Source organism: Notothenia rossii (assembly GCF_949606895.1).
Source record: "Notothenia rossii genome assembly, chromosome: 9".
Lineage (NCBI taxonomy): Eukaryota > Metazoa > Chordata > Actinopteri > Perciformes > Nototheniidae > Notothenia > Notothenia rossii.
This window is the reverse complement of record NC_136907.1, coordinates 43,764,711-43,886,898: the sequence shown is the minus strand read 5'-3', so window position 1 is coordinate 43,886,898 and position 122,188 is coordinate 43,764,711. Positions and strand designations below refer to the sequence as shown.

Below are 122,188 nucleotides of genomic sequence, written 5' to 3'. Positions count from 1 at the left end.
GTGGCTGTAACGTGGCAGCCACGTGCAATTGTTAGCTACATACGGTCATAATAACCCATGAGCGCCGGTATAACGCCTCATGGGGACAGCACTGCACAGACCTCCACTCATCCCCTGAGCGTGTACACGCCTCATGATGACAGCCGGAGTGAAACGCAGCGTGTGGAGGTTTCCTCGCAGCCCTTTCGCCTCACGGGCAGCGGCGGCGAGGGCAATGGCGTGGCTCGTCACCATGACGACCATTACAGCACATCACAGAGAAGCCAGAACGGGGGAATGAGCACTATTCCAGGCTGAGTGCCCCCAGCGGAAGTGCCCGCAGCGCCACGGCGCCAGGGCTCGCTACAGAAGCCTGCTGGTTTTAACCTATCGGTTAATTAACTGCAGAGCTCGCTAATTAAGCCGGCTGCCACTAATCTGTTGATTACCAGCAGGGTTCGCTGCAGAAGCCTGCCCGTTTTAACCTCGGTTAATAACCTGCAGAGCTCGCGGCATTCCTCTGTCCGAAATACGCCTCGTACACACGGCCTTAATAAACCCATGAGCGCCGTACAACGCCTCATGTGGGCAGCACTGCACACACCTCCATCCATCCCCTGAGCGTGTACGCGCCTCATGATGAGAGTCGGAGTGAAACGCAGCGTGTGGAGGCTTCCTCGCAGCCCTTTTGCCTCACAGTGGCGGCGAGGGCAATGGCATCACAGAGAAGCCAGAACGGGGGAATGAGCAGTATTCCAGGCTGAGTGCCCCCAGCGGTAGCGCCCGCAGCGCCACGGCACCAGGTCTCGCTGCAAGAAGCCTGCTGGTTTTAACCTATCGGTTAATAACCTGCAGAGCTCGCTAATTAAGCCGGCTGCCACTAATCTGTTGATTAAGTAGACAGCAGGGCTCGCTGCAGAAGCCTGCCGGTTTTAACCTCGGTTAATAACCTGCAGAGCTCGCGGCATTCCTCTGTCCGAGATACGCCTCCTACACACGGTCATAATAAACCCATGAGCGCTGTTATAACGCCTCGTGTGGACAGCACTGCACACACCTCCATTCATCCCCTGAGCGTGTACACGCCTCATGATGAGAGCCGGAGTGAAACGCAGCGTGTGGAGACACCCTGGCGTGGCTCGTTGCCACGACGACCACAGAACATCTCGAGCATGTGCGCCCGCTCTTAGAGTGTTTCTCAGAGTGGCAGCGCGTGTGTCTGATGGACAGATGGATGAGCAGGATGATCAGCAGAGGATACGTCCTGCAGTTCGCCTCTCCCCCACCCCCACAGTTCAATGGGATACAGGAAACACTCCTGTCCTCCCAGAAGCTATGTCTTGCGCTCTAATCCGAGCTGCTGGAACTCCTGTTGAAAGAGGATATTTCCAGGGTTCCTCAAAGGGAGGAAAATCAGGGGTTTTCACTCCCGTTATTTTTCTAATCCCGAAAAAGACTGGGGGAATGAGACATCCTGGATCTGTCAGTATTCCACATGCTGACGATCAAACAGGTGCTGGAATGTTTTCACCAGGACGACTGGTTCACTTCCACCTGAAGGATGCATACTTCCACGTACCCATCATCCCAAAACACAGGAAATTCCTGCGTTTTCCATTCAGGGAATATCAGACCAGACAATCGTCTGCCGTTCGGATATTTCCTGGCTCCTCGCATTTGTGTAGAGAAGGCTGGAGCCACTACACAGAGGAGGGATGAGAGTGTGGTTTTCCTCCGGACGACCTGCTATTTGCTGGCTCGCCCCAGGGAGGAAGTCGCTTTACAGACGGTACATCTCGTATCGCATCTGTCAAAGCCTGGGAGTGGAGTTAAACTCAGCCAGCATGAGAGCGCGACTCTCGCGGCAGCGAGGGGAAGAACTGACAGCTCTCCTCCGGCGTGTCACAACCCACACAGCCCTCTCCGTGACGCAGCTGCTCGGCGTTGGCGTCAGCTGGTCACGTGATGATCCCCCTGAGTCTCTTCCAACAGGGGGACACTCCAGAGGTGGTTCATTCGCTGCAGAAGCCTGCTGTTTTAACCTATTGGTTTATAAACTGCAGAACTCGCGGCATTCCTCTGTCCCAGATATGCCACACGGTCATAATAACCACGAGCACCGTTATAACGCCTCGTGTGGACAGCATGCACACACCTCTCATCCCCTGGGCATGTACTGAAGTATTATTTGAGTTATTTGAAGTATTAAAGTAACGTGTTATGGCAGGAAAGTTCAATCTGGTATATTCATTTTAATGTCACCTTATATAGAATGTGTGTTAAACTTGTGATTTCTGCATTGAGTGACTTCTGCCTAGCAGATACCAAGAAGAGGCCCCTAGGGTCTCTCTGTTAATTATCAATAGTCCTTGCAATTAACAGGGGAAGTCCCAGATACATTTTCAGATAATGTAGTTAAAGTCTTGTAGAATTAATGTTTATCTCCTACACATCCTGCAGGCCTTGAGACTTGGGTCACCCAGCAGTAACCAAGATAAACGTCCTTTTGAGCTTATCAATAAAATGTATTAATTCCTAGTAAGCTTACTTTGGGGTGAAGGGAAGTTCAGGGAAGCCATTAAGCCACAAGAACAATTAAACTTCTGTTAATCAACCAAAACTCATGACTTTCAGGGGACAGGACATTCGGACCTATAACAAGGGTCACTTCATAGAGAATATATGTGTGTGGTTGATTACTTTGTATTAATAATAACAGTATGTGTAAAGGAAGCTGGAAATATGCAATGTGAAACCTTTTATTTGAAATAAAGATTCTGCAGGGAATATTCTTAAAGAACAATAGCTCAAGTGTCTGGAAGAGCTGCAGGCTAAATGAGTGTGCGGTACTTTTTACTGCTTGAGATCAGAGCTGATGTTTTCCTCTTGTTATTATTGTTTGAGGTTAAGGTAACTCACATGTGTTATTTGTATAATCCAACTATAAAAAACGATATCTTAAAACTATCTATATAAAATGCCAAAAGTATGTGAAACTTGCAAGGAGGGGTTTGTTATCTCGAATGTAAGGTCGCCTCTGGCTCGCGCTGATTGGCTGTCTTTTCTAAGTGGAGGACCCCTCGGGGGGGGGGGGGGGTGGGGGGGCAGCCGCATAGATCCTCCTGGGGTTTTGGATATAAGCCTATGTTTTCTTTAGACCAGCCTCTTCTTTTCTTCAAACTGACCAGGTCCGTGAGATTGGAGGAGGAGCAGGAAGTACTTCCTTTGTGTTTGTATTTGTATTTGTATTTGTATTTGTATTGTTACTTTTTATCATTAAAACAAGATTATTGTTTAACTTGCATTCTGGTGTTTCTTAATCCCTTCCTTTTTACAAATTGACCCAGCTTATCAAACGACACGCGGAGACGAGGTTGGTTTTGAACATCCTCCAAATCTCCAACAAATGGTGACCCGACGTGTCTGAGTGGGGTGTTTTCGGGGAAGTGACCAGCAGCAGCAAGCGGACGGAATAGTCCAGGGCTAAACATCTCGGCCTCTTCTGACAACTAAAAACAGAGCTCTGTACAATAGGTTACCAGGTGAGCAGACACGATTTAATTCGAAACCTGTGATTTGACCATATTCCAAATTTGAGGGTTGTCAGACGAAGTTTACAGTGTTTTTATAGTAACAGTACAGATACATATTTTAGATAGGTAGGAAAGTTATATAACATAAAAGTGAATCAACGAGGTATGTAAGACGAAGGTGAAAGGCCCCGTACTTTTTTCAGAAAGGAGACGGCTGAAGACTCGTTGGGGGACGTCCAGTGACCGTTTTCAGACGGCATCCGGGGACGAATCAGAATAACAATTCTTAGGTTCATAGGAATCGAAGTTGAGTTATAAGTACATCCAAAGGAGAGAAATGCAACCTTCAAAAAGCAATTTTGAAGTGACCGGATCTCATTAATCCTTTGTTCTGTGGGGTTGAATCTATAAAGCCAAACGTCACGATAAAGAGTTCTGTGGGCCTGAGTTTCGGCTCCATGTCAGCGTCACATCGTTGAAAGACGGTGTTGAAGCGCGCTGAGAGGCTTGCTAAACTTGTTGAAATAAACATCGGACAATAAAAGCTGAATAGACTGTACGGGGAATTTTTTCTGTGAATATTTACTGGTAACAAGGACAGTAAGTCAGATCAATAGATATGAAGTCTGTGAATATTTACTGGTAACAAGGACAGTAAGTCAGATCAATATATATGAAGTCTGTGAATATTTACTGGTAACAAGGACAGTAAGTCAGATCAATATATATGAAGTCTGTGAATATTTACTGGTAACAGAAACAGTCTAAGTCAGATGAATAGATACGAAGTCATAATGAAGGGAGAATTTTAACGAGAGGAGCGTGAGTTAAGAGCTTACGAGAACAGTGGGTTCGAGCAGAAAAATTGAATAAAAGGATAGAAGAAGTGTTAATTGTTGAAAGAAGCCCCCCTTTTCCTCTAGAGGCTGAGAGCTACAGCGGGGGAGAGAGAAGGGGGTGTCAGTATTTGTCTGTGAGAGTTCCCCCCCCACTTTTTCCTCTCGAGAGCAGCAGCAGCAGCCTGGAGTGTGTCTGCTTGCTTTTTTCTCTAGTGATCTGAAGTTGGACTGAAATACATTGAAAATTAACAGATCAAGGTGTGATTTGAAGTGGTAGATATATTGAAATAAATAAGAAACAATGATTTGCTGCTATTTAAACATAGTCTTTGAGAACTGATTGATACCGTTGCATTGCGTTGTGAATTTCATGGTATTTGTCATTAACTAAGGATTGTACTTAATTATACTTCAAGGAAAATTATATTACATACATCAACCTTAGGGGAAAGTAAAAAGAGGTTTACTGAGTATATGAAGTACATTAAATGTAAGGCTTTATTCAAATTAGATATAATAGGTGGATTTTTCCATCTAGAATACGACATGGAAAGAGGAGAATTTGTTAGACATGAAATAACGAACTCATTGGAAGAAATATATATTGTAAGGTTATTTAGGAGTTGTTATCATATACAGTTACTCTCAGTTGATGGTTGTTTAAAGTAGATAGGAAACTGAAAACGTAAACGATCCACCACAATGGTGTTTTTTAATTGATGAAGAAGGAGTAGAAAGTAAAAAGAAGGTTTTTGTAAGTTTGTCAGAGGGAATCTGTTAATGTTCAAGCATGACAGAGGTGCTGCACGAGGCTAAAAGCCATCTCACACAGTTGGAGAACAAAAGAGGTTTTGATGAGAGAAGCTTGGGCCGGCAGCTGCAGGGCGCAGAGAGGAAGAGAGAGAGAAAAGTCAGATGGTTTGAAGAAGTATAGAGAGAGTACAGGTTATATAGAGTTACTACTATTCTGGAAAATGTCATATTGTTTTGTGAGTAACATGAAATAAGAATATATTTACTAGATATAAGAACAACAGGCTTATGGTTAGGTTAACAGAACATTGCTATTAACCAGTTTCAGCTGCAACTATCCTGTCTTTGTTCTAAAGAGAACGTACGTTGCATTTACAATTAATATTAAGAAATGTTCACAATTGATACCATTAAAGACCGTTTGGGATTAATAGGACGAGTTTGTCATAAACATTCGTGCTTAGATGGAATAAAAGTGTTGAGAGATGTTCTCAAAAATGGGAGTTTTCACAATGCTTTTAGTTTTTATTGAAACAATTAAGTAATAAGGACAGAAAAATGTTCCGTGATGATTTATTTTGGTTTCAGCTTTAGTAATAATGAAGATTACATTTTGTAATAATTCCTTTAAGTGTTCCAAAATATATTCATTAACTGTAGTCAGATTACTTGTTTTAAATATATAGCGCTGGATACAGTTAGTTTTGTATTCTGTTACAAATCTAACCATGCTTGTAACACAACTTAGATAAACAATTTGAAAAAGAATAGAATAAGCAAGAAGATTAAAGATGAATCTATAGTAGTTAAGAAAAGTTTTTTGTTTTGCCTATTAACTGAGAACTGAAGTAATGAAGAATAGGAAGACTGTTACCATTAATGGGTTTGGCATTCACATGTTTCAGCATTCCTGACCATATAGACACTCAGCTGTTTTATTTTGTAACCAGCTGGGGGAGAGATTTACATTGAGTTTTTCTCAGTAGCTGATTTGCTGTGATTACAGCAGCATTGGATAGTTGTGCGCCACCTTTGGGTTGTACTCTGAATCGGTGTGTTGGTGAAAAGTTGCTCATTGCAAACAGAAGAACTGTGCAAAGAACACATCTCAAAGGAGGTTTTGACAGTTTGCTTGTGCCTCGTTGTCAAGGCAACCGTGGTGTGAAGAGGTACTGCAGTTTGTGGGGATTTCTGCGGTACAGAGGACAACGTGTGTCTTCTGATTGTATCACATTGATCCAGAGGTCCCTTCCCCCTCAGGACATCCCAATGCCAGAGAGAGTTTCCTTGGAGCCCACTGACCAGGGCCGGTTCTAGCTTTTTGGGGGCCCTGCCACTGACTACAGCTGAAAAGGACAATGAATCATTGACTGTTCTCAATATGACAAGATCTTGAGACAGGCTGGTCTCAGTCTGTTCAGACTCTGAAGAAATCATGCAATGATTTTACAGCATAACTGTGCAAGAGTTAATCAGAAGGTGGTGTAGAACGATATGCTTAGTGTTTAGGAAGGGAGGCTGATTGTTTAATGATGGTCTGGAATGCTGAAAAGGTTAAAGTTTAATATCCTTGTTTGGCAAACAAGACATCTGATTATTATGTCACACATGATAGATCTTGACATAGTGACTAGCTATGGGTAAACGTGTGGACGTTATACCATTATTAACATGAACTAAAAATAAATAGGGAAATAGTATCTGGTTAAAGATGAATGGATTTCATATCCTAGAGAGGATTAGTTATATTGTGAATACTTCACAAGGTATTTACTAATGTATTTTGAAGAACACAGGTCCAGTTTTGTTTTGTTTCTAGATTAAATTGTCCATTACCAAAACTGTTCTGCTTAGGTCTAGCTTTAGACTTTGATAGTAAAAGAGTATTTAGGCTTATTTTTGTATATCTGACATTTTTTAAATATGTTGGCTATTCACTAGATAGAGAGATGGCATTACTCTCCATTTGTTGAGAACATTTCTGAAGATTAAATGTTTGTTCCATTCCTGATATTCCTATCTAGGATGTAATTTTCGAGTAACAGGGCTGATGCTGAAATTGGAAAATATGTTAGTGGTTTACATGAAAAAAAAAAAAAAAAAAAAGGTTTTGTTTGTTCAACCTCCAGTTAGATCTGAAACAGTAATAATGATTGATTTGGCCAAAACTTAGTTTAACATCCTGATGTAACATTATGAGGTATGTTCACTTCTAAGGGTAAACAAATTGATAAAATGTATTATTATTATTATTGATTAATTTGGAATATTAATTCGAAAGGCCGTTTTCTGCAGGTTCACTTAAGAATGCCTTCCATGAACATTTGTCAGGTATTGTGTTTCCTAGGGGCGGTATATTAATAAAGTGTATTGATAATTTGTTTGTTAAACATCTGAAGAAAATGGTGCTGCGAACACGAGAAAAACTTTGTTGCATTGGTTGACATCAACACAATGATGTCACTAGTACAACTCCAGCTAGTAGAATATTAAAGTCTCTGCAGAGCACGACACATGGCCAATGAAACTGAGACCAAATGACCTTTGACCCTGACTGACAGTGTGACTTGAGAAAAGCACTATCAATGACAGACTCTGGGGCTGACCGAACTTGACTTTACTACCTGACAGAGTGAGTGTGAATGTATTTCTGCATGTGATCAGTGCAACTGCTTGATTCTAAAACAATAACTAACCGAGCATGTCTTTGGACTAACATATTATTTTGGAGCTCCAAGGGAAACATAGGTTTCCTAAAAATTCTGCAAAAGGGGGTTAACCACATGTGACCCGTTTCTAATTCCCACAGGAGTTGGCGGTTTGCAAATGTAAAACTCAAACTAAAATCTAAAGATTCTGTTTCTTTTAGGACTGCCAGCTGGAAATGAATACTTATTTTCCCTGGAGTGTTTACTGTGAAAAATGATGGATGTACTTTTGTGAATGATGTTTGGTATTTTCTTATAACCACTGGTTACCTGAAGGTTTTCTTCCCATACAGCAGTTTGTTACACATGTGTACATGTGTAAAAAGGGGGAGTGTGGGATTTTTTCATTTAGGGACAAGAAGAAACCTGCCGCCCCAACTCAGATGTTCAATCTGACCATTGATTGACAGTTTTAGATTTAACCTGCTCCATATCTGGGGATAAGATACTGTACTGATGAATGTTGACATGTTCCTAATATTGATTGAGTTATAACAGGTAACACAGATGCAGAATCAGTGGCCAAGGGGCTACTGAGAGAGATGTCATTCCAGAATGAGAATACCAGAGAAGGTGACCTGTGATAATGAAAACAATTTTGTAATATTTCAACAGGTATTAAAGTAACTGAGGTTTGAAATGTAGAAAGAACATATTACAGCTAAGTTAAAACATAGTAATGTAATGAGATATAATTTAATTTAGACAACATCTTGTAACTAGCCTGGTAAAGAAGTAAAAGCCATAGACTGTTTAGATCATTATTGGGATGTACATTTAATTTAAATTCATAATAGAAAGACATTTGATGACAGTATGTTGGATTTCTGTATTCATTTTTCAGCTTGATAATATCTAAGCACTGACGGGTAGAAGCAGTATCACCAGGAAATTATTCACTTTGTCAGTATCATGATTTTAGTTGTTTTTAATCCTTAACATTAGTGTGTTCCATTACCAGAGACATTAGCAGTTCATATTATATTTAGATTTTAAATAGGATATCAAGGATTTCATTTAAAATAACACAGATGCTTGTCAGAAATTCAGAGCTATTGAGATATGTTATTTAGTTCACCTGAAGATGTTGGGGTTTATTTTGTTGACACAGGCCAAGTATTAGAATTCTGAAGCGGCCTACCAGTGGTGGGTCAAACCCCTGAGGGCCCAGAAGCCCTGAGCGTAGACTTGAGGGGTGGGTATCAGATTTCTCCACACAGGTTGCTGACGCCTAAAGGGGGACCCGAGGAGCAAGAGGCCGACACAGCGGAGTTCGTCTGGCTGAAGGTCAAGAGGCCTACGTGGCTCAACTCCAGGTTCTCCGGCCTCTACAGAGTGACCCAGAGGACATCTCATGCAGTCCGCCGAGGAGCAAAGGGGGACATCTGGGACTACTGGAGCCAGTGTGCGGCGAGGAAATCACCGGCTAGGACCATGGAGGACATCAGGACGGACCTGGCTATCGTCAACGAGGACATCCCTACAGCAGACGACTCGGAAGCTGTCATCAGCGGACTGGAGGAGAAGGACCTCGCGGACATCCTTACAGCAGACGACTCGGAAGCGGCTGTCAGCAGGCTGGGGCACTTCTCGAGGCAGCAGAGGAGTCTACTTCTCTCTGATCAGATTAATCAGTTCCACCTTTGATGGAAAGGCCGCATCTCCCCCTCCCTATCAGCTGCCCTTGTTGGCGTTTTCCGCTGAGAGGGGGGGGGGGGGGCCTGAGCATTCAACAACACACAAGGATGCTGCTTTCTGGCACTCAGGTTCGCACTCTGATAGTTCCTTCACTGACATTGAAAGTTGTGTTCTGTTCACAAAGGTATACTGTTGGGGAGCAGACACAGTGGCAAGGAAGGACAGTAGTTGTGTTTCAAATGTCGTATGTGTGTTGGTCTCGTTGGGGTGAGACCAAAAGGGGGATTGAAGTATTATTTGAGTTATTTGAAGTATTAAAGTAACGTGTTATGGCAGGAAAGTTCAATCTGGTATATTCATTTTAATGTCACCTTATATAGAATGTGTGTTAAACTTGTGATTTCTGCATTGAGTGACTTCTGCCTAGCAGATACCAAGAAGAGGCCCCTAGGGTCTCTCTGTTAATTATCAATAGTCCTTGCAATTAACAGGGGAAGTCCCAGATACATTTTCAGATAATGTAGTTAAAGTCTTGTAGAATTAATGTTTATCTCCTACACATCCTGCAGGCCTTGAGACTTGGGTCACCCAGCAGTGACCAAGATAAACGTCCTTTTGAGCTTATCAATAAAATGTATTCATTCCTAGTAAGCTTACTTTGGGGTGAAGGGAAGTTCAGGGAAGCCATTAAGCCACAAGAACAATTAAACTTCTGTTAATCAACCAAAACTCATGACTTTCAGGGGACAGGACATTCGGACCTATAACAAGGGTCACTTCATAGAGAATATATGTGTGTGGTTGATTACTTTGTATTAATAATAACAGTATGTGTAAAGGAAGCTGGAAATATGCAATGTGAAACCTTTTATTTGAAATAAAGATTCTGCAGGGAATATTCTTAAAGAACAATAGCTCAAGTGTCTGGAAGAGCTGCAGGCTAAATGAGTGTGCGGTACTTTTTACTGCTTGAGATCAGAGCTGATGTTTTCCTCTTGTTATTATTGTTTGAGGTTAAGGTAACTCACATGTGTTATTTGTATAATCCAACTATAAAAAACTATATCTTAAAACTATCTTTATAAAATGCCAAAAGTATGTGAAACTTGCAAGGAGGGGTTTGTTATCTCGAATGTAAGGGTCGCCTCTGGCTCGCGCTGATTGGCTGTCTTTTCTAAGTGGAGGACCCCTCGGGGGGGGGGGGGGGGGGGGGGGGGGCAGCCGCATAGCTCCTCCTGGGGTTTTGGATATAAGCCTATGTTTTCTTTAGACCAGCCTCTTCTTTTCTTCAAACTGACCAGGTCCGTGAGATTGGAGGAGGAGCAGGAAGTACTTCCTTTGTGTTTGTATTTGTATTTGTATTTGTATTTGTATTGTTACTTTTTATCATTAAAACAAGATTATTGTTTAACTTGCATTCTGGTGTTTCTTAATCCCTTCCTTTTTACGAATTTACCCAGCTTATCAAACGACACGCGGAGACGAGGTTGGTTTTGAACATCCTCCAAATCTCCAACAGTACGCGCCTCATGAGGAGAGACGGAGTGAAAGGCAGCGTGTGGAAACTCCCTCGCAGCCCTTTTGCCTCACGGGCAGCGGCGGCGATGGCGTGGCTTGTCACCATGAAGACCATTACGGCACTTCACAGAGAAGCCTCTCCCCCCAGCAGTTCCATGGGATACAAGAAACACTCCTGTCATCCCAGGAACAGTGTCTTGCGCGGTTTTTACCCCCGCTATTTTTCTAAATCTCCTCTGTCCGGTGCGCGCGCTGTCCTGCTATGTGGCGCGCACGGCGGCCTGGCGCCGTTCTCAGCGCCTTTTCGTGCACTATAGAGAGAGCTCGATCGGGCAACCTCTGTCTGCACAACGGCTGTCACACTGGCTGTGTGAGGCTGTGTCACAGGCATACAGTATGTCTCCTCTGGGGTGGAGCCCCCGGAGAACATCAAGGCGCACTCCACCAGAGGAATTTCCTCCTCCACGGCTTTGCACGGAGGAATGTCAGTGGAAGATATTTGCACGGCTGCATCTTGGTCTTCCCCCTGTTCATTTATTCATTTTTATTTGAGGGATGTCTCCCATTCCTCTCTGACACACCCTGTACTGGGTGTCCTGTCGGGGTGAGTGACGTCAGGGAGCCAGCTGTGCGCCTCTCTCCTGCCTTTTGGCACGCGGAGAGCGGCCCATTTCCCCTCTTATAGGAGGGATGTTCCTTTTTCCTCTAACACACTTTGTACGGAGTGCCTGGTCAGAGTGAGTGACGTCAGGGATCCAGCTGTGCGCTCTCCTGCCTGTCTGCACGCAGAGAGCTGCTGTTCCCCCACTACGATCGCAGGACGAGGTGGGACTTTCGTCTCTACTTTCTCACAGCGGCCGGTATGTATTGTTCCCAGCCTTCACCCCGTCGGGAAGATAGGCATGTTTTGCTCTGTTCCAGGTACGGTGATGAGCCATTACGCATGGCACATCAGGCAGGGGGGTTTTATTGAGCAGGTATGTCTGTGCTTCTAGTGCCGGGCGGACCCAGTGGGGCGCAGACTACATCATGCTTCGCCCTTAACCCAATAGCGATAGCCTTAGAGGGCGAAGCCATATACGAAATAGAACTGAGGTTACCTACTGTAACCCCAGCTTCTATGAGTAAATGGCGCAGCCCTCTAAGTGCGGGGCCCCACTGGCTCTACGAATAGCTGAAGAAAAGTTATGTTGTATGGGAGCAGATTGCCGGGCCACCTTCCTATTTATACCGGAAGGAGGCCCGAGGGTGGGGCCCACCTTGCGGGTGGGCGTGGACTACAAGTGTTTCAGTGCTGCGCGGGGGCGCAGGGGGATTACCCAATAGCGATAGCCTTAGAGGGCTGCGCCATTTACTCATAGAAGCTGGGGTTAAAGTAGGTAACCTCAGTTTTACATTGTATTTCACCATTTGTAATCATGGTGCAGTATTGTGTTTGTGCAGGTTGCACAAATACCAGCCTGTCAGGACATCGAGTCCACTATTTCCCTAACAGGAAAAGAAAGCTAGCTAGCTTTCGGTCCTTGGTTCGTTTTGTGCAGACAAAGAGACGGGACTTCAATGCTGCGTCTGTGATGAAAAACGCGGTCGTTTGTGGCGCTCATTTTCGACCGGAGGATTATGAGTCAAGTGATGTGATGGAGTGCAGTATGGGATATCGAAGCCAGGACCGTGTGAGGCTGATAGCTAGTGCGGTTCCGTCAATACACACAGCTCCGGCAATACACACAGCTCCGGCAGCAGCAGCAGCAGGCTGGAGTGAGAGCTCGGGAGCGTCGGTCAGAGATTCAGCAAAACGAAAAAGTGAACTGTGCACCGTAAGTATTGTTTTTCTAACGTTTGCTAACTTCCAAATTAGTAAGTATAATGATTTCAATAATGACAATCAACGTGTGTTTAGTATTTATTGTTGTAAGTTAATGTTGCTAGCTTGTTAAACCCACTTGCTTAGTCATAATGGAAAATGTTAGCTAGAATTGGCGTGGGGACTTTATTTGCATATCTAATGGCGCAGTTGCTATTTATTTTCATGTGTAATCATGTGTGTCATGTGTGTGTTTTCAAGACTTTGGGAGACAACAGTGCTGCAGATTCACCTACAGCCAGTGATGCTGGGCTTATAGACCGAGAGCAAGAGGTCGTCTCTCCACTGGTTCCTCAGCCAACATCTGTGCTTCACTGCGGCTCACAGTGTAACCTCAGACCTTTCCATCGTTCATCAGGTAAATGTAACACAGAAGTAGCGCGCCCATTTTACATCAAAACGCGGTCAAGACTCTGCATAGTTTTTGTACATGTTAAAAACATATTAGAAAAACATCTCAGTATGATGCAGGCTGTTACAACTCCAAGACTTGCTATGACCTCAATAATTAACATATAAATGAATTAAAACATCTCAGCCCGAATGTCAACAAAACCTGAACATAAGCTTTGTAAAGGTAGATTGTATGGCAGGGCTGTTGTTTATGGCAGGCACAATTATATAATATATATCTTTTTATCCTAGCTGTCCAGGTACAGCCCAGGATGGTCAGTGTGGGGTGTCAGACAGAATCTCCACTGCCCAGTCCTGAACACAGTGATGATGAGTCATCTTCTGTATGTTACGATATCTGAGAGGACCCAAACGCAGGACACGGCAGAGTGTTCAAAAAGGGTTTATTAGTGAACAAAAGGTGCGGGAAGGATAATCCGGCAGGAGTGGCGAGGAAGTGGAGGCTGGTGACGACAACACGGCGGTCAGAGAATGATCCTGGAGCACAGGAAGAAAACACGTTAGCGTCAGAACATCCAGAAATAAGGTAGCTGATAATGCTGAGTAGCCTGGAGGTTTACCACTGTGGTTTAACAACGATCTGGCGCCGACAGGTTGTGGAGCCTCTGCTGATATGCCGTTGTAGATGGCTGATGAGAATCAGGTGTGAGGGTGAACAGCTGATTGCAGCAGGTGAGCCGGGAGCCAGAGTGACATCCACCACGCCCACACAACAGGCAAAGGGAAAACATCCCCAAGGAGGCCATAGCCCTCCCAATCCACGAGATATTGGAATCCCCTTCCACGGCGACGAACGTCCAACAATCGCCTGACGGTGTAGGTTGGGTGACCATCGATGATGCGGGGGGGTGGGGGAAGAGTCACTGGAGGAGACAAGGGGCTGCTGGCAACAGGTTTTAGCAGAGAAACATGAAAAGTAGGGTGAAACTTCATGTGTGGTGGAAGCTTGAGCTTGACTGCAGATGGGTTAACAACAGAGTCGATGATGAAGGGGCCGACATAACGTGGCGTGAGTTTTTTAGACTCTGTCTTGAGTGGGAGGTCTTTGGAGGAAAGCCAAACACTCTGACCTGGTAAGTAGTTGGGGGCCGGGGTCCTGTGACGGTCTGCGATGAGGCGGTTGCGGGCAGCGGAACGGAGCAGGGCGGCTCGGGTGTCCTTCCACACCTTACGACAGCGTCGAAGGTGGGTCTGAATGGAAGGAACAGCAACTTCCTCTTCCTGTGCTGGAAACAGGGGTGGTTGAAAACCCATGGCACAATGAAAAGGTGAAATACCTGTGGCTGCATTTGACAGGGAGTTGTGGGCATATTCGATCCATGGCAGATGTGGGCACCATGAAGAGGGGTTCCTGAAAGCCACACAGCGGAGAGCCGCTCCCAGGTCCTGGTTGGCCCGTTCCGTTTGCCCGTTTGTTTGAGGATGATAACCCGACGACAGGCTCACCGATGCTCCCAGAGCCCGACAGAAGACTTTCCAAACGTGGGAAATGAACTGGGGACCCCGGTCAGAAACGATGTCGGTGGGGATTCCATGTAGTCGAACAACGTGGTTGACCAGAAGATCTGCAGTCTCTCGGGCTGTGGGAAGCTTGGGGAGAGCAACAAAGTGTACCATCTTGGAAAATCTGTCCACAATAGTTAGGATGATGGTATTACCTTGTGAGAGTGGAAGTCCAGTAACAAAATCCAAGGCCACATGCGACCAAGGGCGACTAGGTACTGGCAGCGGGCGAAGCAGACCAGAGGGAGGTTGGTGGGAGGACTTGGCGCGGGCACATACTGTACAGGCAGCAACAAAGACCCTGGTGTCTTGAGCCATGGAAGGCCACCAGAACCGCTGTCTGAGGATAAACAGTGTGCGATGGACACCAGGATGACACGAGAGACGGGAGGCGTGTGCCCACTGCAGGACCTTGGAGCGGACAGAGATAGGCACAAAGAGATTATTAGCTGGGCAGTTACCTGGGTTAGGCTGCGCCCGCTGAGCCTCCTTAACAAGTGACTCAATCTCCCAAGTAACAGCCGCTACCACGCAGGAGGCAGGCAGGATGGTGTCTGGACCGGCAGCTGGTTCTTCGGAAGCAAACTGGCGAGAGAGAGCGTCCGGCTTGAGGTTCCGTGACCCTGGGCGGTAGGTAAGGGTGAATGAGAAGCGACCGAAATACAGAGCCCATCGAGCCTGACGGGAGTTAAGGCGCTTGGCAGTTTGGATGTAAGCCAAGTTTTTGTGGTCTGTCCATACAATAAAAGGGAGCTCAGCTCCCTCCAGCCAGTGTCTCCACTCCTCTAGGGCAAGTTTGACAGCCAGCAGCTCTCTGTTACCCACGTCATAGTTTTTCTCAGCTGGAGTGAGGCGGCGGGAGAAAAATGCACAAGGGTGTAATTTTTGGTCTCTTTCCGAGCGCTGGGAAAGAACTGCGCCTACCCCGGTGTTGGAGGCATCAACCTCCACAACGAACTGGCGAGAGGAATCAGGGTGGATGAGCACAGGGGCAGTGGTGAAGAGTCTCTTTAGCTCCGAGAAGGCTGCATCGCACTCTGGGGTCCAGGAAAAGCCAGTTGTAGGGGAAGTGAGTCTGGTTAAAGGGCCCGCCACTCTGCTGTAGTCTCTGATGAAGCGCCGATAGAAATTGGCGAAACCAAGAAACTGTTTCACTGAGGTTGGTTTTGGCCACCCTGCCACTGCTTGGATCTTCTCAGGGTCGGCCCTAATCTTTCCTCCCTCAACGATGTAGCCCAGGAATGAGACTGTGTTGACATGGAATGCGCATTTCTCCGCCTTCACAAAGAGTCTGTTTTCCAGGAGTCTCTGCAGCACCTGCCTGACATGGATAATGTGTTCCTCCTGGTTACGAGAGAATATAAGGATGTCATCCAAGTAGACGAAAACTGATCGGTTGAGGATGTCACGGAGCACATCGTTAACCATCGACTGGAAAACTGCTGGGGCATTCATCAGTCCAAAAGGCATTACCAGATACTCGAAGTGACCGAGTGGTGTGTTAAAGGCCGTCTTCCACTCGTCCCCTTCTCGGATTCTGACGAGGTGGTAGGCATTGCGGAGATCCAGTTTGGAAAAAATTGTGGCTTCCTGGAGGGGTTCAAAGGCAGAGTTGATGAGGGGTAATGGATATCTGTTTTTTACAGTGATGGTATTAAGACCCCTGTAATCAATGCAGGGCCGCAGTGAGCGGTCCTTCTTGGACACGAAGAAAAAACCAGCTCCGACCGGGGAGGAGGATGGGCGGATGACACCGGCAGCCAGGGAGTCATGGATGTAACTCTCCATGGATTTCCTCTCAGGGCGAGACAGGTTGAACAGACGGGAGGAAGGCAGAGGGGCCCCGGGAAGAAGGTCAATGGGACAGTCGTAGGGTCGATGAGGGGGAAGAGAAAGAGCTCGCTGTTTACTGAACACTTCTCCCAGGTCATGATATTCAGTGGGGACAGATGACATGTCAGGCGGCTCGATCTTGGGTGGTGGACTGGCGGTCTCTGCAGGCGGTAGGGCAGACTGCAGGCATGAGGATAGACAAAAACAACTCCAACTAAGGATTTTGCCAGTTACCCAATTAATCTGGGGGTTGTGTGTTCTTAACCAGGGATGGCCCAACACTATGGGGGCATGAGGTGAGGAAATTAGGTGAAACTGAATAACCTCACGATGGTTTCCAGACAGAATGAGGTTTACTGGCAAGGTGCGGTGAGTGACTTGGGCCAGGAATTTACCATTAAGAGCATTAGCATTAAGAGGTGAATCTAACACTTCGGAGGGAATTCCTGCCTGAACTGCAATATTAATGTCCAAAAAATTCTGGACACGGCAGAGTGTTCAAAAAGGGTTTATTAGTGAACAAAAGGTGCGGGAAGGATAATCCGGCAGGAGTGGCGAGGAGGCTGGTGACGACAACACGGCGGTCAGAGAATGATCCTGGAGCACAGGAAGAAAACACGTTAGCGTCAGAACATCCAGAAATAAGGTAGCTGATAATGCTGAGTAGCCTGGAGGTTTACCACTGTGGTTTAACAACGATCTGGCGCCGACAGGTTGTGGAGCCTCTGCTGATATGCCGTTGTAGATGGCTGATGAGAATCAGGTGTGAGGGTGAACAGCTGATTGCAGCAGGTGAGCCGGGAGCCAGAGTGACAGCCACCACGCCCACACAACAGGCAAAGGGAAAACATCCCCAAGGAGGCGGCTGGAAATGGACAGCCACCACACTGCAACCATGGACCACCCTGGGGATATGCCATGGAGCCCAGAGGAGGAAATGATGAGCGAGTCGTCTGACGAGGAACCATCAAAAGAGCCACTGCAGCGAACTAATGTTGATCTCAAGTAAGGCTTCTTTTCATTTTAGATGATGTGTACTGTATTAAAAATTGTGTCGGTCAGAAATAACAAGTGTTTTTTTTTTTTTTCAGTGCTGCTGACAAGTTCATTGTGTGCCAAACCCAGCTGATGTCCTTGTTCACCATTTGCCCTTCCTGTTGTGGGGAAACCCAGGGTAATGTGGAGCAGCAAGAGGGAACGTATATAAAGATAAAACAAGTAAGAGGATATGTGTGAATTCCACTGATAAAATAAAGGTTGTATCATAACCCGTATGTAAATGTTTGTTTTATTTTATTTTTATGTTTTATCAATTCACTGTGTCTATACTTCATTAGTTTTATGGTATAATTGATTTTTGACTGACTAAGAGTTGTACTGGCAATGTTCTGCTTTTCACATCTCTTAGGTATGTGCAGCATGTGGGTATGAATGTTTTTGGCAGAACCAGCCAATGCTGTACAGAAACATGCCAGCCTGCAACCAGCCTGTTACTGAATGGGGCCATACACTTTTCAGGTTATATGGCTACCCAGACAATACGGATGTTGAAACTGTTAGGGCTTCAGTGCATCAGTGTCGGCACCTTCTTCCGCCATCAACGCCTGTACACAATCCCTACTATCGTGCAGGCCTGGCAAACTGAGCAGGCTGGGATCATCCGAGAACTGAAGGAGATGGGGGGTGGGCTAATCCTCTCTGGTGACTGCAGCTAGAACACTTCAGCTTGTATTATTGATATCAAAAAGAGGTCAAAACAATTTTTAAATTACATTCATTTAGCTTTATCCAAAGCAACTTACAATAACTGCATTGCATTGTTTTTTGGGCTTTAACGTCTGAATTAAACTGTTTTTGACACTCATAGGTCAGACTCTCCTGGCCATTGTGCCAAATATGGCGCCTACTCTTTGATCGAGGACAGAATAAACAAGGTTTTGGATCTTCAACTTGTCCAGGTAAGTTAACGTTATCAGTCACACAAATCAGATATGCTTTCGTCTGATGTGACACGGTTAGTGATATGACTGCATAATGTTGTTTTACGGAGCTCAGAGGTCCCAAGCAGCACCTGGTGTGAACTAGAGGGTCTGAAACGCAGCATTGAATTCCTTAAGGAGCAACACATGCAAGTTTCAGCCCTTATTATGGACCGAAATCGCCAGGAAAAGACACACAAGAACGAACAGACATATGTACACACAAAGATTCTTGGCGCACCATATTAACAGCAACTACTACTTACTTACTAGTTAGTAAGTAATTATTGTGTTGTGTTTCACTCTTTAGGTTGCCAAGTGGGTGCGGGAGGAGTTGTGTCCAGGAGGAACGACTCATTTCTTTGATATCTGGCATATTGGTAAAAGTATGTATCTTGATGTTGGTAGGTTTGATTAGGCTGAAATTTGTTTATAATTACATTTTCTTTTTTAACATTTTGTTTCTGTTGTGAAACAGGTCTAGGGAAAGCTTTGGATGCTGCTGCAAAGGAGAGGGAGTGTGAGGACCTGAAGCTGTGGAGGCCAGCCATCATCAATCACCTGTACTGGACTGCAGCTTCCACTCCTGATGGAGATCCAGATGTGATGGAAGCCAAGTGGCAAAGTATGGTGAATCATGTTCAGGACATCCATGAACACGGCACTCCTGCATTTCCCTGCTGTGCACATCCACCTCTGGAGGGAGAAGCAAGGAACAAGGAGTGGCTGGAACCAGGTAACGTACTCTGTACACTGTGTTGCTGAAACATCTTAGTCGTCCTAGTGCTTGTTGGTGCTTAGTTTATTTTGGTTCCAGAGCAATCCATCAATATATAACCCAAAGTGTGCTAACACATTAACAAGGCGTTATATAAATAACACCTGATAGTATCACACAATCGTGCTTTATCAGTGTAGGTAATACATGCATATGTAGACAATTCTAGTAACATCAGAACAAAATATGTGTTTGTACAGGAACAACTGCAGCCATTAAACTGGAGAGGGTGACTTTGAGAACAGCATTGGTGAAGGATGTCCGGAAGTTGTCTCCACAGCATCAGACCTATTCCCTGGAGGCATTTCACTCCCTCATCCTCCACTTTGCACCAAAGCACACTGGGTTCTCCTTCCTTGGGATGTACAGCAGGTAAATATGATGTGATGTTGAAATAATGTGTATGGCTTAGGGATGTTAATAATTAACCATTTAACCGTTAACGAACAATACGAAGTTTAACCGACTAATGCTATCAGTGAAACAGTTTATTCACATATGTACAAACAACTTGTGAACTGCATAATCTGCTTTTTCTACAGGCTTCTCTTGGCAGCCCTGCACTTTAACCACAATAGCAGCAGAGAGGTTGCTCGAACCAGTGATGGTGAGGTGCGTTATGCAGTCCGCTACCCAAGGTTCTGCAAAAGTGGCTGGGTAGTTCGCCCTATCAAGGAGAAGCCATCATACGGTTAGCTGTTTTACTCGGTCCCTAAATATTATTTATTGTTTGATGCATCTATAATATCACTGAATGTGATCACTTGTTTCCTTCCTTCAGCATATGCTGCAGCCCTGATGGAGTCTCTGAGAGAGGGCTACTCCAGGTCACCAGAGACTCTACGAGAGAGCAGTGCAGTCTTGTCCTCCACTGCCCCTGCCCCCCTTTCCACTTCCTGCCAGGAGATCGCCAAGGATGAGGCAGTTGGCCTTTATCTGGCACGGCATTCCCGGTTTAACACAGGAAATGAGTGTGAAACCAGCAGATTCTGTGGTTCACAGTTTTCAGGGTAAGATTATTCTAAATTGACATTTGTTTATTTGTTAGATAAAACCTGGTAAGAGATTTTGATGGTGCAAAAATCAATATCAATATATAATAACAATATTTTCTTTCTCTCTTCATTGGATATGTTGGGACAGGTCCCAAAGCTTGCCGCTGTATTTACTCCCTCCATCTGACAGGAGGGAGCCTCGTTGAGCTGCGATAATAATATTACATAAATACTTCCATATTCATAAATGAAATGATATGCAAATGAAATGTTCTTGGCTGTGGACTTGTACTCTACATAATTATGTTGAGGTCATGGTAATCTAATTCAATAAACAATAACTGCAATGAACAGATAGCATTTTCTGACTCGTAAAATGATTGGATATGGTGTAATTTGTTAAATGATTCTGTGTTGAAAAATGTATATCTTTAAAAACTGCTTTGGTGTATTAGGGCGGGCCATACTATTTTTTTGTTGTTGTAAATCGATCGAGAGGAGTGTTCAAATAATGTATTTTGGTGGTTATTAATGAAAAGACACTATCTATCAATCAATCAATGTTTATTTGTGTAAATTGAAAAAATACCACATTTACAGCATAGGTAGACAAAATGTTTGGAAATGCATGTGTATGCGAACACATAGTGCGAACACACTATGATTGTGATTAATTGTATTGATCGTCACCAAACTGAGGCCACTCAAAACCTTTGTAAATTCCTCCTCCTTCTTCTGGGAATTGTCTTCTGATGGCAGACACAACACATGAGGGTAAGGGCTTCCTAATGTGCCTGCCTAGAACTCCATAGGCCCAGCGGATGACCTGCCTGTAAGCTGTGTAGCGGTATTGCCTGGGGATAGGGACACAATATCTACAGGTAAACTTGATAGCCTTGTTAACATCATCAACAAGTGTTATATAGTATATAATCTACAGGTTCTGGGTTTTGAAACCTGCTAAACACTCGGGGTCAATAGCAACTGTATTATCTTTAAAAGTATTTATCTTTTTAATTGTAATCTAATCATACTCATGTCTGCTGGCCTGAAGCGGGCCATGCTCCTGCCTGAAGTTCATGTAAGCTATCTGTAGCACAAAGGGATTCAGACAGCATGCTTCAAAGCCTGGGTGCAGTGTCAGGCATGTTATGTCTGGTCTGGAGGTGAGGTTCTCCACCAGGGCCCAGAAGGGATCCACCTCCCTGCAGCACATGCTCTCCACAGCTGAGGTCATGGGCTGGCATTCCCCACACAAGCACCTACAAAACAAAACGTTTATCAGGAAACCGTATTACATCTCTCTCCCCCCCTTCGCTGCTCTCTCCCTCCCCTCCGGTACACAGCACCGTAAGACGTAGTGTGGATTTGCATTAGGTAACGCGAGATACGGCTGATACTTGCGCATTAGTTTCTGTTATGGATCATCATCAACAGTCCTGCCAGTAACGTTACTATATTATCAATGCTACTTTAGTTATAGGCTGATATATGATAGTGTAAACTGTGTTCGTTATTCTCCCGTCCAGGAGAGAAGCTTTAAAAGGAGACTAAATGGAGTCTCTGTGAAGGTTCAATTGGGTACTTTAATTAAAAAAGGCGCGGGTATCTCACAAGCATGATATTGTTCAGTCAGACAAACAGCTGTGATCCGCTCCTCGTTCGGGAAGAGAAGAGAGCGAGCCCCTGGTTTCCAGCTGCTCGATCTCCTCTGCTGGCTCATCCTTGTCAGCCGCTTGGCGCAGCTGGAGGCCGGTCCTCCAAGTTTTAATCACTCCCGTTATTGCGTTTAAACAGAGGATTCAGACCTTTTACATTCAACATGTAAATAAACACGCCTCTCCTCCTCATATTCTCTTTCATCACTTTTCATTTAACACATTTTACCGGCTATAAATCGTGTTTTCCGTAAAGCCTGAAGTCAAGCTACTGTTGGTATTTCGGAGATCTCTTCCGAAATAGCTTTTCAAAATAAACTCTAATCACAAGCGGAAACTAACCGGAAGTATTTTCACAATGAAAGCTTGACATCAGACATTGTGCGCGAAAACTTCTGTTTTTTCAGTATAAATCAGCATTTTAACTGATGGCATGTTTAAACTAAATTATGCCATAAAACATTGATTTTAATTTCTAACAATAGCTAACTTTACAATGTTGTGATGTGACGTTAGCTAGGGTGACCATATTTTGATTTCCAAAAAAGAGGACATGCTGCCCCCAGCCTCGAGATACTTAATGATACTCAACGTTTACTCAAAGATGCCTTATTGTTTTAAAGTATGCCTCCTCTGTATGGATATACAATTATTATTTATATTATTTTACTGTATATAACACAATAATATCTCTCTATAACCAAAGACACACCAAACCAAGGTTACTCAACAATCAACATGCTCCATTATGCCTAGAATTATCTCTGACAAATCTCAAATGCACAAGAATAACTTAAACATCATCCTGTAACAAAATAATAGCTCTCTTTTCAAGTCTTACTAGACAAAAAATAAATAACTAAATATATGAAATTGTAGAAAATAGAAAATCCAGCTTTAACAAATAATCTCTTTGTATCTTGTCAATGTAAACAATAAAACAGTAACCTCACAAAGATACTAATGTAATTATTTTAAAAGTGCACTATGCAGTTTTGGATTTCACATTTGCATAATTGCCATTAGTGAACATAACATAACATAACATTTGATTACCTAAATCAAACCAAACACATTTTGAGGCACCATGAACCAAATACAAGCCTACTTTAAATGTTTGTAAACACAATTCCAGGCCCTGTCATTGTAAACAACCACAGTGAAACGACAACTTTTCACATATTTCTAGCTTCAAACTGTTTTCTAGGGTCCCAATTTAAAATTAAAAGTTAAAAGTTTCTCTCCCACAGCTACATAGCTTTCTCTCTCTGCATAGCTGCATACTTCAATCTTCTTCATCCTGCTTTTCTTCTTCATCCTCCTTGTCTGCCCATCGATATTTTGCTGTGGAGCTGATCTTTCCAAGCAGTTTTCGGTTGCTCAACAAATAAGCATGAAAGTCTTTGCAAGACATGTCTTTCAAATTGTATTGCACAAATAGAATTCCCTTCAGTGACTCAACAGACAGCTGGTTCCTCTCCTTGGTCCACTGGCTCTGCATCAGTGAGAAAACCCTCTCAAGATTTGCATTGTGAGAGGGAAGTGCAAAGACAAACTGTGCAATCTTCAGTAGTTCTGAGTAACATGCAATGCTTTTGGCCTTCTCAAAATATTTGGTCCACTTCTGGTGCACCTGCATTCCACTGAACTCCTCATCACGGTTGCACCTTTCTGTGAATCTCTTCAGATTGGTGACCTGGTCAAAACACTTGACATCATCAATTACCACCCCCTTCTCTCCTAGGAACTTGATGCAGGCCTCCACATCATTCCACTCTGGTGGCTCACTCAGATCCATCCACGTGAATGTGGAGAACTCTTCCATGGGAGTCATCCACTTCTCCAGATACTCCAGACATGTACTGTACAGGCCTTGCACATCAGCACAGAACTGGTCATATTCCTTACCAAGTCCATCACTACGCTTTTGTGCCAGTAGTCCCTTAACTTTAAGGGACATGAAGTTGTTGCTCTTGCGTTCAAGAAGAATGGTGTGGATGCTGTTCATGATTTTCTTTACCTCCATAATGGAGTTCTTCTCCTTTTCCATGTCTTGAATGTGGGTGTGGAACGCAGACATGAGTGAGTGCATGTGTGAAAAAAAATAAAAAATGAGTCAGTGCATGTGCCAGAGGTAGATCTCACTGAATTCGTTTTCAAAAAACTTATTGATCACTATGGGTGGTTTTTGCAGAGACAGAAAGAATGCCTTTAAGGCTGGAAACATCTGTATCATCCTCTCAATGCCTGGGAACAATGACAGCCACCTTGTCTTGCTGTGAGAAAGCATCCTTCTGTATTCAATGTCAACAAAATCACAATACTCCTTCAGGCTCTCAGTGCACAGAGTGTAAATGTGGAAGTACTGGTAGATTTTGAACATGATATTCTCAAGGTCAATATCTATTGTGTCTGCCCCATGATGAACACAATTATTGGACAACCCACACCGATCAGAGTGTTCTTCTGCAGCAACCTCTTCAAATTTGCAAACACATTCTTTGCCCCTTCATCACGTCGGATTCCTCCAAAGTTTGTGTTGCAATTGTCGCCAGTAAATGCAATGCATTTTTCAGACAAATTGTTTTTTGCCAATATTTCAATGAGATCTTGTGCAATGGTTTCTGCTGTCTCATTTGGTGTGTCTTTAACCTCGATTAATTTTGTTTGCATGCCACCCCTCTTCCAGTCAAAGTACTGGATTATGATTGGGAATATTTTCACTGCTCCGTGGTTACTCCCGTCTGTAGAAACACCACAGTACTGGATTTCTTTGAGTGCTTCATGTGCGACATCTATCGAGTGGGGCGCTATAACACCATTGACAATGGCTTCGGTTTTAGTGCGTGCACTACTGAATTTTTGGGCAGTGTCAGAGTCTGGAAATGCTTTTTTTAGCAAGGCACTTGTGCAATCCATAGATCTGTAGCTGTTGTCATCTTTCACAGTTTGAAATGCAAACGCACCCTCCGCTGCATTTACAGCATCCTCTGTTTTGCCTGGTCTAACAAAGAAGTCTTTCAACTTTGCCGACAAACTCTCACCTTGCACAGCTTTCCTATGTTTGTCTTTGTCCATGTGCGCTTTAGGATCGCCTGCACCTTTATTGGACACACACACATATGTGCAAGCTTTGCACACGGTGCACTCCGCCTCCCATTTGTTCCGACCGGGTCGGTACATTTGGAATTTCTTCTGCAATTCATCTGTAAAAGTACATTTGCGCTTTGGCATTGTGAATGTGAGCTGCGGTCCGCTCTGTCCCCTTCCTCTGTTTGTGTGTCAGCGTAGTTGTAGAGCCGCCCACAAAGCTTCAGACTCAGGGATTACGTCACACACGCAACAGAGTACCGTAGTATTCTGTGCAATGCGCCAGTCAATTTAAGTACATGCAAACAGTCCGCGAAACCCGGACATTTTCATGAATTTATAAACCCCCCCCGGACGACCCGGACAGGGCGTGAAAAGAGGACATGTCCGGGCAAAAGAGGACGTTTGGTCACCCTACGTTAGCTAACATTCTGTAGCTAACGCCGGTCACTCACCAATATAGCTGCCCAGTTCTCCACTGGTTCTCCTCACACCACAGCTCAATTTCTCTCCGATGGCCGTTATTTCTTCTAATCCTTGGCTGCTCCTGGTCTCTTGGACGCCTAGCAGGCTCATAATTATAAGGTTGTGGTCCGTGAAGGATTATTTGAATTATTTGAAGGATTAAAGTAACGTGTTATGGCAGGAAAGTTAAATCTGGTATATTCATTTTAATGTCACCTTATATATATTCATGTGTGTTAAATTTGAAGGGACAAAGTATATTTTCCCTCCCCAATATATTGAGGTGAAGTCTTTGTGTTTAGAGAAGGATGGGAGCAGGGGACATCCTAATTTGGGGATAGCTCCAAGACTCTGGAATGTTTCCCTCGTAAAAGAAGGGGGTGCGTTACACATGCTTGGGGCAAATATGTGTGTTTTCATTGCAGTAAATATATGTGCTACATGATTACTGTTCAACTATACCTCTGTTATTATTCTTTCATGTGTGGGTACTAAATGGCTACAAACATTGTGGAGAAATTAGCTTAAACATGTTTTATTACTCTATATGAAATGGAAGCAGTTTTTTATGATAGGGACGAGAGAGCATTTTCAGCATGTCAATTATCAGGGAAATCTACTTGTTTTCAATAGACGTGTGTGGTTAATTACTTTGTATTAATAATAACAGTATGTGTAAAGGAAGCTGGAAATATACAATGTGAAACCTTTTATTTGAAGTAAAGATGTGAACGATAGCTCAAACAAATGGAAAGGCTGTAGGACAAATGAGTGTGTTCTCTATATTAGGCCTGTGTGAAGTTTGACTATTTGAAAAGCATCTCTAATACTGCTTAAGAGCATAGGTAATGTGTTCCTCGTTATTATTGATATGAAAGTGATTTACATGTATTACGTATATTTAGCCAACTATAACAACTATATCTTAAAACATACTTTTAACTTGTGTGTGGTAACCTGAAGGGGGGAAGATGGACTCAGGGACAAAGGGCCATAAAGGGGATGTGTGTGTGCTGGCTACAAGATGTGAAATAAGATAAGGAAACTTGTTGTTGAGAGCAAGTTCGTACCAGACACCAATTCATCAAACTGAAAGAGACTTTTTGTTTCCGGGTTTCTTCTGCTGTGTCGCACTGATTGGGTGCGACAGGCCATGTGTTGGTCTCTGCCAATAAGATGACCTCTGGGGGAAAGCACGCACACACCTCCTCCTGTGTTTTAGTATGAAAGCCTGTGTTTTCCTTTGGTTCGCGCTCTTGTTTTTGACCGGCCGTTCCTGAGACCTGTCTCACACGTGCTAGAACCTGAGCCCGGAGTACTCTGCAGAGTGCTTCGTGATTCCTTTGTATTTGTATTGTTACCTTGTATCATTAAAACAAGATTATTGTTTCACTTGCATTCTGGTGTTTCTTAATCCCTTCCTTTTTACGAATTTACCCAGCTTATCAAACGACACGCGGAGACGAGGTTGGTTTTAAACATCCTCCAAATCTCCAACAAGTGGTGACCCCGACGTGTCTGAGTGGGGTGTTTTCGGGGAAGAGACCACCAGCAGCAAGCGGACGGAATAGTCCAGGGCTAAACATCTCGGCTTCTTCTGACAACTAACAACAGAGCTCTGACAATAACAGGTAAACAGATGCCAGCTTAATTCGAAATCTGTGATTTGACCATATTCCAAATTTTAGGGTTGTCAGACGAAGTTTACAGTGTTTTTATAGTAACAATGCAAATGCGTGTTTTAGTTACAATAGCATATTAAGTGCCTGCAGGCCAGAAGGGTATTAAAGTCCCTGCCTTGAAGAGTGGAGGTATCAAGTCCCCACAGTTGAAATAGGATATTAAGTTCCTAACGGGCCAGAAGGGCATTAAAGTCCCTGGCTTGAGAAGTGGAGGTATCGAGTCCCCACAGTTGAAATAGGATATTAAGTTCCTAACGGGCCAGAAGGGCATTAAAGTCCCTGGCTTGAGAAGTGGAGGTATCGAGTCCCCACAGTTAGACTGCCTGGAGTAGTCAAATGGTTGTATTAAGTCTCCATATAAGACTGACTCAAAATAACGAATCCACAGCTCGACGGGGCTGGAGATGAGTTATTTTTTATAAGTGATCCAAAGGAGAGTAACGCAAACTTCAGAAAGTCATTCTGAAGTGACCGGGCCTCACTATATCCTTTGGTGTGTTGTGAATATTTACTGGTAACAAGGACAGTAAGTCAGATGAATAGATACGAAGTCATAATGAAGGGAGAATTTTAACGAGAGGAGCGTGAGTTAAGAGCTTACGAGGACAGTGGGTTCAAGCAGAATTTTTTTGAATAAAAGGATAGCAGAAGTGTTAATTGTTGAAAGAAGCCCCCTTTTCCAAAGGAGGCTGAGAGCTACAGCAGGGGAAAGAGAAGGGGGTGTCAGTATTTGTCTGTGAGAGTTCCCCCCACCCTTTTTCCTCTCGAGAGCAGCAGCAGCAGCCCGGAGTGTGTCTGCTTGCTTTTTTCTCTAGTGATCTGAAGTTGGAGTGAAATACATAGAAAATTAACAGATCAAGGTGTGATTTTAAGTGGTAGATATATTGAAATAAATAAGAAACAATGATTTGCTGCTATTTAAATATAGTCTTTGAGAACTGATTGATACCGTTGCATTGCGTTGTGAATTTCATGGTATTTGTCATTAACTAAGGATTGTACTTAATTATATTCCAAGGGGAAAATTATATTAAATACAGGAACAAAAGAGTAGAAAGTAAAGAGAAGGTTTTTGTAAGTTTGTCAGAGGGAATCTGTTAATGTTTAAGCATGACAGAGGTCCTGCACGAGGTTTTGCTCCAGCCATCTCACACGGTTACACAAAGGGGTGATTTATGAGAAACTTGTGGTCAGGAGAAATGAGATGTTTTGGAAAGTAGACAGAGAGAGAGAGAAAAGTAAGGTTGTTGCTAAAATATAGAGAGTAAAAGTTATATAAAGTTAACTACTATTCGGGAGAATGTCATATTGTTGAATGAGTTACCTAAAATAAGTGAAGATGGTGAAATAGTTTGATTAAGGATACAACCGGTAACTACTGATTAAATACACAGTGATGGTGTACATGAACATTGAGAGTAGATTAAGTTGTTTTGTTCTTCATGCTTTTCACCAGAAGTCATTTGAATTGTTATTATTTTTAAGTAGTGTTGTTTTGTGTTATATTTCTAGACTATAATGTACCCACATGCATGTGGTTTCTTTGTCCCAGTTCATTTTAAAGTCAGCCGCCTCATGGCTAAATCTATTTGACCCCATGAGGTCAAGAGTCATTCTGTTAGACCACCATCTTGTGAAAAACAAATCATTGTTCTTTTGTCACATTTTGAATTAGAAAAGAGTTCATTTTGCTAGATCAATTTATCTATAAATGTTGTAGTGGGAGTTTTGTGTTTGCTAACATTTTTAGGAACGACAACACCAGGAGATGAGTAAACTCAAGAATCCGTGGAGTGTAAATACATTGAGAAAAACACATTTTTATACTCTAACTTTTTGCACATCATAGACAAGGAATTCAGACAATATAAATAAATATTCACCAAAAGTAATAAGTAAAATGGAAAGTAGACATAGGCCTACACTTGAGTCAAATTATATTACTGTGATCTGATCAGTGTGCTCTGCAGGTTTACTATTGTTCTAAGTAACAGTGGGATTTAAAATATTGGAGAAAGTATGGAGATGTTCTTTCGTAGTGTGTGAAATATGTGATGCTTGAAACAGGTATTTCAATTTATGGAAGAAAATGGTTTCCTGAAAGAGTCAGGTTGGGTAGATATGTAACAATGGATGAAACGATTTATAGAGGGAGTTTTTGTAATATCATTAGTAGACATTAATGGTGTTGTTTAGATGGCATTTAGTAACTAAGACAGATAGTATGATTAGAAAGAGACAGATTGGAAAGGGTTGGATTGATTCAATCTCAGTGTGCTAGATTTCTTATGGATAATGCGTCCCGGGACCTGGACTCCCCCTCTGAGTTAGAAAGGCTACGACCCCGTCCCTCCAAGCAGACAAAAGATCTAACCCAAAAGGAGGCTCATCCTTCTCCATCAAACAGACAGAGAACCGGAGCTGAACCGTCTCCACCTGAGGCATCCAGAACCAAACCGCTTGCTGACATACAGAAATACTCTCATCAGTCCCTCAGACAGGGCATGAAGCTGAGCCACGAGATTTGGCACAGGAGCAGAGTGGGGGACATGAGAGCAGAATCCGCCCTCCATGAAGCAGCAGAGAGGCTGTAAAGGGGAGATGAAATGCAAAGCAGTGCAAGAACAGTGGCATGATGTGGGCTGCAGATGTGACTGGGCCAACGGCTGCCTAAAACAGTTACAGCGGATGGATTCAAGAGCTGATGGACTGAAGAGAAGACAGAATCAGAGGAGTTGGCATAGTCGATTTGAAGTGAGGAGGTCGGGGTCACGGCTTGAGACAACCAGGGGAGGAGAAAAGGAAAACGGGAATGAGTGAGTTTACACATAAACACACTTATTCACAAAACGCACATAGAAGACACCACATTTAAAGAACTTGAATTGACTTGATAAATAAGTAAAGATAAAAAGAGGTATTAACCATGAATTAATCGATTGGTAAATTCAAAATAGCAGTAAAGAGGAAACTATTAATGTAAAATGAGAAAATTATCCTAAAAACACACTGAGGGTTAAAGGGGGAGACATTAGGGAAATATGCACTACACTTTAAGCAGGGGGTGTTTTGGAGTAGCTCAGTGTAGAACCATATTCTTCAATCTTTCCATCATATTAATAAATCATTCTTCAAGAGATTTTTATTCATGTGTGAATAAAGTAGTGATCTCATTTGTTACAATATTGATTTCACCATTGTGGCATAGTTATTACCATAGGAGGGCTTTAGGATGGAAACTGTTTTTAATCCTTGGTAAAGTAAAGGGTGATGGTTGCATGTTCGGACACCCAAGGTTCCACACACTGCTAAAGAGTTTAACATTGTTTTTAAGTAGACCAGAATTGAAGATAAATGAGTATAATGAGCTATGAAATGCAGAGCTACACAGATCCTAGTAATGTTTTGACTTAAGATAATAGTTATGTACACAAGTTTCTGAATTAGATTTCTTAGACATTTTAATACTACTTAGTTGTAAATAAATTGCAGTAGTAGTAGTACTATTATGAAGTGAGTTTTGTACCAAGTTGCAGGAAATGTGGGAAGCAGCCGTCCCGATGACAAGTTAGAGATATCTGACTTAAGGTGGTAATCGTGAATTGATAAATGATGGCGCTCCATATATGACTGATTTTTGTAGACAAAGGATACTGGCCTGTGCTGAAATATCAAAGTCTCTGCAGAGCACGACACATGGCCAATGAAATTGAGACCAAATGACCTTTGACCCTGACTGACAGTGTGACTTGAGAACAGCACTATCAATGACTGACTCTGGGGCTGACCAAACTTGACTTTACTACCTGACAGTGTGGGTGTGAATGAATTTCTGCATGTGATCAGTGTAACTGCATGATTCTAAAACAATAACTAACCGAGCATGTCTTTGGACTAATACATTATTTTGGAGCTCCATGGGAAACACAGGTTTCCTATAATTCCACACATTTGGAAAAACGCACATGTGACCCGTTTCTAATTCCCAGAGGAGTTGGCGGTTTGCAAATGTAAAACTCAAACAAAAATCTAAAGATTCTGTTTCTTTTAGGACTGCCAGCTGGAAATGAACACTTATTTTCCCTGGAGTGTTTACTGTGAAAGATGATGGATATACTTTTGTGAATGATGTTTGGTATTTTCTTATAACCACTGGTTACCTGAAGGTTTTCTTCCCATACAGAAGTTTGTTACACATGTATACATGTGTAAAAAGGGGGAGTGTGGGATATTTTCATTTAGGGACTGGAAGAAACCTGCCGCCCCAACTCAGATGTTCAATCTGACCATTGATTGACAGTTTTAGATTTAACCTGCTCCATATCTGGGGATAAGATAATGTTTGATTAATGTTGACATGTTTCTAATATTGATTGAGTTATAACAGGTAACACAGATGCAGAATCAGTGGCCAAGGGGCTACTGAGAGAGGTAATTCCAGAATGAGAATGAGAAGGTGAACTGTGATAATGAAAACAATTTTGTAATATTTCAACAGGTATTAAAGTAACTGAGGTTTGAAATGTAGAAAGAACATATTAAAGCTAAGTTAAAACATAGTAATGTAATGAGATAGAATTTAATTTAGACAACATCTTGTAACTAGCCTGGTAAAGAAGTAAAAGCCATAGACTGTTTAGATCATTATGGGGATGTACATTTAATTTAAAGTCATAATAGAAAGACATTTGATGACAGTATGTTGAATTTCTGTATTCATTTTTCAGCTTGATAATATCCAAGCAGTGACAGGTAGAAGCAGTCTCGCCTGGAAATTATTCACTTTGTCAGTATCATGATTTTAGTTGTTTTTAATCCATAACATTAGTGTGTTCCATTACCAGAGACATTAGCAGTTCATATTATATTTAGATTTTAAATGGGATCTCAAGGATTTCATTTATAATAACACAGATGCTTGTCAGGAATTCAGAGCTATTGAGATATGTTATTTAGTTCACCTGAAGATGTTGGGGTTTATTTTGTTGACACAGGCCAAGTATTAGAATTCTGAAGCGGCCTACCAGTGGTGGGTCAAACACCTGAGGGGCCAGAAGCACTGAGCGTAGACTTGAGGGGTGGGTATCAGACTTCTCCACACAGGTTGCTGACGCCAAAAGGGGGACCCGAGGAGCAGGAGGCCGACACAGCGGAGTTCGTCTGGCTGAAGGTTGTCAGGCCTACGTGACTCAACCCCAGGTTCTCCGGCCTCTACAGAGTGACCCAGAGGACATCTCATGCCGTCCGCCGAGGAGCAAAGGGGGACATCTGGTACTACTGGAGCCAGTGTGCGGCGAGGAACACTCCGGCTAGGACCTTGGAGGACATCAGGATGGACCTGGCTATCGTCAACGCGGACATCCCTACAGCAGACGACTTGGAAGCAGGCATCAGCGGACTGGAGGAGAAGGACCTCGCGGACATCCCTACAGCAGACGACTTGGAAGCTGGCATCAGCGGGCTGGGGGACTTCTCGAGGCAGCAGAGGAGTCTACTTCTCTCTGATCAGATTAATCAGTTCCACCTTTGAAGGAAAGGCCGCATCTCCCCCTCCCTATCAGCTGCCCTTGTTGGCGTATTCCGCTGAGGGGGAGGGGGGGGGGCCCTGATGATTCAACAACACGCAAGGATGCTGCTTTCTGGCACTCAGGCTCTCACTCTGATAGTTTCTTCACTGTCATTGGAGGTTGTTTTCTGTTCTCAAGGGTTTAATGAAGGGGGACAGACACAGTATCAAAGAATGACAGTAGTTTGTTTCAAATGTCGTATGTGTGTTGGTCTCGTGAGGCGAGACCAAAAAGGGGGAATTGAAGGATTATTTGAATTATTTGAAGGATTAAAGTAACGTGTTATGGCAGGAAAGTTAAATCTGGTATATTCATTTTAATGTCACCTTATATATATTCATGTGTGTTAAATTTGAAGGGACAAAGTATATTTTCCCTCCCCAATATATTGAGGTGAAGTCTTTGTGTTTAGAGAAGGATGGGAGCAGGGGACATCCTAATTTGGGGATAGCTCCAAGACTCTGGAATGTTTCCCTCGTAAAAGAAGGGGGTGCGTTACACATGCTTGGGGCAAATATGTGTGCTTTCATTGCAGTAAATATATGTGCTACATGATTACTGTTCAACTATACCTCTGTTCTTATTCTTTCATGTGTGGGTACTAAATGGCTACAAACATTGTGGAGAAATTAGCTTAAACATGTTTTATTACTCTATATGAAATGGAAGCAGTTTTTTATGATAGGGACGAGAGAGCATTTTCAGCATGTCAATTATCAGGGAAATCTACTTGTTTTCAATAGACGTGTGTGGTTAATTACTTTGTATTAATAATAACAGTATGTGTAAAGGAAGCTGGAAATATACAATGTGAAACCTTTTATTTGAAGTAAAGATGTGAACGATAGCTCAAACAAATGGAAAGGCTGTAGGACAAATGAGTGTGTTTTCTATATTAGGCCTGTGTGAAGTTTGACTATTTGAAAAGCATCTCTAATACTGCTTAAGAGCATAGGTAATGTGTTCCTCGTTATTATTGATATGAAAGTGATTTACATGTATTACGTATATTTAGCCAACTATAACAACTATATCTTAAAACATACTTTTAACTTGTGTGTGGTAACCTGAAGGGGGGAAGATGGACTCAGGGACAAAGGGCCATAAAGGGGATGTGTGTGTGTTGGCTACAAGATGTGAAATAAGATAAGGAAACTTGTTGTTGAGAGCAAGTTCGTACCAGACACCAAAAGGTGTCTGGTCTTCGTCAAACTGAAAGAGACTTTTTGTTTCCGGGTTTCTTCTGCTGTGTCGCACTGATTGGGTGCGACAGGCCATGTGTTGGTCTCTGCCAATAAGATGACCTCTGGGGGAAAGCACGCACACACCTCCTCCTGTGTTTTAGTATGAAAGCCTGTGTTTTCCTTTGGTTCGCGCTCTTGTTTTTGACCGGCCGTTCCTGAGACCTGTCTCACACGTGGTAGAACCTGAGCCCGGAGTACTCTGCAGAGTGCTTCGTGATTCCTTTGTATGTGTATTGTTACCTTGTATCATTAAAACAAGATTATTGTTTCACTTGCATTCTGGTGTTTCTTAATCCCTTCCTTTTTACGAATTTACCCAGCTTATCAAACGACACGCGGAGACGAGGTTGGTTTTAAACATCCTCCAAATCTCCAACATCCGTCATATGCATTCGAATATTCATGTTCAACTTCTTCTGTGTCTTCTGTGTCGAAACTAGCATTGGGATCCATGTTTATTAATACGTTACACCGGCCGCTCTCCCCCTTGTGTCCCCCGTGTTACGTCACACGCGGGAGGTCACGTGTCAAGGCTTTTTTATGCGGAAGTGAACATTTCTTACAAAAACGACGCCAGATGTCACTGTAGTGTATATTTCTGTATATGTTTTTGAAAATCTAGTGTATTCATCATTTTCCTACACATTTATTCACAGGTGTCTTTAACCTGGAAGTTGCTCTTTAAATGCACTTTGTGATGTGCCTGGTTAAAAAAAGATAACCTGAATGTTTGACTTCTAAAGCAAACAAATGTAATGCTACAACTGGGATTTTTTTTTTATGCACTTTGAGATGCCTCAGATTCTGTTAAATTAATTCTAATTGGTTGTGTTTTTATGCACTTTTTGACGTACCTTTGTTGGATGAACAATGAATAAAAATTGCATGGTTTTCATCGCAGTAATATGTGTTGGTTTAAAATGTGTCATTACCCGCTTTTTACAGGCTGCTGAATGTCTGGCCCAGCTGAATTTTGTAGTTATAAAATCTGGCCCAACTGAATGTGTAATTGAATAGCCCTGGGTACGCACTAAGCACAAAAACGGGAGAGACGAGAAACTGCGACACCGTTGGCAGAAGGAAGAATGGAGAGAAATATGTGGAAATAATACCATAAATAAAATGGTTGAGATGCACAGGCTGCAGTGGAGACGCTGCGCACAGCTGATCGCCAGCTGGCCAGCTGGGACACAAACCACCAAATGCAAAAACATAATTCAGATCCAGTCGTCATGACTCCAATCCGGAGGGATATTTCAAGGATACTACATCATCGAGTGCCACCGAAGGACTGTTCCAATCTCCAGCATACTTGGAATTCCACCGAGGCCGCGTACTTGGTTTGGGGGTAATTTCGAGGCTGCACATGGGTAGACTTCGCATCCTTCAAATCCCCACAATGCTTTGCGCACGGACGAATTTCCCCAAATCTGTGGCGGAAAATGTAAGGCGGGGGCTCTCATATTACACCTGCACACTTGCTAGCCTGTTCCACTCTTCGTTTTCCGAATGCCAGGAAGGATTCTTGCCTAGCTTCTGAAGGAAGTGACTCGGAAGACATGTGCTACCAAGCAAGCATCCTGGCGATTGAGAAATGGCCAGTATTTCTGAGGAAAAGTCAGCTGAAGTGGTGGCATAGTTGCCACTGCTTTACGTGTCGACAGCATGTTTGAACCTATTTGCAGCAGTAAATGTGGCTGTTTGACCACTGACGTTGCCATAACAACTCCTGAATTTAAATGTGCAACCTCTTTTTGTGACAGAGTTTTGCATGAAATTATAATTCTAATGAATGATATTCCTATTGACAGCTAGTTTCTATGTGAACATTATGAGATGGACAGAGATAGCCAGAGAGAATAGCCAGAGAGAATAAATGAAAAAGAGTTATGAAATACGATATGACAAAACGAGAATACAGTTTAAAAGGGGAGTGATTTGTAAAATATCCAGAAATAAAAATATGTTTACTGTTCTGTTTCATATGGGTGTTGAGAGATGTATCCATAGATCTCTTAATTTTGCTCTCAAAGTGCACCAGATTGATGCTTTTAACTTCAATATTTAAAAAAAAAATCTTCCCGGGGGAGCATGCCCCCGGACCCCACTAGAGGAGGTGAGGACCCCTCTAGAGGATGTTAGGTCTGTGGTGTTTACATGCTTATTTATACAATATGTGTGCTTATGCTAACATCATCAGACAGAAGTTGGTTCCGTGTTGTATGTAGTGAGAACACGCTAGAGTGAGGGGGGCCCCCAAGCCAAAGCTCGCTTAGGGCCCCCAAAAGTCTAGGGCCAGCCCTGATGGGCAGCATAGACAGGTATTTTCTGTGTTAGAGTTTTACTCGCTACAGGGTGTACTTTGAGGGTTTTTGAGGGTTTTTGACTCTGACTCGTTTACTTGCAAAAAAAGCTACATAACACACAAGGGGACGTGTACCGGAAAAGCATGCATGGGACCTTTAAAGCTATACAGGCTGGGCGTGGGCAATGAATGAGCACTAGGCGGCGGTAATGCATCTAATGTTGCTGTTGGTTCCCGGATGCCATTAAAAAAACGAAGAAGAAGAACGCCCATTTTGCTCGCATGCATCGAATTGAGCTGAATTATCATCAGACATAAAAGGACAACGAGCTGCAATGGACGGGTAAATGCCTTTTTTATTGCAATGAATGCTTCTAGTTACATTTCTTACAGCTGTGCTTGGATATGAACTTAATTGACTGCCCCCCGTGCTTCATTTAAGGGATGCTACCTGTTAGCTCAGCTGCGAACCTTGATACTGTAAACCACGAAGAACATGACGTTAGCTACAAGCCCCACCAAGAAATGCGGTCGACTAATGTTGTTTTGCTTGCAGAGAACAGTAAACTTATGGTAGGACACGGTTAAATGGCATTTAACGTATCATATGGTTCTCCTGACGGCAAAGTCATAGGAAGCAAGGTAGTTGCCAAAAAGCTGTTACTGTAGTTTAGCATCACCTTCTCTCGTGCGCCAGTTACCGTTAGCCTGAGATGAATGTAAAATAGTTAACAGTTCCTGTTAGGTTGAATGTTTGTGTGATAAAGCAGTTATTATTTAAGTTGGTGTAACAGTAAAGCAAAACAGCAGCTATGTGATAGTGATGCCATCTCTGACATGGTACGCGCACCTGTCAGTTAATTAAAGTCCTTTGTCTGGAGCTTACGTCACAAAAAGTTATTTACCATTAAGCAGAAGGTGATCTCCGTTACAAAATAATGAAACGACACATGGCAATTACATGTATCAGCTAGAGGCAAAAACAACTGATTTATTATAACTCTTACACATGTGTGGCGTAATTTTAAATACGGAATTATAATACATTGTGATCAGAGGTGGAAGAAGTACTCGGTACCAGATTTTAGGAATACTCTGCTACAAGTCCTGCATTCAAAATGTAAGTTAAGTAAAAGTAGAAAAGTATTAGCATCAAAATATAGTTAAAGTGGCTAAAGTAAAAGCAGTCATTTTGCAGATTGGTCCATTTCAGAATAATATATGTGATATGTTTTATAATGATTGATCATAAAGTGTTCTCAAAGCTGGTAAAGGTGGAGCTAGTTTGAATGACTTTGTATACTGCAGGGTAGCTTGAATGTGAACTCTAAATTACTCTAAAGTAACTAAAGGTATTCAATACATGTAGTGGATTAAAAGTACACCATTTACCTCTGAATGTTAGTGGAGTAGAAGTGCAACATAGCAAAAATATTCAAGTACAAGTCCCTCGAAATTGTACTTGTAGTGTCAGTACAGTACTTGAGTAAATGTACTTCTGATACTTTACTGATTGAGGTCTTCAGATTTTATTCTGAGTGATTTAAATAGCTAAGCCTTCATTATGATGTTTTGTTCATTCCTTTTACTGAGTGATGTCAAATGTTGAGCATGTATATCTAAACCTCTATTATGCATAACTTTGATCCAAATTGCTTTTCTTTAGTAACTAGGCCTAACATGGTTTGCTTTTCTTTATCTTTTGTCATTTCCCTGCATTCCCTCCATTTACAGTGATGTTGCAGTTGGTGTGAAGGCAAGCAGAATTTAATTTTACCATCTTTGACTTTGCACTCTTGCATTTTCTACATTGTTTTGTTCACATATGAAAAAAAAGATTGGCAATTGTTGCATTTTATTATAGGCTGGGGAAAATAAATTGTATACTATACAGATGTATAGTGTTGGCTGTGATTTTACAAAATACCATACTAAAAAGATTAATGTTAAACTGTGGAATGGTAGTATAACAGATGGTGTGACTTAACTAGGGATGGGTTTCTGAAATGTATCGATTCCCCGTTTTGATTCCAAAATTGTAAAAGAAAGAGGTCAAACGTTTAGATAGCAAAAATATCTTCATTCTTTTAAGCTTTAACTGACATTTTTACAAATAAAAAAATATACATGCAATACAAATATATTGCACAATAGCTGTGCACATTTTTAACTGAGCAATGCCTGTGTCAAGCTATTAACTTGCCACAGGCATTACACTGTGCCTTGTCTTTTTCTTTTTTAGTGTAGTGGAGCCACACTTTAGAGCGTTTACCGCGACCCATCTTTGGTGTTATGAAGTGACTAAGCTTTTCTACGGGAGGGCGGGGGGAGCCTCGCTGCGGGGAAACTGTGGACCTCTGTTGCCTGTCAGCAACTTACATGATGCCGTTTAAAAAAATGAAGGGCGGTGCCGGCCGTCACCGAGCCGGCCGTCAACGGCCCGCTGACGACCGGCCGATTTGTGATTCTCCAGAACACACAGATGGCCAGTCCGCCACTGGTTACCCTGTATTCCCCCGCGGCGCAGACGGACCCGGTGGAATACAGGGTCTATCGTGTTTAGGAACCGTTAAGGAGAACCGAAATTGTGTATTTTGTACGGTTACCCGGCATTTTCTTATCGGTTCTCATCTGGAACCGTGTTTCGGTTCCCAACCCTAGACTTAACTAAGATTAAAATAAAGTTTTTAGTAATTTTGTGCTTTTTTTGCTGCTGCATGTTACAATGTTTACGTTACAATGTGTACATTGCAGTTCAGACAAGCCAGGATGAATACAGTATGTTGTTTAATGTATGTTAGGTAGTTATTTTGTCACTAAGAATAAACATTTACTTTTTTTCCCTTTTTTTCCCCTTGTTTATCCAGAGAGGCTCAGAGGAGCTCAACATCTACAGCAGCAGCCCTACCTCTATGACTGGTAAATGTAATCCTTACACATCACAGCTGGAGTCAAGAGATTTAGAACATGGAGAAGTGGTTGAGAAGTGTTCCATTGGTGGTATATGTTTGTCAGTACTATCAGGATTCAAAAATGAGAAAGGCTGTCTAGGATTTTGATTATTGAATGACTATCCTGCACAGATGATCAGAAAACATTAGAATCATGAATAAAGGGAGCTGAACAAGCAGGGTACTGTATGTTATATATAAACCTTGCATACTGGATATGGATATGTTAAATAATTGTAAGGTTCTGTATTTGTAACCAAACAAATTAGATTGAAAGGGAATCTAGATTTTGCGGCTAGAAAATATAATCTTCTGATTCAACTACCACATTTTTTTTAAATACAAATTGAGGAGCTGGAACAAGGGAATATTTGTCATTTCTGCTGCTGAACTTGATTTTTTCCATTAAGTTGACTATTAAAAGAATTGAAAAATATTCTTCTGTCAATGAAATAATGAAAGGCCAATTTCCCAGCAGACATTTTGACTTGTAATGGAGGACAAGCAAAAGTGCCCAAAATTGTTATTAGGCTATATTCTTTTCAAGTGTTCCAGCAAACCATAAGTGAGCCATCATGTATAATGCCAGGAATAAGGCAGCCAAACAGAACTCAGTCATCATTTATTCTACTATATACACTTACTGACTTGTGGAGCCATATTCTGATTTAATGTCTTAAAATATTATTTGTGCAGCAAACGGCAGTGACACTAAGAAACAGCGTCTGGACGAATCCCCTCCCTCCAGAGTTCTCCACATCAGGAAACTTCCCAATGAAGTATCAGAGACTGAAGTCATTGCTCTGGGGCTGCCCTTTGGAAAGGTCACCAACATACTGATGCTGAAGGGGAAAAACCAGGTAAACTCTGACACAACGGCATCCCACTTTTACCTTCAACTGAATAAAATGTTCCCTCTCTAAAGAAAAGAAGACAGTAAAACATTGTCCTGGATATTATTTGTTATTCACATAAAGATAAATATGGCTCTGTTTTTCAGGCTTTTCTGGAGCTGGGTACAGAAGAAGCAGCCATTACGATGGTGAACTACTACACAGCTGTCACGCCACAGGTGTGTGGTCCATTCCTGTTGCACAATATAATTTATGCTGTAATCTCTTGATCTGCTAAATGAATTGCTTATTAAATGGTTCCTATTCTATTTAGGTCCGAAACACTCCTGTCTTCATCCAGTACTCTAACCATAAGGAACTGAAAACAGACTCCGCTCTGAACCAGGTACAGAGATATATATTTATACACTTGACTTCAGCTTCACCAGTCTGAGGGCCTTTCCCCCATCCTAAATCCATTGTTTTCTCTCCACCCAGAGGGCTCAGGCAGTGCTGCAGGCGGTGTCAGCCGTTCAGGATGGAAGCTCTCCATCCTCTGACCCTGGAGTTTTAGACCTAGCTCCACCCCCCAGCCCTGTCCTACGAATAATCATCGACAACATGTTTTATCCTGTCACACTGGATGTTCTACAACAGGTAACACCTGAACATGTTGTCTAGACCAGTGGTTCCCAACCGATGTGTGCCGCGAGCACTGTCCAGGTGTGCCATAGGATCTTTTTACGTTCCACATTTTTTTCTCACTTATTAAGCTTCACTTCATATAAACTTTATTTTATTACATGTACAATGGAGCTGATATGCTAATAAAACATATATTGTTCAGATTTAGAAATATTAAATGCCAACTGCTTAAATTCTCATGGCTTACATCAGCCGTCATTGTTTTACGGCGTGCAGAGCAGCTATTTTTCCCAAAGTTTTGGAAAAGTCATGGAAATGCAACAAAAGTTGCGTCAAATATAATTTACATTTTATTGAATCGCCAAAATAATCTGCGGTCGCGAGCTGTTATGTGCCATCATGACGTGCTTGATGTTATTTTTTAATATATGAAGCGCGAGCTGTGTGCTTGAGTCTGCCTCTCGGGCCGGCTGAACTCTGCTGCTCCGGGATGAGGGTCAGCTACATTATCTACGGTGCGTTCGTTAACTGTGCGGAGTCACTGTGGCACAGACTGCACCGCTGGTGAACAGCTGTTAGAACGGGCCGTTCAGGTGTTCAGAGCAGAGCGGCAGAGCGTGATGTGAACTGAAACGTTTTTCTGTCGCGATATTATTTAAGGAATCGTTGAGCTAGCTAGCTAGCATACATTGTCACTATCTGATAACGTTAGCTTTAGTCTTCGTTTTCTAATAGTTTTTTTCATAGGCTATAAACAGAGGTGGTATAAGTATAGATATTGTACTAGAGTAAAAGTAGAAGTACTCAGATCTTGTGCTTGAGTAAAAGTAGAAGTACTCAGATCTTGTACTTGAGTAGAAGTACTCAGATCTTGTACTTGAGTAAAAGTAGAAGTACTCAGATCTTGTACTTGAGTAAAAGTAGAAGTACTCAGATCTTGTACTTGAGTAAAAGTAATAGTACCAGAGTGTAGGAATACTCTGTTTCAGTAAAAGTCCTGCATTCAAAATGTTCCTTAAGTAAAAGTAGAAAAGTATTCTCATCAAAATATAGTTAAAGTAGCAACAGTAAAAGTAGTCATTGTGCAGATTGGTCCATTTCAGAATAATATATATGATATGTTTTATAATGATTGATCATGAAAGTGTTCTCAAAGCTGGTAAAGGTGCAGCTAGTTTGAATGACTTTGTATACTGCAGGGTAGCTTGTGGATTTGCTCCAGGTGGAACTAAAGTCTGATTTAACACTTGATTATATTTCACATCATTCATCCACATCTGTGAAGTAACTAAAGGGATTAAATACATGTAGTGGAGTAAAAGTACACCTTTTACTTCTGAATTGTAGAGGAGTAGAAGTACAAAGTAGCAAAACATTGAAATACTTAAATAAAGTACAAGTATCTCAAAATTGTACCCACGTATAGTACTTGAGTTTATGAACTTAGTTACTTTACACCAGTGGCTATAAAGATAGAAAGACTGAACAGAGGCATGAAAATACATTTTCAAAATGCTCAAAAGTCCTGCCAAAATTATAAACTGACTGCTCCACAATTAAAATAAATGCTTTTATATATTTCTATTAGATGTGACTCTTTAGCATTTCTGTTATTATTGGCACTGCTGCTTTAGTTGTTCTGACTGCTAAAATCCTCTGTTATTCCTCATTTTAAAGCCGATATTCCGTAGGGTCGGGGGGGGGGCTCGGATCCTTGTCACCTTTTTCATACCTGAGTTTGCATCCCTGACTACAGTTCCTTTAGCGTGTAAAAGCTAGTAAGCCTACTATTTGATTTGTTTTAGATAGGCACAACATGTTTCATATGCAGACCTTATTTTCATGTTAAAATAAACTGTTTTCAGTGGTAATTTCTTTTGGTCATGGAAAATTGGTAAAGGTCATTGAGAAGTGATGGAAAACTCATTGAAAATCATTGGTGAAAAAGTGAATGAACCCTGAATATTACAAGAGAGTGAGAGTGCTGGAGGAGAGGTTTGAGTCATATTTCCCTTCTATGAATGAAGACTTCGATTGGCTGCGGGATCCGTTTAATCCTCTCATTAATTTCAGCCACTAGTTTAAACAGCAGAGCTCAGGATGAACTCGCAGCGCTATGGACCGCTCCCTGAAACTGAAGCACGGTGAACTACTTCTGGATATCTTTTGGCTGCTTGTGCGACACAAGTATTCATACCTCTCAGAGAGTGCTATCAACATGCTTTTACCGTTACCAACCTCCTACTTGTGCGAGCTGGCGTTTTCCTCACTCATATATGTCAAAAACAAGACACGCCCCCGGCTATAATTGGAGCAGGACCTCCGCGTTGCGCTGTCCACTATGCCCCCACGCATAAAGAGACTCTGCTCCCAAAAGCAGGCACATGTGTCGCACTAACATGTGACTATCATAGTTTTATTTTAGCTGTTTAAACTGATTAGTCTGTTTATAATTATTATTATTAAAGGGCCTGTAGCTGCAATAACTCCCTATGAGTTAGCTGCTGAGAGGCTAAAAAGTGCTCTTTGTTGTGACGCGTTCCATGTAAGAGTCCGTATTCATTTGTAGTCCATGGTGTTTTAATAAAACGAAAACAAACAATATACAACTCCTGACTGTCAACAGAAAGTATCGGAGCAAATTCAACCTCTTCCTACATCATATCTTCCCAACTGGCATCCAACAGGTTACTAAATACCAATAAACCACACTCACGTGACCATTGTCGGAAATGATAAACAATAAGAATTAAACGCGATGCAAACAGAAATACAAGATAATAATACAAATAATAAGTTAGGCAAAAACAAGCATTTTGGCTCCTACAGGGCCCATGTCATGCTTTTCCAGTTATTACCCGTACCCTTGTGTGTTATGAAGGTTTTTATGCATGTAAACGGTCTGAAGTCAAAACCCCTCAAAGTACACCCTGTAGCGAGTAAAACTCTAACACAGAAAAGACCTGCTGATCACTGATACGTCATTGTCCAATGTTTCTTCCGGGTACGGCTTAACGTCATGCGGTACCCGGAACCAAATGGACCAATCCGTGGAGCCGTTACGTTACGTTCGCGGAGCCGTTACGTTAAGCCCCAGCTGATTGGTCCAAATTGACCAATCCACAGACTTCCTCACACACACACAGTGCAGGCAGCTCTGCTGATTTCTCCTTTCTGGCTGCAGGCTGATCACAGACAGTTGGGATCTCGTTTATCAACCTTTTTCTTAATCAATATCAAGCCACACTTATTGTTTTTACTTCGGCTGTGAGTTTGTGTGCTCAGGATGAGTTTGGCTGTGTTTCACTGTATCGCTAAACAAGGAAACCACACCTCCACGGAGCTCAGCGCAATTCACAACGACCCGACCAATCAGAGCACACTGTGCTCACAGGCAGGGACGTGCACAGATATTTGGAGGGGCTATTGCTCTAAACTAGAAAAAGCCCCCCCCCACGAAAACGTAAGAACTTTTTATAAAAAATGAAAACCAGGGACATTTTTGGTTTTGCGGTCCATATCTCATTAACATATCTAATGTTAGCAACTATTAAAGACAAAATGCGGACAATTCTGTTTTAATGTAGTTTGACCATTGTAACTGCTGTGCCTTAAATAAACTCACTAATTGATTAAAGGTGGGGTAGGTAAGTTTCAGAAACCGTCTCGAGATACACTTTTTGTTATATTCCATGGAATGCTCTTAACATCCCGATAGCAATGAATATCTTAAGTGCTTTGACAAAAAATCCATAAAAAAATGTCATCGGTGGAACCCATAATACTGTAAAAACTACAACCAATCCGTTTAGCCGACCCGGCTAAACGGATTGGATGGCCGCCCTGTCTGTCAGCGTTCCATGTCGTGCACGCACAAATTTATCTCGTTCCCTCATTGGGTGTGCATTGCAGCAGTACTTCAATGACTCGCCAGCAACAGGCGGCCACTTTCACCATGGCAGAGTTAGGTTCAACATTGTCTACTGGTTGCAAAAGAAAAAATTTAACGGAGCAAATTAAGAACAAAAAGAAAGTGGAAACTAGGAGAAGTCAAACCAGAGTCAATATCGGAGTTGCTTTGGCTGTGTAGTATTGCTAACCTAGATGTGTTTAGCTTTGCCTGATATGTAACGTTACTGCAGCCTGCTCTCGCGGAGGAGGTGCTCTGTAAGGAAGTCTGAAGGAAGGGTCGGATTATCTTTGGCTGTGTACTTTCAAATTTTAGTGCACTCGAGCCGGTTTCTGAAACTTACCTACCCCACCTTTAAACCAGTTCAATACACATTATTCTTATTCTTATCATTCTTTATGAGGTCAGTAACGGTAAGGTATCTAATTACTTATTTATTTAGTATTCCATAACTTAATAACAGAGATGGTCAAACTAAAGTAGAGACATGGCAGAAATCCTACAATGAAGTGGGGCAGTGAAGAAAGGGCTATCAAGAAAAGAGGGTGAGGGAGTTTACGGAGCAGATGAGAAGAAACAAGCACAATAACAAGTATATTTAGGTGTTTTTTTTGTAAATAACCAACGGTGTCAAGAGGAAGTAAAGTCCCCTGATTTGTCCCCTATACTCTGCCATGAGAAAACTCAAAATCAATTTTAAAGAGCAACTTCCAGGTTAAAAACACCTGTGAATAAATGTGTAGGAAAATGATGAATACACTAGATTTTCAAAAAAATATACAGAAATATACACTACAGTGACATCTGGCATCGTTTTTGTAAGAAATGTTCACTTCCGCATAAAAAAGCCTCGGCACGTGACCTCCCGCGTGTGACGTAACATGGAGGAAACAAGGGGGAGAGCGGCCGGTGTAACGTATTAATAAACATGGATCCCAATGCTAGTTTCGACACAGAAGACACAGAAGAAGTTGAACATGAATATTCGAATGCATATGACGGACCACAACCTTATAATTGTGAGCCTGCTAGGCGTCCAAGAGACCAGGAGCAGCCAAGGATTAGAAACTGGGCAGCTATCTTGGTGAGTGACCGGCGTTATCTACAGAATGTTAGCTAACGTCACATCACAACATTGTGAAGTTAGCTATCATATATCAGGTTATAACTAACGTAGCATTGATAATATAGTAACGTTACTGGCAGGACTGTTGATATTGATCCATAACGGAAACTAATGCAACTCCACACTACGGTTCTGTGTACCGGAGGAGAGATGCAAGATACGGCTGATACTTGACGATCTGGCGGAGAAAGGTTGTGGAGCATCCGTTGATATGCCGTTGTAAATGGCTTGATGGAAAGCAGGTGTGTAGTTGGGGAGGGTGCACAGCTGATTGCAGCAGGTGAGTGGAGGTTGAGCCAGGAGTGACAGCCACCACGCACACACAAACAACACAGACAGGGGGAAACAAACAAACACAAAGGAGATGGCTGGAGCAGTACAGCCACCACAGCGTTACCTAATGGAACTCCACACTACGTCTTACGGTGCCATGTACCGGAGGGGAGAGAGAGAGAGCAGCGAAGGGGGGGAGAGAGAAGTAATACGGTTTCCTGATAAAGCTGTGGAGAGTATGTGCTGCAGGGAGGTGGATGCACAACGCACCCAGGAACGAACGCTAGCTCCGGCCCTTTTTACTGTGGACTCGATGTCCTGACAGGCTGGTATTTGTGCAACCTGCACAAACACAATACTGCACCATGATTACAAATGGTGAAATACAATGTAAAACTACCGAAAAATACCAGCTCACTAAAACACAACCGCTCAACTCAACGCAACTACTAACTATACCCGCAGTCAGAGAGCGGAGATGTGTCCCCTTTGTGGTGTAATATGACGCGTCTCACGTATGACCTTAAAAAAAAGCCGTTTTTAAGAGCAGAGCTCAAAATTGCTCCTTCCCCTCTGAATTTCTGCCCTTATGTCTCGTAAAACATATCAAATCCTACATTCACTTTTTTAATTGTAATTTTCAAGCAAGTTTAAGCATAAATGTAGAAAAAAACAACAACCTGCAAGATGCTCTTTAAGCATATTTAAAAACGGGGACATTTCCGTGGACAGATTGACCCAGGGATTTGCCACCAAAGCCAGGCAGGCATTTGGTATGATCACCATAGCCATATGAGGCTGGACCGGACTTGGAGGGCTTTCCTTTGCTTTTCAGCTGTCAGATTGTAAACAAAGTCACGTGACTGGGGGCTGATGAAAGCGCTGACAAGGTGTGCGAGACTCTACAATACTAATTGTGGACTTATCAAGTTTATTCGGCCACAACCGAAAAAAAAGACATTCGCTCTCTCCAGAGGGGCAAGTCAGCCAAAACGTTCAAAAGGGCCGTTGCCCGGGCAACATTAGCCCGTACCTGTGCACGTCCCTGCTCACAGGGAGGGTGGGGGCTGGAGCTATTGGAGCTCCAACGAGCCGTTAAAGGTATAGAGTGAAATTCAGTGAATACACATACTATACAGAGATGCTGTATGAGAAACCAATGTGAGTTTGGAAAATTGCACAATATAAATCTATTCTAGTATACCTCAACAATGGAATTATGATCAGTGGAAATGGCCATGACATGGTCCCTTTAAGTTATTATTAATTTTATGTTATCATAGGCCTACCTCTTTTGAAATCCAAATGTAAAAATAATAACTCAGGAGTCGTTTTTAGTTTGGTTCTTGTTGATGATGAATATGATGGATTATATGTTTTTTAGGGTGACTTCTATTATTTGTTCTATTAGATTAAATACACATTTGAAAACCAATTTATGGTGTATTTATTGTTTGTAGTTTAAGCTCTGAAGTGGTTTTTAAATCTACGAGAAGTTGGTGTGCCTTGGGGTCGAGAAATATTTTCAGGTGAGCCTTGGTAAAAAAAAGGTTGGGAACCACTGCTCTAGACCCCCCATTGGTACACACACCCCCATGTCTTTTTAATTATGACTAATGTTTTGAATTTATTTTTGTCCTTTCAAAAGCACATGCTGACATGTTATTTTCATAATGTGATAGGTGTGTGTGTGTGCATAACTTCAAACTAATATTTTGACCTGGTGAACTGTTATTTATATCCTAGCTTTGTGATGGTTTTTTTCACCATGAATTCTTTGAATTTTGCAGATCTTCAGTAAGTTTGGGACGGTAATGAAGATTATAACCTTCACCAAGAACAACCAGTTTCAGGCTCTTCTGCAGTTCAGCGACCCCGTCAATGCACAACAAGCTAAACTGGTAGGACCACACGCACATGAACATGCTGCTGCAATACAAACCAGTACCTCTTACAGTGTTTCCCCTAGGATGGAGTCATAGCAGCGGTGCTACGGCACGTGGGCCCAGCATAATGTGAGCGCGGAGAGTGTGGAATTTTTTTGTGTGTGCGCGTGCGAAGTGCGCCCCGCCAATTTGTTTCTCTGTGTCAGAACAAGAAAGGCTCTTTAGGCCTAGTACCAGGTCCCTTGGTGAGATTTTAGGCAACATTTTATGTGTAAAGAATAAATGAAAAATCTCTACAAAAGACAAATACACTGCAAAACAGAAACTTTTTGACATAGGTAATAGACGTCAAAATGGCTTCAAATGTATTCAGTATTGTATGAACATGTTTGAATTGGGGGGTGGACGTCACATCCTCTAGGGGGGTCCGGGGGTATGCTCCCCCGGGAAGAATTTTTTTTGAACATTTTACAGTGAAATGCTTCAATCTGGTGCACTTTGAGCCCAGAATTACTAGAAACCTGATCTAGGGGGTACAACTATAAAAACGCCCATATGAAAAAGATCAGTTTACATTTTAATAATCAAATAAGTATGTGAACATAACCAATAACCTACCATAGCCAATAACAAATAAATGTAGCTTATTTTAATTTTGTTGTTCATTCATATCTTATTTTACCTAGTTAACCTAGCGCCCACCGTACAGGGCAAATTAAACGTGTAACCGGGGTGAAAAGGGTGTTACATTTACTTAATTATGAATGTTGTTACATCAAGGCCGAACATTTGGATGAGCGCCAACGTTCAAAAATGTTTTTTCCCTCCCAGAGCTACCAGCGCAGCGCCCCCCAGATCTGGCGTCCTAGGCGACCGCCTGTGTCGGCTATGCCAGTAACACAAATACTACAAATCCACATAACAAACAATCAAAAATGAAAAATGGTCGCCACTTATTATTATTTTAAGAAAAAAAAAAAAAGTAAAACATTTTTTTCTTTTTGGGTACCTGGCTGGCGCCCCCTAGCAGCGGCGCTCATATTTCAGCAGCGGCGCTGCGCCGCCACTATTTGTATATAGGGGAAACACTGTCTTATCTTATTTCTATTTTAGTCAAGTTTCTAACTGCAATAACAGGATTTAGATTCAATTTAGGCAGTTAACATATTGCGTTTCAGCCATTTTCACATGTTTGGCTTTAGATGTAGACAGACAAGGATATTAATAACTCTAATGGCACATTTCCACTACACGGCATCGCTCGGTATGACTAGGCCTCGTTAGGACTGGCTCACTTTATGGCGCATTTCCATTACAGTTTAGGAACTGGGGTAGTATCTATGGCAGGGGTCGGCAACCGCTGGCACGCGTGCGCTGGCACGCGGCACCGTAACCAGTGGCACACTAGGAATAAGTGGAATAAGTGTGCAATAATATTTGAATTGTATTTTTGGATCCTTAAAGAGACAGCCATGCACGCAATGCAGCCCCGCTCTCTTTAACTCCAGGTGACTTTCTGCCGCTTTCCTCCGTGGTGCAGTGCTGATCGTTTCACCACGGAGGAAAGCACTTCACAAATTGCAGTAGGCCTACCCATAAGGAGCTGTACACATGCTGCGGTTTTTGCGTGGCTGTGTCTTTAGTTGAAAGCCCAGTGGCGATCTGCTCATCGAAATAATATGCTACAAAGGGGCGGACTGGCCATCTGTGTGTTGAACTTTCCTGTCGGCTCCCAGACCGTAGTCGAGGAGGGCAGAAGCAACAAGCTTCAGGTTCAATAACCCACTTTAGCTTAAATGACTGGAGAGAGGCGAGCTCTTCTTGGGAGGCCGTTGCATTTATTTAGCTGTTCTTCCGTTTCATAAAATACATCACAGACCTCTGTTTTTCTGCTGGCTCGTTTCACTTCTAGAAACATACACACGTTCCCTCACTGTTGCTCTGCCATCCACACATGCACAAGCCACACCTCTCTCTCTCTCTCTTAAAGGGACAGCGATCTCATCTCACTCTGCATGACCCTAATATCATAACATGTGTGCTCTGGAGAATCACAGAAAGGACGATTGTCCTTATTATTATGCCGTTTAAACCAATTATTTAAATGTGTTAAATGTGTAAGTTTCGTTGACAGGTCCACACACATCTTCCCCGCAGCGAGGCTCCCTCCGGCTGATAGTAACTGTGAATTAGGACCCCGCTAGCCAGTACTAGGCCAAGTGGAAACGCGACCAAAAACGTGACCCGCACGGCTCGGCACGCTTAAAGCATGCTCCGCGCTGCAGTGGAAACGCGCCATAGATGTCCAGTTTAGTATGTAAACATTCAAAAGGAATTCAAGATTGTTTGTTCATGTAAAGGACAAACAATAACTACTCCTCTTTCAGCTAATATTTATCAATGAAATGTTGTTGAAATAATTGTTTAATTCTTTATCTCGTTTCCCACATCCAGTCTTTGGATGGACAGAACATCTATAACTCATGCTGTACTCTGCGGATAGACTTCAGTAAACTGGTGAATCTCAACGTGAAATACAACAATGATAAGAGTCGTGACTACACCAGACCTGACCTTCCTACTGGAGACGGAGAGTCAGCCAACAAGGATCACTCTTTATTGGGTAAATACACTTCTGTCGCTGTCTAACTACACTACATCCATTCATGTATCCCAATGGAGTATTTATAATACTGAACCTCTACACAAATGGCCCCCTCTGTTCTCAAATACAATGAATTCAGTATGGAGTAATACAGGAATGAGTCCTGAACCCGGAAATTAGTTAAACCCGAATAAAACATGCTGCTAGATAAAGAATGCAATCTTTTTGGAAAACAACCCAAACGACATTTCACTTGAATTTATACTGTCTTTGTATTTTTGACGTATAAGTGTGCTATCATGAAAGTCACCCATACTCATCAGCTCGCTCTCTGAGGACAAACATGCTCAACCTACTGTCTGTCCCACGTACTCTCCTTAAGACCTGTGGTGATCGAGCGTTCCAGGCTGTGGCTCCTAAACTATGGAACGCTCTGCCCGCTCACCTACGGTCCGCTGGCTCTGTTGACTCTTTTAAATGTCATTTAGAGACATTCCTGTTTGGGCAAGCGGTTGGGTCACTTGTGTGCTTTTATTCTATTCAATTGTGTTTTTCACAATTGATTGTGTTTTGAGCACTTAATTCGTATGATGTTTTAATGCTTTGTCAAGCACTTTGTGACTATGTCTGTGAAAAGGGCTTTATTATAAATGTTATTTACTTAAAAAATATTGTTTCTAGTCTGTTGGGAGCAAGATAATTAGTTATATTCATTTCAGCTACAAAACGAGTTCCTTCAACATGTTCCCACGGTATCATACTGTCACGGTTTCAATCATTTGCAGACTTAGACTGTTGTTGGTCTTTTGGTATTTGTACTCTTACACTATATCAGTGTTTTGTGGAATAAATCTAGTTGTTCTTGTCTCTTAGGTACCCCATCTGGAGCGCTAGCTTCCTACTCGAGTGGAGGAGGATACTCAAACTCTCTCTCCCTCTCGCAGGGCGGAGGTACCTATCTTTTCATCATTCCTAATAATATTTATTCTGTTATCCATCACTCTCTCTCTGCTCTTTCCTTCATGCTGCTGCCCTGTCTCATGTCACCTCCTATTATTGTTCTCTAAAAGTGCAAGCACTGGAAAATAATTCAAATTCAGGTTGATAGTACAGCTATATTAATAGATGAGGGAAATATATTTATGATTAGCTGGAATCAGTTATAATGTGGTAAACATCGTTTTCTATATTACATATTTTGATGCAGGTCAACTGGAATTGATAAGCCTAAATTAATTGTGACTCAAAATGTGGCTTAGATTTTTGTAAACTGAGGTTCCTTAGCTAATTACTTCTTAACCAGCTGCATATGTGTAGTGCAGAAGGCCTTACTTAGCTATAATTGCTTTGACTTTTGTGTGTATTTTCACAAAAAGTACATTTTGTTAAGGTTTATTTAAGTCATTATCATGAAACATTGTTGTGGCGCAATCCTTTGCATATGCAGTGAAACAGTAAGAACGCATCATCAAATGTGCTAGCCTTGAATATATTGAAATATCCAAATTGAATATATATCTATGGACATAGCGGAATGCAGGGTGTTTTATATATTAGTTTGTGTGACTGGGCCCTAGGTTGTTTGATAACAGTGCAGTGCAAGTGCACTTTAATTCAGTTTTAGAACTTTAAAAAGTTGCAAATTAATTATAATGTATTTTGTGATTTAAAATCTTGCCATCCTGTTGATTGAGGAAGCAAGCACATCTCCATCCTTCATTATAATATATTTTTCTTTTTGTGCTTCAGATTTCTTTGCATTATTTTGATGTCGTAAAACTTTGAGATAATTGTGAAAGCGTCTAAGATTTGTTTTGGGTTTGTTTTTTGTTGCAGCAAGTGTTTTAGTGGTTTGTACTTCCTGCTGCTGTGTGACATGTTGATTGTCTCGTGCTGTGCCATCAGGAGCCATCAGTCCTCTGAGCGCCGCAGCGGCAGCGGCGGCGGCGGCTGGTCGTGTTGCTCTGTCTGGGTCCGGAGTGTCAGGAGTCCTGTTGGCATCAAACCTGAATGAAGAGGTACACATGCCATAAGTTAACTCAATGACTATCTGCAATCTCCTCTTTAAATCACTCATTTCCACAATTGAACCCACACCACTGGATCATTTTCAGCTTAATTGAAGTATGATTTACAGTGTTGGTCTGTGATTGTGTTTGTCCACCCTGAAATAGTACATTATGTCTCTATCTGATCTCCAAAGTTCTGTTTTTGAAGCTCTGTTTCTCTTAGCTAAATTCCCACCTTACATACTTATATCTTAGATTTCAGTTTCTTCTGTCAGTTTCCATTTTCTTCTCTAATTCTAAATGTGTACCTACTCCATCTGGTCCTCTCCAGTATCTGTTATCTGATCTGTGTTCCATCTCTCCGTCAGAGTGCTCTGGGTTCTCTCTCTGTTCCTCTGTCAGACTCCATAATGGAGTCACGTTTCCCTTTCTAAGGGGATTTTGTATCTTGGCTGTTCTCTGGTGACGAATCGGCAGCATACACTTGGGGGGGTTGATTTTGGTGTGGCCATTGTTCACGTTGTGAGTGTTGAGTCCTGGGGATGTTTTTTTCAGTCACTTGTTCATTCTTTCTCAACTGTGTCATCAAATGGACAGATCTCTGGTCAGAACTGAGTCAGTTGTATGCAGTACACTTCCCCTGTCTCCAGCGTAGCATTAGAAACACCAACACAAAATACAAATTTGACTGTATAAACCCAGTTTGCTTGAGAACTGGACCAAGTGAGACATTTTCTATATTATACTCCTGGAAAACATGATGTAAAAAATTATGACACCAGTACCCATGAAGTTATAACGATACCAATAGATTCAGTGAGTGTAAACCTTTTTCAATACCACCACCATTGAATATTTACTAGAGAAATATATATTAAAGTGTAAAAAAAAATTGAAATGTATTAAATAACTTTACAAAACTGTTAGGTGAAGTATTAATTACCAACTCCGTGAAATGCACACTTGACTTGGCTACATATTGCATTCAAACAATAACGTCGCCATTGAAATGCAGGTATCATTTGACTGCAGAAGCTTCAAAACAACTTGCTACTGTGTGGTTTTGGTCATTCCCGAAACTGAGACTTTTATTAGTCATTAACGCTGGTAACACAGCATACTGAGCAGCCCACTATCCCGCTGAATCAAAAGAAATATGACTGGTCCAAATTTGAATTTTGCCGATTATATTTGAAGATTTACTTCCTTAAAGACCTATGAATATATATTTTTGCAATGAAGTTACCAAATGTAAGTGGGAATGTTTGTTCCCCTTCAGTGACCTCATGTGATCTGGTTGTCCCTCTGCTCCATGGTCCCGCCCCCCTTTGGTCTGATAACTCCTGCCAATCACAGTTCATCCCTCATTCATCATGCTTTATTCATTTTTCTGTTCTCAAATGTATTATTTTCCACCCATCCTTTCTTGACCTCACTGCATCCAGGTGTGTGTGTGTGTGTGTGTGTGTGTGTGTGTGTGTGTGTGTGTGTGTGTGTGTGTGTGTGTGTGTGTGTGTGTGTGTGTGTGTGTGTGTGTGTGTGTGTGTGTGTGTGTGTGTGTGTGTGTGTGTGTGTGTCAGAGAGTGTGTGTGTGTGTGTCAGAGAGTGTGTGTGTGTGTGTGTGTGTGTCAGAGAGTGTGTGTGTGTGTGTGTGACAGAGAGTGTGTGTGTGACAGAGAGTGTGTGTTCAGACTCCGTTGATGTTCCACTGATGCTCTGTTTACTGACCTCTGCTTTGGTTTTTGTCCTCCTTTCTCCCTTCCCGCTCCTTTCTTCCCTCCTCTGCTCCCCCCTCACACATTTATGTTCTCCCCTTTTGCCCAAACATCCTTTATTGTCATAAACTTCCCCTTGAAATCTTTCCCTCATTTTTTTTGAACTCCTTTTCCTATCTTCCGTCCTCATGGTTTTTAATCCGGTCCAACCCAACTTTGGTTTTGCCATTTTGGACCCCTCCAAAACCTTCCATCTTTGCTCATCACCATGGAAACCACCACCTCCCCCCTCGTCCAACACTGGGCGTCTGATCTCTACCTTCGTCTCTCCTCTTCCTCTGCTCCTCCTCTTCCTGTTCTCTGCTCTGCGGTCTCTCTCTCTAAAGATGGTCACGCCTCAAAGTATCTTTACCCTCTTCGGTATGTTCAACCTCTTCTATTCTATCTGTATATCTCTCTCTGTTAATCCAATTTTGTTCAATGAGGTCATGGTCATGTTTATTCCTCTGTATCTTTCTGTATCTTCAAGCCTCCCTCTATCATGTGTGTTACACAGGATACTGTGTGTTTGGTCCGCTTATTTCTTTACTGATGAGATCAGAGACACAAAAATCCTTCCTGTGCTGTGGAAACTCTGTTCCATGACGTGGTGTGAAGCGTCCCTCTACTTTCACACAGAGGTTATTGTGAGGTTCGAAATAGTAGAATAATAATACTCAAACTATTAGCATATAACATGGCTGCAGCTTGCAGAAACAATAATTACCACATCAAAATATTTAATTGTACAAACTATATAAGGACAACTGTACTCGGCCAAAGATGGAAGTGCTAAAATCAATACTACAGATTGTAGTCATTTATTCATTCCAGAATCTGTATGTTGAATGGTTTTGGAGCGTTACTAAGACTCATTCCTCTACAGTCCTTCTGCTTTTCTTCTCCAGATTTGGACTAATAAAGAGTATTCATAGTTCACCTTTTCATTTTAATGTGTACAACTATGACATTGGGTTTACTCTAACTCTTAAACTAGGCCCATCATAACGCTCACAGTAGACGTGTTTGTTCTGACACTTATTAGTTACTGTGTAAGCTACTTGAGGATACGCCTATATCTTTTAAAGCCTTAAATTATTAAGGCCTAAAAACTACAAATGGTATTAGGTCTTCTTTTTGTCTTTAATTGTACATATTATTCTCTACAACATATTCTATCAGCAGTTATTGCATGTCTTTTCAAAGGTTTTCTAAAAATATTTTTTTCTCCTACCCTGCAGTTATGGTTACATTGTGAAGCACTGTAATCTCGGCGGAGTCACTCTGCTCTACAGAAGGCTCTAACGGTACGTCCACACAGCAGCTTTAAAAAAATCTTCCAACGCTTCTCTGCCCATTGACTTTGAATGGGAGTGACGTCACTTTGCCTCGCTTTTTGCCGAACTGCATTGTGGGGAAGCGAAGCGAAGATTTACAGGATTTTTGAAGCTGAGCTGGAAGCGTCAGCCAATCAAATCCCGTTTATGCAAATCTGACAGTACAAGCGCTAGCCATAGTAGCCAATCAAACCGCGTGCAAGCTGGGAGAGCCAGACCGCAGTTAATTTCCTCATATTCCAAACGAGAAATTACAGTAGCAAATCACCCTGTTCTTTACGACCAGAACTATTTACCGGGATACAAACACCGGAGGAACCAGGCATGGAGGGAGGTGGCAGAGACAGTGGGGGAAACTGGTAGGTTTTCGCCTGTTTGGGGAGTTTATATATATATATATATATATATATAAAATCCCCGGGTTTTTTTGCTTTGTATGCCGGGGGCGGGAGATTCATGTGATTGGTTGTTGGACGCGTTGCTCGCGAAAAATCCCCAAGCTCTCAGACACGCCCAGCTCCAAGATTTTCAAGATTTTTTCAAAGCTGCTGTGTGGACGTACTCTAACTGAGTTTCTAGTGGATGTCAAATGGGAGGATTCCATCTTTTCCTTTCATTTGTCGTTCTAGCACTAACTTTATTCCCTTCATCCTTCACACCTCTTCTTTTTTATCTTCGTTGGCTCCATCTCTCCTGCTCTGTCTGTTCTGTCCTCTTTCTGGTCCTCTACTCCACCCTGCTCTCTCTCTCTCTCTGTCTCTCTGTCTCTCTCTCTCTGTGTCTCTCTCTACCTTCAGGAGTGTATGGGGATGTCCAGAGGGTGAAGATCCTCTACAACAAGAAGGACAGTGCTCTGATCCAGCTGTCTGACGGCAACCAGGCTCAGCTGGGTGAGTGTTTACAGCAGCAGCAGCAGCATCATATTTCTGTAAGCCCACCGGACAGTTTGCATCGGGATTTAGAGAATTCTCTTTTAGACACTCGTTAGCAACCGCCGATTTAATCAGAGGCTTCAGACATTCACCAGTGAGGTGTTAACTGACGTATTTTATGTCATGGAACAACATTTCAAATCTCAGTTGCAGGTAAAGGTTAGGCTACACCAATACTAGATATATAGCAGGGTAATGTATTATTTAACCATAGAACAATTGTATGGATTTCATATAATGGACATACAGGCCTGATGTACTGTGTCAGCATATTTGGAAATGCTTTTATGCTTTATCACTAATCCGTATTTCCTTTTTGTCCTCATGTGTAGCGATGAGCCATTTGAATGGTCAAAAGGTGTTTGGTAAAGTTATGAGAGTGACACTGTCCAAACATCAGACTGTGGCTCTGCCCAGAGAGGGGCTGGACGACCAACTGCTAACCAAAGGTAAGGAGTATCTGCATCTTGAATAAAAGCTACTCCAGGTTTATTTCCTCTTGACCAATCTGTCATTATGTCTATATTGTGTTTGTGTTGGACAGATTTTTCTGGCTCACCTCTCCATCGCTTTAAGAAGCCAGGCTCCAAAAACTTCCAGAACATCTTTCCTCCCTCTGCAACACTTCACCTCTCCAATGTCCGGTAGTACAACTACTTCATCTATTAGTCGTAACACTCTTTTTCTTACGCCATGCCAATAGTTGAATCAGTGTATCCCTCCGTGCTGCTGTGCTCTAACACTGCGTTACTCTGCTCGTCCAGGGATGGAGTTGGAGAGGATGATCTCCGCCTTCTGTTCTCTAACAGTGGAGGAACTGTCAAAGCCTTCAAGTTCTTCCAGTAAGAATCATTTCAACACCTGAACTCTTCTTAATTATTTTTATATTCTTATATATCTATGAAATATTTCAATATTCAGTCATTTGATAGTAATATAAAAACAAACTAGACTCATATCTTCTGTACTATGCATTAACAATCAGTAGGTTCTCAGCTAACCTTCCAGGAATAATCCCTACCCTGCAGAGAGATGAAATATGTGGCATCTTTCCCGGTTACTCACCATGATTTCATTTCAAACCTTTATTTATCCAGATTGGTCCCATTGAGATCATAGATCTCTTTTTCAAGGGAGACCTGCAGCAATAGGTTCCACATGAAACATAAAACAATAGAGGATATCATGCAACATATTTCCAAGCTAGTTTTACATACTTATCAACATTTACAAATACCCTTAGTTTCAAAGAGCATTTCACTTAGACTTGCTTTAAAAACATGCAGAGGAATGAGATTGCTCATCAATTTTAGCTGTAGACTGTTCCAAGCAAGTGGCGCTGCACACATAAAAGCTGTCTTACCTAAGACAGTCCTTGCTCTTGGCACATCTAACAATACTACATCATGCAATCTCAGACAATAGCTGCTTGCAACTCTCTGTGTTGTCAGAGAGCAGATATAATACGGGAGTTTACCCAACAAAACTTTATAAATAAACTAATGCTGTCAAAATTATCGCGTTAACGGCGATAATTCATTTTTTGAATGAATTGCGTTAAAGTATTTAACGCATTTAACGCATGCGCAGAATGGCCTGCCCCATACATCCCACTAGTGGCAGCGCCAGGGTATGGCTGGGGTAGGCTACAGCCCCACCTTAGCCCCACCATGAAAAATGATGTTAAAGTAAGCAAAATAAAGTCCGCCAATTCGCGCGGAGTAAATTGCACAGACAGCAGTTAGTAAGATTGATTTCAGCAGCCACTTGTCTGGAAATACCGAAGACTAGAAACGGTTTTGAAAACTTTTGTCACGTAGTGATCGTCTTCTTAATAGAACATCTTTGATAATGTCTTCTGGCCAATCAGAATTAAGATAACAGCGTGGTTTTGTTGCAGGAAGTCCCGACGGAGAATACTTTTGCTGTAGTACATCTCTATATTAGGGTTGTCAAACGATTAAAATTTTTAATCAGATTAATCACAGCTTAAACATTTATTAATCATGATTAATCACGGTAAGCGACTGCTTTACCGCACCGTTGTGACGAAAAGGGAGCTGAGCCAGAAGGCAAAGCTCTCTGTCTACCGCGCCATTTTCGTTCCTACCCTCACCTATGGTCATGAAGGATGGGTCATGACCGAAAGAACGAGATCGCGGGTACAAGCGGCCGAGATGGGTTTTCTCCGCAGGGTGGCTGGTGTCTCCCTTAGGGATAAAGTGAGAAGTTCAGTCATCCGGGAGGGACTCGGAGTTGAACCGCTCCTCCTTCGCGTAGAAAGGAGCCATTTGAGGTGGTTCGGGCACCTAGTTAGGATGCCACCTGGGCGCCTCCCTAGGGAGGTGTTCCAGGCACGTCCAGCTGGGAAGAGACCAAGGGGTAGACCTAGAACCAGGTGGAGGGATTATATCTCTTCGCTGGCCTGGGAGCGCCTTGGGATCCCCCAGTCAGAGCTGGTTGATGTGGCCAGGGAAAAGAAAGTTTGGGGCTCTCTGCTGGAACTGCTACCTCCGCGACCCGACCACGGATAAGCGGGAGAAGATGGATGGATGGATGGATGATTAATCACCATTCAAACTATGTCCAAAATATCCCATTTCTTTATGTATATTGTTGTGGGAATGGAAAGATAAATGAAAGAAGGCGGATATATCCATTTAACATACAGTATGTATGTATGTATGTATGTTTATTATAACATTTTTCTGTGTGTCAAAATGACCTATCAATCATCAAACCGTGGGGTCTTATTTCATTACAATCAACACGGGGGGGGGGCTAGTGGAGTACTTCGTGACCACAGAGCGTGAACGTTGTGATTAGCTGTTTTAGCGCAGTTCTCCAGTGAAGGGGGGGGGTCTCCCTCCGCAGCCGGTTGGCGTAGTTTTGACACAATTCCGTTGTACAGACCGATGTTAACAGCTTTGTGACACAAGTGACGGTACGCATTTCAGATTGTTGCCGTGCATGTGTACCTGCGTACCAGTTATGTGCACCCCTGTACTACAGCAAAAGTATTCTCCGTCAGGACTTCCTGCAACAACACCACGCCGTTATCTTGATTCTGATTGACCAGAAGACATTATCAAAGATGTTCTATTGAGAAGACGATCACTACGTGACAAAAGTTCTCAAAACCGTTTCTGGTCTTCGGTATTTCCAGACAAGTGGCTACTGAAATCAATCTTACTAACTGCTGTCTGCGCAATTTACTCCGCGAGTTGGCGGACTTTATTTTGCTTACTTCAACATCATTTTTCATGGTGGGGCTAAGCCATTTCTTGGTATGGGTGTAGCCTACCCCAGCCATACCCTGGCGCTGCCACTGGTGGGATGTATGGGGCGGGTCATTCTGCTCATGCGTTAAATATTTTAACGCAATTAATTCAAAAAATTCATTACCGCTGTTAACGCGATCATTTTTACAGCATTACTCTATATATATATCGATACAACATTACTTGTTGATAGAAATCAACACGTAATGAAATAAGACCCCACGATTTGATGATTGATAGGTGTGTGGGCTGTCTTTCATTTTGACACACAGAACATTTTTATAATAAACACATACTGTATGTTAAATGGATATATCCGCCTAATTTCATTTATCTTTCCATTCCCACAACAATATACATAAAGAAATGGCATATTTTGGACATAGTTCGAATGGTGATTAGTCATGATTAATTAATTTTTAAGCTGTGATTAAAATTTGTAATCGTTTGACAGCCCTAAAATAAACCAATGACTGAGCCTCTTTACAGTAAGTGATGGCAAACCTGCATTGGCATACAGGGTACAGTGATGAGTAAGTACTTTACAATTTGTGACGAATCTCAGTGCACTGTGATAGGTGGCATCTAACTTGTTCAGGCAATAGGCAGATGCATTCATATAAATCACCATAGTCCAGCACAGGTAAAAAGGTCACAGTGACTAGCCTTTTCCTGGCCTCAAGCGAGAAACAGGACTTGTTTCTGAAAAAGAAACCTAGCCTAACCCTCAGTTTTTTAAGCAGGTTATTGACATGAAGTTTAAAAGTGAGACAATCATCAAGCCAGATACCTAGGTATTTATAACAGTTAACCACCTCAAGTATTATTCCTTGCATAGTAACAATATCCAAAACAGGCTCTGGTGTCTTTTTAGCTTTTGAAAAGAGCATTACCTTGGTTTTATCAACATTTAAAAGAAGCTTTAGTTCAGAAAGCTGAGTCTGAATAATGTTAAAAACAGTCTGCAATTTAACAACAGCCTCCTTAAATGATGGACCTGCACAATACATCACGGTATCATCCGCATAAAATGTAAAGTAGCTTCATCGACATTTTCACCTAAACTGTTGATGTATATAGAGAATAAAAGTGGACCTAAAACAGAACCTTGGGGAACACCAATATTGATAATGATATTGAGCGGTTTGTCTGTGCTGCCTCCTCAGGGACCGTAAGATGGCCCTGATCCAGATGACCTCGGTGGAGGAAGCCATCCAGACTCTGATGGAGCTTCACAACTATGACATGGGAGGAAATCACCATCTGAAAGTTTCCTTTTCCAAGTCTACCATCTAACCCTGACAGGAGGAAGCCCACACCATTTTTGGACATTTTCTGTTAACCTTTGCTACACTTTCCCCACACATTTGATTAAGTAGTACAATGTTTTATCACTTAAATGTGCTTTCATTTCCAAAGCATCAAATTAAACAATATATTTTCTTGATCAGTTGAACCATCAGTGTTGACCTAAAGGTAGTTTTCAAAGTAAACGCCTTTCTGGTGCAGACAACAGCTGATCATCCTGTTTAGATGATCTCCTGTTGCCGTAGTGATGTCTCAGGAGCACCCTTCTGATCACAGCCTCCTGTGAAACTGAGAATCTGCTCATTGGTCCCAAAACCTTTAAAGAATTGTCCACAGAGGAATGTTGAACGCTTCTTTTCAGCCTGTTGTTTCCCTTTATTCAGCAGAGAGTTTTGGTTTTAGATTAGATTTTTTTTACAATGGCAAACAGCTGTTTATTTGCATTTCCCTACCCAGTGATCACCTGTCGGTTTTGTAGTAGTGTTGTTGTTCTCCTATATTTAGAGGTCTGTTATTTCACATGTGTTGCTACTTGAACCACTTATTGTTCCCCAGTCGAATGCACATTTCAAACCCTTTTTTGTAGTAACTCCAAAACACCTGTCATGATGGACTCCATCATCACCATGGTGACGACTCTTTCCTTATGGAGGGTATCAGCTGCTGCCTCGCTACACAGTTGTCTTTAAAACAGTTTCTCAGTGGGCCAGTTCACTCCTCTAAATGACTTTGAGGAACTCAAATAGTAAGTAAAAACATTTACAAAATAAAAGTAAAGAGATGGACAGGATTTTCATTAAAGCTTAGCGTGCATTTCATGCTGTTCTGCTCTCATCTGCAATGTAAATATGACCAGTTTTACATTACCAACACACTTTTATACTTTGTAGGCATGTTGGGTACCTACACAAAAACACCTTGCAGCTTTAAAATGTTGCTACAGCACACATAATTGCTTTAAATGAAGTTTCAACACCACATGTTCCTTGTTGTTCAGTGACGTACAATTTGAAAATATAAAAATACAATTTTCCCTAATATTCCAGTAGCTGAACAACCACGTTGATGCTGTTCATGGATTATTTAATCGGAAGCTTTGACAAACCCTTTCTAGGAGGATGTCTAAAGGCATTCTGGGACATTTGAATCATTCTTTGATTCTCATGATGCTTGTTGAGGACAATTGAATATGATTACATTAACACATGCTTACACATAATGATATTGATGATCTTAAAGTAGAGTTTTTATTAAAGAATAGAGCCACCTGAAAAAGTGATCCTCTTTATTGAACCAGTGTGTGAGTGGGTACACGCACACACGGTTTCAACATGTGATTCTGGTCTTGGTCTCTGATTGTGGGAGGAGGCCTGTTGGGACCAAAGTGTGTGCGTTTAGTCTGTTGTGTCTTCAAACAGATGTACTGCTAATGTCTGTTGATCAGGTTTTAAACATGTAGAAACAGATGTATTGTTGATTATTACTCGTCCTCCAGTCCTCTGTCTCATTTGAAGCAGAGATGCACAGACACTGGTTCCTGTTCCATCTGAGGAAATGTTTTTTCACTCATCTCTGGTGCTTCAGCTACAACATGTTTTCTTCAGGAGATGTTACAAATGCTCTGCTTGAGTCCATTTTCTTATGAGGTAAAAATTCAGATTAGCCCAAATTAAACATCTTTTCTACCAACAAACCCAAACGATAGTGTGTGTTTGTGACTAGCTTCAGGCCTCTCCTCTGTATCTCAGCTATCAATAAACGTCTCTCCCTCTGTCTAGTTCTGTCTCTCTGCTCTCGCTTCTTTCTCTCCACTTTCACATCTTTAAGGCTCTTCTGTCGGCATTTCTACGCACTCTTGAAAGCATCCACAAGGACGTTAGCCACTCAAAAGGAAGCAGAGTTTTCCAAATGATTTATACATGTGGATATTTTATTTGTTTACATATTGATGGTACTGGGGAAGGATCAGCTAAGACAGGGGTCTGCAACCTTTTTGGCCCAAAGGGCCATTTTGCTCATTTTTCCCCAAACATTTTTTGTCTGGAGCCGCAAAACATATTTCATAGCTTGATAGCTTATAAAGTTGCATTTATTGTTATTGTACGGGTGTCCGACGGCATTTGCTCTCTTCTTGAAAAAGCATGCTGAAGAAGACACCACTCTTTTTTAGCAGAATGGTACAGTCCAATTATACAGGTCCTTCTATTGAGACAGGTGTTATTCAGCAGCTGCAGGACACTGACAGGGAAGATGTTAGCACTTTACAATTAACACAGTACGTAAAAACAAGAACATCTAACAATATAAAACAGGTAGAAAAAGTGCCTTGGTGAAAAAATATCCTTCAATGATCCTGGTTTCTTGTGTGGCTTATAGTAATAGCTATATCAAATTACACATCAGTCGCTAGTCAGCTCCTTTACAGCAAATACTCGGTTCCATTAACCAGAGCTTTGTGATGCAGCTTCGTTCTGAAGATGAGATGAGGGAAAATGAGCACTCTCATTTGTCTGTTCTCTGCCTTTGATTTCTTTATCAAACACTCACTAATGAGGGTCTTAAAAAGGGAAGACAAAAGAGAGAGTACATATAGACTAATGGAGTCATCCGGGTTAATTACCCATCCTCGGTTTAATCAGCTGTGATTTGGTCAGGCTGGAGCATCAGTGCTGCAGATTGCTTTATAAAATGTGAAGGCGTTATCAGCTGGACACACACAAACTGGACCGAGCAGCTTGGGTCTAAAGGCAGAGCGTGTGATCAGATTCAGACTGCAGAGACATCATTACTTCATAAGGAACCTGTAGCCTCATTCTGTTTATCCACAAAAAGACTCAACACAAAGTTAGATTTGTACTTTGCTCACACCCCAACAGACCTTTTTATTTACTTTTGGCCTGTCATTGTAAAAAGCAAGCTTTATTGATCGCATGAGAATTGACTGCATCCTATCAGTGAGCTGTTTCCAGCTGCTGGTGTTGTGTTTTACTGTCCTGTTACTTACTGAGACACAGAGCCATTGTCAGGGCCGATTCTAGGGTCTGTGGGGGCCCAAGGCAAAAATTCACTGGGGGCCCCTCGAACCAGCTTTCATCACCATTGTGTTATAAATAATCTGACACCAACAAAAAAATTGCTAAATGTAAACAGTTTTTTATTTAACAACTTCACATTTTGTTATTTTCAAAGTTAGTTATTAGTTAGTAATATGAATATAAAAGACATACAAAAACGACTAAATCACACATATAAAGAACAATTAAAACCAGAATAGTTTTCCTTTGTAAATCTACGTGAAGTTTTTTCAGTATTCTGCGGAAAGACTAGATCTGTTTCTTGTATTGGTCCTCTTGTTAATAGTGCACACTTTTCACTATCATTTAGGACATTTGGCCATTGTGCAGGGTCGTCTGATGTGATCAAACCTTTTGTAGTCGTGGTAGTGCTGCTGGAGGTAGGGGTTGACGTGTCATCTTCATGATGAGAAGATGTTGCTGTCCCACTGGAGGCAGATGTTGACACCCCACTGGAGGCAGATGTTGACACCCCACTGGAGGCAGATGTTGACGCCCCACTCAAGGTAGATATTGACGCCCCACTGGAGGTAGATGTTGACTGAACTGCTACGACCAAAAAAGAAACGGGGAATATCATGTTACAAGGAATATTTGGAGTGCGATGCACAGTATAATCAATTAAAAGTGGAATAGCCTACTTAACTTACCATCATCAGAATTTGGATGGGACACCTTATCCTTTCCCGTTGCTGCTGCTGGTGCCAGAAACTTAAGAAAGGATCCTGAGGATAGATAATAAAGTGAAACTTATAACAGTAACATGTTAACAATTCAAAATGCTTTCACTTTATATAATTCAAATTCCTCATATTCAACCTTCGAATGTTGTTCTTGGGGATAGCTTCCACTATTCTTCATTGTTTACTATTTCCATTTCATTTGAAAGGGACAATGTGAACATGGTTCACATACAGAGGCCTGCACTATGGCTACTAAGGTTGAAATATACAGTTTTCAATATCATCATAAAACCACTAGGAGTAGACTACAGAGAAGGAAAATACAATAAAATACACTCAACACATAGCACACTAACTTAACAATAAGTTATTTAGGGTACAGTTGTCCAAATGTCTTGCATCGACATTTCCTAATTTAACATTCATAGCTTGACAGTTAGCTCAGCCGGACACAGCTTCATCAGTTAACTAGCCTACAGATAAAGTTAGCTGATTTCCCCCTCCAAATTACTCCATTACTGGTGTCCCATTAAACAACGGGTGAAACGTTAATGTAGAAATGGCAGAGACCATGTTTATTTCAGTATCAATGCCAAAAAGATTAATGAAGACGTGTTAATACTTTAATTACTAGCTTTTACGTTCTTTCAGCCGGCTAGCTAAGCTAAGCTAACGCGTCAACGGCAACTGTAATTTATAGCTTCTACGTTCATTCAACCAGCTAGCTAAACTAAACTAAGCTAATCTAATAGGTCAACGGCGTTGTACCGACCCGGCTGCGCACACATGACTTGGTAATGTCACGGCCAGCAGAGCAGATACTGTTCTGCTAGGTTAACTCATGTCATGTTAAACGTCAAAGTAAACAAAATAAATAATTTGATTGTAGTGGAAGTTACGTAATTCAAGTTTATCTATCCCACAGTTAAGGTTAGACTAGCAACATTTAGTTATTTAGTATGTCATCTTTATCTACTCAACTTACTTACACACTGTCTTGTTTTTTTCTCTCATCTTCATCTTTTTTCTTCTTCCTTTTGTCGCTTCCAGAAAGTTAATTTCTCCATTTTTCAGTGCCTTTCCTTGTGATCAGGATTATTTTTTAAACAATAATGTTTTGCACGCGATTTGCGACACTGACCGGAGTTAGTCTGGATAAGGTGGGGCCCCATTAGGGAGGTCTCCTACTGTCATTGCAAACGTTGCGCATTGCCCCACTCACTCAAATTCAGTTCATCTATATATCAATAAACATTAGAAAGTGATGCTCCTGACTACCATACAAGTTTAAGAAGATAATATTGGTTTTAAAGAATTCAAAGCTATAAATAAACTGCAACTCGCTCTTTAATCAAGGCACTGTTAGCCTAACATGTAAATTAGTTGTTCACACTAATCCTAATATTATCACTTAATACTAGCAAATTCTATTTTATTTTTTAAAACATATTGATGTAAATACATACACATATAGATTTGTTGTATAAATATTGCAAATCAAAACCTTTATTCACTAATAATTACCAAAAATCGTAGTTCTATCTCCTGTTATCAATAGCCGCATTCACACCGCAGGACTTTCCCTGGTACTTTGGTTCTTTAGTTCCGTTAGTACCAATGATGTTGCGTTCACACCGCCGGGACCATTTTCAGTCCCTGCTAGAGAGGTGGTACGAACCTGGTGATAAAAGAGTGCCAATTTCTATTCTATTTCTATTGGCTGGGCGAATTGCAAACCACGCCCCGTTAGACTTTTTTTTGTTAGGCAGCCATTTTTTTCCTCGCTACAAAACCACATCCATACCTGAGCGAGTAGTTTTTTTGTACTTTAAAGTAGTTATGACCACACGTACTACAACACCGGAGCGAACTCCATCATGTCTGAGGTCGGAAAGTAAACAAACGCCTCATGTACAGCAGGTGGGCTTTATACCCCCTCCCCCGTGTAGTTCTTCTTCTCTCATTTTTTTTTGTACTCGCCGTGAAGTGGTTTTGCGCATAGACATATAAAAAGTAGACGCCGCATTGGCTGCTGGGGCGCAAGAAATACGGCCGCCATCTTGGACCAGTCATCCTGCCCATATTGTACAGACATTCTACCCATAGACAGCAGAGGTTTCAAGATGCCAGAGCACTGTGCGGCGTATTGCTGTGCAAATCGGCGGACGATTGCGAACAAAGGTCGGGGGATTACTTTTCACAAGTAAGATTCAACATTATTATTGGTTGTATTTTGTAAATAGAATATTATTGTACTGTATTGATGTCCGCCAGCAAAATCGTAGCCAGCAAACCTTATGTTTATGGCCAAGTGAGACTTTATAAATCATATGCTGCTGTAACAAGTGAATTTCCCCGTTGTAGGATGAATAAAGTAAAATCTAATCTAATCTATCTAGGAAGAAGAAGGAAGAAAATAAGCTTGACCTCCTTCTTAAACATTTTTTGTGTTGACTCTCTCAAATCTCCCGTTTTTATTTTGAAGGTTTCCCAAAGACCAAGATATGAGGAAGAAGTGGGAAGTTGCTTTGAGGAGGGAAGGGTTCACTGCAAGCGAGTCATCCGTGATTTGCAGTGAGCATTTTAAGCAGGACGAGTTTGACAGGACAGGACCGATTGTCCGACTCAGAGATGGTGTTATTCCCTCCATCTTCAGCTTCCCGGTTCACCTCCAAAGAGTAGGTGTATCATCATAAGGCTATTAGCATTCATAAATGTAAATATTCTATTATCAATAACAGGGCAGGGCGAAATACCTATACCTGTGTGTGTGCGTGTGTATATATATTAGGGCCGGGACTTTAACGCGTTAATTAAGATTAATTAATTACACAAAAATTAACGCATTTTAATCGCACTTATTTTTGCACCGCGGAACGTTTCTCACTGGATGAGTTTCAGGGGTACCGATTATACTGGAGCACCAACTAACGCTCATGACTTCAAACAACAACAAACCACAGTGAACAATAGTCAAACATGAACGAACAAGCTGATGAGACTGCTTTGGTTGGCCCCGTGGATGGGACATTTTGTTTTAAAAAACGGACGGATGGAAGCATCGATAAAAGCACGGTTGTTTGCAAATTATGCAAAAAGGAATTTGCGTATCACCGCAGCACATCAAGCCTCAAGTATCACCTCAATGCAAAACCTATAGCAGCTAGTGTGGAAGCTAGCGTGGACGTTAGCCCGACTCGGAGTACAAGGACCCACACCCAATTCGCGTTGATCAAACAGTGGCCTATGCAACAGAGAGATTTTATTTTTCATCAGGATATTGGAAGAATAGGAGGGATTGAGGTCAATCACTGGCACTTTTTTTATTTTATTTTAAATGGTACAGTACACTTTATGTTGAACTATTTATTATGTTGTTGGTGCAACTGGCACTTTATGTTGAACTGTTTATTGTTTTGGTCAAGGTTATTGAGAGAGTTGGACTGAAATTGATTAGATTTTTTAAATCAACTGTTGGTAAATCAACAAAGTCTGTTATGGCCTCTGAAGCAACAGAGAGATGTTTTCTAATAGTCAGGGTTTCCAATGTTCTGAATGTACTTGAAAGTATTGTGTTATACTTAAAAAACAAAGTGTTATAGTTTACAGAAGGTCTACCTACCTATAGGCTACCTGAATCTCTGAAATGTACTATATTCCTAAATATGCTATTGCTACACTTTATGGCAAAAATTGCACTTTTCTGTTTGTCTTGGTTAAGTACATCCTTGAAAAAAATAAACAATGTTTTTTTGCTTAAGCTTATGTATTCAGTCATTATTCAATGGTATACTAAAATCCATGTGAAAAAAATTGCTTCTCACTGTTCTCAGGTCAAATATTTATATGTGATAAAAAATGCAATTAATTGCGATTAATTAATTACAAAGCCTGTAATTAATTAGATTATTTTTTTTAATCGAGTCCCGGCCCTAATATATATATATATTCTTTTCAAGTATTATGCTTCTTCATTTTAGCCGGAAAAGGGCAGGACTACATCTACTTCCAGAAAAGCTGAAGAGAGCCTGTCTGTGGCCCCTCAGGACGACCCAGAAGCTTCAACCTCACACTCACAACCTTAGCCTAATGATGTGAGTATTTCTATTTTCAACATCATATCATAATGGTCCTAGACAAAGTAAAATCTCTCTTGTTCGCTGCCACTCATATTAAACACACTCACAAATAAACCCATACACACACAATTGAAGACATGTTGAACATGCATTCCTGGCACACACACACACACACACACACGCATAATGCAGGCAGTGGCTTTGACAGGTGATGACTATAAGAAAGAATGTGGGCCATACTCTAGTTGTGTCAAAGTGATGTGTGTGAAGTGAAACATCACTCAAACCATGTTCCTCCCTCTTTCTACTAGGATCATAGCTATGTCTTGCCTGCTTCTCCTACTGCTCTTAAGGCCAGACTCAATGAAGCTTTAGCAATAGTGGAGAGTCTCGAGCGAGAGAGGAAGAATGACATGGCTAGAGAAAAGAGGGCAAAGACCACAGTGAGGAGTCTTTTGGGGAATTTGAGGGAAATCATTTGATGAGAGCTACCACCTCCTAGCACTGAAAAACAACGGTGGCCTAGTGATTCCATCACAAGGCACAGTGAAGGTGCTGAGAGCTGCAGAGAGGGTGATTCGCCAAGCTTCAACAAGGCAAGCCCCAAAGGTGTCGACAGTCACCTACATCGTCCGGGAGGAGATTGGAACGGAGGATGTTTTTCAGCTTGGGGAACACATTGAGGAGACGCAGTTTGGCATCGACAACCATTATTCCGACTTTTTGTCATTGGTTGTGTCTGTGTTTCTGAAAATAAGCCTACACCACATTGCCAAACTCACCTCTCTTGACCTGCAGAAAGGGAGCATGAGAAAGAAGCTCTGCAAAACAGTCCTCTTTCAGGGCTTTTAGCTCATTTAAACTTTCATGAGCAACTTTGTGTAAATATGGTTTGGGGCGGGGTGGTGTCATGTTCTTGTGCTTAACTTGAACATTTACATTTTTTTATATAGATATTCATTTTTTCTGATATATAACTTCTGTCTATGTATAATGTATTATTGTTTCTTCATTTTTCAACTTATTAAAATAGCTGAGTAGTAGGCCTACACAATCTGCTTCTGCTTCTCTGTGTGTGTGTGTGTGTGTGTGTGTGTGTGTGTGTGTGTGTGTGTGTGTGTGTGTGTGTGTGTGTGTGTGTGTGTGTGTGTGTGTGTGTGTGTGTGTGTGTGTGTGTGTGTGTGTGTGTGTGTGTGTGTGTGTGTGTGTGTGTGTGTGTGTGTGTGTGTGTGTGTGTGTGTGTGTGTGTGTGTGTGTAAAGAAAAGTTGTGGCTCATTGGACATTTATGAGAGAAAATCTCTAATGTCCGAGTGCAAGTGAATGCAGCACAAGACGTGAGCCTTGTAACCCCTCCCTGGGCCCTGGCGCGAGCCCTGTGAATACACTATTGCAGTAGTCGAGTCTACTAAAGATAAAAGCATGGACAAGCTTTTCTAAGTCCTGTTGTGACATTATTTTTTTAATCCTCGATATGTTCTTCAGGCTGTACTCAGCATTGAATCAAAATGCACCATAGCTTTAAATCTTAATAAGTTTGTGAGGCGTTTTGCTGAACACGATGGTAATCGCCTCATTCAGCTGTAATAGGCATGCCAACTTGATGCTCTGCTCACGGATGACTCGATGAGCATAATAAACTGTTAAGATGATGACCTTACGTGTGTGAATATATTTTTTTCTTTGTGGGGGTCTGCTCCCAAAAAACTGTCAAAGAGAAAGTCAAATAAGACGGTGTGTAAAACTACACTGCCCAGCCAAACAAAAGTAACCACTTTGATTTAACTATACCAGTAGGTAAGGGCTTTCCACTGGATAATAACTGCAGCGATGTATATGTTTTAGCTGAATACACGTTTTTTAACCCTAACTGATGCAGTTAGTCACTTCTTTAATGTTTGTTCTCTCTGATGTAAAGTCAAGGTTATAACTGTTTGCAATGAAGTTGTGGGGCGCTGAACTGTTCCTTTGAATCTTTTGATATATGATATAATTACTTGTCTTTCAAATTTGAAGGAAGGTGAGCAAGCATCTTGAGGAACATTCATCATTAACTCCTCCAAAAAAATTGTTGATTTAATAATCATAACAGTGATTGACAGCTGATAGGATGTGCCACAATAGTGTCACCAAATGTTATTTAGTTAAAATATTAATATTGTGGCTTTCCAAGTTAACATTAATTGATATGACTGCGATTAAATCAGCATATACTTCTGCCAGGGGATGCCACCCCTGAAATTCTCCTGCCACCCTCTTGCCACCTCATGAATATTTTTCTAGATCCGCCCCTGCGTCAGCGTAATCTTGCCTCAGGGAAAGTACTGCGGTGTGAATGCGATAGCCCCCTGGCGGATTCAGTGCCGTGGTACTTTAGTGCCGGCACTAAAGTACGGCAAGTCCTGCAGTGTGAAAGCGGCTAATGCATTCACATTGCCTGCCATGAACTTCTGGGGAACGACCCTGATCTACATGAACCACGTGACGATAACCGTTTTTGGACTTCCGTTTTCGTAACTCTTCTATCTATATGGCGCTGGTGCAAGGTATAGTCAGTGACGTCACGTCCTGGACGCACTGCAGACAACATTGCCCTCTGCAGGACACAATGACAAAGAGTGCACATAATGGTACAACATTTAACAGGACTAAAAGACGTGGTGGAGGCACGAAACATACTACCAATAGAAATACATTGCTTTTAAAATAGTCGTTCTGTGTGAGATGAAAAAAATCAATCAATAGATTTAGGCCCATTCCCAAACCGCCCCCCATGGGTCGGCAACAGGCGGCCCGCGGGCTATTGTTGGCCCGCCAGCAATAATATTTGGCCCTTAATTTTGAGAATAAAAAAGAAAAAAATATTTTGAGATTTTTTTTTTTTTTTTTTTTTTTTACAACATTGGACCAACAGTTGCACATATAGGCTATAATGTACGAATAGAGAATCTACCTACACCTGAAGAATGCTTATTGTACTTTATCCATGTTGAGAGTGAATGACACACAGCACGCACAATCAGGCTGCGGGGTGCACTGGCGCTATTAGTGGATCAATAGGTGGACATCGCGTGGTGCTGAATAGCCAACATTCGGTGTGTGGTTTGAAAAAAATAACACCAGCTCATTAAATCATTCAAACGTAATTTTTACTTATATGTGAACAGTAACAAAGTTCAGGCAAAACATTGACAACACAATTGGAGAAGCCGCTTGATCATGGAGGGTGAGGAGTGGTGGTGCATATGTAGCAGGTATATAAATATACAGGAATGCATTCCACCAATAATCCCTCACGTTTTATTTTATTGTTCCAATATTATTTATTGTCACTTTTATTTTGGTATGTTTACTACAAAAGACCGTTTTGGGAGCTAATGCTTTTATTTTGAAGTCTTCACTTTCGGCAGTGACGTCATCTACCTGCGTTGCACCCTCTCTCACTCAGTTGTTTGTATGGCAGACTGAGGTGAGGAGAGTTTGTCATGTGCTCTTTGTAGATTTCTGTTCTAAATGATGTTTACAGTGTTTATATAATCTTAAACTGTGAAACAAGGTTATAATATCATTCCATGGTGCTAATGTGTTGCTGTGTAGTTGTTTTGCAGAAGTTTGAGTGTTTTAGCAAACTTTTAGTTAAGTGTACTGTTTAGCAGCACTTGTGAGGACTCACACACAGCACCTGCAGCATGTTTAATGGCGTCTTTTCCCCACCACAGACTGGTGTGTTGCAGACGTCCATGTTTATTAATGCTGCTGCATTATTGTGTTTACTTCATGCAGGTATGTTTGTTGCTCCCATGTTTTGGTCTATTGTGTTTTGTACTATGTGTTTATTTTATTGTTTTATTTACATGTCTAAAAATACTAATTAGCCGGTGGTGTATACATTTCCAGTGTAACTGTAATTGTACAGTGTATTGTGATCTATCGTGACAGATTTGATATCTGAATGTTTTATAAGGACTAGTCTCTCAGTTGTTTGTATGGCAGACTGAGACTGGTGTGTTGCAGACGTCCATGTTTATTAATGCTGCTGCATTATTGTGTTTACTTCATGCAGAGGAATAAATACGCCACAGTTTCGGTTAAAGACAACAACCGAATCTCCTTGTCCATCAAACACGCACAACACAACGCAGAGTCGTAGCAAGGGTCTGCTGAGAAGTAGGCCCAGACCGGCTACACATATGCTCCTGAAACGACAGAGTAAACACGCTAAATTAGGGATAATAATTACAAAGAGCCATTCATTCAAAAATATAAAAAAATATAATTAGGCTATTAAATACAATTACGACAGGCTTGGTACTCACTTAATGTGAAAACTGACAACTCCCATCGGTCGCTATACAGGACTGTCTCAGAAAATTAGAATATTGTGATAAAGTTCTTTATTTTCTGTAATGCAATTAAAAAAACAAAAATGTCATACATTCTGGATTTGTTACAAATCAACTGAAATATTGCAAGCCTTTTATTATTTTAATATTGCTGATTATGGCATACAGCTTAAGAAAACTCAAATATCCTATCTCTAAATATTAGAATATCATGAAAAAGTATACTAGTAGGGTGTTCAACGAATCACTTGAATCGTCTAATTAACTCGAAACACCTGCAAGGGTTTCCTGAGCCTTGAAAAACACTCAGCTTGGTTCAGTAAACTAAATCACAAGTATGGGGAAGACTGCTGATCTGACTGCTGTCCAGAGGACCGTCATTGACACCCTCCATCAGGAGGGTAAGACACAAAAAGAAATTTCTCAAAGAGCAAGCTGTTCACAGAGTGCAGTTTCAAAGCACATCCACAAAAAGTCTGTTGGAAGGGGGAAATGTGGCAGGAAACGCTGCACAACCAAGAGAGATGACCGCAGCCTTAACAGCATTGTGAAGAAGAGTCGCTTCCAGAATTTGGGGGAGCTTCAAAGACAGTGGACTGAAGCTGGAGTCCAGGTATCAAAAGTCACTGTTCACAGACGTGTCCGGGAAATGGGCTACAATAGCCGTATTCCCATGGTCAAGCCACTTCTGAACTCAAGACAACGGAAGAGGCGTTTGACTTGGGCTAAGGAAAAGAAGCACTGGACAGTTGCACAGTGGTCCAAAGTCCTCTTTTCAGACGAAAGCAAGTTTTGTATTTCATTTGGAAGTCAAGGCGCCAGAGTCTGGAGAAAGGCTGGAGAGGAGCAAAATCCAAGTTGCTTGAAATCCAGTGTGAAGTTCCCACAGTCAGCGATGGTTTGGGGAGCCATGTCAGCTGCTGGTGTTGGTCCACTGTGTTTCATCAAGCCCAGAGTAAATGCAGCTGTGTACCAAGAGATTTTAGAGCACTACATGCTTCCGTCTGCTGAAAAGCTCTATGGAGATGAGGAATTCATTTTCCAGCATGATCTGGCACCTGCCCACAGTGCCAAAACCACCAGTAACTGGTGTACTGACCATGGCATTACTGTCCTCGATTGGCCTGCAAATTCCCCTGACCTGAACCCCATAGAGAATATGTGGGGTATTGTGAAGAAGAAGCTGAAAGACACCAGACCCAACAATGCTAATGAGCTAAAGGCCGCTATTGAAGCATCCTGGGCATCCATAACACCTCAGCAATGCCACAGGCTGATTGCCTCCATGCCACGCCGCATTGATGCAGTAATCCGTGCAAAAGGATTCCCAACCAAGTACTGAGTGCATTAATGGACATTTTCAAATGTTTGATTCTGTTTTGCTGTTATAAATCTTTTTTTTTTACTTGGTCTGAGGAACTATTCTAATTTTTTGAGATAGGATTTTTGAGTTTTCTTAAGCTGTATGCCATAATCAGCAATATTAAAATAATAAAAGGCTTGCAATATTTCAGTTGATTTGTAATGAATCCAGAATGTATGACATTTTTGTTTTTTTAATTGCATTACAGAAAATAAAGAACTTTATCACAATATTCTAATTTTCTGAGACAGTCCTGTATTTTGGATATCTGGTGATATGGGGCGGGTCTAGCCAGAGGCTCTGGATTGGGTGCCTATATCATCAGTGAACCAATCAGCGGATCTGACTGCGCATCAGAGTGTTGATGGGGAGAGTCATCAGCGATATCAGAGTTGTTTCTGAACCGGGGAACAGGGGCGCGGCGCCCTCTTACCAAAATAAATTCCTTGAATTAGGCGTTGATTATGTTCTGGCCCGCCATCTTGTGGCTCAGAAATATTAAGTGCTGTTCCAAACCAACGAGTGTGGAGTGGTGTGGAGGGGGAGTGGGCTATCAAGCCCTCAAACAGTGAGTCTGCAGCGGTGCTGACTTGAGACCGGCCTCTACCTGACCGGAGTCCCGCTGTGTGTGTCCGTCAGGAAACACGCTGTTAACCTCTTAAGCCCTGAGCCTGTTTTTCAGGTTTCAGGCTCCAAAATGCCACTAACACAGCAAAGACTATATCTTCACTTCTAAAAGGGGTAAATTAATAATCTTTTCTCTCAAAGCAAGGTTACATCTGTGAGTTGGATATAGAAGTGTCAGAATCAATATAGATTTTTTTATTTTAAAGTAAATTCAGATGGAACATAGTAAAAACATGTACATTATAATGTCCGCCTAAAAAAAAAACATTACTTATAGTGAAAACCACCCTTGAATGATGGGTTAGTAGACTAAAAGCTTTAGGAATCCAAACTATAACATATAACAAGTCCCCTGTATCAAGATTGATGCAAAACAAGTGAAATATGACCTTTTTAGAGAGGTTTAGAAAAATAAAGTCCAGGCGGAGTCACCTCTGGGTAATTTGGGAACCATCGGTTCCATTTGACCTTTTTCACTGTAAAAATAATTGTATTACTTTGAATTATCACTATAGGTATTCATTCTATCCAAATACAACTGTTGTGAAAAATAAAAATAAACATACTCTGTTATCCTCTTAGGCCCCACAATGCTAACAGTGAGCCTCTGGATTAGCCCAGAGCGAAAAATACTAACCTATTACTGCACCGAAAATCTGATGTTCTGATAATCTATAAGCAATAAAACTGCAATTCCGTTATCTGCTGTCCGCTCTGTGCTCCTTGCACTCTGGGTCCTGCAATTCCTGCTTACTTACGGTAGTAAACAATAAATGAAGTCGGCTGCGTAATGTTCTTACGCTGGCTGGCATTCTTCATACTTTACGCAGGACCATATCTCTGGAGCCCACTGGTCGATTTGGGTGATTTACACCTTTTTCTTAACCAAAATATCCAATAGAATCGAGGGGCAGTTCCCAAATCCACGTAAACATTACCATTGCGGACGTAATAGAGAAGCAAACAAAGCACATCTGAAAGTACAAGCCTGGACGGCAAAACTTTATACCCAGTATATTGCTATAAATATGATGATGGATTATCAGTAAACATTTCTACGTGACAAAAAGACATTGGATTAACCTTGAGCGGCGTTTTTATTCCGGTGAACACAACTTTTGATCACAAACCAAAAAAGGTAAGACGTAATTATTGTAATATTTTTGAAACCGGATGTTGTTTAGTTTCTCTTTTCTGGCTGATAGCTCCACAATTCGGGGTCCTACAGTGATGACATTACATGTGTGGAATCTGTGGAGTCTCAGCTTTAATCAAATATCTTGTTTGTGTAGTGACGATAAGTAATAAGCGCATTGCTACCGTGAGTGCTATGCAAAAGTCCGTTAGCATTAGTTAGCATTTTTTCGTATAGTTCATATTGTTAGTTAGCTGAGTTTCTTATTGTTAAAAGGGTATGGAACATTAATAGTTTCATAAATGTTAAGAAGCCCTGAGACACATAGTCTCGTAAAAAACGGTGGGGGGGGGGTCCACTGGGGGGACCCTCGGGGTTAAGAGGTTAACAAGTAGTTCCAGCAAACATCCACTGATAAACTGCGATGTTAACAACCTCATGATAACCTCATATGTTTTTAACTTAGGATCATACCTGTGTTTATTCTAGAAAAAGGTAAATGTGTGCATTTTATTATAAAGTTGTGTATATTTACAGACCGTTGCAAAAACTAAGAAACTTATAAACATCAGGTTTAAAACTAAAAGAGCTTTACAAACACAATGAAAGATGTTTGGAGTTTTATTTGAGTTATTGATTTAAACCTTTTGTCAAAGAGATGCTGATTTGAAACCGTTGTTACATACAGTTACGGCATTTCCTGTTTCTGCCGGAGAGAGGGGAGTTTGTCCCAAAGCTTGCTGCTGTATTTACTCCCTCCATCTGACAGGAGGGAGCCTCGTTGAGCTGCGAGTGTGGCTACAGACGGAGTTCACTCCGTCACGGAGGGGTACGGTCGAGGGAGTGGTTTGGGATTGGGCCTAAATGTCGTAACTAACATGAAATGCCGTGAGACTGGGTTGGTATATCACGCAGTCTGTCTTCTGGTTGCCTCTTTTGAATGACGAATACACACTACCGCCGCCTGCTGGTAAGGAGAGTTATTGCGACTCACGCATGCGCAGTGCGTACGTGCTACTTGGCCGTCGGCTGAAGTCTTTGCGGTGTGTTCCAGTGCAACGGTTTGGCTAAGACGCAGGAGATGTGAGGCGACACAACAGTTGGGTCTGTCGGGACGTGTTTTTTGGTATCAGTTTGGTGTGTAGCGGCCTTTACAGCAGCTCTATCAGCAGCTCCCCTGCTTCTGTCCGGAGGTCATCACCAACTACAATCCTAAAGCAGAACATCTGAGCAAGGAGTGTCAAACATCGGGCCCACAGGATGACTTTGTAAAAATGACAGAGAAGACATTAACTGCAATTTTCCAACTTTTATGTATTTTGTATGTGTACATTATATACATTTAAAAGGCAGGGGGTTATCTCAACCTTCTTCCTTAGTAGTTCCCTCTTTAGTTTTTATGCTGGTGGGTTAGGATTACTACACATCATGTGGAAATGAATTTAAAATCCTTTCTAGATCTTGACCAATTGTTTTGATCATAAAGTGAAACACTATATTGGTCAGTTCCAGATACTGGGGAATAAATGTTTTGTAGATAGTGTGTTCTGTGAGGTGTAAATCAGTAATCAAACTGAGGTATTAAATTGTTGAAATTGCTCTTATTTTTCTTGTGAGGTTGTTCCTAATCTTTTGTAAATATATAGTTAATTAAATGTGAACATTTTCAGAATGTAATTTTTGCACTAAAACAAAGGGAAGGTGAAGTTGTTGTTGTTTATATGTTATTATGATATTATTTTTACTGGTCGGGCCCACTTGAGATCAGATGTGGCTGTATGTGACCCTGTTACTAAAATCAGTTTAACCCCCCTGATCTGAACATATTACAAACACTCCGTGGTTGGTTAGATAAAAGCACACACACACATCAAACACACAGACTGTAAGCAATGCTTTTTCATCAGTCATTGTACATGTCTGTAATAATGTATGATACAAGTGGTCACTCACATTTGGAGATACATTCTAATGCCACATGTAAACTGATGAGCTCAAGGCCCGATCCATCAAGACAATCCTCCCCCAAGGCTGTAGGTAGAGGGGGAATAAGTACTCTTGGAGGAAGATCTTGTACTTGAGTAAAATTAGAAGTACCAGAGTGTAGGAATACTCTGTTACAAGTAAAAGTCCTGCATTCAAAATGTAAGTTAAGTAAAAGTAGAACGAGTATTATCATCAAAATATAGTTAAAGTACCAAAAGTAAAAGTAGTCATTGTGCAGATTGGTCCATTTCAGAATAATATATATAGCCGCTTTCACACCAAGTACTTTGCCTTACTTAGTTCCCAGCACTTAGTTCCCAGCGCTTATGGCGCATTTCCACTGCAGCGCCTCGCACGGCTTAGTACGTTATAGTTAGGCCTTGGTCGGCCAGGCTCACTTTATGCTGCGTTTCCATTACAGTTTAGTAGCTGGGGCAGTAACTATAGTAACGCAGTGTAGGCGGAGCCGTGACGTCATCTTCAATGCGAACCACAGAAAACCAACATCAGCCGTTAGCTGTTAGCACTCAAGCTCACAGCTCCTCATTCTGTTCAGAAACTAGACAAAAGTTAAACAAGTACAAACCACAGACTGTCTGTGTCATGGTGAATACAGTCGCTGGTTTATTTATGTCTGTATAGGCCGCTGTTGTGAGTGTGGACGGTCGGAGCATATACTGCGTTAGCTTAGCCCAGTGTTTTTCAAAGTGGGGGCCTGACCCCCCGGGGGGCCACCAGGGGTTGCCAGGGGGGAATCTTTTTTTTTTTTTTTAATTACATTTTTTTTTTTTTAGATGTTATTAATAACTGTATATCTATCAATCTATGTGTCCTCCTTTGATGCCAATCTTTTAATATTTTTTAATTATTAGGGCCCGAGCACGGAGCGCGAGGACCCAACGGCGTCCTAGCACGAAGTGCGAGGAACCTATTGTTATTGGTGGTATTATTATTATTATTTTTAGTCACCATCTTTCCTGTTTTTGAGGCCTTTAGGATGCTGACAAAGTTGTATAAATTTGCGTCAAAGGGTTTCAAATTATTCAACCTGCTCGCTAGCGCCACCTATGAAAATCCCATTTCGGAATACATTTACATAGTCGCACCGTAACTCAGAATGACCTGAAATGTTGAAAACATATCCGGGTGGACCTGCTCTACAAATAATCCTCTTGGAACCCTAAGCTCCGCCTACAGTTTTTTCCTTCTAAATTAGCATAATGTTCAAAACACTTAAATATTCACTTAAATTTCAATTTTCAGTTTTTCAACACCAAACTTCATATCCAGCATCGGTGGAGGGTCAGACACATTACCCTAGAAAATGAGTATGTTAGGACGATAAATATTGCCGCCGTCAATCAAAACGTACTCGCAAAAAGGCGGGGCTTAGAAATAAATGCTCATAACTCATCAACAATGTATCCAAACAACACAGATTTTGGTAAATAGGTTCAGACTGTCTTGGGGAATAGGCACACCAAAGCATTTTCATTTTGGACTATAGGGGATGTCAAAAACACCACCAATTTATAACTCAAGAGCGGATGGACTAATTATTATTTTTTCTTTTTTAAACATACTCTCAGAGTGACTACGAACTCAGATTTAAAGTGTCGCAAAAAAATCTGAATGTGGGCGTGGCCTATACTTTTTTTAAAATTGCGATAGCATAAAATGAGCTTCGGACGCAACACATGGGACACACGTCAGAGCCCACGACCTTTTCGAGAATGTAAAAAAAACGTAATTTTTCAAAAAAGCTGCTCACTAGCCCCCCCTATTGTGTGGTAGTCACATATAGTTTCTTAGAACTTCAAGATTTTTGGCACAGACATTCCTCATGGAATTGTGGACATATTTGTAAATCAATTCCATTAGCCCCGCCCCCCAAAAAGTCGGCCATTTTGAAATATGTGCGTTTTTCAGCCATTTTAAGCACATTCTTGCAAACTGCTCCTAGGGGAATAATCGAAAATATTCCAGTCCAGGACAAGTTCAGCCCCTATCCAATATGATGCCAAATTGAGAAGAACATTTTTGATAGCTCAATCGTGGAGGTCGTAAGCTAACAGCGAATACACCATTTTTGACGATTTACATGTCGCAAATGATTCCAAATTACTCAAATGTAGTTGTTCCAATATTCACGAAACGCTAGATCTGGATTACTATTATGATTGCACACATATTTCAAATTGCCTTCCATTAGCCCCGCCCCCCAGAAAGTCGGCCATTTTGAAAAATGTGCGTTTTTCATGCATTTTAAGCACATTCTTGCGAACTCCTCCAAGGGGAATGATCGGAAAAATTCCAATGCAGGACAAGTTCAGCCCCTATCCAATATGATACTTAATTTTGGAGCACATTTTTGAAAAATCACTCGTGGAGGTCGTAAGCTAACAGCGAATACACAATTTTTGACGATTTACATGGCGCAAATTGCTCCAAACTGTTTGCATATAGTTTTTCCGATATTCACGAAACGCTGTATACACATTGCTATTATGGTTGCACACATATTTCAAATTGCTTTTCATTAGCCCCGCCCCCCTGAAAGCTGGCCATTTTTTTAAATGTGCGTTTTTCATGCATTTTAAGCACATTTGTGCTAATTCGTCATAGGGAAATGATCGGAAAAATTCCAATCTAGGGAAACTTAAGCGGATATCCAATGTGATGCAACATTGCGAAGGAATAGTTGATCGCTTGAACATGGAGCTCGTAAGCTAATGGAGAATGTACCATTTTTTACCATTTATGTCACAGACTACCTTAAGCTACTGAGACCGCCTGTCTGCCTGCACCATCAACTCTCTCTCACACAAACACACACACACACACACACACACCCCCCCCTACACATTGTACAACAAACACAAACAGCTCCTAAAGCATAAATAAATATCAGGCTACAGCCCTTGTATATTTTATTATGTGAAGCACTATATGGTTTCATGAAAAATATCTACAGTTTATTTGTAGATATCTCCTAAAGCCTACAAATAAAGTGTGAAATGTAGGCCTGTTACATATATTATTGAGCGATATATATATACACACTGTTCTGCTTTCTGCACTGACCTCAGCAGCTGTTCTCACTGTAAACATTGCCTCACAATGAAAGCATAACCTAACATCCAGGGGAGATGTGATTAGTGAGTAAACAAACAAACGGTAAAGGGCAGAAAGTCTGATGCACATTTGATCATATGAATAACTTATAATCACAACGGGAACAGTTTGCAGAGCTGTGCTTCGTTGACATCCAGCCATGCGTCACGCCTCTTTTAAACATCACTGTTGGCTGAAATCGTCTCTGGAGAATACTTCAGTGTACCCTCGGTTGTAGCTCCTCCAGAGACACTCCTCTCTCCTCTAAATCAGTGTATCCTCGGTCACGGCTCCTCCAGACAGCCTCCTCGATAATCGATCCTCAACGAGCCTTCAGAGAAATTAGTTTTCCTTCCAGACCGCGCGCCGACATCCGTTTCCGGGTTGCTGCCGGAGGACCTGGGAGTCTGGGACGTGAAATTAGAGAAATTACAAACGGCTCATTTCCGAGGACTCGTGCGCGTCTGCTTGACGCCGGGACGACCGGCCGCCCTCCCCGACAGGCGCACGGACGCGAGGGCCCGCTCATCACTGTGCGCGCAAGTGCGACCGCAGTTTTAATTAATATTATTTTTTTTGTTTTTAAATCACACGACCGCTTTTTTACTTACACAAAAAAGTATCAAATACAAACACATATTTTCTCAGGTCAAAAAACTATGTTGCTCGGTGCTTCTTTCTCCTTCTCACACCCCCATCACCAGCAGCTGCCGTTGGCTATAACGTCTCGTAATCACGTACAGCTGTGGTCGTCTATGCCGTCAATTTCACACGGCTGGTTCAAATAAATGATATGATAGCACTAATAACAAAGGATTATAATATTCAAATATACATTTTAACATATGGCTCCTACATTTCCGGCCCCTAATTGGCTAGGCGGGGAGCATACCAATTACTAAAAATAAACTTAAATAGGACCATATAATCTAAACATAATTAAGCAACTTTACAAACTTATATTCCTTCCCGGAGGTCCGTTTTTGTTTCCTTGGGGGAGGGGCCCATCACACTGCTTCGAGAAGCAGACCGAGCTTCGTGATCGGTCTCACTAAGACACTGGTCTTGGTCTTGACGCTGCGTACAGCGCCTTTGGCGTCTGACATAGTCTTAAGGACTCTTCCCATCACCCACGAATTACGAGGGGCTGAGTCATCCACAATTAAGATGATGTCTCCTGGCTGGAAGTTTCTCCTTGGTGTGGTCCACTTCTGGCGCTCTTGTAGGAGAGGTAGGTATTCCCGTGTCCATCTTGACCAGAACAGGTCAGCCAGATATTGTGATTGTTTCCATCTGCGTCGTAAATACTCATCCTCTTTCCTGAACACCCCTGGGGGCACGCTTGATTTAGACTTGAGTAACAACAAGTGGTTTGGTGTGAGTGCCTCAAGGTCATTGGGGTCATCAGAAGTCTTTGTGATGGGGCGATCATTGATAATGGACTCCACCTCACATAGCACGGTCTGAAGGCCCTCATCATCCATGGCTTGCTGTTTGAGCACTGAATTAAGGATTTTCCTAACAGTGCGTATTTGTCTTTCCCACACTCCTCCGTAGTGGGAAGCACCTGGGGGATTGAAGATCCACTTGACTCCTTTTTGTAACATTGCATTGTGTATTTTGGACCGATTCAGCTCTTCAATGGCTTCACGTAGCTCTCTTTCTGCTCCAACAAAATTGGTGCCGTTATCAGATTGTACCATCACCACCTGTCCTCTTCTGCTGATAAAGCGGCGCAGAGCATTGATGCAAGAATCGGTATCAAGGGAGTAAGCCACCTCGATATGCACTGCTCTGATTGCCAGACAAGTGAAGATCACGCCATACCGTTTCACCAGGCTGCGTCCCCTCTTAATTTCAAAGGGTCCGAAGTAGTCTACTCCAACATTGGTAAAGGGGGGTTCATCTGGCAATACACGATCTTTGGGCAGGTCGGCCATTTTCTGCTGTCCAGCCTTGGAATGTAGTCTCCTGCACACTGTACAATCAGTTATGATCCTTCTTACTGCTCCGTTAGCCTTTGGAATCCAGTACTTCTGCCTTAACTTTGAGAGTGTATGATTCCTTGCTCCATGTCCAACTTCTCTGTGGATGTGTTGCAAAAGGAGAGTAGCGACACGTTGGTTTTTAGAGAGGATGAGGGGGCGCTTAGCCTCCTCTGGCATAGCAGAGTTGTTTAGCCGTCCACCTACTCTAAGTATGCCGTCTTCCAGAACAGGATCCAATCTGCTGAGTGGACTACTTGTCTTGACATGTGTTTGTCCTTTCTCCAAAGCTTTGATCTCCTCCAGATATGCCTGCCTTTGGCTGAAGCGAACAAGCGCTTTTTCTGCTAACTCCAGATGTTCCACGGTGAGCAGATCCTTGTTTAGTGTGGCTCTGTATTTCTTCATCTGCTGATTAAGAAAGGTTTCTTGATTTGAAGGGCTGTCTTCTGACTTAATACAGGCGGCTTGGAACTCTTTCCTTTTTCCACTGAGTTGCAGCAGCAGATCTTTAATCCGGAGAAATCATCCCACTGCTCTCTTCAGCTTACACCATTTTGAATAATGATCAATGAGCTTGCTCACTGTGGCAACTCCTTCGTCTATTATTGTAAGACAGACTGCAGGTGCCTTCTTTACCTCATCGTCATCTTCCAGAACATGGCTTGACAGGTCTGGTCTTTCTGGCTACTCACTTTCATTTCTCCACAGGAAACGTGGGCCTTGTATCCAGTTCTCACTTTGTATAAAACTCTCAACTTTCAGACCTCTTGAAGCTTGATCCGCAGGGTTCACAGAGGTGTTCACATATCTCCATTGGCTTGGTGTAGTAGCCTCACGAATGATTGAGATCCTGTTTGCGACAAAAGTTTTAAAGCGAGACGTTTCGTTCTCAATATATTTCAGTACAGTAGTACTGTCTGTCCAGAAGATAGATTGCTTAACCTGAAGCTCTCTTCTTAGCATCTTGTCGACTCCGACGGCGACGACTGCTGCTGTCAACTCCATTCTCGGAATGATGATGTGTTTCAGTGGAGCTACTCTGGACTTTCCGATCAGCAAGGAAACCTTTCTTTCTGCACAATATAGGTAGCTGTTCCATATGCATCCATGCTGGCATCGGAAAAATGGTGGAGCTGTGCCATCTTCATGGGTTCAACCTCTGCCGGTTTGACACATCTCTGCACATAAAACTTTGACAGCTGCTCAAGGTCGGCCAACCACTTCATCCATTTCTGGGCCTGCCCACTGTCTATCTTCTCATCCCAACCACTCTTTTCCCTGCAAAGGTCTCTCAGAAGGAGCTTCGCTGGCATTACCAATGGGGCCAGGAACCCGAGGGGGTCGTAGATGGAGCTAACGATGGACAGGATTCCTCGTCTTGTAGCTGGTTTGTCCTGTGGTTGCACTTGGAACCTGAAGGTGTCTGATTCAGTGCACCACTGAGTACCAAGGGCTCTTTCCATATGAAGATGCTTATGGTTCAGGTCAAGATCTTTGACTTCCGTTGTTCTGTCTTCTTTAGGGATGGACGACAGGACGGCCCTACTGTTGCTGACCCACTTTGTCAGCCTGAAGACTCCACTGGCGCACAGATGTCTGAGGTCCCTGGCCAAAGCAACAGCATGATCTTATGAATCCACAGACTTTAAACAGTCATCCACATAAAAGTTTCTGAGAACCGTTTCCACCACCTCGGGTGTTGTTTTGCCTCCTCCATCTTGTGCTGTTCTTCTTAGTGCATATGATGCACAGCTGGGAGACAATGTAGCTCCGAACAGGTGCACTGTCATTCGGTAGTCTTCCATCGGTTTATTCAGATCACCATCCTGCCACGATAGGAAACACAGAAGATCAGCATCTTGGTCAGGGACTTTGACCTGGTAGAACATCGCCTCAATGTCGGCCATCAAAGCAATAGGCTCTTCTCTGAACCTCAGAAGGACACCAACAAGGGAGTTTGTGAGGTTAGGGAATGTTCCGGTATTTGGACAACATTAACATGGGATCACTCCGGTCAATGTACGTACTTCGTCTCACTGGAATATTAATGGCCAGATTGAATACAACATCGACCCAAATTCTCCGGTCAATGACAGGAGAGTTTTGAAAGTGACAAAACACTGTTCCACACATTTAAAAACACTTAATCAATGTTTACCCAGGATCCATGCACCTTTCCTGGCTTGTAAAATGTGGTGATGCGCCCTGGAGGTAGCGGGTAGGCTCTGTGCGTGGTGCTGAACCCCAGCCTGTCTATGTGGAATACAAAAACAAACAAAGACAACACCTTTAAGGTCACCAGGGTCGTGAGGTTCTGGTTCTGGCGGTGTGCATGGAGGGGTTTGACCTGGCTCCCCGACACAATGCACATAGTCTGGAGCAGCGGAGCAGCGGCTGGGCCGTGTTCCCCCTTCTGTCCATTTGCCTATCAGTTTGTTAACGAAGTGGACAGAGGCTGTTTTTCGCCCCTAAAAGTGACTTTTAATGGTGGGTTTTGCATTTAAATGATGGGTCTTATCATTGTGGAGGGTCCCCAAGACAATGCAACTAGTCTGGAGCTCGCTGGGGTCCCGCAAATGCTTTAATCACGATTTTGTCCATTTGCCTATCAGTTTGTTAACGAAGTGGACAGAGGCTGTTTTTTGCCCTTAAAAGTGACTTTTAATGGTGTTTTTTGTATTTAAATGATTGGTCTTATCATTGCGGAGGGTCCCCGACACAATGCAACTAGTCTGGAGCTCGCTGGGGTCCCGCAAAATGCTTTAATCACGATTTTGTCCATTTCCCCATCAGTTTGTTAACGAAGTGGACAGAGGCTGTTTTTTGCCCTTAAAAGTGACTTTTAATGGTGTTTTTTGTATTTAAATGATGGGTCTTATCCTTGTGGAGGGTCCCCAAGACAATGCAACTAGTCTGGAGCTCGCTGGGGTCCCGCAAATGCTTTAATCACACTTTTGTCCATTTGCCCATCAGTTTGTTAACGAAGTGGACAGAGGCTGTTTTTTGCCCCTAAAAGTGACTTTTAATGGTGTTTTTTGTATTTAAATGATGGGTCTTATCGTTCTCCAGGGTCCCCGACACAATGAAACTAGTCTGGAGCTCGCTGGTGTCCCGCAAATGCTTTAATCAGGCGTTTTAACACTTTTCCCCACGAAAACGATTTTTAATCATTTTTTGGGGGCTATATAAATCAAATTCCGGTTAATGCCGAGCACAATCGTACCTTTTACTATTTTAATGTATTTGCATGATATATCTTTGGGCTATAAAAGCGACATGTTTGGATGACTTTGTCAGTTTATGGAGCTTATCCCACAAATCCCGGATGATCCGGGCCAAATTTGGGAGCTCATAGGCAGCCTGCCATAGGCCCCCACCCGTGGAATGAAAAAAAAATGAAAGAAAACGGTCAATTATATGTTAAAATAATCAAAAAATGAACTTTTAAAATTACATGGGAGAGGGGATCTGAAAATTGGAGAAGGGGAAAAGTGTTCGGCGCTTCGGGACGAAGCGCCGAACACTTTTCCCCTCCCCCGTTGCAAGGTACAACGGAGAGGGGAATCCAGACTTCCCCTCCTCCGTTGTAAAAAAACGTTCATGTTTTACAAGCTACCTTCTGCACGAAATCGGAAACCCGGTTTTTGAGAGGACTCAGAAAAAAAACGGCTGTGTAACTTCATGGAGGAATTCATCCGCTGTATGTGCACTTTGGCTCGGATACATTTTGTTGCCTGGAGACCCCCCAGCATGGTTCTTACCAAACTTAAAGTTTTTGAACTGGGCTCTGGAGGAAGGTGAGGGGAGTTGACAGGGGACTTTATCCGCCTTATGGGGCACTATTCTCGGATACATTTCAACACTTTTAGCCCTTTTTGATGGTTCTCCAAAAAATAACTCTGACTTTTTCAGAGTGTGGAGGAAGGTAAGGGGAGTTGACAGGGGACTCAATCCGCCTTATGGGGCACTATTCTCGGATACATTTCAACACTTTTAGCCCTTTTTGATGGTTCTCCAAAAAATAACTCTGACTTTTTCAGAGTGTGGAGGAAGGTGAGGGGAGTTGACAGGGGACTTTACCCGCCTTATGGGGCACTATTCTCGGATACATTTTTTCATTTTCACCCATTTTTGATGGTTCTCCAAAAAATAACTCTGACTTTTTCAGAGTGTGGAGGAAGGTGAGGGGAGTTGACAGGGGACTTTACCCGCCTTATGGGGCACTATTCTCGGATACATTTTTTCATTTTCACCCATTTTTGATGGTTCTCCAAAAAATAACTCTGACTTTTTCAGAGTGTGGAGGAAGGTGAGGGGAGTTGACAGGGGACTTTACCCGCCTTATGGGGCACTATTCTCGGATACATTTTTTCATTTTCACCCATTTTTGATGGTTCTCCAAAAAGACAAGTTAGTCTTTTTTCTTCCCCCTTCCTCTTCTGATTTCTCACTGATCGAATGGCAAACGCGACCCGCCATCGGAGGGCCTCCGCCGGCCCGGCCTCGTGCCGGTGCTCTGGCGGTCGGTTCCTCCGAACTGCGGGTTCGACTCTGATGGCCGGGAGGGACGAGGGAAACGTCGGGGGGGTCTGCTGGAGGCTCCTGCTGGAGTCTTGCGTTCACTGGGACCTGGCTCGAAAAACTCGAAACCCTGACTCCAGTGCGGTGTTGCGGCCATGCGCCTCCGGGTACCAGACTCCCCTGCCTCCTCCGTGTTGCGTGGGCTGCGTGGGGGTAACCCTGCGTGTCCGTTACCCTGCGTGTCTCTTACCTCCCAGGCCGACCGATATGAAGCGTTTCCAAGACGAACCGTCTGACTCAGGGGTCCCACCACAGGTTCCGTAGCGGGGTGGAAGTTCCACCTCCCCTCTTTGCCGCGGAATGCAAAACAAACACCTGTTTCTCTCATCCTCCACTGTGGCATAGCGGCCTTAGTCGGCTGCGGCATTCAGCAATTGGCCTTGCTCCGGGCACAGGACCCTACTTCATCAAACTACCTATTTGATCCTGCGTAACAACCACATATATGCTTGTCTGCAAAGACATTGATCGAATGGCAAACGTGACCCGCCATCGGAAGGCCTCCGCCGGCCCGGCTTCGTGCCGGTGCTCTGGCGGTCGGTTCTTCCAAACTGCGGGTTTGACTCTGCTCCTGGGAGCACATATGCTTGTCTGCAAAGAGGGACATGCCTGGTCCCGCCCAGGTGTTCTTCTACGGCTAGTGTCCAGCCAGCTGCGGTATCATCAAATTTGACCCGCCATCGGAGGGCCTCCTCCCCGGGTCCAGCTTCCGGTGCTTGGCGGTCGGTTCCTCCAAACTGCGGGTTTGACTCTGCTCCTGGGAGCACATATGCTTGTCTGCAAAGAGGGACATGCCTGGTCCCGCCCAGGTGTTCTTCTACGGCTAGTGTCCAGCCAGCTGCGGTATCATCAAATTTGACCCGCCATCGGAGGGCCTCCTCCCCGGGTCCAGCTTCCGGTGCTTGGAGGTCGGTTCCTCCAAACTGTGGGATTGACTCTGCTCCTGGGAGCGCATATGCTTGTCTGCAAAGAGGGACATGCCTGGTCCCGCCCAGGTGTTCTTCTACGGCTAGTGTCCAGCCAGCTGCGGTATCATCAAATTTGACCCGCCATCGGAGGGCCTCCTCCCCGGGTCCAGCTTCCGGTGCTTGGCGGTCGGTTCCTCCAAACTGTGGGATTGACTCTGCTCCTGGGAGCACATATGCTTGTCTGCAAAGAGGGACATGCCTGGTCCCGCCCAGGTGTTCTTCTACGGCTAGTGTCCAGCCAGCTGCGGTATCATCAAATTTGACCCGCCATCGGAGGGCCTCCTCCCCCGGGTCCAGCTTCCGGTGCTTGGCGGTCGGTTCCTCCAAACTGTGGGATTGACTCTGCTCCTGGGAGCGCATATGCTTGTCTGCAAAGAGGGACATGCCTGGTCCCGCCCAGGTGTTCTTCTACGGCTAGTGTCCAGCCAGCTGCGGTATCATCAACTTTGACCCGCCATCGGAGGGCCTCCTCCCCCGGGTCCAGCTTCCGGTGCTTGGCGGTCGGTTCATCCAAACTACGGGTAATCCTGGAGCGGACATAAACAAATAATGATATTTTACAGGACATGATGGATATGTGTTTTTTCCAGGCTTTTTGGAAATAAACCAAATGTGATTTTGCAGTGCATGATATAGCTCATTTTACCCATGTGATGTTGTGCAGTACATTACTGAGCTCATTTAACGATATGGTCTACCAGGTGAAGTGGGATGCTGCCATTTCCCAACTGGTCTCCGGAGGAATATAAGGAGAGTTGACAGGGGACTCTGCCCAGTGCTCATGAACCAAATGAGGGGTGTGTTAGAGGGGAAAGGCTCTGGCTGTTTCTGCAGCCTCTGCATCTACCTTCTCTCCCCACCCCGATACCAGCGCGTGCCTGCTGTAAAAGGCAGGTGCACGGGCTCTCACTTCCACTAACTCTGAGCCTGGCTCCCGAGCAGCACGTTCTCCCCGGCAGTCCGCCAGCAGATGAAAAACACCCACCTCTCCGCCTCTTCCGAGGGACGAGGGAACCGCGCGGGGGGGTCTGCTGGAGGTTCCTGCCGGGTGCTCCATACTGTGTTTCACCGGGACCTGGCTCGAAAAACTCGGAACTCTGACTCCAGTGCGGTGTGGCGGTCTCGCCCTGGCCGTCCACCGTGCGCCTCCGGGTACCTGACTCCCCTGCCTCCTCCGGGGGCAGGTGCGAGGGGTTCAATGCCTCCTCCCCCCGCTGCGGCGAAAGCCGGAGCGGGACGGAGCGCCCGGAGGTACTGTTACCCCCACGTTTTGTACCCAAAACTGTCTTGTGAGTTCGTGGCAGAACCATGAAACAAAAAACAATCAATGTATCGGACCCATCGCCAGTCGCGTTGGTGCGGAGGTGGGACCATTTTAACCAGGTGGTAACCCAAGTCCTCCCCTTGGTCCGTGTTCCCTGCATTGAAGCATCGGACCCATGGTTGCAATCAGCAGTTGGCTAACGCATATAAACGGAGAAACAGAAAACCATTTAAATAGAATTCATTGTGTGTGTTTTTGGAAGGATGTTGACCGAATGCCCGGTGTGCAGCCTCCGCTATCTGGCTTTGAATAAGCACCTTAAGCACAAACATGCAATGCGGAACCTGGATGAAAGAGGCATCATTCTTAAAATGGCCAGTGGTAGAATAAATGTTCGGACCAAACCCTGTCCCATCACAGGGTGTTCGTATGCTGGGAGGAAACTACACCGTCATGTAACTCGTGACCACCCTGAGTTCTCCCGAGATGAGGCACATCAGGTCATGGCAAGGCTGAAGCATAGTGTGGCCCTGCAGTTGCTCCATGACCTCCGAGAGACTAATCCCATCATTGGAATGGCTACATCATTGGATATAGACAATGAGGAGGAATACCCGGTGCACCCTCCACCCTTCTCCCCACATACCGAGTGTGACGAAGAGGACTGCATGCAGGTGAGGCTGGACAATGTGGCATTGAGGGCTCAGAAGGATGCCCTCATTGATGAGGTGAAGACCCTGCGCTCCAGGCTAAAACAGGGTCTAAAACCCAGGAAGCAGAATGCCACTGCTGCTCTGCTTGAGGAAGACGAAGAATGTATACGATTTAAGGGCGTAGCAATCCCAAGTACCCCCGACATGAACTCAGTAGCCTCCGGCAGCAATACCCCTCTCAAGACCCCGGTGAAGACTGTCATGCGGTCCATAGAAGCCTCTGCGAGTGAGACCCCCCTCAAGTCTGTGATGCGGTCCCCAGAAGCCTCCGGAAGCAAGACCCCGGTGAAGACTGTCATGCGGTCCGACAAAGCCTCCGGTAGTGAGACCCCGGTGAAGACTGTCATGCGGTCCCCAGAAGCCTCCGGAAGCAAGACCCCGGTGAAGACTGTCATGCGGTCCGACAAAGCCTCCGGTAGAGAGACCCCTCTCAAGTCTGTGATGCGGTCCCCAGAAGCCTCCGGAAGCAAGACCCCAGTGAAGACTGTCATGTGGTCCCCAGAAGCCTCCGGTAGTGAGACCCCAGTGAAGACTGTCATGCGGTCCATAGAAGCCTCTGCGAGTGAGATCCCTCTCAAGTCTGTGATGCGGTCCCCAGAAGCCTCCGGAAGCAAGACCCCGATGCAGACTGTCATGCGGTCCGTAGAAGCCTCCTGTAGTGAGACCCCTGTATGCCAGAAGACCCGTGCGTCTGTCTCCAATAAGCTGAAAGCTAATCTGGCTAAGGACTGGCCCTCTTCCCAAAATCAATGGTGCACTGGGAAGGGACTGCGGAATACCATGCGTGAAATCACGTTGCCTAAAAGCATGGAGACGTACATTCAGACATACAGAGGTCATTGTGAGGGTCTTGCACCGACAGTAAAACGGAAAGAGAATTGTATGTCCAATGTCAGCCGGATAAAGAACTTCATAGTATTCATGGCCCATGGTTTTGACCGGCTGTCAGACTGGCTGTTTCTAAAAGACACAAAGAGGGTCCGTGGCTGGAGCAAGTATATTTCAGAGTCGGGCCGGACAGTCACAACATCGCTGTTGTTCCTGAAGACTGTGAACCATTTCCTGAGGTACTTGTCTGCATCAAAGCTCCGGGGGTGCAGGCTCACCCAGTCTGATATGACCAACATCATCAGAGAGGTGAAAGCCAACATTAACGATTTGAAAAAGTCTGTCACTCTCCACCAGTTTAAGTTGAAGAGGGACAAGCTGGATCGTCTGCCGAGCCAGGCGGAGCTTCTCGCCGCCATGGCGGCCGCTGAGAAGCGCATCCCTGATCTCCTTGACCTGATGGCTAGCAATCCGACCTCAATCACCCAGTACCTGCTATATGGCTATCTAACCCTCCATTGGAGCCTCCTGTATGGCCACCGTCCGGGTGTGTATGCAAACATGACCAACACGGAGGTCTTTGAGGCGGACAGAAGGGGCACTGCTGAGGGCTACATCATCCACGTGCAGGATCACAAGACTGCCAAGACATTTGGTGAAGCACAGCTGGTGCTTACAATAAAGGAGTTTAGCTGGGTCATGCGGTGGATGGGGATAAAAGAGGGCTTGTCGGGTCCTCAGAATGAATTCTTCCTTTTCACATCGGGGAAGCAGGCTTCCAAGAACCTGAACGCTCACTTGAAGAGGGCTTGGGCTGATGCTGGGCTAGAAACAGCCGTCACCTTCACCATCTTGCGCACTGCCCTGGCTGACAATATCAAGAATCACCAAGATCCAGAAAGCAGGTCGATTCTGGCTAGGTTTATGTGCCACGACGTAAGCACTGCAGACCGGTTCTACGCGAATACGCCTGGAATAAAGGAGGCATTGAAGATCCGCTCCATGTTCAGGGCGGCGGCAGCAGCTGCAGCAGCATCATCATCAGAAGGAGGTCTACCACCGTCAGCTACCTCCGAAGAGGATTCAGGGGCGGAGAGCAGCGATACCTCTTCTTCAGGACCGATTGGTACTCCTGATGAGGGGAAAGGGGCCGTGGACTCAACCTTTTTTCCCCGGTGCACTGTACAAGTTAGACGGCTAATATGGCCCCCAGGCCCCTGTTAATCATGTTGTTATTATGTTTATTTTGTATACTGTTTTTGTAAAAGTGGTGTGATAATTAAATAAAAAATAAAAAAAAAACATTAGTATAACCTTGAAGGTTCCCAGGGGCAAATACAGTGCCTGTCATTTTGCAGGATATAATTTAACATGTAACCTCTCCTGGAAATGGACATACTCTGTGCATTTCCAGGAGAGGTTCCATGTTAAATTATATCCTGCAATATCCTCCAAAGAAGGGGTGGTAGTGTCATGAATAAGGCCGAATATGTATGCCGATGTGCGGACGGTAAAGCACCGCAAAATCCACCCCTTTAGGGTAACCAGGGGCATGAAGTTCTGTAGGGTGTGAACATCTGGGTTTAGTCCGAGTGAGGAGTGCTCGAGCGTGGGAGGATGTGTAATGCAGAGGAGGGTAACAAAAGGTGTGTGCAGGAGCAGGGAGAAAAGAGAAAATAAAAAGACTCAAAGTGTTCCACCTTCCAGCAGCAGCAGCAGCGGGCCCGCTCTGTCCGTGGTGCTGAACACCTGCCTGTCTATGTGGAGTACAAAAACAAACAAAGACAAACACCTTTAAGGTCACCAGGGGCGTGAGGTTCTGGTTCTGGCGGTGTGCATGGAGGGGTTTAGTCCGAGTGAGGAGTGCTCGAGCGTGGGAGGATGTGTAAGGCAGAGGAGGGGAACAAAAAAAAACGAATACAAATAAGTTAAAGTGTGAACCTCCAGCAGGGCAGGTGCTGCTGCTGCTGCTGCTGCTGCTGCTGCTGTTGCTGCTGCTGCTGCTGCTGCTGCTGCTGCTGCTGCTGCTGTGAAGGAGGACGAATATTGATGCTTGTGTTCGGACGGTAAAGCACCGCAAAATCCACCCCCCCTTAAAGGTGACCAGGGGCATGAGATTCTGCAGGGTGTGAACATCTGGGTTTAGTCCGTGGGGGAGTGCTTAAGTCCGGGGGCCCGGGGTCTCACGGTGCACGAGGTTATGGAAGTGCAGCAGGGCAGGTGCTGCTGCTGCTGCTGCTGCTGCTGCTGCTGTGAAGGAGGACGAATATTGATGCTTGTGTTCGGACGGTAAAGCACCGCAAAATCCACCCCCCCTTAAAGGTGACCAGAGGCATGAGATTCTGCAGGGTGTGAACATCTGGGTTTAGTCCGTGGGGGAGTGCTTAAGTCCGGGGGCCCGGGGTCTCACGGTGCACAAGGTTATGGAAGTGCCACTGTTGCCGGAGGTCCTTAGTCCGTCCTTTGGGGCTCTGTCAGGGGCTACAGAGAGGTGGTTTTCCCGGTCCCTCTCCTGGAGGTATGAAATAACCTGAGCTCCATGTGAGGGAGCCGTGCTGGAGCTGCTTAGTCCGTCCTTTGGTGGTCTGTGAGGGGCTAATGAGAGGTGTTTTCCCCGGTCTATTTGATGGAAGTCTGACACGAGCAGAGTGTGCATGCTTTGAAACTAATCCACCCACACTTAGCATGCTATTTTAGGGTATAAATCGTACCTTGTCACCATGCACTGTGCTCCCTGGGACGACGCGCCCTCCTGTGGGGACACATGAGAACTGCACTCAAATCACTTTGTGCTTTTTAAACAGTTTAACATATTTTTTTCCACATTTAAAAAACGCTTTCTGCCCTGGAAATCATTTCTAATCATTATTACCGTTATGGAGGGGCTGCAGGAACACTTTCCCTGCCTTGCAAACATTTATTCCTGGTTCAAATAATCAATTTGTTCCGCCTGCTTTGCGTCAGCACCTCTGCGGCTGTCGGATTAACACAGATGAATGCACTTTTAACACTCACGCAGCCAGAATTCCTGCTCTTTTCCTGGGTTACAAAGTGAGGTGACGCAGCCTGTCCTCTGAGTCTCCCCGCCTCTCATAGACTTATTTCTGGGTAAAAAAAGCCATGTGCTCCGCCCCCTGGATCTCTGCATGTGTGTGTGTGTGTGCCTGTGAGTCTGTGGCTACTGTCCACATGCCCGCATTAGGAGGCACTATTTTCGGATACATTTTCTCATTTTCACCACTTTTCATGTTTTTATTATGTATATTGTTATATTATTATTATTATTATTATTGTATATATGTATACTGTGTATACTGTTTTTGTAAAAATCATGTGATTAAATAAATAATAAAACATGAATATAACCTTGAAGTTTCCCAGGGGCAAATACAGTGCCAGGTGTCAGACTATTTAAACAATGTTTACCCAGGATTCCGACACCTTCCCTGGCTTGTAAAATGCGGTGATGCGCCCTGGAGGTATCAGACTATTTTAAACAACTTTTCCCCGCCTTTCAAACACTTGTTCCTGGCTTATAGCCTGTCATTTTGCAGGATATAATTTAACATGGAACCTCTCCCAGGGGCAAATACAGTGCCAGGTGTCAGACTATTTAAACAATGTTTACCCAGGATTCCGACACCTTCCCTGGCTTGTAAAATGCGGTGATGCGCCCTGGAGGTATCAGACTATTTTAAACAACTTTTCCCCGCCTTTCAAACACTTGTTCCTGGCTTATAGCCTGTCATTTTGCAGGATATAATTTAACATGGAACCTCTCCCAGGGGCAAATACAGTGCCAGGTGTCAGACTATTTAAACAATGTTTACCCAGGATTCCGACACCTTCCCTGACTTGTAAAATGCGGTGATGCGCCCTGGAGGTATTAGACTATTTTAAACAACTTTTCCCCGCCTTTCAAACACTTGTTCCTGGCTTATAGCCTGTCATTTTGCAGGATATAATTTAACATGGAACCTCTCCCAGGGGCAAATACAGTGCCAGGTGTCAGACTATTTAAACAATGTTTACCCAGGATTCCGACACCTTCCCTGGCTTGTAAAATGCGGTGATGCGCCCTGGAGGTATCAGACTATTTTAAACAACTTTTCCCCGCCTTTCAAACACTTGTTCCTGGCTTATAGCCTGTCATTTTGCAGGATATAATTTAACATGGAACCTCTCCCAGGGGCAAATACAGTGCCAGGTGTCAGACTATTTAAACAATGTTTACCCAGGATTCCGACACCTTCCCTGGCTTGTAAAATGCGGTGATGCGCCCTGGAGGTATCAGACTATTTTAAACAACTTTTCCCCGCCTTTCAAACACTTGTTCCTGGCTTATAGCCTGTCATTTTGCAGGATATAATTTAACATGGAACCTCTCCTGGAAATGGACATACTCTGCGCATTTCCAGGAGAGGTTCCATGTTAAATTATATCCTGCAAAATGACAGGCAACAACTCTCTTCCAGACGTTTAAAAACACTTTTCCGACTATTTTAAACAATTTTTCCCCGCCTTTCAAACACTTGTTCCTGGCTTATAGCCTGTCATTTTGCAGGATATAATTTAACATGGAACCTCTCCTGGAAATGGACATACTCTGCGCATTTCCAGGAGAGGTTCCATGTTAAATTATATCCTGCAAAATGACAGGCAACAACTCTCTTCCAGACGTTTAAAAACACTTTTCCGACTATTTTAAACAACTTTTCCCCGCCTTTCAAACACTTGTTCCTGGCTTATAGCCTGTCATTTTGCAGGATATAATTTAACATGGAACCTCTCCTGGAAATGGACATACTCTGCGCATTTCCAGGAGAGGTTCCATGTTAAATTATATCCTGCAAAATGACAGGCAACAACTCTCTTCCAGACGTTTAAAAACACTTTTCCGACTATTTTAAACAACTTTTCCCCGCCTTTCAAACACTTGTTCCTGGCTTATAGCCTGTCATTTTGCAGGATATAATTTAACATGGAACCTCTCCTGGAAATGGACATACTCTGCGCATTTCCAGGAGAGGTTCCATGTTAAATTATATCCTGCAAAATGACAGGCAACAACTCTCTTCCAGACGTTTAAAAACACTTTTCCGACTATTTTAAACAACTTTTCCCCGCCTTTCAAACACTTGTTCCTGGCTTATAGCCTGTCATTTTGCAGGATATAATTTAACATGGAACCTCTCCTGGAAATGGACATACTCTGCGCATTTCCAGGAGAGGTTCCATGTTAAATTATATCCTGCAAAATGACAGGCAACAACTCTCTTCCAGACGTTTAAAAACACTTTTCCGACTATTTTAAACAACTTTTCCCCGCCTTTCAAACACTTGTTCCTGGCTTATAGCCTGTCATTTTGCAGGATATAATTTAACATGGAACCTCTCCTGGAAATGGACATACTCTGCGCATTTCCAGGAGAGGTTCCATGTTAAATTATATCCTGCAAAATGACAGGCAACAACTCTCTTCCAGACGTTTAAAAACACTTTCCCCGACCATTTAAACATTATTTATGGCTTGTAAAGTGCGGTGATGAGCCCTGACAGTATCAGACTATTTAAAGGGTTACCAGGAGCATGAGAATATCCTCCACAGAAGGGGTGGTGGTGCCGTGAATAAGGCCGAATATGGATACCGATGTGCGGACGGTAAAGCACCACAAAATCCACCCCCTTTAGGTTAACCAGGGGCATGGAGTTCTGTAGGGTGTGAACATCTGGGTTTAGTCCGTGGGGGAGTGCTTAAGTCCGGGAGTCCGGGGACTCACGGTGTGCAAGGTTATGGAGGTGCCCATGTCAGGGACACATGCTGGAGGTCTGTGGTCCGTCCTTTGGGGGTCTTGGAGGGGCCACAGAGAGGAGATTTCCCCGGTCTCTGTCCTGGATGAGTGAAATAAACAGAGTCTCCATGTCAGGGACACATGCTGGAGGTCTCTCTCCCGAGAGTGGACGTCCATTGCCTGTAAATTGGTCTAACATTAGGTCTGTCACTTTGGCTAACCGCACCACTGTCTGTCGTCTCCCGCAAGTGGACATCCATTGTCACTTTGGCTAACCGCACCACTGTCTGTCGTCTCCCGCAAGTGGACATCCATTGCCCCTAAATAGGGTCAGGTCCTTGTATCAGCTGATTGTTAAGTGAGGTTCCTTGATATGTGGAGGTGCAGTCGAACACTACTCTTATCTTGTTTTTCTTTGGGTGGTAGAGACCGTGATGAGGTATGTACCACACACGTCCATCTTCTCGGCTTAACTGTTCTATGGGAATTTTGACAGCGTAGCCTTTTCCAATTATACCCGTCATGCATTCCTTGTAATCTTTGTACAGGTCCGGGTTTTTGCTGAGCTTTCTTTGGAGACTTGTGGCACGTTGCTCTGCCATGCAGCGGTTGTCTGGCATTTTAGCTGTCTCGTTTCGTAGTGGTAAACCAATGCAGTAGTGCCCATCCCTTAACTCTGCAGATTTTACCAAGGACCGCATGAACTGATGATCCTCCTGGGACATCTCTTCTTTGTCTTCACAGCTGAGTTCTGAGAAGTCTGTGTTATATTGCTTGATCAACAGTTCCTCTATGGTAGCTATGGAGATGTGGTTGGCTGTAATGTGGCTCACAACTCCATCCGCTGCCTTGCTGCCATCATCTGTCTTCTTCGGCCCATTCACTACCCATCCAAGGGCAGTCTTAACTGCATAGGGCCCTTCTCCGATGCTGTTTATCACCTGCCATCGCTCCAAAGCTTTAGGGGTATTGGTTCCTATAAGCATGGTGACTTCTCCTTTTATCTTTGGGATTTTCACCTCCTCCAGATATGGCAACTTCTTTAGGTCTTCCTGCAGGGGGATGTTTCCTTTCTTGACCGGTATATCTTTACATGTAAAGACCTTAGGGAGTTCAATGTACTTCCTTTCTTCAAGTCCACACACTTCCAGGTCCGACGAGATACAACTTTGGGCTGGCTTCTCCTGACCCATAGTTCGGAGTAGGATCGTAGTTTTCTTGCCTCGAACGTTCAGCTGTGTCTTCAGTGATCCAGTGCAGAAAGTCGCCGTACTTCCTGGGTCCATGAAGGCGTACGTCTCCACAACCTTCTCACTTTTACTGGACTTGACTTTTACCGGTACTATAGCCAGTACACATTCTTCGGCCCCGGTGTATCCACATGTTTCCTGCGTCAGTGACACGAGACAATTTGAGATGTTCTCATCTGGCTTTCTAAATGTAGCACTGTTCTTCTCAACATGCAACATTCCTGGGTGTCTTAGGGAGCAGACTTGACAGGTCATCCTTTTATTGCAGTTTCTGCTAAGGTGTCCCTGTGTAAGACATCCAAAACAGAGGCCTTTAGCTTTCAGAAACTCAATCCTGTCTTTCGGTTGTTGCTCTTTGATGATTCTGCAGGAATCGAGTGTGTGGTCTCTATGGCAGAACAAACAGGGTTTTTGAAAAGCATTGACAGGCTTTGCGGCTGAGGGCCTATACTTTAAGTTTGAGGGTGGTGTTTTCTCTTCACTCATTGGAGCGACAGCTGTAGCAAAACTGCTTCCCATTTGCCAGCCTGAATTCCAAGCTTTAGAGTCCGTGGCCGCAGCTTTGACTTTTCCCTCCGTAGTTGTCCTGGTATCATGCATGTTTCCAAAGAGGGGGTCGTTAGCCATTTGTGATTGTCTGTATATATAGGTCACTAGGTCTGTAAACCTTGCTCTTCGTCCCTTTTTCTCTTGAACCTCGAAAACAGCACTCTTCCATCTTTCTTTCACTTTGTATGGGAGCTTTGAGGCGACGACTCTCATGTTAGTTGGGTTGTTCATTTCGTCCATATACTCTATGTCCTCCATGGCATTACGGCACGTAAACAGGAAAAGGGCATAGGTAATCAGAGCTTTTCCGTCTTCAGATCTGATCTGTGGCCACTTTAGAGCTTTATCCATATAGGCGGTAGCAATTTTAAGTTCATCACCATAATGTTTCTGGAGTAGAGCCCTGGCTTCTTTGTAGCCTCTCCGCCATGTGCTCACAACTGCGGACAAGCTCCTGAGGTTCCCCTCCGGTGAACTGTTCCAAGTTGTACAATTTATCGCTGCTGCTCTCTGCCTTGCTGTCGATGACATGGTAGAAGGCTCTTATAAAGGACTTGTAGGTGAGCGGTTCTCCCTTGAACACAGGCAAGTCTCGTTTAGGAAGATAAGACAGGTTATGCTGCCTTACTAGCATCTCAGTAATCTGACTTTGACGCTGCATCACATCGTAGCTGTCCCTCTCCTCCCCTCTACGGTGACCTTCTCTGGGGCCCGGTCCGTGTGCTGCATCAGAAGCTCCATCCTGCTTGTCCATCCACATGCTTGACTCTGTTGGGCGTGGTTTGACAGTTCCTTTTAGTAGGTGTGCTGAGGCAAGTTTCTCACCATATTTAGCTGGTTTTGAAGCAATTCTGAATCCGGTGCCAGATGTCTCTGACTTGCCATGACGTTGGCTTCGTTTGAGGTAGCTGATCATACCATCCTGCTGGTCTTCATACCCGTCAAGCACCTTTTAACTTTGCATCACATTCAGCTACAGCTGCCTCCAACTCTAATTGTTCTCTTTGAGCTTTGAGCTGCTGGAGCTGCTTTGCTTGCTGCTGTATTAGAGAGGCTTCTTCTTCCTCAAGAGCCTACTTCTTCTTTAAGGATGCTGCTCGAGCTAGCAGTACTGCCTTTTCAGCCTCCGCCCTCCTGCGCGCAGAAGAAACGGTAGACGAAGCCACTGTATGGTTACTGGCTCTGGAGGCGCTGTCTTCAGGCCTGATATCATCTACTTCAGACGAGCAGGCTTCCTCTTCACGGTCCTCTTTTGTGTCTTCGCGTACTCCTTTAATCCATTTTTCAGTTATGCGTACAAACTGTTCAATGTTTGCTGACTTGGGATTAAACCAGTGTTGCTGGTCTTCAGACGCCTCCTCTTCAGGTAAGAGAGTTACGTACTCCTTGTTAATGTCATTAAGCTCTCCATATAATTTAGCAAAGTCATTCAGAATTTCTTCTTCCACTTTATCCACATTGCTATCATTTTCTTTAAGACGTTTCAACTCATTAACCTTCTTGGTGAGCTGGCCCACCTTCGCTCTCCTTAATCCATTTAGCCTGTGGAGCCTCTCCTCTTTGGCCTTTTCCGTGGGCTTTCGTTCCCTCTTGTGGCTCCTCTCGGTTAGTTCTTCCATGGCTCTTTCAGATTAAACTTACTACAGTGCTTAAACTCAACTGAAGGTGTCCAACAATAAACGCTTCGTTTTTATAGAAAATGTCTTTGTTGCACTGTCGTTCTTAAAGAACAACTTAGTTAAATGTCTTTTTACAAACGAAAAGCAAAAGGTAATCAGCTGGTAGTTGGAATCAGCTGATCCATTCAGACTGCCTCTTCTGTCGGAGAGTAGCGATCTCCCATCCTTCTTCAAACATTAACATAACAACAGGCCACTTCACCGTCTTTGCTCCTCGGATGTCCCACTTAATGTGCCGATCTCCGTGTGTGGAAGAGCAGTCTTTATCTTCACCTTTCATGCGACGCCGTCATTGGAATCCCTCCTTCATAGCTCGGCTTCTCCAGAGCGTATTTTTTTGACAAATGTAGTTCCAGTAATCCAAAATTCGGCTCACAGATAGCAAATAAGCTTGACTCGGACAAAATACGTCTCAGGATAGTTTGTTTTTTACTTACACAAAAAAGTATCAAATACAAACACATATTCTCTCAGGTCAAAAAACGATGTTGCTCAGTGCTTCTTTCTCCTTCTCACACCCCCATCACCAGCAGCTACCGTTGGCTATAACGTCTCGTAATCACGTACAGCTGCGGTCGTCTATGCCGTCAATTTCACACGGCTGGTTCAAATAAATGATATGATAGCACTAATAACAAAGGATTATAATATTCAAATATACATTTTAACATATGGCTCCTACAGATGTAGCACTACATTTCAGACTCCAGCTTACAGCTTCCTGCCTACGACCTGCCTAAGACCAGTATAGAGGAATGTTAAGCCCTATGATTTATTATTATTATTAATATGAAGATATTATTAAGATAAGATAAGATGTTACTTTATTGATTGAACATTTTAGTTTAGAATGTGCTGTCCCACGGTAATTCAGAAGGCTCAAAGGTCACATTCCGACCATTATTTAAAACAATAGGTGCTTTCACACCGTCTACAGTTTGATTTGTATAGAGGGAGCTCTGTGGCTGAATGGCCAGATTAGGTGTCGCGCATTTATTATAGGTGCCTGCCGTCAGATTACATTTAAAAAACAGATCTGATTTTAAGACTACTTCAGCGCTCATAAAGAATGATAAGAATAAGAATAATGCGTATTGAACTGGTTTCATTCATTAGTGAGTTTATTTAACACTAGAACCGCCAATCGGGTCAATTTGTGTGATGTGTGTTGTGTGTGTGCAATGTAACTTTTTTTCAATAAAATATTAAAGTCTCCCAGTCCGTGACTTTTCCTGAAAGTGTGTTATGTAGCACCCTATGTTGTTAAAAATTGCATTCTAATAGCGGGATTTGACAGGTTTAGGTAGGCCTATACAAAAACCTCTGGCGGTTCTAGTGTTAAGGTAATTAGGTACAGTAGAAGCCCTTTTTAATCAGTAATGAATTTAGCAGTTGAACATAAAAGTCAACTAACTGAGGGTCACTTGCAATGACAGTGTTGTGTCTAACTGTAAGCTTGTCACTCAGACTTACCTACAGTTAATTTAGCTGCTGGAGAAGAAAGATCAGGGGGGGAGGGGGGGAGAGAGCTGTGGTTGATGGGCCATTAGTTGTGTAAATACACAGCTGAGAGCTGCCGTTTCATTCAGACTGTTTAAAAAACGGTAACAACGGACTATTTTTCTTAGCGGATGCATGTCAATTTAAATCAAAACATACAACTATTTTTTAAATCAATACAACTATTTTTTAAATCAATAAAAACATTTTCTAAATCCATAAAAGCATTTAAATTAATATTGGGAGTCATGTCGTTACTTTGTTGAGAATGCGGCCATTTAATAAGCGGGATAATTTGCAGCGACTTGTTCCTTATGGGGAAAATAACACCCGTCATGTGTGTGTAGAGGTGTGTGTGGTTAAAACACTTTCATGAAGTGAAGGAGGTTTTTCTTCTATAAAACACTGCTGCCCACACTCACTGCTGTGGGCAGCAGTGAGTGTCACGGACATGAATTCATAGATCAAGGCAGACTGGTGCACACCCTCTCCTGTCCTGCCAGGCGACACGCCCGTTCTAAGCCGTGTCCCTCACTCCTCACATCCCAAGCTGCATCCCCACAAGTGTATTATGTTGTTACATCGTTTCAGATGTTATGTTTCAGTTGTGCTCTGTCTATGTTCAGTGATGCAAACTTGTCACCTTTCGGCAAAATTCGCTGTTTTGAATCCAAAATAGGTCGTTTTTGTGATTCATGTAGATCTGCAATAAAAATATTTTTGGGGTATGGGGGGTCTGGGACCCGGAGTAATCTGCGGCCGTGAGCTGTTATGTGCCATCATGACACGCATGGTGTTCTTTTTTATATATATTATAATGAAGTGCGAGCTGTGTGCTCGAGTCTTCCTGCCTGTCGGCTCTGCTCATGGTGGATGTATAATAAGGCTCTGCTGCTCCGACATGATGGTCTAGCTTCAGCAGCTACATTACCTAGGGGTGCGTTCGTTAATATTAACTGTGCGTCCGGAGTCACTGTGGCACAGACTGGACTGCTGGTGAATAGCTGTTAGAACGGGCCGTTCAGGTGTTCAGAGCAGAGCTCCCTGTTGGAGCGGCAGAGCGTGATGTGAACTGAAAAGTTTTTCTGTGGCAATATTATTTAAGGAATCGTTGAGCTAGCTAGCTAGCATACATTGTCACTATCTGCTAACGTTAGCTTTAGCCTTCTATTTCTAATAGTTTTTTTCATAGGCTATAAACAGAGGTGGTATAAGTCGTATATATATATATATATATTGTACTTGAGTAAACGTAGAAGTACTCAGATCTTGTACTTGAGTAAAAGTAGAAGCACTCAGATCTTGTACTTGAGTAAAAGTAGAAGCACTCAGGTCTTGTACTTGAGTAAAAGTAGTAGCACACAGATCTTGTACTTGAGTAAAAGGAGAAGTACTCAGATCTTGTACTTGAGTAAAAGGAGAAGTACTCAGATCTTGTACTTGAGTAAAAGTAGAAGTACTCAGATCTTGTACTAGAGTAAAAGTAAAAGTACTCAGATCTTGTACTTGAGTAAAAGTAGAAGTACCAGAGTGTAGGAATACTCTGTTACAGTAAAAGTCCTGCATTCAAAATGTTCCTCAAGTAAAAGTAGAAAAGTATTCTCATCAAAATATAGTGAAAGTAGCGACAGTAAAAGTAGTCATTGTGCAGATTGGTCCATTTCAGAATAATATATATGATATGTTTTATAATGATTGATCATGAAAGTGTTCTCAAAACTGGTAAAGGTGCAGCTAGTTTGAATGACTTTGTATACTGCAGGGTAGCTTGTGGATTTGCTCCAGGTGGAACTAAAGTCTGATTTAACACTTGATTATATTTCACATCATTCATCCACATCTGTAAAGTACACCATGTACCTCTGAACTGTAGTGGGGTAGAAGAACAAAGTAGCAAAACATTGAAATACTTAAATAAAGTACAAGTATCTCAAAATTGTGCCCAAGTATAGTACTTGTTGAGTTTATGAACTTAGTTACTTTACACCAGGGGTCGGCAACCCCTGGCACGCGTGCCAGCATTGGCACGCGGCACCGTAACCAGTGGCACACTAGGAATAAGTGGAATAAGTGTGCAAAAATATTTAAATTGTATTTTCGGATCCTGAACGAGACCGCCGCCAGAGCGCGTCTCCCCGTTACCTGCAGAAGGAAGCCATGCACGCAACGCAGCCCCGCTCTCTTTATCTCCAGGTGACTTTCTGCCGCTTTCCTCCGTGGTGCAGTGCTGATCGTTCCACCACGGAGGAAAGCACTTCACAAATTGCAGCAGTACCCATAAGGAGCTGTACAAATGCCGCATTTTTTTTTTGGCTGTGTCTTTAGTTGAAAGCCCAGTGGCGATCTGCTCATCTCTCATCGAAATTATATGCTACAAAGGGGCGGACTGGCCATCTGTGTGTTGAACTTTCCTGTCGGCTCCCAGACCATAGTCGAGGAGGGCAGAAGAAACAAGCTTCAGGTTCAATAACCCACTTTAGCTTAAATGACTGGAGAGAGGCGAGCTCTTCTTGGGAGGCCGTTGCATTTACTTAGCTGTTCTTCTGTTTCACAAAATACATCACAGACCTCTGTTTTTCTGCTTCCTCGTTTCACTTCCAGAAACATACACACGTTCCCTCACTGTCGCTCTACCATCCACACAAACACACATGCACAAGCCACACCCCTCTCTCTCTCTTAAAGGGACAGCGATCTCATCTAACTCTGACTCCTAATATCATAACGTGTGCTCTGGAGAATCACAGAACGGACGATCGTCCTTATTATTATGCCGTTTAAACAAATTATTTAAATGAGTTTGTTAAATTCGGCATCATGTAAGTTGCACTGACAGGTCCACACACTGCTTCCCCGCAGCGAGGCTCCCCCGCGCCCTCCTGCTGATAGTATCAAAAAGGTTGCCGACCCCTGCTTTACACCATGTGGCTATAAAGATAGAAAGACTAAGCCTTGCACAGAGGCATGAAAATACATTTTCAAAATGCTCAACAGTGCTGCCAAAATTATAAACTGACTGCTACACAATTAAAATAAATGCTTTTATATATTTCTATTAGATGTGACTCTTTGGCGTTTCTGTTATTATTAACACTGCTGCTTTAGTTGTTCTGCTAATATCCTCTGTTATTCCTCATTTTAAAGCCGATATTCTGTGGGGTGGGGGAGCCGGGGGCTCGGATCCTTGTCACCTTTTTCATACCTGATGAGTTTGCATCCCTGTATGTTAAAAAGCCTCAGTCACCTTAATTCATGTAATAAAAACATCTCAGGTCAGTAACACTCAAAGCTAAATGTGCAATACCATGTTCAGCTATGTTACTATTTATAATGTTATTGTTGTTACATCAGAAGATGTACATATTGGAATGATTTCTTAACTTACAGTAGGCTATTTTTTACAATGTGTGTTGGAAGGATTTATTAAATTACTATGAATATTGTCATTGTTGAAGGCTTTTAGAGAAGGGTGAACTATAAGCCTGAATTACATAACATTTTATACCTAAAAACATAAAAGCCACAATAAATGAATCACAATTATTCTAGTTATTTTTACCTCCCGTATTGCTTTCAACCCACCAGCTTTTATGGTGTTGTTACGTCACTAACTGTAAGCTTGTCACATACAGTCTATGGTCACTCAGAGTAACCTACAGTTAATTTAGCTGCTGGAGAAGAAAGATCAGGGGGGGAGGGGGGGGAGAGAGCTGTGGTTGATCGGCCATTAGTTGTGTAAATACTAGTGGTGGGCCGTTATCGGCGTTAACGTGCTGCGTTAACGTGAGACTCTTGTCGGCGATAAAAAAAAATATCGCCGTTAATCTATTCTCAAAGTTGGGTTGGGAGCTGGGTCTATACTACGCAAGCGATGATGACTTTCACCTTGATAATTTAGCGCGGATGTATACCTAGCCGAATTGCACTGTAGGGGGCGAGATCGAGTCTTTGACCTGTGTTTCTTCTACTGTCTATGGATCTGACCCCGGTCAAATCAGCCACATTAAACGTGACATGCTAACATGGATACAGCAGGAATGAAGCCGCGGGGTTTGCTTCAGGGGACATTTATTTTTAAGAAGCTTCCCGATGGAAACCTCGACAAAAATAAGGTTGTTTGCACCTTGTGCAATGCGGAATTAGTTTACTGTAGGAGTTCATCCAGTCTCAAGTACCACCTAAACGCAAAGCATCCCTTAGCTAATGCGGAAGATGCCGGGCCGAGCACTGATGTAGCGCGGGGGAAGACTCGTCGTCAAACAACTATGTTTGAGTGCAACCGAGGCAAGCCCGTCAGCACAGCTCTATCAGCCAAGCTAACTAGTCTCCTCGCTCAGTGGATTGCCACCAGCTGCAGGCCCATTAGCGTGGTTGAAGATGACGGGCTCGAGCTTGTTCTCCAGGCGGCCACAGGTGACCCATCTTACAAACTGCCTGCGAGGCGAACTATCATGAGGAGAATACATGACCAGCACGCAGAAGAGAAAGCTACGAAAGTTGAGAAGATGGTAGAGGCGAGGTCTGTAGCACTGACTGGGGACCATTGGACGTCCGTTAACAACGACAACTACCTCGGCGTTACAGTACACCTCATCGATGCTAGCTGGGAACTTCACTCCTTCGCTTTAGGTATGCTACGTTATGTCATTTTAAATTACATAATTTAATTTTGTAGCCTTTTAATTACCACCACGTTATGTTTGCTTCTTGATAATTGCTAGTTGTTTACTACTAGTAGTGAAATTATTCTAATTTACTTTGTCTGTCTTTGTCAGTTTGTGATGCATTTTGGAAACTGGAGATGAGCCCCTGGTCTAATGCACCACCTGGCTTGAGAAACCCGTTCTCAAAGACTTACTTTTAGTCATTATTTGGGTAGCACACATATTCTGAATGCCTTCGGCAGAATTCAAATGAGCCATTTTAATCTAGATTAATCTAGATTAATTCCAAGAATACAGTGAGATTAATCTAGATTAAAAAAATTAATCTATGCCCACCACTAGTAAATACACAGCTGAGAGCTGCCGTTTCATTCAGACTGTTTAAAAAACGGTAACAACGGACTATTTTTCTTAGCGGATGCATGTCAATTTAAATCAATACAACTATTTTTTAAATCAATAAAAACATTTTCTAAATCCATAAAAGCATTTCAATTAATACTGGGAGTCATGTCGTTACTTTGTTGAGAATGTGGCCGTGTAATAAGCGGGATAATTTGCAGCGACTTCTTCCTTATGGGGAAAATAGCACCCGTCATGCAGATCAGGATCCCTCCGCCACGCTTTGGGATCCTGATCTGCCGATGAGTCTCCATTAAAATATAAATATTTTTAGTGAATTACTGAGTTTAGGCACGTTAATAACGTTTTAATGAAGTTGAATATAGTATATTCATATGTGTCATTGATTTAATGTCAATTCGGCGAACATAAACATAAATGATCGTGGTGAAGATGATGATTAAATTAGGATTAAAAATCGAGAGCCGGGCTGCATTTCCTCCTGTTCGTTTATTTCGACTAAACAACATTATTTTGTTAAATAACAACATGGTGATGTTTTGTAAATTATTACATGTGTCTTATTTAGCACAGAGTATGATATCCGTGACATATGGATCTTAACAAAGTTCCGTTGTACATCCAGCGTACTGTATCTGACTTTATTTCACATGAGCTCCAGTGTGGAACCCCCCTGCACCCCCTGGTGGATCAATGATCCATTGCAGCTGGCTTCATTATAATTACATTTATCTATCACGGGGGCGGTCTCAAGTCAAGCTGGAGGTTTTCCCTTGAGCGATTGCAGATCACGTACCAATCACGGCCCTCGCGTTTCAAACTGTCTGAAATGAATTGCTACGTCTGTACAGTTAATATTACTGTTGAATATTATATATAATATTATTAAGGGATAAGTAGCTTTCAAAAATGCAAAAAATATATGTTAATTGTTCATATTACTGTTCAAAATTATATAATATTATAAAGACAGAAATCACTTTAAAAATGCTTTAAAAATATGTTTACTGTTGATATTACTGTTTAATATTGTGTCAAGAATGTTTATAACAGAAGACACAATCAATGTAATGAATGACAAACAAAAGATATATACTGTGGTGCCCAGGGGCGTCGCCTGGACCTGGAAACATTCGGGGCTTAGCCCAGAGTGGCGGCGCTACAGTCAAATGTTCTACTGCAAGACTCCCCACACGCACATACACAATTGCGCCATCTAGTGTCACAAACGTATGCCTGCATTAGCTTTGTTACGGCAATGGATTGTGTGAGATTCTCATAACACGTGAGGATCTCTTGAGGGTAAGGTGCCTGTATTATGTCGGTGGACAAAATGTATGTTTTTATTTTATAAGGACAATAACGTACTGTTGTGTTTGTTTAGTTTAATGTTAATTGTTTAATGCTCACAGTCACAGCAACATGTTTTTTGTGTGATTGGCTATTTGCAGTGGCGAGCCGTGAGTTTTATACCTAGGCCCTCTAACCCCCACCCCTTCCCTCGAGTTATTAGGCTTGTTTGAGACAAGCGAGACCTGCGCAATTTCGATCAACGTCTTGCTAGTGCGTTGCATGATGGTTAGTAATTTTGTCCGACTTGCTCTGGAGGCTCGCCTACATGAGATGTTGAAATCTCGCGGGACAAAGACGCCCGCAGCCTTGAGAGCGGGGTGCGGAGGCGAAATGCTTGATGGGAAACGACTCGCTGGTATCTCGAGCTGAGCGCTCATTGGTGGTTTTTACCACGTGCTGGTGATGAAACTCTCCAATTGGCTCGACAAAAGTTTGTTGTTGTTTTGTGTCAGTTTTGCGTCGCCCCCTCCATTAACATTTTTCATAATTGTTCCATAATGTTTATCATCATGAAATTAATATCTATGTTATACTATACTTGCACTGCTTACCGTTTTAATACTTTATATATCTTAGTATATTCATACACACTGTTCATACTGCTCACAGGCTGCTGTGTATATTCATACCCCTCACTGTTTATTCATCATTCAATTCATTCTATATTTTATTCTGTAGATTGTGTACATTACTTTTCGCTTTACTGCTTGTTGTACTCCTGGTTGGAAGCTAAACTGCATTTCGTTGTCTTAGTACCTGTAATATGTGCAATAACAATAAAGTTGAATCTAATCTTGAGCAGGAACAAATGTATTTACTTCATACATATCTGACATTAATGATTAAACACATGTGTGCATTCTTTATAAATAAAAACCGAGTCAAGCCGACTCCGGAGGTGGCGGTATGCACCTTAAAGTTGTTTGCAATCCGAAGAAGAAGAAGAAGAAGAAGAAGAAGAAGATTTTTGATTTTTAAAACAAATTGTATTTCCATTTGTTTTAACTATACACCGAAACAAAAAACATTACACAAATCAAATAAATAAACAGATTTTCACGTCTACCAAATAAATGTCATTTGAAAACGTTTTACCCATTTCAAAACATCATCTTTTACACACTTTAAAAACAAAACAATTCACCTACCCTTTAAAACTTCAATATTAGAGAGTCATTTTCCCCCAGTGAGCACAGAACCTGCCCAACAGCCCACACATCCAGAAACCCCTGTAGATGATTGATCAGCGTATAGTATGCATGCTCCACCCTCAGACGCGCTGCCACCAGCCCCCTCAGACAGAGCACTGCATCCGTCCACCCTACTCCAGCAAGTTTGTTCTTCCTACTTTTCCAGATTGCTAATTTTGCATTAGCAAACAAGAAATTGATCAATAGTAGGATTTCCTTCTTTTTCAGGATGTATTTGGGGCCATGGACAAAAAGTGGTATGGAGAAAACCTCCCCGAACCCCTCCACCCACTCCTGTAACATTTTTTTAAGACCAGCCAACCGGGGACAGGACACCACTAAATGCTCCAATGTTTCTGCCATAAAACAGAACGGACAGCCCCCCCTTGTGCCTGGGTCAAAATGAGCCCTGTATTTGTTAGTGGCTATTGCACCGTGTATAATTCTCCATTGGATGTCAGCCATCCGTTTTTCAACGGGAGACTTATACAGGATCCGCCAGCTGTCCTGAGGGGAAGAGCCCAAACCAAACACATCTGTCCACCTCGACTTTCTGACGCCTGCGAGCGAGCTGAGGTTTAGCACCTTTACGCAGCTAAGATATAGCTTCTTCCCATTGCAGGAGCTGAACATTCCAGGTGTTAGAGTCCCCAGTGATAGCAGGAGACCATCCTCCTCTCTCCATTCCCCCACCGCAGGACCCACACTCAAGGCAGGAAAAACATAATCATGTCCCTTTCTCCAATGGTCGGCCAGATCTGCATCCAGAGCAAAAGTCCGGTGGGATGGCGACAGCGACTGCCACACCTCTTCTACCAGGTTCTCCAGAACTCGAGTTGATCGAATGCCCGTCACCTCAGCCAGTTTTTCTGTGGAGATCCCTGTCAAATGGCCAAGTTTTACCACTCCCGCTTCAATGAACGCATTTTTTAGGGCGGCTAAAGAGAAAATGGTTCCGGAAAGAAAACCAGTGTCAAACAGGGGCTCCTCAAACAGCCACATCCCAGGCCGGGGGTCGGGTGGTCTGGTAAAACTCAGAATCTTCCAGGCATTGATGACTGAGCAGTAAAAAGGTGCAAGTCCAGTTATCTTGTACGCAGGGGCCTTCAGCAGAAACAGGTGTTTATCAAAACCAAAGCCCCCTGCCCTCCAGAGCAACAGCCGGGCCATAGCCAGCCAGCAGGGAGAACGCACCATACAGCAGCCGCTGAGCTGCCTGCAGTCTAAAAGCAGCAGTCCTCGCAGTAATGTCCACAAGGCCCTGCCCCCTCTCCGCCACAGGCAGGTACAGGACCGATGCTGGCACCCAGTGATGACCCGACCAGAAGAAATCCACGAGGAGCCGCTGCAGTTGTTTCATGAGGCCCGGCGGTGGGGTTAACACCTGGAGTCTGTGCCACAAAGATGAGGCAACCAGATTGTTGGCTACAAGAACTCTTCCCCTGTAGGACAGCTGGGGTAGCAGCCATTTCCATTTAGTTAATTTTGCTCGCACCTTTCCCAGCGATCCCTCCCAGTTCTGTGCCACCATGTCCTCAGACCCCAACCAAACTCCCAGGACCTTTAAACCCTCGTTTCACCAGCTGAGGTTACCAGGAAGACTGGGCCTATTTTCTAAACTCCACTGACCTACCAAAACTGCCTCACTCTTCTCCCAGTTAACTTTGGCTGAGGCAGCCTTCCTATACAAAACTAAACTGTCCTGTAGCTCCTGGATATCTCGCTGACCCTGGATAAAAACACTGACATCATCAGCATAAGCTGATACAACCACCGGGGGGGCCTGAGCTGACACTGGCAGACTCAGGCCCCTCAGCCGGTTTCTAAGCCTGCACAAAAGTGGCTCGATGGCAATACTATATAATAGGCCTGAGATAGGGCAGCCCTGCCTGATCCCCCTTTTAACTGGTACAGGTCTGCTCAGCCCTCCCCCCACTTTCACAACACAACATGCATCACTGTACAAACACTTCACCCAGGACAAAAAATGCTCCCCAACACCAAAAGCCTGCAATGTGGCAGCCAGAAAAGTGTGATCCACACGATCAAAGGCCTTCTCTTGGTCAATAGAAATAATACCAACATTTATATTGTACAGTTTGCAAACATCAAAAGTGTCTCTCATCAAAAACAAATTGTCCACAATTGATCTGCCAGGGATGCAATATGTTTGATCAGTACCAACAAGAAGTTCGATAAAACACTTCAGTCTGTTAGCTAAAACCTTTGACAGTATCTTATAGTCCGTACATAAGAGAGCCACAGGTCTCCAATTCTTCAGCAGGGTTAGATCTCCTTTCTTAGGCAACAGTGAAATCACTGCACGCCTACAGGAAGCTGGAAGAGTCCCTTTCCCAAAGGACTCCATCAATACATCCAACAAATCATGTCCTAAAATGCTCCAAATTTTTTTTAAAAAGTCTGCAGGTAAACCGTCTATGCCCGGAGCCTTGCCGGAGGCCATCTGTGTCACCGCAGAGGTCAGTTCCTCCAGCGTAATGTCAGAGCCCAAGGTGTCACTTTCGGCTGGACTCAGCTGTGGAAGACCCTGAAAAAGTTCATCAGCGGCTTCCACGTCACAACCTTCGGCTTTGAACAGGTCCGTGTAGAAGGACACTGCATGTCTCCTCATCTCAGCAGGTTCAGAGGTTACCTGTCCATCGGGAAGACGCAGACATACCATCTGCTTCCTTTGGCCCACAGACCTCTCCAGGTTGAAGAAAAAGGTGGTTGGTGCATCAATGTCTCTCATGGAAGTAAAACGGGCTCTAATCAGAGCTCCCTTGGCTTTCTCCTGAAGAAAACAGTTAAGCTGTTGTTGTTTTAGGAGGGACTGTTCTATATTTCGAGCAGACACACTCTCTAACTCTCTGATCTCTCTCTCTAACTGCTCTATAGCTCTCCTAGTGTTTGCAGTGGAGTAGGCTGTATACTGTTGACAGAACACTCTAATCTGAGCCTTTCCTACCTCCCACCACTGACTCAGGGAGGGAAAATACTCTTTCTTTGATTTCCAGTTGATCCAAAACAATTTAAAATTCTCACAGAAAATCAAATCTTGTAAAATGTTAACATTAAACTGCCAGAACGATCTAGGTTTCTCTGTGTTGGATAAAACCAAATCCAAAGAAACTAGCTGATGATCTGTAAAACCAACAGGTTGGATGTGACAGTTCACTGCACGAGTAATAAATCTGTCTAGCCTGGCTGCACTGACGCCCCCATCTAGCATTCTCATCCAGGTGTATTGTTTAACGGAGGGATGCTTCATCCTCCACACATCCACTAAGTCAGCCTCTCTTATCACCTGTGACAGTAAAAGGGACGACTGAGGATGAGGCTCCCGTCCTATTCTGTCTAAAGTGACATTAGTGCAAACGTTCCAGTCCCCCCCCAGTATAACACACTCCCCCTGTACACTAGTGTCTAGCTTGTCTTTTAATAACTGAAACACAGATACACGTGCAGGGCCCTGATTGGTTGCATACACATTAATAAAGGTGAAACTGAACTCTAACAGTTCCACTTTCACCATCAAGGCTCTACCTGCCACTATCTCAGTGCTGGATAAAATCTTTACATTTAGAGAGGGGGAGAATAAAACAGCTACTCCAGCACTAAGGTTTGAGCCATGACTGAGTACATACTGACCCCCCCACCACATCCCCCAGTCCGTCTCATTCAGGCTATCACTCTGCGTTTCCTGCAGAAATATCAAATCTAATTTTTTCTGATTAAAGACTTCTAACACTAAAGCTCTTTTCTGTGCACTTCTACCCCCATTCATGTTCAAGGAAGCAACCCTTAAAGCCTGCATTAGAGGAAGGAGACAGAGAGAAAGAACAGACAGGTACACACAGCAGAGAGGAGACACCCAGTGTTGCATGATCATGTTGAAATTATTTAGACCTTTTCAGTTTCTTCCCTCTTTTGCTTCCTGTCGTATCTTTTTTCATAGCAGTTACATGCCTCCTGAGACGATAACGTTTCTTTTCATCCAGCAGGTCTAACCCTACAACTTTCTGAAGAGTTCTCACTGTAGGAAGAAACTTGTCAATGTCAGGGAAAAAATCTCTCACTTCCACTGACTTGCCAAAAGACTCGTCTAAAAAGACATTAATCTCTTCCAAAGAATATATCTCTGCGTTCTGAGAGAGACTATCTGCAACTGAACCACAGTCAGGATCCCCCTCACCGTCTGTGTCCATCTCTGTCACCTCATTATTGTCTGCAGCCTGTTGAAGCTCTTTTTTCCGCCCAGAGCCAGACGGCAGCTCCTTCTGTGTGCCAACAGCCTCTACCTGTCCCACAGCACCAGTCCTCACCTGTCCTGCTACATCATCTCTCACCCGTTTACCTGTTTCCACATTTTTTCCTCTCACACTCACCACACTCTCTACAGTCCCTGTTTCATCTCTCACGATATTCATCCCTACTTCCTCCGCAGCCACCGGGGCCCCGGCGGGTGCAGCAGCAGCCCCCGCGACACCGGGTCCCGCTGCCGCGGACCAGGCCGCCCCGGGCTCGGCCGCCCTAGCGGCCCCGGCCGCCCCAGCGGCCCCCGGCTCGGCTGCCCCAGCGGCTCCCGGCCCGGCCGCGGCTCGGCTGCCCCGGCCGCCCCCGGCTCGGCGGCCCCGGGCCCAGCCGCACCCGGCGGAGCGGCGTGCCGTCTCTGTGGACATGCAACACTTGTGTGACCCGCTCCCCGCACTCAAAACACTTTACGCTCCCTGAGCTCGCATAAACCATATAAAAACCCTCTTCGTGCCTCACCCGGAAGGACACATCTAGTGTCTGAGTGGGACAATTCAGAAACATGAAAACCTGTCTCCGCAGAGAATGGACATGTTTTAACTTTTCATCCTTACACCCCAGAGCAACAGTGCGGAGACTACTGGCAAACTTACCAAAACGCTTCAGCTCCCGTTCCAGCGCCTCATTCGGGATGAACGGAGGAACGCCAGACACAGTGATCCGCGTGGACGGTGTCGCTAGCGGTGAAACTTGAATGTATTCCTCGTTCAGCATTAATCCGCTCTCGATAAGTTCCGTCACATATTTCTGGTCTTTCAAAAAGACCACGACCGCTTTGTTCATGCGGGAAGCATAGGAGATATTTACATGACCGACCTGATCCCCCACAGCCAGCAGCACCTGCTCCACTGTGCTTGCGGCCTGAGCCACCAGCCGCACTCCGTGTCTCAGAGACACCGGCGGCGCCCCGGAGGACGCCATCCCCGCCACGAGGCACGGAAAAACACTAAATTAACAAATTAACCGTACTTGCAAAGGGTACAAAAATCCCAACGAAAGATCATACAGTTAAAGAAACGATTGAAACAGAAACAAAAGAGTTAAAGTTGAAATTCCCTCTTCCCTCTTCAAACACACATCCACCACCGAAGAAGAAGAAGAAGAAGAAGAAGAAGAAGAAGAAGAAGAAGAAGAAGAAGAACAAGAAGAAGCCTTCGCAGGGCACTGAAGGACCTTTCACAACTGCAGCTGGTGACTGGGATTGTCAAAGCAGCTTGGAAGCTGGCCTTAAGAGAGGGGAACATATCCTCATCCAAAAGGGAAAATACACTTTGGATACGTAGCATGTCTTTCTCTATCCTGGCAAGGTATTGTCTTGCAATAACAACCTCTTCAGTTTGTAAGTGGATGCTGTAATGTTGTGCAAGATTTTTGCCTCTTCATTCAGGAAATTCTCAGAAGCAGGGTGACATGCCTGTATGCCGATTCATATTTTTTCCCCAACTCCAGAAAACCTGGTTTGAAGCTCCTCCAGCATTCTGTCGAGAACTGGAAAGAAGATTCTCCCTCTCAAGTCATCTCCTGTAGTCAGGTCTGACCTTGCTCCACATGATGCCTCAACTACAAAGTCTTCCATGTTTCTACGCTTCTTCCTCTGTGTCACAGTTTCGGGAATATCAAGATCATTGCACAGGGCCTTGGTCTTGTCATAGACCTCATGTGCTTTCTCGTCACTTCGGTAACTTTTCAGTGTGTTCTCAACTGCTGTTTTGTAATTTACTGCCTGCACCAAGTCAATTGTTTCTTGCTGCAGGTATTTGTGTAGGCCCTGAGTGGTTGAGAGCAGTGTCTGGAACATGACAAGCATGTAGATGGTACTGAATTTGCAAAGCTTGCTTTCCAGTCCCTTTGCCAGAGGGGCTGAAAGGCTCTCTAAAGTCTGGATCAAAGCAGGGAGGTTTTTTAGGGTTGCATTCACAGACTCAATTTGACATGCCCAGCGAGTGTGTGACAGCTGAACAAGTTGTTTGTCCCCTACCTCTAGCTGTTTCTGAAATGTTTCCAATCTCTGATGGTGGACAAGAGATGTGGAGAAGAAAGAGTAGAGACACTCCAGGAGATCAAAGAAGTCACGTGCCTCTGGGATGGCTTTGCAAGTGGCGCAAAGGACAAGATTGAGTTCATGGGCATAGCAGTGAACATAAAGTGCTTCTGGATGCTTCTCTCTAAACCGAGCTTGTACACCTCTCACTTTTCCACTCATAACAGCAGCACCATCATAACTCTGGGCAACACATTTAAGATGTCCTATTCCATGTTTGTCAAGTAGCTGCTCTATTGTGTCAGTGATGGCTTTAGCATCAAATGCTGCAAGCTGAGAAAGTCCAAGGAACCTTTCTTTCACTGAGCCTTGTGGACTTACATATCGCACACACAATGCAAGCTGCTCTGTGTGATTATCCCTTGCTTCATTACATTACATTACATTGCATTTAGCTGACGCTTTTATCCAAAGCGACTTACAATAAGTGCATTCGACCAGGAAGATACAACCTTTAAGAAAACAGAATCATATAAGTACATCAGGTTTCATAGAGCCAAACATTTCAAGTGCTACTCAACTGGCATTTAGAAAGCCAGCCCTTTATTAGTATATAAGTGCTTTGTTAGTAATTCTATCGCTCGAAGTGGAGTCTAAAGAGATGAGTTTTCAGTTTGCGTCGGAAGATGTGTAAGCTATCTGCTGTCCTGATTTCAATGGGGAGCTCATTCCACCATTTTGGAGCCAGGATAGCAAACCCACGTGTTTTTGCTGACGGGAACTTGGGTCCCCCTCGCAGTGCGGGTGCAGCGAGCTGTTTGGCTGACGCAGAGCGGAGTGCACGTGCTGGGGTGTACGGTTTAACCATGTCCTGGATGTAGGAAGGGCCAGATCCATTCACAGCATGGTACGCAAGTACCAGTGTCTTGAAGTGGATTCTAGCAGTTACTGGAAGCCAGTGAAGGGAGCGGAGGAGCGGTGTGGTGTGGGAGAATTTGGGAAGGTTGAAGACCAGACGAGCCGCTGCATTCTGGATAAGCTGCAGAGGTCGGATGGCACATGCAGGTAGACCAGCCAGGAGGGAGTTGCAGTAGTCTAGGCGTGAGATGACGAGAGCCTGGACCAGAATCTGCGCTGATGTCTGGGTCAGCTGGGGACGTATCCTCCTGATGTTGTAAAGCGTGTATCTGCAGCAGCGGGTTGTAGCAGCGATGTTTGCAGTGAAGGACAATTTGTTATCTAGGACCACACCCAGATTCCTTGCAGTCTGAGTCGGGGAAACAACAGAGGTGCCGATGTTGATTGTTAGGTCAAGAGTGGGACAATCTTTTCCCGGAAGGAAGAGCAGTTCAGTCTTGTCAAGGTTGAGCTTGAGGTGATGAGCAGACATCCACCGAGAGATGTCTGCTAGGCAAGCAGAGATGCGTGCGACGACCTGGGTCTCTGAGCGGGGAAAGGACAGAATTAGTTGGGTGTCGTCAGCGTAGCAGTGGTATGAAAAACCATGCGGGCTAATGACAGACCCGAGCGAGTTTGTGTACAGGGAGAAGAGGAGGGGACCAAGAACCGAGCCCTGAGGGACCCCTGTAGTTAATTGACAAGGGTCGGACTCGGACCCTCTCCAAGTAACCCTGTAGGTGCGGTCGTTGAGGTATGAGGTGAGGAGGGAAAGTGCAGTGCCTGAAACTCCAAGTTCTTGGAGAGTGCGAAGGAGGATCCGATGGTTCACTGTGTCGAATGCAGCAGACAGGTCCAGAAGGATGATGACAGAGGAGAGGGAGGCTGCTTTAGCAGTGTGCAGTTCATCAGAGACAGCAAGGAGAGCAGTTTCTGTTGAGTGACCTGCCTTGAAACCAGACTGGTGCGGATCCAGAAGGTTGTTCTGATGGAGATAACAGGAGAGTTGTTTAAAGACAGCGCGTTCAAGTGTTTTAGACAGGAACGGGAGGAGAGAGACGGGCCTGTAGTTAATAACATCAGACGGATTGAGAGTGGGTTTCTTAAGGAGAGGGTTTACTCTTGCCTCCTTGAGACTGTTTGGAAAGTGACCAGAAGTTAGAGAAGTGTTGATGAAATGGGTGAGAAATGGTAGAATATCAGGAGCGATAGTCTGAAGGAGGTTTGAGGGGATAGGGTCCAGAGAACAGGTGGTAGGACGGGCAGAGGTAACGAGGGTAAGAACCTCACTTGGAGAGAGAGGGGAGAAGGAGGTCAGTGTGTGGGTGAAGGGAGGGTCTGGTGACCCAGCGGTGAGTAAAGGTGAGTCAGAAAAGGAAGAGCGAATATCATCAACCTTTTTTTCAAAGTGGTTAACAAAGTCGCTTGACAGAAGGGAGGAGGGGGGAGGTGCTTTGGGAGGGTCCAAGAGGGTGGAGAAGATAGAAAATAGTTTTTTGGGATTGGAATAGGAAGATTGGATCTTATCTTGAAAGAAAGTGCTTTTTGCCTGAGAGATGGAAGCAGAGAAAGAGGAGAGGAGAGCCTGATAGGTTAGGAGGTCGTCATGGTGTTTGGATTTCCACCATTTCCGCTCTGCTGCCCGAAGGATGGTTCTATTAGCACGCAGTGCGTCATTTAGCCAGGGAGCAGGAGGGGACTGACGAGCCGGCCGCGATGTGAGAGGACAGAGAGAGTCCAGAGAGGATGAGAGAGTAGAGAGGAGAGTTTTTGCAGCAGCGTTTGGAGGCAGGAGTTGGAACGAGTCAGAGGAAGGGAGGGCTGAGAGCACCGATGAGGCAAAGGTAGAGGGGGAGAGGGAACGGAGGTTACGGCGGACAGGAGCAGAGTTAGAAGAGATGAGGTTGTTATGTTTGGAAAGGGGTAGAGAGAATGAAATGAAGAAGTGATCGGATGTGTGGAGCGGGTTTACAGAGAGGTTAGAAGTAGAGCAGTTCCTTGAGAATATGAGATCAAGGACATTGCCAGCTTTATGAGTTGGTGGGGATGGAGACAGTGAGAAAGCAAAGGTGGTTAACAGAGATGTTAGTTCAGATATCTTCCCTGTCTGGAGGTTGAAATCTCCGAGAAGTACAGCGGGAGGGCCAGTTTCAGGGATGTGTGAGAGGAGATTATCTAACTCCTCCAAGAAGTCCCCCAAGGCGCCTGGTGGACGGTAGAGAACAACAATGGTTAATTGTATAGGATGGGTTACTGTGACGGCATGGAATTCAAAGGTAGAAGGAGTGAAATTAGGTAGCTTGAAGAGGGAAAAGCTCCATTTGGGAGAGAGCAGGAGACCAGTGCCACCTCCTCTGCCAGAGGGTCTGGGTGTATGGGAGAAGGAATATGCTGTGGAGAGCGCTGCTGGGGTGGATGTGTTGGATGGAGTGATCCAGGTCTCCGTGAGAGCAAGGAAATCCAGAGACTGCAGGGAAGCGTAGCCAGAGATGAAGTCAGCCTTAGGGACAGCTGACTGGCAGTTCCACAGGCCCCCTGAAACGAGATGTTGGATCTCAGTGGAGCATGTGGGATAGACGAGAGCAGGCCGGTGAAATCGATTAGGAGAAACACGGGGCCAGTGATAATTGCGAGAAGACACATGAACAGGAATGCAGAAAATACACATGATTATAGCATGAGGGGCTAGAGAACCCAAGAGAATTGAATAAGACTAAATAACACCAGCGATACTTGGCGCAATCAGAGTAGGATTTGCCTCCTCTTTGCCTCCCACAGGACTCTTAATGTCTTTGTCAGTCTTCATCCACCATTACCGAATACATTTTTGCCTCTTTGATCTCAGATATTATCCTTGCCATTATAACGTTGGCGGTGCTTTCAATCATCTCATTCTGTGATGAGGGTGAGAGGTAGGTCACACATGAAGGTGGCTTATATGTTTGCAGAAAAGGATCAAAGTTTTCAAGAAGATTCATGCATTCCATAAAATTTGCCTTGTTATCACTCTCTGCTGCTTCGTTGTGCCCTCTGAATGCAATCCCTTGCTTCCCAAGAAAGGCTGTCCCTGCTGCTATGCGTTTCAGATACTCCCTACGTTCCTGAATCTCACTGACATTTGCAGCATGTAGCTGCTGTGTGATGTCCCCGTGGACCTGGGTGGCTTTAAAGCTCTTCCAGAGAATAATTGAGGCCTTGTGTATGTTTGACTTTTAATTTTCTCGAAAAGAATCCAATGAACGCTTCCAGTTTATGTATCCTGAGGTGGTGAGGGTGTCCCTTTGATCCCTTGATTGCTTTGGTTTGCCATATAATCTACAACTAAAGCAGAATGCTGCATTGGCAGTTGTAGAATATTCGAGCCATTTAAAAGTATCAAACCAACTTGGTTGAAATGATCTCTTTTGCTGGCCAAACATGCCGGATGGAAAGCAGTGATGTCTCACTTGCGTTGGCCCTGTATCTGCAGTCCCTAAATCAGTTCCCCAGTTACCCATTGACTCTTGTCTGTTCTGATGTTCCTGTTCATTGTTCTGTTGTATCTCCTTCTTGTGTGTCCCTTTCTCCTGTTCTCCTTTCTTCATCCTCTACTCTGTTTGGCTCATCTGTGATGACTGTGTAGGTAAAGACAAACAAGTATTTTAAGTCAATCAGTTTCCAGCTCTGTCAAATAAATGAATTTCAAGATACATACATTTGTCTTCATTAAAATGAGTGTCACCACACTGTCACAAGATGTAATACTAAGCAATTGAAAATAGTTAAATTTACATTGGAAACCTCTTCTAGATATCACTGTTAAGAGTAGTTATCTGCCAATAGGACAGAATCATTCCTATACAAATGCAGTTTGAGTAATTCACTTAATATATTTACTTAAAACTTTAATATAGTCATTTTCACTTAATACTCTAATATAGTCATCTTTCTGCATTCAAAACTAAGGAAAGCTGTACAATTTGACATGATAATGAGGAAAAAAGGCCTCCGACAATGCAGATCATTTTTTGATCATATACATTTTAAGATGGGGGTCAAGGCTTAATATGTGGGAGCATATGTCCCTTGCCCCCTTTCAGGAACCCCACTGGATTAGCTTTGATCTGAAATATTTGTATAAATAGCTTGTTAGCTGGCTGTCCATCTCATAATGTTCACATAGAAACTAGCTGTCAATAGGAAATATCAATCAGAAGAATTATATTTTCATGCAAAATCTTTCACAAAAAGAGGTTGCAAATTTAAATTCAGGTGTTGTTCTGGCAACGTCAGTGGCCAAACAGCCACATTTCCTGCTGCAAATAAGTTCAAACGTGCTGTCGACACATAAACCAGTGGCAACTATGCCACCATTTCAGCTGACTTTTCTCAGAAATACTGTCACATAACATCCATATATTTCAGTGCTAGGTTGATGCTTAGCTAAGCTAACTATGAAACACTTTAACTGACAGGACTCAGGAATCAGGATCAACTGTGTACTACTGTAAGGTAGCTTCTAGCTTCATGTCGAACACTGACAGTAAGTCAACATTTCCCAGAGAGCTTTCTTTGAAATCACCAAGTAACGCAAAAAAACACAACATTTATATTGTATGACAAAGTGTTTATTTAATATATCTGTCTAGCTATAGCTACTTGCTAACGGTTTAGCTTACCCGCGCGATTCAAAGTAACGTCAACGCAGCTGTAATTTATGCTTTGCTTACATGTTCGC

At 43.3% G+C, this 122,188-nt stretch overlaps 2 protein-coding genes, 2 long non-coding RNA genes and 1 pseudogene across 13 annotated transcripts; 3 read left to right on the top strand and 2 right to left on the bottom strand.

The window, feature by feature from the left end:
• Window positions 1–12,285: 12,285 nt before the first annotated feature.
• LOC307019695 (uncharacterized protein) lies at window positions 12,286–20,772 on the top strand. Of its 6 annotated transcripts, XM_079650748.1 has the most exons (11): window positions 12,286–12,785; window positions 13,034–13,190; window positions 17,674–17,800; window positions 17,991–18,332; window positions 18,450–18,540; window positions 18,872–18,947; window positions 19,040–19,297; window positions 19,540–19,711; window positions 19,882–20,030; window positions 20,121–20,349; window positions 20,483–20,772. In XM_079650748.1, exons 7-11 carry the CDS (start codon window positions 19,168–19,170, stop codon window positions 20,538–20,540), a joined length of 738 nt encoding a protein of 245 aa, XP_079506874.1. In that variant the 5' UTR covers window positions 12,286–12,785; window positions 13,034–13,190; window positions 17,674–17,800; window positions 17,991–18,332; window positions 18,450–18,540; window positions 18,872–18,947; window positions 19,040–19,167; the 3' UTR covers window positions 20,541–20,772. The 6 variants fall into 6 exon arrangements, with proteins under 6 accessions (XP_079506874.1, XP_079506876.1, XP_079506875.1 ...); XM_079650749.1 differs by lacking the exons at window positions 12,286–12,785; window positions 13,034–13,190 and adding an exon at window positions 17,292–17,587 and having other exon boundaries at window positions 17,687–17,800; XM_079650746.1 differs by lacking the exons at window positions 12,286–12,785; window positions 13,034–13,190 and adding an exon at window positions 17,292–17,587 and having other exon boundaries at window positions 18,101–18,332.
• A 284-nt stretch (window positions 20,773–21,056) lies between these two features.
• On the bottom strand, window positions 21,057–22,045 carry LOC307019701. Its single transcript, XR_013802726.1, has 3 exons — window positions 21,949–22,045; window positions 21,369–21,596; window positions 21,057–21,188 (listed from the first exon to the last, which is right to left on the bottom strand). It is a non-coding gene; the product is annotated as an uncharacterized lncRNA (long non-coding RNA).
• A 14,509-nt stretch (window positions 22,046–36,554) lies between these two features.
• LOC307019692 (polypyrimidine tract-binding protein 2-like) lies at window positions 36,555–62,972 on the top strand. Of its 4 annotated transcripts, none has more exons than XM_079650740.1 (17): window positions 36,555–36,688; window positions 38,080–38,101; window positions 39,213–39,264; window positions 39,993–40,156; window positions 40,297–40,368; window positions 40,464–40,535; window positions 40,628–40,786; window positions 47,874–47,984; window positions 50,424–50,592; window positions 51,448–51,525; window positions 52,480–52,592; window positions 54,685–54,718; window positions 56,472–56,564; window positions 56,939–57,055; window positions 57,151–57,250; window positions 57,371–57,448; window positions 61,054–62,972. In XM_079650740.1, the coding sequence occupies exons 1-17, from the start codon at window positions 36,681–36,683 to the stop codon at window positions 61,181–61,183; spliced, it is 1,572 nt and encodes a 523-aa protein (XP_079506866.1). In that variant the 5' UTR covers window positions 36,555–36,680; the 3' UTR covers window positions 61,184–62,972. The 4 variants fall into 4 exon arrangements, with proteins under 4 accessions (XP_079506866.1, XP_079506868.1, XP_079506865.1 ...); XM_079650739.1 differs by lacking the exon at window positions 36,555–36,688 and adding an exon at window positions 36,706–36,918; XM_079650741.1 differs by lacking the exon at window positions 36,555–36,688 and adding an exon at window positions 36,979–37,465.
• Window positions 62,771–66,078, bottom strand: LOC307019699. The gene is made up of 3 exons (XR_013802724.1): window positions 65,942–66,078; window positions 64,920–64,994; window positions 62,771–64,818 (listed from the first exon to the last, which is right to left on the bottom strand). It is a non-coding gene; the product is annotated as an uncharacterized lncRNA (long non-coding RNA).
• Window positions 66,079–67,035: 957 nt separating this feature from the next.
• On the top strand, window positions 67,036–70,684 carry LOC307019696 (THAP domain-containing protein 6-like; annotated as a pseudogene). Its single transcript, XR_013810568.1, has 4 exons — window positions 67,036–67,155; window positions 67,438–67,630; window positions 68,933–69,046; window positions 69,343–70,684. The product of XR_013810568.1 is annotated as a THAP domain-containing protein 6-like (transcript).
• Window positions 70,685–122,188: the final 51,504 nt, after the last annotated feature.

Excerpts from the sequence above, each read along its gene's own strand:
- LOC307019695 (XM_079650750.1), top strand. The coding sequence starts at position 19,168 with ATGGAAGCCAAGTGGCAAAGTATGGTGAATCATGTTCAGGACATCCAT. Across the intron at positions 19,712-19,881 it reads TTCCTTGGGATGTACAGCAG|GCTTCTCTTGGCAGCCCTGC; the intron begins GTAAATATGATG and ends CTTTTTCTACAG. Across the intron at positions 20,350-20,482 it reads TGTGGTTCACAGTTTTCAGG|GTCCCAAAGCTTGCCGCTGT; the intron begins GTAAGATTATTC and ends ATGTTGGGACAG.
- LOC307019692 (XM_079650739.1), top strand. The coding sequence starts at position 36,842 with ATGACGTTAGCTACAAGCCCCACCAAGAAATGCGGTCGACTAATGTTG. Across the intron at positions 40,369-40,463 it reads ACACAGCTGTCACGCCACAG|GTCCGAAACACTCCTGTCTT; the intron begins GTGTGTGGTCCA and ends TATTCTATTTAG. Across the intron at positions 47,985-50,423 it reads ATGCACAACAAGCTAAACTG|TCTTTGGATGGACAGAACAT; the intron begins GTAGGACCACAC and ends TCCCACATCCAG.